This window comes from Hyperolius riggenbachi, chromosome 10, assembly GCF_040937935.1.
Source record: "Hyperolius riggenbachi isolate aHypRig1 chromosome 10, aHypRig1.pri, whole genome shotgun sequence".
Lineage (NCBI taxonomy): Eukaryota > Metazoa > Chordata > Amphibia > Anura > Hyperoliidae > Hyperolius > Hyperolius riggenbachi.
Genome location: NC_090655.1, coordinates 146841804 through 146962136, shown reverse-complemented (window position 1 = coordinate 146962136; position 120333 = coordinate 146841804). Strand labels below are relative to the sequence as shown.

Genomic DNA, 120333 nt, shown 5'->3' with positions numbered 1-120333 from the left:
TCATTGGTCTATGGAACCTCAGTGCTTCTATTACAGTTTAGTAATCATATAAACCTGTTTTAAATATATTTAATTTGTGTAATATATTGTTTGTTAGTGCAAGCTTGTTAGTGCAAACAAGCTTGCACTAACAGCTTGTTAGTGCAAACCAAAATTGGGCGCATGCCATAATGGGTGGCTAATTAGATGTTATTTTTATTTAAACTTAAATTTAAAGCCAGCACCAAGAACAAAGTTTTTGTTTTGGGTGGTGTGGAACTTTCTTAGAACTTCAGAGCCATTGAAAATACAAAACAAATAATGTATTAATAGTTTTGGTTTTGTATGGTTTACAACTTTCTAAGAACTTCAGTGCCATTTAAAATGGACTTGAACTCTTGCACAGGACAGATGGAAAACCTAAAGGAATGCACCCTGTATGCATTTAGAGAGTTTAGCCTGTCTAATGCCCCCTCATCTGTGACTAATCATAACTGTAATTTGATCATTCAGCTGTGTCAGCTGGCTGCCTGTAATAAACAGTGGATGTTATCCCTATGTCTCCTTCCATAAAAGCAGGAAGTAGACACAATGCATATTTATTGCAGGATTTGAATCCTGCAATAAATATGTAACAATTACATGTTTTTCTTTAAAGGTTATTACTATATGTTGCTTATCTTTTAGAGTAGAGAGGAAGTTTTGAGTTTGGGCCTGCTTTAAAATACAAAAGCAATCATATGTTAATAGTAGGCACACACCTTATAAGGGATGCAAGTATACACTCTTCACATTGCTCTTATATTTAGATGGTCCTACATTTAGTAAATATTTTCTCGTGTTGATTAGTGTGACATCAGTGGAAGCATGAACAAATGGCACTGCTTAGAGGTATAGCAATCAATGTCATTACTCAAGGGTGTAACTACAAATCATGCTGTCTATCTTTCCCCTGCTGAACTCTTTATTGGGGGCCCATCTGCCAGAAATCAAATATCAAGTGCAGACACAATAACCCATAATAAGTATGACCATAACAACATCTGCACTGGAGGGGTGAAAGACCTGATACAATGTCAGAAGCTACTGTATATACTTGAATATAAGTATAGAAATTTAGGTCGGATTCACTTCATAAAAGTATAGGGGTCGACTTATACATGAGTCACGGGCAACACTTAGCACACTGAGTTATGTGTGTACTAATAGTGACATTCCCATTTGCAGCAATGTACCCAGTGGTAAGTGATACTTTGAGGAAAGGAAACGCCAAGAAAACCCAGGTCTGAAAGTCCTGGCCACAACAATTAACAAGGAAAGGGGCAGGGGGTGGGGGAGGGGTTCGGGGTCTGGAGAAAGTTTGTGCTGCATCAAAGGGAGTGAATAATTGCAGCACTTGAGGGCCTGGAGGAGTTATTAGCTGCATTAAGGGATGGGGGGGGGGGGGAGTTAATGGCTGCAATACTGTATGCAGTGCAGTCATTCACCCCTCCTGAGCCCCAAGTGCAGCCATTAACTTTGCTGGGTAGATTTATACTTGAGTCAATACATTCCAGAGTTGAATATTGGAGTCGACTAATACACAAGGTTGACTTGTATTTGAGTATATATGGGTATGTTAAAAAGTTGGGGACCCCCTCAGCCCTGGACTTCCCGGTAAGGGCTGCTCTCTCTATTTTTACACCTCTGTCATTATGATTTATTATCATCATTATTATAATTGTTACTGTTGCCAGCAGAAAATATTGCATTTCTCAGCAGCAATAACCATACTCTCCCCCTCCCTATCTATAAGGCATCGCATGCGACTTAGCTAATTTAATCATTAATGTATATATAACTATCCCTGAGCACACAAGAAAAAAGTTGGATTGCATTTTGCATGGCCTAATTATTATGCAACGATTATACCCTTCTTTAAGGTACTATGTAACACGATGGCCATTAATTTTCTATGTCTTTACATTTTAATGAAAGGGGTACTTAAGTGACAAGTTAGTGAAAATGCTTAACCAAAACTACATTCTTAAATGTATACCCTCTAGAGGTAAACATATAGTGATTCACATCATGACTGCTTGTCAGCCTTATAGTGCTGAGATTTGACTTTTTTTATTGTGCTTTTTGTGTTTTTAAGAGTACTTTCACACTTCCTGTGGTCGCACAAATATCCCATTGCAGAAGTAGTGATAGTCCTATCACACTGAACGCGGTGCAGTGAGTCCCATCATGATGACGCACAAGTGTCTGCGTGTTGTGCGTGTTTCACCTGGAAGTGAGGCATACTTTCATTGGAAGGTAGGCAAAGAACTGTTTCTTGTTTTCATCTTTAGTATCAAATAAATTAAAATGACTGATTTTAAGTTATGACTTATACAGTGGGATGCAAAAGTTTGGGCAACCTTGTTAATTGTGATGGTTTTCATGTATAAATCATTGGTTGTTATGATAAAAATTGTCAGTTAAATATATCATATAGGACAGTGTTCCCAAACCCTGTCCTCAAAACCCACCAACAGTGCTTGTTTTGTGAAAATCCACAGAGGTAGTTAATTAGCGCTGCTGAGACACTAATTACCTCACTTGTGGATGTTTCTGGTTTTCTACAAAACATGTACTGTTGGTGGGCCCTGAGGAGTCAGGACCAGGTTGGGAAACTCTGATATAGGAGACACACAAAGTGATATTTGAGAAGGGAAATGAAAGTTATTGAATTTACAGAACGAGTACAATAATTGTTTAAACAAAATTAAGCAGGTGCATAAATTTTGGCACCACAAAAAAGAAATGAAATCAATATTTAGTAGATCCTCCTTTTGCAGAAATGAAAGCCTCTAAATGCTTCCTGTAGGTTCCAATAAGAGTCTGGATTCTGGTTGAAGGTATTTTTGACCACTCCTCTTTACAAAACATCTCTAGTTCATGGAGGTTTGATGGCTTCTGAGCATGGACAGCTCTTTTTAACTCACACCACAGATTTTCAACTATATTCAGGTCTGGGGACTGAGATGGCCATTCCAGAACGTTGTACTTGTTCCTCTGCATGAATGCCTTAGTGTATTTTGAGCAGTGTTTAGGGTCGTTCTCTTGTTAAAAGATCCAGCCTCGGCGCAGCTTTGTCACTGATTCCTGGACATTGGTCTCCAGTATCTGCTGATACTGAGTGGAATCCATGCATCCCTCAACTTTGACAAGATTCCCAGTCCCTGCACTGGCCACACAGCCCAACAGCATGATGGAACCACCACCATATTTTACTGTAGGTAGAAGGTGTTTTTCTTGGAATGTTGTGTTCTTTTTCCTCTATGTATAATACCCCTTGTTATGCCCAAATAACTCAATTTTAGTTTCATAAGTCCACAAAATGAATCTGCCTTGTCCAAATGTAATTTAGCATACCTCAGGTGGCTCTGTTTGTGATGTTGGTGGAGAAAAGGCTTCCTCTGCATCATTCTCACATACAGCATCTCCTTGTGTAAAGTGTGCCGAATGGTTGAACGATGCACAGTGACTCCATCTGCAGCAAGATAATGTTATAGGTCTTTGGTGCTGGTCTGTGGGTTGACTCTGACTGTTCTAACCATTTGTCGCTTCTGTTTATCTGAGATTTTTCTTGGTCTGCTACTTTGAGCCTTGACTTGAACTTAGCCTATGGTCTTCCATTTCCTCAATATGTTCCTAGCTGTGGAAACAGACAGCTGAAATCTTTGAGACAGCTTTCTATATCCTTCTCCTAAACCATGATGGTGAACAATCTTTGTCTTCAGGTCATTTGAGAGTTGTTTTGAGACCCCCATGTTGCTACTCTTCAGGGAAAATTAAAAGAGAAGGGAAACTTACAACTGACCCCCTTAAATAATCTTTCTCATAATTGGATTCACCTGTGTATGTAGGTCAGGGGTCACTGAGCTTACCAAGCCAATTTGAGTTCCAATAATTAGTTCTAAAGGTTTTGGAATCAATAAAATGACAGAAAGTGCCCAAATTTATGCACCTGCCTAATTTCATTTAAACAATTATTGCGAACTTTCTGTAAATCCAATAAACTTAATTTCACTTCTCAAATATCAGTATCTGTGTCTGCGTTATGATATATTTAACTGACATTTTTTTAGAGTAACAACCAACGATTTATACAGAAAAATCATGACGATTAACAAGGTTGCCCAAACTTTTGCACCCCACTGTAACATAGACCACACATTTGCAACTGTTCTTGTTCTATCAAAAAGTTTAATCAATATAAATAACACAGTTATTATTATTATTATTATATGGTATTTGTATAGCACTGACATCTTCTGCAGCGCTGTACGGGGTATGTTGTCTTGTCACTAACTGTCCCTTAGAAGGGTTTACAATGTTATCCCTACCATAGTCATATGTCTATGTACAGTATGTATCATAGTCTAAGGCCAATTTAGGGGGAAGCCAATTAACATATCTGTATATTTTTGTGATGTGGGAGGAAACTCACGCAGACACAGGGAGAACATGTAAACTCAGTACAGATAGTAATAAGGAGAGCAGCTGGCCTATCAGGGACAGTACCTGGATGACGTCCCCCAAAGGGGTGTGGCCAAATGCCCGGCGAGACCAGCCGCTCAGGGCAGCGCTTAGAAATCGGCGCACGCTCGGCTGTGGGAGGTTTTTCTGAAGTGCGGTAAGCCTTATTACCATATGTAATGTATGCATTGCTATATAAATTTGTACTCTTGTCACTATTGGGGAGTATATATCTTGCCTCTGACGAAGCAGGTTGTTACCTGCAATATGGCTGTCAGGCCTACACTCTGTTTATTGTTTGTTGGAGTCACTGGAGATGAAATAAAGGTGATTAGCATTTGAAGGCTTTGGAGTTGGTGCCCAGATTCTTTTTGCTACTCCTTATTACTCATTGATGGTTTATGTCTGGAGGCACAACTACCATACTGGATACCCCCAACGTCTGCCCATCTATCTAGTGCCCACCAATTTCTCTCTTGTTACTGGAATTCTGTGCAGATAGTGCCCTGGCTGGGATTCAAACCAAAGACCCATCGCTGCAAGGCGAGAATGCTAATCACTACACCACCGTGCTGCCCACTACGCCAGTGTGCTGCTGTTTTTGTATATGCTCCATCTTATTGCCTGAGGAAGCAAGTCACTCCCGCAAAAGGCATTGCATTTTACTGTAGTATGTAAATTGTTTTGCTGAAATTGTGCCTGCCCAGAGGATGTAAGTTCACCTCTGCCTCCTAATTTTTAATGTTTTAAATCTTTTTATCCTTCTGGCGCCCCTGTATACATACTACGTCATACATATCCACCCTTGGTGGAGGGGTGTTACCCCTTTTTTCCTTAATCTACAGAGAGCGAATTCTTAGTCCTGAGTGGGGACAGGTCTAATCTCCCTACCTGCCTTTAGAGTGGTTGCCTATGCGGTAACCCTGATTTGTGAGTATACTGCACATACTCTTTCCACACACCACCATTTACCAGTGCATACTGCACTATATTGGGCTCTCAGTGTCCCTCTTTTTGACATCAATGAGATGCCTGCATCACTTCCGGAGTAACACAGCCACTCATTACATCCTATTTCCGTACTTATTGTATGCAATAGAAAATAATGAGTGAGGACATTTTGTGGCCAAATAGTGAAATTACAGCTACAGATAATAGGGAATATATATTTTTTTAAATGTATGTCATGAGGGTATATTATTGTTAAATTATGGGCTTGTGGTTAGTGATGGATATAAAACTGAAAAAATGCACCTTTATTTCCAAATAAAATATTGGCGCCATACATTGAAGTAGGCCGACCAATACGGACCGATATGTGGGGGGGGGGAGGGGCAACGGGGGGCACGGGATGGGGGGGGGACAGCAGACACTCCCTCTGCCAGATTGTGTGACCCCCAGGTGGTGAACTGGCCGCAGCCCGCAGTTCACCTCAGCCTGCGGTAGTTTCTGGCAGGCAGAGCAGGGCTACAGGAAGAGGGCATCCAAAGCCCTGGAGACTATTTGTGTCTCCAGTACAGGGCTTCAGGCGCCATCTTCTCGTAGCCCTGCTCTGTAGTGTCAGCGCGAAAGTTGTGAAGAAGATCGGGAGAGCTGCGTGCCAGGAGCAGAGACTTCTGTAGGTGAGTAAACGCTGCCCACATTACGATTATTTTCATGGTCAAACATTGCCACATTAGGATTATATCCTGGTGAAACATTGCTGCATTACGATTATTTTCTGGTCAAACTTTGTCACATTACAATTATTTTCAGGTGAAGCATTGCCACGTTATGGTTATTTTCGTGGGGGAGGCACCACAGGGTGCGGGGGGAGGGGTTCTCGCCTGAATCTGTAAGAGAATTAATAGAATTGTTTACATGGAGTTCTTGGAGTATCTTGGTTTGATACTGGAGTGATGGAAGTTGTCTTCTGAGTTAAAGTGAAGAAAAATTAATACATCTGCTTTGATCTTACTTGATATATCTAAAATAGAGCACTTAGATGAACTTTAGCAAGGGACTGACACTGTATAGTGTGGAGAAGTGCTCAGTAAGGGCGTACGTACAAAAAGGGCGCCTGGACAAAAAGGGCGCGGGGTGTAAACTCTAAATAATAATTAATCATTAATAGGGTTTATAAATATAGTGTGCTATATTTCGTTTACAAATAATGTTTAACAAAATTATAAATCATTAAATAATGTTTATGAAATCGGAAATTGTGAAAACGTTAATCTTCCCTGTTTCAAAAGTTAAACTTATAATTACGTTTATAAAAAAACCAATAATATATGTTTAATTGTTATAATTGTATATTATTGTGAATAACCGTCATTTATGGTTTGTTGTTATAATAAAATTTGAAAATATTGTTTATAAAGATGATATAAATATAACTACGTTCGTAATAAATGTTGTAATACATTAGTAATTATTACTAAAATTTTACTAAAACTATACCTAAGCCTACTCTTACACAGAACCCTACCTGTACCTATCCCTAACCCCTAGACTCCCCTGTTGGTGCCTAAACCTAAGACTCCCCTGTTGGTGCCTAAACCTAAGACCCCCCTGTTGGTGCCTAAACCTAAGACCCCCCTGTTGGTGCCTAAACCTAAGACCCCCCTGTTGGTGCCTAAACCTAAGACCCCCCTGTTGGTGCCTAAACCTAAGACCCCCCTGTTGGTGCCTAAACCTAAGACCCCCCTGTTGGTGCCTAAACCTAAGACCCCCCTGTTGGTGCCTAAACCTAAGACCCCCCCTGTTGGTGCCTAAGTAACCCTCCCTGTACCTACCCCTAACCCCTAGACCCCCCTCTTGGTGCCTAAACCTAGGACCCCCCTGTTGGTGCCTAAACCTAAGACCCCCCTGTTAATGCCTAAACCTAAAACCCCCCTGTTGGTGCCTAAACCTAAGACCCCCCTGTTGGTGCCTAAACCTAAGACCCCCCTTTATTATGTGGATAATAATGTTTTACTAATTGTGGATTCAAAAAAAATTTTGCAATTTACGTTACGTACTGATCGCTTTATTTTGTGAATAATAATGTTTTACAAACAGTAAGAGATAAAACTTTAAATAATGTTTTAATTATTTAAATAAGATAAATATGTTTATTATTTTCATAAACCTTATTCGGCACGGGTGCATTTTATAAACGTAAATCACCACAAGTTCAGTTATAAATCATTAAACATCGCCGGGCGCCGTTTGTAAACTTTATTTAGCTCCTGGCGCCGTTTATAAACTTTATTTAGCTCCGGCGCCCTTTTTTCCTACTCGGCGCCCATTAAACGCTATTTATTATGGGAGTGAATGGCGGCGCCCTTTTTGTCCACTAGCGGCATGCGCCCTTTTTTCCCAGCTCCCAGTAAGGTGTTACCTAAAACATTTAGTTAGAGGAGATTTTGTCTTTAATGAAAAAAGTTTATTCATGTGCTTTGTTACTGAACTTTTATTCTTACTATTGAATACAAATATTTATCAAAATAACTTGATTGGTGTCCGTAAGAGTTCTTTACACTTCAAGCATCACAGAGGTGTTACACAGCTACTCTTATGTTCTGCCATCCAGGAAGGAGTTGAACCACTGGATAACTAAGCCATCTGTTACCTTTGTAGCCTTTTAAGCAAGATTAAATGGTCAACAATGTCATAAGCCGCTGAGAGGTTGAGCGAAATCAAAATGGAACATTAGCCTCTGTCTCTTTCCATGAGCAGATCCTTGCAGATCTGGGTGAGGGGTGTTTCACAGCTGTGTAGTTTTCTGAAGCCAGATTGAAGAGGGTGAATGATGCTGTTTCTTGAGAGCCTGGTTTCAAGTTGGAGATAGACAGCCTTTTCAAGAACTTTCCCCAGAAAGGTTGGAGACAGGTCTGTAGCTGCTGGGGGCATCTGGGTCTAAGGATGGTTTTTTGAGTAGTGGTCTGATGAATGCTTCTTTTAGACAGACAGAAAACCTATCTTCTTGTAAGGAGTATGAGTGGTGGAGTAGAGAGAGATGATGCCCCAGGGAATGTAGGCTGGTGGCTCATAATAGGGTTCCCCCCTCCCAGCCAGTGCAGTGTAGCATGATCAGACACTGCACCATCACACTCGGACTCCTGTCTTCTGTTACTTCCTGGTCCTGGCCTTCTCAATGCGTGACAGTGGTTAATTTGACAGAAACCTCGCCCTTCTGGATTGGCTGCCGGCCCTGCAATGCATAGGCATCGTGACCTCAAAACCAGTAGTAGTGTACTGAAACCCGGCAGCCAATCCAGGAGAGGGAAGCTGCAATCAAAATAGCCGCTGCTGGGGACATGCATTGAGAAGGCCAGGACCAGAAAGTAGCAGCAGAAGATAGGTATTTTTTCTTAGAAGTTCTTATGCTGTGCTTGATCTTTTATAGTGTAGATGGTGTTTCATGCCACTTTGGATTTGCTCACTTGCGTCATCGCAGATTATAGTGAGTGAAGTAACATTTAAGCTATTCCAACTATATTCCAAAGTAACCCTGGGATGTTTACCAGCTAATATAGGTGAGCTTTGGAGGATCACATGTGAAATCTTAGCTGGGAATGTTTGGGGATTTCTGCCTCAGTAAATCAGGCCCATTGTGTACCTATTGTGCTGTCTTTAGACATAAAATTGTGTCATAAACCACAAACATATGTTTAAATGTAATATTTATTCATTTACACAATGTTAACTGAGGATATCTTTTTCAATATCAGATAAATAAAATCATATTCCACAAATAGGAATCTCTTTCTTTTAAAACAATTTAGAGGCATTGCTCTCTTCATTTCTTCACACATTTGTTTTCCTGCTTCTGTTGACATGGTGGTTCAGGTTGACATTGCACTAAAAGATTACAAAAAAAAATAAAAATTTTTGAATCAACTTCAAAACTGTGTGAAAGATTAAAAGATAGTACTGTGATGAAAGAGAATGAAGCAATACTACATAACCCATACAATCCCACATTAATGGGGTAAGAGAATTCAAGATATATATGTCCAATTTGTCACAAATGTATTGTTTAAAAATCATTAAACACTTTTGTCATATAAAAATGTCTAAGGGCATATTCACACTTGTGTGATTAGCGGGCGATTCCCGTGGATCGGTAAAGCGCTAGTGCTTTGTTATCCTATGGCAGTGTTCTCACTAATCACTGATCTCGGGCGTTTTGCGATTAGCACCAACCGCAAACGCATTACCTGCAGCATTTTCTGGGCGATTCAGCAGCGGTGGCGGTACAGTGCTATATAGCGCTGACTGCAATCGCTCTGAAACCGTGGAAGTGTCCAGTGATTTTTACCGTGCTAGTCGTGGTAAAATCGCTTGCTCAAACCACTAGCGATAAGCGCTAGCGTTTTGCAATTTTAAGTGTTAATGGGCTCTAAAAGTTCATTTTCAATGTAATTTAAAATCTACATAGTATTGTACAAGGATATATAAGTACAATACTGTAGGTAATACATAGTTTCTAAGTAATTGCAATATGAGCATTGGTATCCTTTCCCTAAAAGAGAGGCAGACATCGCTGGATCATAGCCAACTTTTTCACCGCTGAGTGACTTACCATATGTGTGCAATTTGTAAAATGCATTTTAACCAGTAATACATTCCTTGACATGTATTTCTCAGAAGAGATACTGCTACAATTTTGGGATAGTGATCAATAGCAAACAAAAACAAAATAACAGGATCCATCGGCAATTAGGAGACAGGGGCCATGTCAAAAATAAGCTCCAATAGTTAAAAACAAATGTCCATTCATAGTGGTATTGACAAGAGTCAATCATGCTGGGTGTCACCCATCTCCACACCATGCCTGTCGATACCACTACCAGTGGAAATAACAATGTAAATGTGTCATACACCTGCATATAACTGAAAAAAGTGTGATCCATCAGAACTGACATTAAGTTCTGTTGGACTTACTGTATGGTTTCCTCCTATGAACCAAAGACTTATAAGTAATGACATTGTAAGTAATGACATTACATCGGCATCATTACTTGTAGATGTAAGCATATGTCAAAGAACTCTAGAATTAGTATGCTTGTTTTGTTCTTTGTAATGTCTATAATACACAGATATACAGAAATCTAACATACCACACTGAAATTAGATTGCACCAGACACGTGTTTTTTATGTTTACCTTGTGGAGGAGGACATTTTTGTTTAGGGCATGCAGTCTCCTGCTGGCAAGCTAAAAAATAAAAAGTACATATTGTTAGTAAGTTTCCATAGAACCTATACGCATTTTAACACCTAATTTATTGCCTAATTTCATGCAAAATTCCGCAAATACACACAAACAAGCTCAGAAGCAGCTGACAGGTGTCGTGAATTCATTATTGTAAATGCATCTTCAAGGATACAGTTTTGCTGTCTTAAAACATTGCAAGTATATTGCTGACAGTATATCACTCTATAGTCATTATAACCACTCTACAAAGCAATCTCATGGCATGCAAGGTCTCAGCCTTTCTAAGATCTTCCTACTTCTATAGTTAACAGTATCACAGTAAAATATACAGAGTGCTGCTTTTGTTGAGTCCACAGCCTGTTCTTCCTCACCTGTTAATCGGTAAGTGAGAATTGTTGTTTTTCTATTCTCTCTATTACTTTTCAGTGCATGTCAAAAATGAAGTAGAAGTACAGGATCTTCTCAAAAACTTAGCATATTGTGATAAAGTTCATCATTTTCTGTAGTGTACTGATAAACATTAGACTCATATATTTTAGACTCATTACACACAACTGAAGTAGTTCAAGTCTTTTTATTGTTTTAATATTGATGATTTTGGTATACAGCTCATGAAAACCCCAAATTCCTATCTCAAAAAATTAGCAAATTTCATCCGACCAATAAAAGAAAAGTGTTTTTAAAACAAAATAAGTCAACCTTCATATAATAATGTTCAGTCATGCACTCAATACTTGGTCTGAAATCCTTTTGCAGAAATGACTGCTTCAATGCGGCATGGCATGGAGGCAATCAGCTTGTGGCACTGCTCAGGTGTTATGGAGGCCCAGGATGCTTCGATAGCGGCCTTAGGCTCATCCAGAGTGTTGGGTCTTGCGTCTCTCAACTTTCTCTTCACAATATCCCACAGATTCTCTATGGGGTTTAGGTCAGGAGAGTTGGCAGGCCAATTGAGCACAGTAATATCATGGTCAGTAAACCGTTTACCAGTGGTTTAGGCACTGTGAGCAGGTGCCAGGTCGTGCTGAAAAATGAAATCTTCATCTCCATAAAGCTTTTCAGCAGATGGAAGCATGAACCCACTTTTGAACCACAAACAGCGGCAGAGGCGCCTGACCTGGTCTACAGAGAAGCAGCACTGGACTGTTGCTCAGTGGTCCAAAGTACTTTTTTCGGATGAAAGCAACTTTTACATGTCATTCGGAAATCAAGGTGCCAGAGTCTGGAGGAAGACTGGGGAGAGGGAAATGCCAAAATGCCTGAAGTCCAGTGTCAAGTACGATCAGTCAGTGATGGTCTGGGGTGCCATGTCAGCTGCTGGTGTTGGTCCACTGTGTTTTATCAAGGGCAGGGTCAATGCAGCTAGCTATCAGGAGATTTTGGAGCACTTCATGCTTCCATCTGCTGAAAAGCTTTATGAGACAACATAGAAAACTGCACTTACTCAACCACGTAGTGTAACCTGCAAACTGCAAAACAGGAATGACGGCACAACTATGTCACTCATAATATACAAAAATCAAGTGCCATCACTCTACAGTCTTCAATTATAACAAACTTTATTAGTGGAAAAAATTGCACACTTGGGGTACAGACCATAAAACCAATTAAAAACACTGGAGCGCTCCTTGCCTAGACATGCCGCCAACATACTCACACAACACCACCCAGACAGGGGTACCGGTACCAAGACAGGATGTCTACCCTGCAAGGGAAGGGGGGAGCAGAGTAAGAGTGCAGGCTGTCCGGAAAGTGTCAAACTGCTGGCCAGAACACAATCAATATGGCTTCTGAGATATCGGCAAGGGGTTAGTGGGACTCTTCACCCGCATTGCAGGACTCACCACTCTTCATCCCTGTGTCGTCCTCTAAAGGTTGCTGTGCGCACAGTGGAAATCTTCACTTTTCACCGGAACTCAATCCTGTATGGAGAGGTCTCCGGGCACACGTGAATCCAGGGGCAAGCAGTCAAATGCCAAAGATGTAAACCGGCTCAGAGACACTCCGAATAGCTCCAGAACTTTGTGCGGGTGAAGAGTCCCACTAACCCCTTGCCGATATCTCGATATCACTCTTACTCTGCTCCCCCTTCCCTTGCAGGGTAGACATCCTGTCTTGGTACCGGTACCCCTGTCTGGGTGGTGTTGTGTGAGTATGTTGGCGGCATGTGTGGGCACGGAGCGCTCCAGTGTTTTTAATTGGTTTTATGGTCTCTACCCCAAGTGTGCAATTTTTTCCACTAATAAAGTTTGTTATAATTGAAGCCTGTAGAGTGATGGCACTTGATTTTTGTATATTCTGAAAAGCTTTATGGAGATAAAGATTTCATTTTTCAGCACGACCTGGCACCTGCTCACAGTGCCAAAACCACTGGTAAATGGTTTACTGACCATGGTATTACTATGCTCAATTGGCCTGCCAACTCTCCTGACCTGAACCCCATAGAGAATCTGTGGGATATTGTGAAGAGAAGGTTGAGAGACGCAAGACCCAACTCTCTGGATGAGCTTAAAGGGAAGGTTCAAGCAAAATAAAAAAATGAGTTTCACTTACCGGGGGCTTCTACCAGCCCCATGCAGCCATCCTGTGCCCTCGTAGTCACTCACTGCTGCTCCAGGCCCCCGCTGGCAGCTTCCTGACCTCGGAGGTCGGCGGGACGCATTGCGTACATTTTTACGCATTCCCGATAGTGCAGGAACATTAACGCATACATTTTTACGCGTTACTGGTTCAATGCGTAAATTTTTACGCATTGAACCAGCAACGCGTAAAAATGTATGTGTTAATGTTCCTGCACTGGCAGGAATGCGTAAAAATGTACGCAATGCGTCCCGCCGACCTCCGAGGTCGGCAAGCTGCCAGCGGGGGACTGGAGTAACAGTGAGTGACTACGAGGGCACAGGATGGCTGCATGGGGCTGGTAGAAGCCCCCGGTAAGTGAAACTCATTTTTTTTTTTTGCTTGGACATTCCCTTTAAGGCCGCTATCGAAGCATCCTGGGCCTCCAAAACACCTGAGCAGTGCCACAGGCTGATTGCCTCCATGCCAAGCCACATTGAAGCAGCCATTTCTGCAAAAGGATTCCCAACCAAGTATTGACTGTATAACTGAACATAATTATTTGAAGGTTGACTTGTTTTGTTTTAAAAACACTTTTCTTTTATTGGTCGGATGAAATATGCTAATTTTTTGAGATAGGAATTTGGGGGGTTTATGAGCTGTATGCCAAAATCATCAATATTAAAACAATAAAAAGGCTTGAACTACTTCAGTTGTGTATAATTAATCTAAAATATATGAAAGTCTAATGTTTGTCAGTACATTACAGAAAATAATGAACTTTATCACAATATGCTAATTTTTTGAGAAGATCCTGTACATTTCAATGAAATTATTGAAAATGTTCTGCTGTAACACATCCAGAAAACAAGTTCGGCAGATGAGGATATTTACCTTGTGGAGGAGGGCACTGAGGTTTAGGGCAGGCAGGTTCCTTCTGGCAAGCTGAAATAAACAGAATTAGGATATTTGAGTGTAGTAAATTTTACAATGACTATCAAAGTTTCATTATTTCAGAAGTGACAGTGTTGCACTAGCTCTCTTGTATACCATGTGAGTTTAACCACTTTAAAGCAGACCTAAACTTTTGCTCACCAGACAATGAAAACACATAGTTGCTTAGAAGTTCACTCTGTGTGTGTTTTAGGGAGATCATCCTGTCTCATTAGCTGTAATCAACAAGTGTAAATCAGTGGTGTCAGCTGTGCTGTTATGACATGGGTTCTGTGCGAATATGTAAACACTGAAGGTTAACCCTTTCTGTGCTCCCTGGATTGTCCAAAAATTAAACACTCCAGGTTCTTTGTAGGATTTCTATACGTTATTACAAAGACAATTTTTTTCTTTAAAGGTTATTGTGCTCTTGCTTATCTTTTAGAGCAGAGAGGAAGTTTTGAGTTTAGGTCCACTTTAAGTAATGCAGTGCAAAGACATATCTTGTCACTTCACGCTACACAGTTTCTCCACATCATGTTCTCTCCTAACTCATGAGACTCTTTATTTCTTTATATTCTCATTGATATATAAATATGTACTTACGGTCCTGGCATTGGACTGGTGGTGGGCAGGGCTCCGGGCATTTCTTCTGTTGTCCCTTAACTCCAGACATTATTTTGGTGTGTATAGGAATCACTGAAGAAGCAGTAGAATACAGAAAGTTTCTTGTCTGTCTTGTTCTCTAGAGTAGCTAACCCTTTTTATAGTGGAAAGAATAATGCCAGTCGTGAAATTATGTCAGATTCACATAAATTACTCAGAGGCCATAAATGTTGGGAAATATAATATTTGCATGATGACTGGTCTGATTCTCGAAGGAAGGGCAGTATGCCTAATATTCTTTACCAATAATCCTGCAGACTTAAAAATGTAGCTCTTCCTTGTGAGTTATTGTCTCAAAAATGTCACTAAACTAACACAACAATGTACTCTAATATACAGCGCATGCTTATACATAGCATTAATATATTTCACATATTCACACCAGTTTCAATTATGCAATAGATTGGAAATGAGGAAGCTTGTGTTTGTAAAATGTAAAAATAAATATGCTGTAATTGTGATGTAGACCTTTATTTTGTCTAGAAAGCTTGCAAATGCTTGTTGTGGGCAATTTAAAAACACATTTCAAACTCCTTTGCAGATTGATTTTTTTAAGTACAAAAAATGTGAACATGGAATGATAGTATGTGGCTTTATGCCTTTATTTTTTCAAAAGGGAGATTCTGTACAATTATTTATCATAGGACAGAGCATGGCATGGACAGGGCCAGGCTTTCCATTGAGCAAGAAGAAGAGGCAGCCTCAGGGAGCAATACATGCAATTTTAATTTTAATTTTTAGATTCAACATAGTAGTTCAGTATCAATAATTAACACGATCACTAGTTTAAGTGTTGAGTGATACAGTAACCATTGATAGTACCTGGGGAGCATTTAACCACCCATATGTGTATATGTGTGCTGGGAATAAATATAAAGTTTGCCTTATACAGCAAAAAGTCTAGAACGTCCCCTGGGTATAACATACATACATACATACATACATACATACATACATACATACATACATACAATGTACAGAACCTTGGTCTTATGTAAGATTTTAAGAGAACATCTCACCTGCAGAGTCAATGTTATGCTGGGATGCAATTTCCCGTTCAATTGACGGGCTATCGGACAGGAAGTTGTACCGTGTTTGCGTGTCCAAACTGCTCCCGATCAATAAGGGGATCGATTTTCCAATGCTAACTTTGCAAAATCAATCCCTTTCTATATCAGAAATGGATTAGATATGTGAGAAATAATCACCCGATTCCCGTCGACGAGGCGGAAAATTGTTCACAGCATCACAAAGTGAGAAACCAGCAGAGCTGGTGTGGTTCATAACAAGTATATTGATTGTACATCTAGATGCACAGGATCAAAATGCCAGCTACTGAAGTCCAAAAAAAGTTAATGTTCTTACAAAAAAATCTGACTTTAAAATAGTATTTTACTGTGTACATAGCCTGTAGCTTCTTTTCCTTCTTACTCATTGGAGTATAAACCGAGGTACTCATTTTTACCTGAGAAAATGAGAATATTGTTTCACATAAACAAATGGTATATGTAATATATCTTCCTCACTTCTTGCCTCCTTAGTACTTCTTTGTTACTTCCTCCGTTACTGTGGTTATTCCATTATAGTGCTTTATTTAACCTGTTGCCATCATGGTTCCTCATTTATGGCACACCCTCATTACTGAGCCTCTATTTATAATGCTCTTTGTTATGTTGCTATCTACATTACAGTGCTTCTGTTAAGGTGTTACCTACAATACAATGACCCCTTTACAGTGTTTTCCTATTATTATTCTTCATTCATTTATATGGTCTTTGTTGTGGTGCTCCACGCATGATTTGTCGTTTTCCTTCTGTACAACTATGTCCCATTACAGTACCCTTGTGCATTCATTCATAGTGTCTAGGTAAGGATTCTTCCTCACACTTACCTCACAGAGTCCATATATGGAGCATGCAAGATGAATGTATAACTGTCTGTTGTTGCTGAAACTGCTGTGACTTAAAGTGAACCTCCAGACTAAAAATCTACTCAGCAGCACTGAAAAGGCTTGGTGTTTCTTTAACAGTTTCACAGCATCAGAACTTTGTTTTTCTTATCCAAAACTCATTTTTAGCTGCACAGAAGAAAACTGCCCGGGCATTTTTCCCCTGATGCTGTGCAAAGCATGATGGGATTGCTGATATTACTTTTCTCGTTCTGCTCTTTTGGTGCAATTTTGTTTATTTATTTTTTTTATTTGAGTTTGGAAGCATAGCGTGTGCAGCTGGGAAGTGTGATCAGGACACAGGACAGTTGGAACTGTGTCTCCTGCCCCCTGTCACCTCCTTTCAACCAAAAAGATGGCTGCCCCATGAACAAGATGGCTGCCCCCATGAAATCACAAACATTTGCCTGTTCTTTTAAAACCGGATTGGTAAGAGATTATATTACCTATCTATTTTAATTAATATAGCTAATGTAACTTAATGGCAGTATGTTTGTTTAGGCTGACTTAACTGCAATCTGCACTTCCATCTCCATTGCTGTGCCTAGCTTTGGTCGAGGGACTTAACATGAATGCAGCAAAGCTGAACAGCATAGGACAGCATAGAATACAAAAGTGTAGGTAGCATCTGAATGAAGAGGAATCCCTGTGGCTGGAACTGTTGTGAATAGCTGTCTCCATAATGTTTGAATATTCGAACAGAGATGCCAAAATAGAATAAAAACGTCTAAAAACTGTTTAAAAAGGGGGAAGTGGTAGACTTACCCCCCTCAAAGAAGTATAGACAGAAATTCGTTATTTTGTATCAACAAATAACATTTATTGCAGAATTACGGGTACCGTCCCGCTACAGTCATGGAAAAAAATTGGAGGAACGTATTCACATCTGTAGCGTGGCAACGCTACTGATTGAAGTGGGGTCAGGTTATTATTCTCCCCACCAGCGATTACAGTGGTTGCCTGTGTGGTAACCCTTGTTTATGAGTATATCTACGCTTACTCTTAATAACCTACTGTGAATCTTGAAGGTACTACACCATATTGGGCGCTCGGTTTTTCTTTTGTCTTACAAGCTTTCTCCATAAGTTTCCTCTGCAGGTGGGTGATGCAGGACTCTCTTACAGGTTTATGTCACAATAAGTGACTCAACAAGGTAAATATGCCAATTGTTTGCAGTATAACTACTAAAAAAAAACAGAGACCTACAAGGCTGAAATAGTATAATTAGGGATGACCAATGATATGCAAATACTTCTGAGTTTATGCAAATTTATGTAATTTTTAGGCAAATATATTCAGATTGAAAATGGACCAATCAAGTTCCACCCAGGTTTAAATTGACCGGTCCATTTTCAAGTTACATATATTTGCATAAAAAGTTACATAAATTTGCATAAACTTGGAAGTATTTCCATATCATTGATCATCCCTAACTACAATTATTAATCCTTCTGGCCATGCAGTGCAATAGGGTTGTGGGAATAATTAAAACAGCTGGTTAAACAGAAATACAATGTTAAACAGAGGTATTGAAGAGCAATAGCATGTCCATTAACTTTAAAAAGGCCCACAGCTGTCAGCAGTAGGGACGTGGCACTAAAGTCACCACTTATCTTTGCCCCCCACTCTTTTTCCAGAGAGCGTCCTCAACCATTAGAGAATGAGGGTGCTGTTGAGGCACTCCCCTTCCTCAGGCGGTTGCCTGAAAATAGGGTTTATGGTGATATTCACTTCTGACTAAACTATGGACAACTAGCTCCTCGATCTATGTATAAAGCAGGCTGGACCATGCTTGCTTACATGACTGAGAAGAGTTAGATAGGTATAGACTTACTCCGGAATGCTCTTTAAGCAAGCCAACATGATAACAATCAACAGGACAGAAGCCAGGCAACAACCAACACAACAAGAATGCTGCAATCAACAAATATGCATCCATGTGTCAATCAAGAAGGTATGGGTCACAGAAAAGAACCTAAAATCTTCTTGCAAGTAACAGAGAATATAACATGATCAAAACTGTTAAGTGTCTCAGGAGAAACCTATACAAATTAGCCATAGTAGGGGTGCTTATCTGAATGCTTTCATTTTGAAACACCCTAAGCCCTTACTCTTATTAGTGGGCAGTGGGCACCACACTGGGCAAGGGGGTTTGCCTGAAGAGCTCACATCCATAGAAGCAGTAAGGAGGGCATTCTGGAAAAGGAGGAGTATACTTTGTCCTGTCAACCTTTTCGAAGCCACACCCCCACTGAAGAAAGCCATTTTATGAAGGAGACCCTCACTTTTCACACAGCTGAACATATTCAGCTCCATGGAAAGCTTCCTTAGCTATCTATTGTGGCTGAGCAAGTTAGCTCAGTCATCCACAGAGCAGTGCTCAAAGAAGTGGAACAAGCAAAAAAATAGTACAGGAAAAAGGGTGTTGCTATACGCGTCCATTATAAAAGATGCAATTTGCAGCAGAGAAAGGAAATCTATGTAATGCCATAGATTGCATATCAGGAAGCCTTGGCCCTGGTGATTTAAAGTATCCTTCTGTGCCACAAATTGTGTGTGTGTGTGTGTGTGTGTGTGTGTGTGTGTGTGTGTGTGTGTGTGTGTGTGTGTGTGTGTGTGTGTGTGTGTGTGTGTGTGTGTGTGTGTGTGTGTGTGTGTGTGTGTGTGTGTGTGTAGGGGGGGATAGGTTAAGGTTAGGAGGGGGGAATGGTGTTAGGCACCACCATGGGTGTTAAGGGTTAGGCATAGGTCGAGGGAGTTCATAGGGTTATGCATCAACGTTGATAGAGGGAGGGCTTAGCGTTAAGCATCAATAAGAGGGAGGCTTCTGTGTGAGAGTAAGGTTAGGTTAAGAAATAGTAAAATATTGGTAAAGATACCCAATAGTTTACTATTGGAATTAAAGGGACTCCCAGCACCTCTCATGGGCATGCCTTTAAGACAGACGACTTCTAACAAAGTCATGCTGTGACCCCTCTGGAGGAGCCTCTTGCAATGGCCATGCATGTCACTTCTTCTTCCTGCTTCATTCAGTGATGCACTTCTCTAATAGAGAAGACATGGGTGACCCGGAAGTTATAACATAGCCAAGATGGCAGCCCCGATTTTTAAATTGAAATCGAATGAAAACTATTTGGTGTAGAATGGCAATTCAGGCAGCATCAAATGAAAGAGCAGAGCACACGCTACAGAAAGGTATGCATCTTTAAGTACTTTGCAGTACTGGTCGGAGTCTTAAAGGCATGCCCATGAGAGGTGCTCGAAGTCCCTTTAAGTAGCAGAATATCAGCAATTTTGCAGATATTCTACTAGCCACAATCACCTGCATCATTTTTTACAATAGCCTTATTAACATGAATGTGAATGAAGACCTTCATATGCTCCAAAACTGTAACAATTGTGTTGTCTCTTTAAAGGACAACCGAGGTGACATGTGACATGATGAGATAGACATGTGTATGTATAGTGCCAAGCACACAAATAACTAGGCTATGTTCCTTTTTTTTTCTCTGCCTGAAAGAGTTAAACATCAGGTATGCAAGTAACAGTGTCCGAGTCAGGACCATGTTGGACTGGGTCAGACTATAGCATAACCCACACTGATAAGTAATTACGGCCATAAAATATTTTTCTGTCAGTAAATGGCTTCTGAGAGCAGGAAAGAGAAAAAAAGGTCAACAATTCATAGATTTGAGTTCTAGCATACTTCAATGAAGGTGTCAATGAGCAAAGACAATGAAACAGTAAAAATGTAAAAACTAGATTTAGTATAAACTAAAACTGTGGGATGTTTAAAAAAGTCATTTTAGGGAGAAGGAGGATATATACAATTATTTTTCTCATCATTTTATTTTCACCTCGGATGTCCTTTAAGAGAAATGTTAGACTTTTCACTGTCAAACATCTTTGACAGTATGCACATAGCAGGATGAATGGGGACTTAGTGGTTGTATTAATTTTGTCTGTGTAAGATCTGATGAAAAGTTACATTGTTTCACTAAAGAACTTCCATGGATAAGGTTTTCATCAAGGTTAATATTTACATGTTGGATTCCAGCAACAGTGAGTGATGATGATTTCAATTTTCTAGAAATTACTTGTGGCTGAGAACAATCCAAAAGGCACACATTTAAAGTGGTATCCTGGGATTAGATATAAAAAATGATCTGTACAGAGAAAACTCGTCCCACTCTTCTTTAGTTTGTAGGTCTCCCTCAGGGACAACACTGAGATCCACTCATGCATCTTCAAAAATGCCCACAATATCCAACTCTTTAACAGCCACTAGGGAAGGTAAGGAAAGTGGCTTTAATTCACATTGGTAAATAATGAAGAAGAGAATTGGGCACCAATGGGAGTAATCCTGGGGAAATTAGTATCTGATTTTCTCACAAAAACATTTTTTTCTACATCTGGAGACATAATTTACAACAGTTCACGGTCATTCTTGCTACAATGGGGCCCGGGGAAAAATAACTCTGCAGTGGCGCTACACTAGCACACACTACTGCGTGGTTACTCCTGTTTTGTACTTTTGCCTGAGGAGGCAGGCTTGAGACCCGAGGAACGCGTTGCAGTTTGTTTTTGGAGTACTAATTATATTTATTAAATTTATTGTATCATACACAGCGGTTGTGTTATCTGTTGGGGAGACGAGTCCACCCTCGCCACCCACATTTTAATTGGTTTTAATTTGTACTACTATTTTTATCCTGCTGGCGCCTCTGTACTTTTTTCATAAAAATGAAACCATGCTCAGGGCCCAGTTTGGTCTTAATCCAGCTCTAGTCTGTGCTACTAATCCTATACTGCATGCCTGTGGCTACAAAACATTGCATACATTCAGTGAGGTCTGTAATAATAAAACTGATTCATGAATGCAAGGAAACACAAAATGTTGATATTTGTCATAATTTATTAAATCAAATGACAGCAGGCAATGCTTTTTTCCATATCACAGAAATACACACATATATATATATATATATATATATATATATATATATATATATATATATATATATATATATATATATATATATATATATTTTAATTTTTATTTTTCTTTGAATGCTGTTTAAAAAGCCTTAGTGTCTTCATTTCTTCACACATTTGTTCTGCTGCTGCTGACATTGCGGTTGGGGCTCACAATGCACTAAAGGCATAAAAAATAAATTGTTCAAATTATCTAGAAACTTTGAAATACAAACATATATGACGAGCATCTGTTTATAGAATGTCAAAAAGAAAAGTAGGAAAACACATATAGGGATTTAAAGGGATAAATTATAAAAAAACGTAGTAATATTTGAAGTTTTAAACTATAACAATATATATAATACATACCAGCTCCATATCTTTCTTATCATACTTGTTGCACTAGTGGTTCTTGGGCAAAGTGAGTACTGTGCATGCCCCCACTCGTGACCATAAAAATACCATTGTTCAAATGCTGATGTAGTTGTACATAAACATCCAACCTACACTGTGTGGAAGGTTCTTAAAGGGAAGGTTCAGGGAGGGGTTGAAAAAAATAAAAATACATATCCACTTACCTGGGGCTTCCTCCAGCCCGTTGCAGGCAGGAGGTGCCCTCGCCGCCGCTCCGCAGGCTCCCGGTGGTCTCCGGTACCCGACCCGACCTGGCCAGGCCGGCTGCCAGGTCGGGCTCTTCTGCGCTCCAAAGACGGGCTCTTCTGCGTCCCACGCGGGCGCGGTGACGTCATCGGACGTCATCTGGGCTGTACTGCGCAGGCGCAGAACTACTGCGCCTGCGCAGTACAGCCCGGAGGACGTCCGATGATGTCACCGCGCCCCCGTGAGGTGCAGATTGGAGCGCAGAAGAGCCCGACCTGGCAGCCAGGCCTGGCCAGGTTGGGTCGGCCACCGGAGACCACCGGGAGCCTGCGGAGCGGCGGCGAGGGTACCTCCTGCCTGCAACGGGCTGGAGTAAGCCCCAGGTAAGTGGATATGTATTTTTATTTTTTTTTCAACCCCCCCCCCCCTGAACCTTCCCTTTAAGATGCAGGTGATATACTGTAGAGGTGCACAGTCTCTTAAAGGACAACTGAAGTGAGAAGAATATGGAGGCTGCAATATTTATTTCCTTTTAAACATTACCAGTTGCCTGGCAGCCCTGATGATCTATTTGGTTGCAGTAGTGTCTGAAGCAAGCATGTAAATTTGACATACATGTAAAATTTGACAAACATGTCAGAAACACTTGATGTCCTGCATGCTTGTTCAGTGTCTATGGCTAAAATATTATAGATGGAGGCTCAGCAGAATGCCGGGCAACCTGCATTGCCTATAAGGAAATAAATATGGCAGCCTCTATATACCTCTCACTTCAGTTGTCCTTTAAACACTTTAGCATTTAGGACGTAGCTCCTACATGGCCAAATAGAAAAACTACAAAAAAAAATGACTGTGGCCAAATAGTATAAATGAATAGACATTTTTACATTTAAAATTAACTGTTTACCTCCCACACACCCAAAAATACTCAAATAAAATGTTTAATAAAAAAAAAATTACAATAAAAACATAAATAGTTACCTAAGGGTATAAACTTTTTTGATATGCATGTCAAGAAGTTATATTGCTAATATTTTTTAAATGATAAGCTTGCAAATAGTGATAGACACAAAACGGAGAAAATGCACCTTTATTTCCAAATAAAATATTGGCGCCATACATTGTGATAGGGACATCATTTAAATGGTGTAAGAACCTGGACAAATGGACAAATAAAATACATAGGTTTTAATTATGGTAGCATGTATTACTTTAAAGCTATAATGGCTGAAAACTGACACATTATTATTTTACATTCTTTTCTTAATATTGCCGTTAAAATGCATTTAGAATAAAATAGTTCTTAGCAAAATGTACCACCCAAAGAAAGCCTGATTGGTGGCAGAAAAAACAAGATATAGATCAATTCATTGTGATCAGCAGTGATAAAGTTATTGGTGAATGAATGGGAGGTGAAAATTGCTCAAATGCATAAGGTGAAAAAACACTAAAGGCTGAAGTGGTTAAGGCATATTCCTAAATCACATGGACAAGTGCAAAGTTATGCACACTTCTCCGCCCCTGCTGCAGACTATAATGGTGTGCAGTGTGACTCCATTCTATAGTGAGTGAATAGAGCTCTCCATCAGAATACTACTGGACACAGAGACACACTGTCATTGGTGTGACTGAACATCCCATGTTAAGCGAAGAGGAACCCCAGGTAGTCGTGGTGAGGGGGCAGTGTAGAGAGGTACAGATGTATGCATATGCCAAGGGATTCTAGATCTGTTATGCTTGTTTAGTTCTATGTAAAAGTCCAGGGTATGTGTACAAATACAGGTCTACATATTTTAGAGACAACATTCTACATGAAATGAATTAATGTATTTGTTTTCTGTCATTACCATGAGGAGGAGGGCACTTTTGCACTGGTATTTGCTGGCACACTAAACAAAAAGGAAATAATGTCATTATAGTACAGTGAAATTTGTAATATATTTGAGGAAAAAATTCTGTACTGTATATTATGATACATGAGCATGAGTTTATCACATGATATCATGCCCAATATTGGGGTTAAATACTGTATTTCATTTTCTAAAAAAGTATTATGTTTATACCTATAGGTTGTCATCAATGCATATGTGAGTTTTGTGTTTTTCTAAAAACAAGCTAATTTATGTGATTTTAAAGAGACACTGAAGCGGAAAAAAAAATATGATATAGTGAATTGGTTGTGTACTATGAATAATTACTAGAAGATTAGCAGCAAAGAAAATATTCTCATATTTTTATTTTCAGGTATATAGTGTTTTTTCTAACATAGCATCACTCTATAATATGTGCAGATTACACAACACTCAGCATTCAAAGAAATTCAACTTCAAAGAAATTGATGAAGAAGTCACATCAAGCATCCTCCTTCACGTCCGCCTAACTACCTGTGACCTGGATCCTGGCCCAACACAGCTCATGTTGAACTGCCCCGACCTGTTCGTACCGGTATTCCTCAAAATTGTTAACTGTTCCTTACAATCAGGGATATTTCCTGCTTTACTGAAGGAAGCAATCATCAGGCCTCTCCTCAAAAAACCCTCCCTGGACCCAGATGCAATGACCAGCTACAGACCTGTCTCCAACCTCCCCTTTCTGGGCAAGCTAATTGAAAAAGCTGTATACCTCCAGCTAGAAGCCAGAATCCTACAAAATAACAGTTATGACCCATTCCAGTCTGGCTTCAGGAAACACCACAGCACTGAAACTGCCCTCATCCAAATATGCAACTACCTGCTCATGGCAAGAGACAGAGGAGAGTGCTCGATCCTCATACTGCTAGACCTTTCTGCAGCCTTTGACACAGTTGACCATGACATCTTGATAAACAGGCTACAGGAATACTGCGGCATTGATGGCATAGTACTTCAGTGGTTCCAATCCTTCTTGAGTGGCAGAACCCACAAAGTGTCTATGGGGCCCTTCCTGTCCACCCCTGTAACACTTAAGTATGGGGTGCCCCAGGGCTCAATCCTCTCTCCCCTGCTTTTCACGATTTACATGCTACCGTTGGGAAAACTAATCCAAAAACATGGCCTGACATACCACTGCTACGCAGACGACACTCAACTATATCTTTCCTTCAAGCCTGGTGTGACAGACCCAACTCTAACTATAAACGCCTGCTTACGTGAACTACAGCAATGGATGAATGACAACTGGCTGAAACTAAATGCAGACAAAACTGAAGTCCTTCTGATTGGAGGGAAGAGCATGATAACAAAACAACTTAACTTGCAGTCTTCACCACTGGGAATAGGAGGCACGGATCTACGCAGCTCTGATCATGTGCGTAGCCTGGGAGTTCTAATTGATGGGGATTTAAACTTCAGAACTCAAATCTCTGCTGTGGTGAAATCATCCTATTTTCACCTGAAGAACATTGCAAAAATCAAGCACCTCATACCCCCAGAAGATCTGCCAACCTTAGTCCACGCCTTCATCACATCCCGACTGGACTACTGCAATGCTCTCTACACTGGCCTTCCAAAAAAGGTCTTGTACCGCCTACAGCTGATACAGAATACTGCTGCCAGACTGCTAACCAACCAACCCCGTCACTGCCACATAATGCCAGTCCTGCATTCCCTTCACTGGCTACCTATAGAATGGAGGGTCCTATTCAAGATCGGCCTACTGACATTTAAATCCCTGAATAATCTAGGCCCTGGATACTTGAAAGATATGTTACAGCTGCGTAGCAATCCCCGCATTCTCAGATCCACAGGTTCTAATAATCTAGTCATACCCAGAGTCCACTTGGAAACTTTTGGTCCCAGAGCCTTCTGTCATGCTGCCCCTATGTTTTGGAACTCCTTACCTCAACAGATCAGGACAGCCCCATCCCTGGATGTGTTTAAATCCAGACTGAAAACCCACCTGTTCAGTCTGGCATTTGCAGAAATATAACTTTTGTTGTGTGAATACTTCATCCTACTAACTACTGAATCTGAGAGAGCCTAAGCGCTTTGAGTCCTATGGGAGAAAAGCGCTATAGAAATGTTATTGTATTGTATTGTATAGCATTCAAAATGATTCTTTCAGAGCAGTCTGTGAAGTAATGACCTCTCCTCTAGCAGAGGAAAAGAAAACAGTTGAGATAATAAAAGTCAGATAACAGCCCTCTCCACGACTAAGTTTAGTCTGAGAGTTAATGGCTTGTTTGCATAGAGATAACAACTGGAGTTTCTTAACTCTTCCTGTACTGGAAACAATTAGACTGATGTATCTGATCTTAATGTTTTATTTCTTAGCTGTACTACACATACAAATCATAATATCATAATTTTTTTTTCGCTTCAGTGTCTCTTTAAATCTCACTCCAGACACAAAGTGCTCCTTTATTAGCTGAGGTCAGATAAATCACCAATAGCTCATCCATTCTGGAATTATGCCATTTATTGCAGAATTAGCAGGACCAGCACTCTTCAAATCTCAATTGGGAGACTGGGGCCACGTCAAAATTAAGCTCCAATAGTTAAAAACAAATGTCCATTCATAGTGGTATTGACAAGAGTCAATCATGCTGGGTGTCACCCATCTCCACACCATGCCTGTGGATACCACTACCAGTGGAAATAACAATGTAACTGTGTCATAAACCTGCATATAACTGAAACAATGTGTGATCCATCAGAACTATGACATTAAATCCTGTTGGACTTACTGTATGGTTTTCTCCTATAAACCAAAGACTTATAAGTAATGACATTGTAAATAATGACATTACATCGGCATCATTACTTGTAGGTGTTAGCATATGCCGAAGAACACTAGAATTAGTATGCTTGTTTTGTTCTTTGTAACGTCTATAATACACAGATATACACAAAACTAACATGCCACACTGACATTAGATTGCAGCAGACACATTTTTTTTATAGTAGCAGTGGGGTATTGTACCATGTTAGCCATCAGTAAAAGCAAGAAGTTTTAAATCAGGATAATAACAAACAGGATGTAAGACCGACGAAGGCTGCAAGGCTGAAAGATTGCTTATTCTTATTCTTTTTTTGTTAGCCAATAAATGGTATCATCCTGATTTAAAACTTCTTGTTTTTATTTTTATGTTTACCTTGTGGAGGAGGACATTTTTGTTTAGGGCATGCAGGCTCCTGCTGGCAAGCTAAAAAATAAAAAGTACATATTGTTAGTAAATTTCCATCCTAATTTATTGCCTAATTTCATGCAAGATACCGCAAATACACACAGACAAGCAGCTGGCAGGTATCGTGAATTCATTATTGCAAATGTATCTTGAAGGATACAGTTTTGCTGTCTTAGAACATTGCTAGTATATTGCTGACAGTATATCACTCCATCGTCATTTAAAGCTAATGTAACCTGGATTTGTTAAAAAAAAAAAAGTCAGATACTCACCTAAGGAGAGGGAAGGCTCGATCCTAATGAGCCATCCCTCTCCTCTCCCGGTGGCCCTCCGTTCTCGTCCCAAGCTGAGGGGACTTCAGAAGTCTTCGGGAGCCGAGTCCTCCCAAAGAACGCGTCATAGAGGGCGCGCGCATGCGCAGTGTAGAGTGGCCCGTCTTCGGGAGCAGTCGGGCTCCCGAAGCATCTCCAAAGCCTCCCTTCGGCCGGGAGACAGCAGTATTTGACCGAAACGGTCGAATACCGCTACGGGGGAGCCAGGACAGCAGCGGGCACCGGGAGAGGAGAGGGAGTGCTCTATGGGACCCAGAGCCTCCCTCTCCTTAGGTGAGTATCTGACTTTTTTTAAAAAACCCGGTTCCCATTAGCTTTAACCACTCTACAAAGCAATCTCATGGTATGCAAGGTCTCAGCCTTTCTGGGATTTTCCTACTTCTATAGTTAACAGTATCACAGTAAAATGTACAGAGTGCTGCTTTTGTTGAGTCCACAGCCTGTTCTTCGTCACCTGTTAATCAGTGAGAATTGTTATTTTTCTATTCTCTCTATTATTTTTCAGTGCATGTCAAAAATGAAGTAGAAGTACATTTCAATGAAGTTATTGAAAATGTTCTGCTGTAACACATCCAGAAAACAAGTTTGGCAGATGAGGATATTTACCTTGTGGAGGAGGGCACTGAGGTTTAGGGCAGGCAGGTTCCTTCTGGCAAGCTGAAATAAACAGAATTAGGATATTTGAGTGTAGTAGATTTTACAATAACTATAAAAGTTTCATTATTTCAGAAGTGACAGTGTTGCACTAGCTCTCTAGTATACCATGTGAGTTTAACCACTTTAAAGCAGACCTAAACTTTTGCTCACCAGACAATGAAAACACATAGTTGCTTAGAAGTTCACTCTGTGTGTGTTTTAATTAAGCTCAACACACACCATACAATCTTGGTTGTACAGATTTACTATGTAGTATAAGGGCCAAGAGATTGAAAATACCTTGAATGATTTATTGGATAAGCTCTTCTACTACATGAAAGTGGTAAGATTGAACAACCAAGATTGTATGGTGTGTGTTGAGCTTTAGGGAGATTATCCTGTCTCATTAGCTGTAATCAACAAGTGTAAATCAGTGGTGTCAGCTCTGCTGTTATGCCATGGGTTCTGTGCTAATATGTAAACACTGAAGGTTAACCCTTTCTGTGCTCCCAGGAATGTCCAGGAATTAAACACTGCAGGTTTTTTGTAAGATTTCTATATGTTATTACAAAGCCATTTTTTTTCTTTAAAGGTTATTGTGCTCTTGCTTATCTTTTAGAGCAGAGAGGAAGTTTTGAGTTTAGGTCCACTTTAAGTAATGCAGTGCAAAGACATATCTTGTCACTTCCCACTACACAGTTTCTCCACATCATGTTCTCTCCTAACTCATGAGACTCTTTATTTCTTTATATTCTCATTGTAATATAAAAATGTACTTACGGTCCTGGCATTGGACTGGTGGTGGGCAGGGCTCCGGGCATTTCTTCTGTTGTCCCTTAACTCCAGACATTATTTTGGTGTGTATAGGAATCACTGAAGAAGCAGTAGAATACAGAAAGTTTCTTGTCTGTCTTGTTTTCTAGAGTAGCTAACCCTTTTTATAGTGGAAAGAAGAATGCCAGTTGAGAAATGATGTCAGATTTACATCAATTACTCAGAGACCATACATATTGGGAAACATAATATTTGCATGATGACTGGTCTGATTCTCGAAGGAAGGGCAGTATGCCTAATATTCCTTACCAACAATCCTGCAGACTTAAAAATGTAGCTCTTCCTTATGAGTTATTGCCTCAAAAATGTCACTAAACTAACACAACAATGTACTCTAATATACAGCGCATGCTTATAAATAGCATTAATATATTTCACATATTCACACCAGTTTCAATTATGCAATAGATTCGAAATGAGGAAGCTTGTGTTTGTAAAATGTAAAAATAAATATACTGTAATTGTGATGTAGACCTTTATTTTGTCTAGAAAGCTTGCAAATGCTTGTTGTGGGCAATTAAAAAACACATTTCAAACTCCTTTGCAGATTATTTTTTTTTAAGTACAAAAAATGTGAACATGGAATGATATTATGTGGCTTTATGCCTTTATTTTTTCAAAAGGGAGATTCTGTACAATTATTTATCATAGGACAGAGCATGGCATGGACAGGGCCAGGCTTTCCATTGAGCAAGAAGAGGAGGCAGCCTCAGGCAGCAATACATGCTATTTTAATTTAAATTTTTTGTTTCAACATAGTAGTTCAGTATCAATAATTAACACGATCACTAGTTTAAGTGTTGAGTGATACAGTAACCATTGATAGTACCTGGGGAGCATTCAACCACCCATATGTGTATAGGTGTGCTGTGCATAAATGTAAAGTTTGCCTTGAACAGCAAAAAGTCTAGAACGTCCCCTGCGTATAACATGAATACATACATACATACATAGAATGTACAGAACCTTGGTCTTATGTAAGATTTTAAGAAAACATCTCACCTGCAGAGTCAATGTTATGCTGGGATGCAATTTCCTGTTCAATTGACGGGTTATCGGACAGGAAGTTGTACCGTGTTTGCGTGTCCAAACTGCTCCCGATCGATAAAGGGATCGATTTTCCAATGCTACCTTTGCAAAATCAATCCCTTTCTCTGTCAGAAATGGATTGGATATGTGAGAAATAATCACCCGATTCCCATCGACTAGGCGGAAAAGTGTTTACAGCATCACAAAGATTTCTATCAATGTGAGAAACCAGCAGAGCTGGTGTGGTTCATAACAAGTATATTGATTGTAAATCTAGAAGCACAGGATCAAAATGTCAGCTTCTGAAGCCAAAAAAAAGTTAATGTACTTACAAAAAAACCTGACTTTAAAGCGGAATATAACCCTGCATTTCAACTTTGCTCTAAAACATTATTTACAGCATATTATATGCAACCAGCATTATTTTTTACTAGACCAGCATTGAAAGGGTTACACACAGAGCTTTAAAGTTCTGAGGAGAGAACTGCAGATGCATCAGAAGCTTACATAGATACATTTAACTAAACAGAATGTAACAAGTGGTGAATGTTACACACTCTTTGGCTGTCCTCCAGCTCCTGCACAGTCAGAGAGAGTGAGTCATATTCCACAGTTGTTACATTCTGTTTAGTTAAATGTATCTATCTAAGCTTCGGATGCGTCTGCATTTCTCTCCACCGAACTTTAAAGAGAACCTGAGGTGGGATTTACTTATGTTACTGGGGCACAGAGGCTGGTTGTGCACACTAAGACCAGCCACCGTTGCCCCATGGTGTGCCTCGATGTCCCCCCTGCGCGCCGCTATACCCCCCACAGTGCTGGCGACACGCAGCGCGTCGCCAGCACAATGTTTACCTATGCGCTGTCCGTCAGCGCCGCTCCCCCGCCTCCTCTGCATCGGCGCTACCCGCCCGTGTCACTTCCCTCCTATGAGCGGGAGGGAAGGGACATGGGCGGGTAGCGCAGATGCGGAGGATGCGGGGGAGCGGCGCTGACAGACAGCGCTTAGGTAAACATTGTGCTGGCGACATGCTGCGTGTCGCCAGCACTGCGGGGGTATAGCGGCGCGCAGGGGGGACATCGAGGCACACCATGGGGCAACGGAGGCTGGTCTTAGTGTGCACAACGAGCCTCTGTGCCCCAGTAACATAATTAAATCCCACCTCGGGTTCTCTTTAAAACTCTGTGTGTAACACTTCCAATGCTGGTCTAGTAAAAAAAAAAATGCTGGTTGCATATAATATGCTGTAAATAATGTTTTAGAGCAAAGTTGAAATGCAGGGTTATATTCCGCTTTAAAATAGTATTTTACTGTGTACATAGCCTGTGGCTTCTCTTCCTTCTTACTTATTGGAGTATAAACTGAGGTACTTATTTTTACCTGAGAAAATTAGAATATTGTTTCACATAAACAAATGGTATATGTAATATATCTTCCTCACTTCTTGCCTCCTTAGTACTTCTTTGGTACTTCCTCCATTACTGTGGCTATTCCATTATAGAGCTTTCTTTAACCTGTTTTCGCATTATGGTTCCTCATTTATAGGACACCCTCATTACTGAGCCTCTATTTATAATGCTCTTTGTTATGTTGCTATCTACATTACAGTGCTTCTGTTATGGTGTTACCTACAATACAATGACCCCTTTACAGTGTTTTCCTATTATTCTTCATTCATTTATATGGTCTTTGTTGTGGTGCTCCACGCATGATTTGTTGTTTTCCTTCTGTACAACTATGTCCCATTACAGTACCCTTGTGCATTCATTCATAGTGTCTAGTTAAGGATTCTACCTCACACTTACCTCACAGAGTCCATATACGGAGCATGCAAGATAAATGTATAACCAGGGGCGTAACTAAGAGAAATTGTGAGCAGGCCCCCCTCCCCCCGAGGCCTGCTCCTGGCTGTTTTGGGGGGCTGGAGGGGTCGCAGCATGAGGGGAAAGCTATGGCCACACTCGGCGGGGAGGGGGGAAAGTCCCCCCCTCCCTCACCTTGGTCTTTCCCCTCTGTGCTCCCCACCAGCTTCAATAGCTATACAAGTGCAGCTGAGCGGCGGGCAGCGGCAGGCAAACATACCTTCCGTGCGTCCGGACGCTTCTCGCTCTAGTGACTGACGCTATTTCATGTTTTATACAGGAAGTTGCGTCAGTCACTAGAGTGAGAAGTGTCCGTGCTGTAACGCATGGAAGGTATGTTTGCCTGCCGCTGCCCGCCGCTCCGCTGCACTTGTATAGCTATTGAAGCTGGAGGGGAGCACAGAGGGGAAACCTTCTCTCCTCCCCGGCGAGTGTGGCCATAGCTTTCCCCTCATGCTGCGACCCCTCAAGCCCCCCAAATTGGCCATGAGTGGGACCCAGAGAGGGGGGCCCGAGCCCCCCGCGGGCGCATGGGCTGCATCCCCTATTGGTACGCCCATGTGTATAACTGTCTGTTGTTGCTGAAACTGCTGTGATTTAACTGCAATCTGCACTTCCATCTCCATTGCTGTGCTTAGCTTTGGTCGAGGGACTTAGCATGAATGCAGAAAAGCTGAACAGCATAGGACAGCATAGAATACAACAGTGTAGGTAGCATCTGAATGAAGAGGAATCCCATTGGCTGGAACTGTGGTGAATAGCTGTCTCTATATTGTTTGAATATTCGAACAGAGGTGGCAAAATAGAGTAAAAACTTCTAAAAACTGTTTAAAAAGGGGGAAGTGGTGGACTTACCCCCCTCAAAGAAGTAGACAGAAATTCGTTATTTTGTATCAACAATTAACATTTATTAGAAGCTCCACTTTGTAACGTGTTTCGCGGGTACAGTCCCGCTTCATCAAGCAAAAAATTGGAGAAACGTATTCACATCTGTAGCGTGGCCATGCTACAGATTGAAGTGGGGTCAGGTTATGATTCTCCCCACCAGCGATTACAGTGGTTGCCTGTTTGGTAACCCTTCTTTGTGAGTATATCTACACCTACTCTTAATAACCTACTGTGAATCTTGGAGGTACTACACCATATTGGGCACTCGGTTTTTCTTTTGTCTTTCGAGCTCTCCCCATAAGTTTCCTCTGCAGGTGGGTGATGCAGGACTCTCTTACAGGTTTATGTCACAATAAGTGACTCAACAAGGTAAATATGCCAATTGTTTGCAGTATAACTACTAAAAAAAAAAGAAACCTACAAGGCTGAAATAGTATAACAACAGTAAGATAAACACAGCGACTGGCACCACGTTAGCGTGCAAAGCAATTCACTTCTTTCAATCACATATGCAACAATTCCACGGGTGTTGCACACGTTGTAGGGGCCATCGGGGCTGGGTAATAGATGGGAGGTATATTTCCCCGGTATTTGGACTGTGGTCACTTTAAAACCCTGTGTGGTCCTAGGAAGGGAGTCCGGATTTTAGCAGCAAGCAGTTGCTGCTTGGTTTTTTTCTTTTCAGGGCCGGACTCCTGGGATGGGAGGGAAGGAAGGGCGGGCCTTCCCATCCCACCTAGGTACACACCTGGTTGTCAGTGGGGCTGAGTCTCACTAATTATGGTATTGATGAGATGCAAATTTATGCTTAAAGAAAACCTGAACTGAAAATAAAAGTCAAAATAAGCATACACAAGTCATACTTACCTTCCATGTAGTCTACTCCTCAGTGTCTTTCTCCTGTCCCGCGTCCTGTTTGTTCACTGTGATCAAGAGAATTTTCCGTCCTCCATTTTGAAAATGGTCATTACCCATAACAGCTTTCTGGTCAGCACACAGTTAAACTGTAACATCGCCCACTTGAGCCATAGGGAAACCTGGACATTTACCTGGTACATCAGTTTTCCTCTCAGCTATAACTGACAGCAACTGATATTTTACTGACAGCAACTGATATTTTACTGACAGCAAATGATATATTTCAAATCTGACAAAATGTTGTCAGAACTGGAAGGGATTTTTGTCAGAAGAAAATGGTGAGCTTCTGAGAGGAACTGATGGCAAGGTAACGATGTAATGTCCATTTGAAGTTACCTCATGTGTTTATTTGAAATATTTTTACTCAGTACAGGTTCTCTTTAAGAAGCAGCCTCACAAGCAGTGTGAGGAGAGGTGTTGAAGGAGTAGCATGTATGCTATGGAAATCTCCTGACAAGGAATATTGGAGTATTTGATGGAAGCCAAACCATACCCTGCTCTGTTGTTTGTATGGTGTTGGCCTGATGAAAAACTGAACTTTGTTTGAACCTGATGGACTTTATCTTACCAAGCTGAAGTAAGCTGAACTGTTATTTTCCACTTATTACTGCTGAACTGAAGCTGTTTATTTCTACTGCACAATAAACGGACTTTGTTTTATACATCTGTGTACTGCGTGCTGGCTGCGACCCCTCTAAACTTCACAACTGGTGCTCGGATGCGGGCAGCGCAGCACTGCAGGAAAAGAAAAAGTTCCGTTTAAAAAGTGACATTTAAAGGGCCAGTCTCCTTGTATGCATGATGGAGGAAGTGCTGAAACAAATGGCCTTAGCCACTGTGCAGCTACAGCAGAGTATGGTGACTCAGCAGGCGAGTATGGTGACTCAACAGCAAGCCACGGAAGCCCTGCGAGAGGCCTCAGAAGCGCAAGCCAAAATCCTGCTTGAGGCGGTGCAGAAGCTGGCCCAGGGGAGAGAGACAGCAGGAGCTGCCCCTAGCAACCAGGCGATGGTGAGAGCCAGTCACTTTCTGCAGAAACTAACCCCCACAGATGATGTGGAAGCCTTTCTGAAAACGTTCGAAAGGACAGCAGAGCGGGAAGGATGACCGAAAGACAAATGGGCTGGTATCCTTGCACCGTTCCTGACGGGAGAACCCCAGAAGGCCTACTACGATCTCAACGCTGCAGACGCCCTCGACTATGATCGACTACAGGCAGAGATCCTGGCCCGACTAGGTGTAACAACAGCGGTCCGGGCACAGAGGGTGTACAGCTGGCAATACCGGATGGATCATCCAGCCAGATCACAGATGTATGACCTCATCCAATTGGCGACAAAGTGGCTGCAACCAGAGGTACTTACCGGGCCTGAGATGGTGGAGCGATTCGTGCTGGATCGTTTTCTGCGTGCCTTGCCAGTGGGCCTACAGCGCTGGGTCAGTCATGCAGACCCCAAAAAAGCGGAGCAGCTGGTAGAGTTGGTGGAGAGATATAACGTAGTGGAAGATCTACTCTCTCCAAAGGGCCAGGCGGGCCCCAACTTACCCCGTGTTGCAAGGCTCCCGGACTCCGGAAAGGGTGCTTCATGGAACCCCGCAACCAGCATCACCAGACCTAGGGAAGTATTCCCAAAAGCCGCTCAGGGGTTGCCACCTGCCATGGCTACACCTCGGAAGGGAGGGGCGATCCAGTGTTGGAGATGTTCTGCCTGGGGCCATACCAGAGCCCAGTGTCCACTGCAGGAGGAACCCATGCAGTGTGACGTACTACGGAGAGTGTCCTTTTTTGCCCAGGAGGTATGCCTGGCAGAGTGCCAGGAGAGTTTTGTGTGTCCCGTCAGTGTGAACCAGGTACCTGCCAAAGCCTTGCTTACAGTATGGTAACCATGGTGCACGCTGATCTGATTGGAACAATTGACACTGTGCTAAAGCCGCTTAAGGTAGTGTGTATCCATGGAGACACAAAGACTTATCCTGTGGTGCCAGTGTCGATTTCAACGGAATGTGGGACAATTACTCACGGCGTCGGAGTGGTAAGAAACCTAATGTGTCAAGTGATATTGGGTCGAGACTTTCCACTGTTTTGGGTACTGTGGGAGAGTGTAAAAGGGAAGTTATTTAAAGACTCTGATAATAACTTAGCCCCTCCTCCCCCTACCAAAGAACTTGATGCACCGAGTCGGGATACAAATGTTGCAGAAAATGTATTGCAAAATGATCATGTATTATTGCAAAATGATGATGTAATGTTGCAAATTGATGAAAATGGAACTGACCCTCCTTGTCGGGACCCTGAGCAGGTTACTGAGGGGGGGATGATTCCCCATTACAAGTTATGTTGGGCGAGGATGATGAGGAATCTCCCCCCCCCCCATCTATGCTCCCTGACCTGGATGTGTCAAAAGGGTTGTTTATCACTGCGCAGATGCGGGATCCAACGTTATCCCATGCGAGACAGCAGGTATCTGTTGTAAATGGAGTTCCCCAGGAACCTGGGGCAGAGGAGAGATTCCCTCATTTTTCAGTTCATGGGGATGTGTTGTATCGGGTTGCAAAGGTCAGAGAAGAGGTTGTTGAGCAGCTGCTAGTGCCTCAGGAGTTTCGGAGGATGGTACTGACTTGGCTCACAATGAAGTATTGGGAGGTCACCTGGGTGCCGAGAAAACGGAGGCGCGGATAACTGACAGGTTTTACTGGCCTGGGTTAAAGGTCGAAGTAAAGAATTACTGCGCTTCTTGCCCCACCTGTCAGTTAACCGCGCCAGTGTCCCATTTTCGAAGCCCTTTGGTGCCCTTGCCAATAATCGAGGTGCCATTCGAGCGCATTGCCATGGATATAGTGGGGCCACTGGTAAAGTCTGCCAGGGGGCACCAATATATCCTTGTCATCCTCGACTATGCCACTCGCTACCCGGAAGCCTTTCCGTTAAGAAAACCCACGTCCAAAGCTATCGCCCGAGAATTGTTTAATATGTTCACTCGGACGGGTTTTCCTAGGGAAATCCTTACGGATCAAGGAACCCCGTTTATGTCTAAAGTGATGGCTGATGTATGTAAACTGTTCCAGATTAAACAGATGAGAACCTCGGTTTATCACCCTCAGACCGATGGCCTGGTTGAACGGTTTAATAAGACTTTAAAAATGATGTTAAAAAGAGTGGTTCAAAGGGACGGAAAAGATTGGGACTGTTTATTGCCGGCAGTGATGTTTGCTGTTCGGGAGGTACCTCAAGCCTCCACAGGTTTTTCACCATTTGAACTGGTATATGGGCGCAGACCTCGAGGGTTGCTTGACGTGGTCAAAGAAACCTGGGAAAGTGAGTCCAGTCCTCACAAGAGTGTGGTGGAACACGTTTCCCAGCTGCAAGAACGCATTGCCAAGGTGATGCCCCTTGTCAAGGAACACTTACTGGCAGCCCAAGAAGCGCAGAGTCGGGTATACAACCGCTCCGCGAAAATCAGGCAGTTCCAGGTGGGGGATAGAGTGGCAGTATTGATCCCAACCGTGGAGAGTAAATTCTTGGCCAGGTGGCACGGTCCCTTCGAGATCGTTGAAAAAGTGGGGGAAGTAAATTATAAGGTACATCAGCCAGGGAGACGGAAACCCTATCAACTGTATCACGTCAATCTGTTAAAACCCTGGAAAGAGAGAGAGACCGCTCCGGTTAGGGTGGGTGTGAGTGTTGTACCCCAAATAAGCATTGAGGATGTGAAAATAGCCCCCACTCTGTCCAAATCCCAGGTCCAACAAGTAAAAGAGTTTCTTCAGAGAAACAAGGGGATATTTTCGGATTTGCCTGGACTTACGGGTATGGTGGAACACAACATTGTTACTGAGCCCAGGGCTAAAGTGTTTGTCAGGCCCTATCGAATCCCGGAGGCCCGCAGAAAGGCGGTGTCAGAGGAAGTGAAGCGCATGTTAGAATTAGACGTCATTGAAGAGTCGCAGAGTGAATGGTCAAGCCCGATCGTGTTGGTACCCAAGCCAAACGGAACTCTGCGATTCTGTAACGATTTCCGGAAATTAAATGAAATTTCCAAATTTGATGGTTATCCCATGCCCCGTGTGGATGAATTGATAGAAAGGTTAGGCCCAGCCCGCTACATAACCACATTAGACCTGACCAAAGGGTATTGGCAAATACCCTTGGCCAAAGAAGCCAGAGAGAAAACGGCATTTTCCACACCTGAGGGCCATTTTCAGTATAAAAGAATGCCGTTTGGGTTACAGACCGCCCCGGCCACATTTCAGAGAGTCATGGACAGAATGTTGCGTCCACACCAACGATACGCGTCGGTCTACTTAGACGACATCGTAATTTTCAGTTCAGACTGGGAGTCTCACCTTCCCAAGGTTCACGCAGTCCTGGATGCGTTAAGGAAGGGGGGTTTTACAGTGAACCCCGAGAAATGTGCCCTAGGTATGGAGGAAGCAAAGTACTTGGGGTACATTGTCGGAAGGGGGTTGGTAAAACCCCAAATTAACAAAATTGAGGCAATCCAGGACTGGCCCCGCCCCATCAGTAAGAAACAGGTTCGAGCTTTCTTGGGGATAGTGGGCTACTACAGATGGTTCATTCCCAATTTTTCTACCCTCGCAGCTCCCCTAACTGACTTGACCAAGGGCCGGAAGTCAGTGATGATACAGTGGACGGCAGAGACAGAAAAAGCGTTTGTGGAGCTGAAATCGGCATTATGTAGTCACCCTGTCCTGGTAGCCCCCGATTTCACTCAAGAATTCGTAGTACAGACAGATGCCTCAGATGTTGGGTTGGGGGCGGTTCTGTCACAGGTAATTGATAGAGAAGAACATCCCATAGTTTTTCTCAGCCGGAAACTGACGGCCGCTGAGAGAAACTATGCGATAGTGGAGAGGGAATGCTTGGCCATCAAATGGGCCCTAGACTCCCTGCGCTATTATTTATTGGGTAGGAAGTTTAGGTTGATCTCTGACCATGCCCCGCTAGCGTGGATGAAAAGAAACAAAGGAACGAATGCAAGAGTGTCCCGGTGGTTTCTCTCTCTCCAGGAATTCAACTATGTGGTGGAACATAGGCCGGGTAAAGTGCACCAGAACGCTGATGCCCTTTCCCGAGTCCACTGTTTAGTGGGTCTATGTGCCTCCACCGCCTCGGGGTTGAGGCAGAGGGGGGGGATATGTAGGGGCCATCGGGGCTGGGTAATAGATGGGAGGTATATTTCCCCGGTATTTGGACTGTGGTCACTTTAAAACCCTGTGTGGTCCTAGGAAGGGAGTCCGGATTTTAGCAGCAAGCAGTTGCTGCTTGTTTTTTTTCTTTTCAGGGCCGGACTCCTGGGATGGGAGGGAAGGAAGGGCGGGCCTTCCCATCCCACCTAGGTACACACCTGGTTGTCAGTGGGGCTGAGTCTCACTAATTATGGTATTGATGAGATGCAAATTTATGCTTAAGAAGCAGCCTCACAAGCAGTGTGAGGAGAGGTGTTGAAGGAGTAGCATGTATGCTATGGAAATCTCCTGACAAGGAATATTGGAGTATTTGATGGAAGCCAAACCATACCCTGCTCTGTTGTTTGTATGGTGTTGGCCTGATGAAAAACTGAACTTTGTTTGAACCTGATGGACTTTATCTTACCAAGCTGAAGTAAGCTGAACTGTTATTTTCCACTTATTACTGCTGAACTGAAGCTGTTTATTTCTACTGCACAATAAACGGACTTTGTTTTATACATCTGTGTACTGCGTGCTGGCTGCGACCCCTCTAAACTTCACAACGTTCAAAAGTCTGCGTGCTCAGGAAGGATCCAGAAGTAATAGCAACAAGTCCATACACCAAGCAGAGATGTATAAGATCTGGCATTGCATGAATTTGAGTTTAAAAGAGCTGTATTGCTAACGGCTCTCCAAGTTGCTTAAAAGTATTTCACATGCAAAATAAACATGTATGGTGCACATACCAATTGTGGTTAGGTGAGGTTGTGGGGCGAGCCGTAACCACCATCATGTCCCACAACCTCACCTAACCACAACAGGTATGTGCACCATACAAGTTTATTTGCATGCGAAATAACTGTACTTTTAAGCAACTTGGAGAGCTGTTAGCAATAAAGCTCTTTTAAACTCAAATTCATGCAGTGTCAGATCTTATATATCTCTGCTTGGTGTACTGAAATAGTATAATTAGGGATGACCAATGATATGCAAATACTTCTGAGTTTATGCAAATTTATGTAATTTTTATGCAAATATATGCAGCTTGAAAATGGACCAATCAAGTTCCACCAAAGTCTAAATTGATTGGTCCATTTTCAAGTTAGTGGGCAGTGGGCACCACACTGGGCAAGGGGGTTTGCCTGAAGAGCTCACATCCATAGCAGCAGTAAGGAGGGCATTCTGGAAAAGGAGGAGGATACTATGTCCTGTCATCCTTTCGGAGCCCCGCCCCCACTGAAGAAAGCCATTTTATGAAGGAGACCCTCACTTTTCACACAGCTGAACATATTCAGCTCAATGGGAAGCTTCCTTAGCTATCTATGGTGGCTGAGCAAGTTAGCTCAGTCATCCACAGAGCAGTGCTCAAAGAAGCGGAACAAGCCAAAAAGAGTGCAGGAAAAAGGGTGTTGCCATACGAGTCCAATATAAAAGATGCAATTTTCAGCGGAGAAAGGCAATCTATGTAATGGCAAGGTTTGCATATCAGGAAGCCTTGGCCCCGGTGATTTAAAGTATCCTTCTGTGCCACAAATTGTGTGTGTGTGTGTGTGGGGGGGGGGGTGGTGGTGATAGGTTAAGGTTAGGAGGGGGGAATGGTGTTAGGCACCACCTGGGGTGTTAAGGGTTAGGCATAGGTAGGGGCAGGTTAAGAGTTAGGCATTGGTCGAGGGAGTTCATAGGGTTATGCATCAACGTCGATAGAGGGAGGTCTTAGCGTTAAACATCAATAAGAGGGAGGCTTCTGTGTGAGAGAAGGGTTAGGTTAAGAAATAGTAAAATATTGATAAAGATACCCAACAGAGGCGCTTATCGTGACCTTGAGACTGTACTGCGTGCACTCCTATTTGTTATTGCCTGAGGAAACAGGAATATACCTGCGAAACGCGTTGCATGGTTGTCTGGAGTATATAAATAAACCTGTTGTTGTTAAAAAGCTGACAGTATCTTGTCTAATTCAAGGAGGCGAGTCCACCACCTCCTGAGGAATTTTAAACTTTTTAGTACCTTTTATCCTGCTCGTGCCTCTGTTCACTCGTATATTACCAATATCCACCCCTGGTGGAGGGTTCGATTCCCATCTCTTTTTTTCCTGATCTACAGAGAGCGACTTTTAATCCTGAGTGAGGACAGGTCTAATCTCCTCACCTGCCTATACAGTGGTTACCTAGGAGGTAACCCACTTTTGTGAGTATATACACTATATACTTTTCAATTCCAACCTATTGTTTTGCTTACTACACTATATTGGGCTCTCGGTGTCCCCACTTTTGTTTATTCTACTAGCCACAATCACCTGCATCCTTTTTTACAATAGCCTTTTTTACATGAATGTGAATGAAGAACTTTAGCAATTGTGTTGTCTCTTTAAAGGACAACCGAGGTGACGTGACATGATGAGATAGACATGTGTATGTATAGTGCCAAGAACACAAATAACTAGGCTGTATTCCTTTTTTTTCCTCTGCCTGAAAGAGTTAAACATCAGGTATGCAAGTGACAGTTTCTTTTAGAGTCAGGACCGGGTTGGACTGGGTCAGACTAGAGCATAACCCTCACTGATAAGTAATTACAACCATAAAAAACTTTCCTGTCAGTAAACGGCTTCTGAGAGCAGGAAAGAGGAAAAAATTGTCAATAATTCATCGATTTGAGCTCTAGCATACTTCAATGAAGGTGTCAATGAGCAAATACAATGAAACAGTAAAAATGTAAAAACTAGATTAAGTATAAACTAAAACTGTGGGATGTTTTAAAAAGTCATTTTGTGGAGAAGGAGGATAGATACAATTGTTTTTCTCATCATTTTATTTTCACCTTGGATGTCCTTTTAGAGAAATGTTAGACTTTTCACTGTCAAACATCTTTGACAGTATGCACATAGCAGGATGAAGGGGACTCAGTGGTTGTATTGATTTGGTCTGTGTAAGATCTGCTGAAAAGTTACATTGTTTCACTAAATAACTTCCATAGATAAGGTTTTCATCAAGGTTAATATTTACATGTTGTATTCCTGCAATAGAGAGTGATTATGATTTCAATTTTCTAGAAATTACTTTTGGCTGAGAACAATCCAAAAGGCACACATTTAAAGTGGTATCCTGGGCATGGATATAAAAAATGACCTGTACAGAGAAAACGCCACCCCACTCTTCTTTAGTTTGTAGGTCTCCCTTAGGGACAACACTGAGATCCACTCACGCATCTTCAAAAATGCCCACAATATCCAACTCTTTGGTAACAGCCACTAGGGAAGGTAAGGAAAGTGGCTTTAATTCACTATGGTAAATAATGAAGAAGAGAATTGGGCACCAATGGGAGTAATCCTGGGGAAATTAGTATGTGATTTTCTCATGAAAACATTTTTTTTCTACATCTGGAGACATAACTTACAACCAGGGCCGGCCTGTCACTTTTTGCCGCCTGAGGCAAATTTAGCAGAGCTGCAAACGCCGCCGCCGCCCCCCCCCCCCCCCCCCGGTCTGGGGGGGGGGGGGGGCGGCCGCAGAGCCGGAGGGGTAGCGGGCAGGTCGGGGGTATTGGGCCTAGCGGTGGGGAGGGGGGTCGGACCCCCCCCTCCCTCGCCTGGGTCCCCCGATCTGCGCTCCCCTCCAGCCTCTAATTAGTAAGCTGCTGCCAGATCGTAAGAGGCACGGGCGGGGAGGACTCACCTTTTCCGCGTTCCATCGTGCGCTCCATTGACGTCACTTCCTGCATCGCCGTCCACTTACAATACAGTGGGCGGCGATGCAGGAAGTGACGTCAGTGGAGCGCTCGCTGGAACGCGGAAAAGGTGAGTCCTCCCCGCCCGTGCCTCTTACGATCTGGCAGCAGCTTACTAATTACAGGCTGGAGGGGAGCGCAGATCGGGGGACCCAGGCGAGGGAGGGGGGGTCCGACCCCCCCTCCCCACCGCTAGGCCCAATACCCCCGACCTGCCCGCTACCCCTCCGGCTCGGCGGCCGCCCCCCCCCGGGCGGGTGCCGCCCTTTGAAGTTTGCCGCCTGAGGCAAATGTTTCACCCCGCCTCATGAGCGGGCCGGCCCTGCTTACAACAGTTCAGGGACGGTTCTGGCTACAATGGGGCCCGGAGAAAATGTAACTTGGGGGCCCTCCTAGCAATGCCCCCCCCCCCCCCACACACACACACACACACAACCTCCAAGCCAACTCTCAGGACCTATCCCACCACATTCCCAACCACACAAAATCATTAGGTGTCCCTCATATATCCCCAAAAGCATTGTAGGGGACACCATTATTCCTCTCCTCCTTTCCCTTACAAATGTAGAGTGTACACACATTGGGGTCTTACTTAATCCAGGCAGGACACAGGAGGCAGCACCATGCTCTACACTCCAGACTTCTCCCCACTGTGCCTCTCTTCCTCATTCCTTGCAGGCAGGTATGGGTCACCATAGCTGGAGGGGAGAGGGGACACACCTTAGGGGCCCCTACAGGCTCTGGGGCCCTGAGGCAGTTGCCCCCTTTGCTTCTATGGAAGTGCTGGCCCTGCAACAGTAACTATTAGTTATGAAATGAAAGCTATCAGGTTCTCAGCCTTTAGTTTTGTTAACTGTGTGAGTAATTATTTGTGAAATTTATTTAAAGTGTATCTAAACTGACATATTACTTAAAGAGAAAACATGAATGCATAGTGTACTAGTCCTGCTATTAACTTATCTGAGGTCCCTTCCTTTTTTGTTTTTGTTTCCTTTGTACTGCATGGACTACGCAAACAGCAGAGGAATTCAGGCCAGGTTCTCCTCCTGAATGGTAAACATAGGCCAGATCATCTCAGGCTGGCTGGGGAAATACTCCTGATCAGTGGTGCTCAGCAGAGCTCGAATATTGGAGTAGCTCGAATATTCAAGCTCTTTTTCAGCTATTCGAGCTCGGTATTCGAGCTCCGAATAGCTGGAGATATTCGAATGGGCTATTCGAGTGAACTCGAATAGCACATTCACTATTCACGCTATTCGAGCTAACAGCGCTATTCGAGCTCGAATACCGAGCTCGAATAGCGTCATAGCCCAGATTGATGTCCTTAGAGCCAATCAGAGGGCTCCCAGGCCCTCTGACGGCAGCCAATCACTGAGGGGGACCCTGGCCAGCCCCTACCCTATAAATAGCGGCCGCCATGTTCGGTTTTTCCGTCCTTGCCTGACTTTGTACAGAGAGAGATCTGCTCCTTTGTGCTTTGGCTTAGCAAGAGCTTTATTGTGGTCATTTACCTAGCGTTTTTGCTCACATACACCTCCTATATACACCTATATTGTTGTTAGTTAGATAGACATTGTATTTTAGTTAGTAGCTTGTGTGTTACTAGAGAGCCAGCTGCTGCAGGCAAGCTTACACAACTTTAGGCCTCAGGGCCTGCCTGTGTGGGCAGCTCAGCTGTTCTCTCCTGTCCTCTGTTAGTTTATTTCTTCTCATATATACCAGTATTTCTGCTGTCCTTTACTAGTACTACTGAGTGATTGTATTTTGTACTGTAGTTATATAACTATACTAGGACTAACTAGGACACTCACTGTCACTGTTTGTTCATAGCTCCTGCGTGTGACCGTGTGTGTGTGCGTGCACTGTCTGTAGTGTACACACACTCTATTTCCTTCTGATTACTGATTAATTATTGTAATTTCTAGTTGTACTTCCTGACTGTTACTACTTACTTACTGTACTAGGGACACTCACTCAGTCACTGTTCATAGGCTAGCTCCTGCGCGTGTGTGCGCGTGCGTGCACTCACTGTCTGTAGTGTACACACACTCTATTTCCTTGTGATTACTACTGATTATTGTAATTTCTAGTTAGTGTACTAGGGGACACACTCACTGTTCACTGTTCACACTTACTGATTACCGATTATTGTATTTTGTATTTGTACTGTACTAATCAGTTAGCGATCTAATCACTTAGTGATTAGTGTCACCTCACCCACCAACCCACTCCATTAAAGTACCCCACTTTTCACCCGCCCTTTTAAAAAACTTTTGTGTTTACGCCCAAAACATCTAAGATGTCTGGAAGTGGCAGCCAGCGCGGTTTGGGCAAGGGGAAGGGCAGCAAGGGAATCAGGAGGAGAGGGAGCAGCATTGTGGCAAGCCGCGGCCGCGCCACCATGCACAGTTCCGCAGCAGCAGCGTCAGTGGCTAACATTCCTCCTATAGCCACTGGCCGTGGACGCCTTGGGCGCCGCCCAGCAGGAGTATCTGCAACTCACGCTGCAGAGACACAGCAGCAGCAGCGTGTAGCACCTGCTCCGATTTTCCTCCAGTCGGGTCGGAAACGTCCCATTGAGGAAAAGGATGCAGACACTGTGGTGCAACTGATGACGGAGGATGAGCAGCCCGCCATCAGCTCTGCATCCGAGGCCTCCACCCTCACCACCACCACCACCACCACCCCTGTTCGCAGCAGCCGCCCAGCAGGGCCTGGGGAGGAGGCCAGTTCACCGTCACTCGCCGACCTGTCATTCAGCAGTCTTTTGACCCCAGGCATCATGAGTAAATTGTCTGCTGTTGTTGGCGATCTTGAGGAGGAGATGCTGATGGGCACTTTGGGGGATGAGGGATTGGACAGCAAGACTGTGGCGACAGTCAAGCAGCCCATCCATGCATCAGGAGAGGAGTTTGGGGGGTCATCATCCCAGCAGGACATGTTTCAGGAGGGGGAGGATGATGATGACACGGTGACAGACAGAGACTGGGTGCCATCACCTCCAGGGGATGTCGTCCTCAGCAGCTCTGAGGAGGAGGAGGAGGATGCGCTTGTGGGCCTTGCAAGGAGGCGCATCATTGCAAGCATTGGCAGCAGTAGGCAGGTCCCACAGCCTGCTGGTGTCTCAGGCTCAGCAGCAGCAGCAGCAGCATCTGCCAGTACCACCACCAGCCGCACCCAAGCCCCTTCCCCCCCCAACCACCACAGGGAGACAGGCAGCAGCGGTTCCATGCCGTAGGGGGTTGTTTTTGTCACCAATCTGGCGCTTTTTCACCATGCCCACTGTGGACAGCAAGTACGCCACTTGCAACCACTGTCAGCGGAAGTTGAGCAGAGGTGCAGACCCCTTAAAGTTCAGCACCAGCTCGCTCATCAACCACCTTGCTGCGAAACATTTCCACCAGCATGAGGAGTTCCAGAGGCTGAAGGCATCTGGTGCTGGCAGTGGCACCACACCCATCACTGCACAGCCTTCAGCAGCAGCAGCAGCAGCAACAGCAGCCACCCGCCCTCCTGCTCCTCCAGCAGCACCAGCAGGAGTGCGGAAACGCACTGCTCCTCCCCCCTCTGCAACTTCTGCCGCCGACACTGAGGCCTGTTCTGGCAGCCAGTCCTCAGTGGCCTCCTCTGCTGTGTCTGCTGATTCCCGTGCCAGCAAAAGGCCACGCCAGAGCCTTTTGAGTGAGTCCTTCCAGGGGTTGGTTAGGGCTCTGCCTCCCAGCAGCCGTCGCGTGCGGCAGCTGAACGGCTTGCTGGCACGGGCCATGTGCTCCCAACTCCTGCCGTACACGCTCATGCAGGAGGGGAGCGACATGCGTGCGCTGCTTGCTTGTGCAGCCCCAGACTGGCAGCTCCCCAGCAGACACTTCTTTGCCCGCAAGGCCATTCCTGCACTGCACCGCTTTGTGATGGCCAATGTGGAGCGAGGGCTGGAGCACGCGGTTGGTGAAAGGGTCCACGTCACCATGGACTCCTGGAGCAGCCGCTTCGGGACAGGCCGCTACCTGTCCTTCACTGTCCACTGGGTCAGCTTGGTGGAAGGGGGTGAGGATGGGAGAGCAGCAGCGGGCACAGCAGCAGCAGCAACACAGTGGGTGGTGCCACCCCGCAGGGTCAGGGGAACTGCAGCAGGTTCCTCCGATCCTCTGCCATCCTCCGGCACACCTGGCCAAACCCCCCGCCTCAGCAGCAGCGTGAAGGCCCGCCACTGCCAAGCGCTGCTGCACTTGGTCAGCCTTGGGAAGACCAAGCTGACGGCAACCCATGTGTTGGCCAAACTCCAGGAGCAGGAGAGGATTTGGCTGACCCCCAGAGGCCTCAGAGTCGGAGAGGTGGTTGCCGACAATGGGGCTAATCTGGTTGCCGCAATAGACAGGGGAAACCTGACCCACATCCCCTGTCTTGCCCACGTGCTGAACCTGGTGGTGCAGAAGTTCTTGCGCACCTACCAGGGGATGGGCGAACTGCTGGAAACGGCAAGGAACGTTGTGCGTCACTTCCGGCGCTCGGCTGCAGCCTGTGCGAGCGTGGAAGACGTGCAAAAGGAGCTGGAGCTGCCACGCCATCGGCTGATCCTTGACATTCCGACTCGCTGGAACTCCACCCTGGCGATGTTGGAGCGTCTGGTTGAACAGAAGCACGCTGTCAACCAGTACCTTGCCCTGGCCACTGTTTCCGCCGCTCAGAGAAGGGACAAGACCAGCAACATCCCATCCATCGTCCCCGATGATGACTGGAGGCACATGCAGCAGGTGTGCTTAGTGCTGGCTCCCTTTCTGCAGGCCACTAACATGGTGAGCAGGGACCATGCTATGGTCTGCGAGTGGGTGCCCCTGGTTTGTCTGCTGAACAGGGCCCTCGATGCTTTGCTGGAACAGGGAGCGGCAGCCTTGGACCAGCAGGAGCGGCAAGCAGCTGCACAGTCCACCTCTGAGGGGGAGGAGGAGGAGGACTTGGTGGAGGTCCCTGACCTTGCTGCTGATGAGGGGGATCAGCACAGTGCAGCTGAGTTGGTGCGGGGGTGGAGAGAGGATGAGGCTGAGGAGGGAGAGGAGGAGGATGAGGACAGCACTGCCGCCGATGTGCCAGCACACGTGGCCCGCCTCTTCCCAATGGCAGCGCACATGCTGACGTGCCTGCGCAAGGACCCCAGGGTGATCCAGATGAAGCAGAGGGAGAACATCTGGATCAGCATGATGTTGGACCCACGCCTCAAGGGGAAGTTGAGCCAGTTCCTGCCGCCTGCAGGAGGAGACCCAGCGCAACAAATAAGGAGCTTGCAGCAGGCCCTTGTTGAGCGCTTGGAGGAAGCCTTCCCCCAGCCTTCCACCCCCACTGTCCAGCCAGCACAGAGGCAGCAGCAGGTGCCTGCATCCAGCAGCAAGCGCCCCACAGACCTGCTGTCTCTCAGCAACGAGCTCTACAGGACTGTAGAGGCTCCGGCAGCAGTGACTAGAGAGGAGGTGCATGCAGCAGCATCCTCCTCCGGTCACAGCCAGCGCCTGACCCGAATGGTGGCTGACTACATGGGGTCCTACAGCAGGCTTGACAGCGATGCCCCTGTTGATCCCATGGAGTATTGGGTCAAGCACCTGGAGATCTGGAGCGAGCTGGCGCAGTACGCCCTGGAAGTGCTGTCCTGTCCCCCTTCCAGCGTGCTGTCCGAGCGCTGCTTCAGTGCAGCTGGTGGCGTGGTCACCGAGAAACGCTCACGTCTGTCTCACAAGTCTGTGGACAGACTGACGTTTCTCAAGATGAACCAGGCGTGGGTGGAAGGCGAGTTCCTGGCCCCTGTTGTCGGCGAGAGGGGGACATGAACTGAAGAACCATCGTTAATGTGCCTTACCACCCTTTACCACCTCCTGGCTCCTGCTCACTAAGCCAGCCTGGTTCACTTTGACTATTACGTCGCCTGCAGCCACACATTTTACACCTACAGTGGGCTGCTGTGTACTGCCCTTCTGCTGTCTGTCTGTGTTTCCCACTGTCAGGGTACACAGATTTACCTTCTGCTGCCACTCTGCCACCAGCTATTACGTCAAACAATAGCTGCTCACATAATTACTCCTCCATTCCTCCTGCTGCTGCTGCTGTCTGTCTGTGTTTCCCAACGCCAGGGTACACAGATTTACCTTCTGCTGCCACTATGCCACCAGCTATTACGTCAAACAATAGCTATATATCTGTGTAATTTGTTTTACAAACAAAACCAAAAAACCATAAAAAAAAAGGTTTAATTTTTCTGAGGTGCCCGGGTTGAAAACTGTGTTGTCCCAGTTGTGTATTGGACACAATGTGGGCTGCACGACCGCTGTCTGGGACCTCCTGTTGTGTTTATTTACGCCCTGGTATCACCGCTAGGTACCAGGGCTATTATGTCACGCTGCCTGCCTGCTGCCACACTCACAATACTCCTTCATTCCTCCTGCTGCTGCTGCTGTCTGTCTGTGTTTCCCACTGCCAGGGTACACAGAATTACCTTCTGCTGCCACTCTGCCACCAGCTATTACGTCAAACAATAGCTGCTCACATAATTACTCCTCCATTCCTCCTGCTGCTGCTGCTGTCTGTCTGTGTTTCCCAACGCCAGGGTACACAGATTTACCTTCTGCTGCCACTATGCCACCAGCTATTACGTCAAACAATAGCTATATATCTGTGTAATTTGTTTTACAGACAAAACCAAAAAACCATAAAAAAAAAAGTTTAATTTTTCTGAGGTGCCCGGGTTGAAAACGGTGTTGTCCCAGTTGTGTATTGGACACAATGTGGGCTGCACGACCGCTGTCTGGGACCTCCTGTTGTGTTTATTTACGCCCTGGTATCACCGCTAGGTACCAGGGCTATTATGTCACGCTGCCTGCCTGCTGCCACACTCACAATACTCCTCCATTCCTCCTGCTGCTGCTGCTGTCTGTCTGTGTTTCCCACTGCCAGGGTACACAGAATTACCTTCTGCTGCCACTCTGCCACCAGCTATTACGTCAAACAATAGCTGCTCACATAATTACTCCTCCATTCCTCCTGCTGCTGCTGCTGTCTGTCTGTGTTTCCCAACGCCAGGGTACACAGATTTACCTTCTGCTGCCACTATGCCACCAGCTATTACGTCAAACAATAGCTATATATCTGTGTAATTTGTTTTACAAACAAAACCAAAAAACCATAAAAAAAAAGGTTTAATTTTTCTGAGGTGCCCGGGTTGAAAACTGTGTTGTCCCAGTTGTGTATTGGACACAATGTGGGCTGCACGACCGCTGTCTGGGACTTCCTGTTGTGTTTATTTACGCCCTGGTATCACCGCTAGGTACCAGGGCTATTATGTCACGCTGCCTGCCTCATTGACTGCCTGCTGCCACACACTCATCCTCCTCCTCCTGCTGCTGAATTTACCTCCTGCTGTCTGTGTGTTTCCACTGCCAGGGAGCACATACAATGGCGCTTCCAACATGTGTGCGCCACCAGCTATTTGTTACGCTCAAAAATAGCTGCATTTCTTTAAAAAAACAAAAAAATTATATATACTTTTTATTAATACTGTGTGATATTATTTTTAGAGGTGTCCGGGTTGAAAACTGTGTTGTCCCAGTTGTGTATTGGACATGATGTGGGCTTCACGACCGCTGTCTGGAACCTCATGCTGTGTATTTGCGGCCTGGTACCACCGCTAGGTACCACACAGCCTATTATGTCTCGCTGCCTACCTCATTGACTGCCTGCTGCCACACAATCATCCGCCTCCTCCTGCTGCTGCTGCTGCTGAATTTACCTCCTGCTGTCTGTGTGTTTCCACTGCCAGGTAGCACATACAATGGCGCTTCCAACATGTGTGCGCCACCAGCTATTTATTACGCTCAAAAATAGCTGCATTTCTTTAAAAAAAAATATAAAAGAGAAATAAGTGAAGAAGAAGAAGACGATATAGAAAAAGGAGAAGAAGAAGGAGAAGAAGAAGAAGAAGGAGGAGAAGAAGAAGAAGAAGATGAAGAAGATGAAGATGAAGAAGATGAAGAAGAAGAAGATGAAGAAGAAGATGAAGAAGATGAAGAAGAAGAAGATGAAGAAGAAGAAGATGAAGAAGATGTAGAAGAAGAAGATGGTGAAGATGAAGAAGATGAAGAAGATGAAGAAGATGAAGAAGAAGAAGATGAAGAAGAAGAAGATGAAGAAGATGAAGAAGAAGAAGATGAAGAAGAAGATGAAGAAGAAGATGAAGAAGATGAAGAAGAAGAAAAAGAAGAAGAAGATGAAGAAGAAGAAGATGAAGAAGAAGAAGAAGAAGAAGATGAAGAAGATGAAGAAGATGAAGAAGAAGATGATGATGAAGAAGATGAAGAAGATGAAGAAGATGAAGAAGAAGAAGAAGAAGAAGACAATATAGAAGAAGAAGAAGAAGATATAGAAGAAGATATAGAAGAAGAAGATATAGAAGAAGAAGATATAGTAGAAGAAGAAGAAGAAGATATAGAAGATAAAAAAGAAGAAGAAGAAGAAGAAGAAGTATATACAGTACTGAACACAATTCTGGACACAACTTCTCTTTCCACCTTTTTTTTTTTAAAGGAACATCCCCACATAATCACTTGCTGTTGTTACTTGGAAAAAAAAGATGTTTCTTGCATCATTCACCCTCAAAACAAGTGTTGGAAGCTATTTAAAGCCAATTCGAATAGTCAGCTCGAATAATGAGCTCGAATACCGACTCGAATAGTGAGCTCGAAGTCCGAGGTCGAATCGAATAGTAAAAAATATTCGACTCGAATATTCGACTGAATTCGAATAATTTACTATTCGAATTCGACCAAACTCGAATAATAAAAGGGGGTATCCGAGCATCACTACTCCTGATAACAACGACAAGGAAACAGTTGTAAAGCGCTTTTCTCCTGTAGGACCCTAAGCGCCTAAGCTTGTCTCAGATCAGTATATAATGGTGCGTACAGGGAGAAATGTTGTGTGATCATAAATGCCGGACTAAGCAGGTGGCTTTTCTGTTTTGAATTAGATGTGTCCAGGTTTGGAGCTGTCTCGTTTATGTTTGGAAAGGCTTTGGAAAGGGTATGGGCAGAATGAAAGGCATGCATGAAATAGAGGCGCTATAAAAAAGGATACAGCCGAATTCCTTCTTTTACAATAATACGTTCAAAAATATCGATCTACAGATAAACTTTCTTTTAATTTATCACTTTGTTTAAAATTCATTTTTAACGATTGTTATTAATCCAATGACACATAAATGTTTGACCACTTAACGACCGCCTAACGCCGTTAGTCGTTAGTGGTATAGCATGGAAACGGCCGCATGTGCGTGTGTAACTGTATCAGCGGCTGTGAGGAGAAGACAGAAGAGGAGACCGGCGGCGATTGGAACCAGGGAGGGTGGTGAGTTGCGCTAATGCGCTCTGTAGACAGCGCTTCATGTGCAGTCACACTCGGAGGGGGGAGCACGGAGGGCGCCCGGAGGGGAAGGGAGCGAGAGGTCGGGCCTCCCTCCCCGCGGCTCCGGCTCCCCCCTCCATTACTGGGGGCGGGAAGCTACCTATCTAACCACACTGGGGGGCAGCTACCTAATCTAACCTATACTGGGGGGCAGCTACCTATCTAACCTATACTGGGTGGCACCTACCTAATCTAACCTATACTGGGGGCACCTACCTAATCTAACCACACTAGGAGGCACCTACCTAATCTAACCACACTGGGGGGCACATACCTATCTAACCACACTGGGGGGCACCTACCTAATCTAACCTATACTGGGGGGCAGCTACCTATCTAACCTATACTGGGGGCACCTACCTAATGTAACCTATACTGGGGGCACCTACCTAATCTAACCACACTGGGGGGCACCTACCTAATCTAACCACACGGGGGGGGGGGGGTTGCACCTACCTAATCTAACCTATACTGGGGGGCACCTACCTAATCTAGCCACACTGGGTGGGGGATTGCACCTACCTAATCTAACCTATACTGGGGGGCACCTACCTAATCTAACCTATACTGGGGGGCACCTACCTAACCTAACCACACTGGGGGGGGGGGGCACCTACCTAATCTAACCACACTGGGGGGCACCTACCTAATCTAACCTATACTGGGGGGCAGCTATCTATCTAACCTATACTGGGAGGCACCTACCTAATCTAACCTATACTGGGAGGCACTTACCTAATCTAACCACACTGGGGGGCACCTACCTAATCTAACCACACTGGGGGGCACCTACCTAATCTAACCACACTGGGGGGCACCTACCTAATCTAACCTATACTGGTGGGGCACCTACCTATCTAACCTGTATTGGGGGCAACTAATCTGACTCCCTATATTAAAGGCACCCACCTAGCTAACCAGTACTGGGGGCACCTACCTATCTAACCTATACCGGGGGCACCTGCCTATCTAACCTATACTGGGGCAACTATACCGGCTAACTATACTGGAGGCACCTATGCCTGGCTACCTATACTATGCCTGGCTACCTATACTGGGGGGGACCTATAGCTGGCTACCTATACTGAGTGTAACTAGACCTGGCTAACCTATACAGCGGGCATGTATACCTGGCTCCGCGGGGGGGGGGGGGGCGCAATTTTAACACCCTCGCCCTGGGTGCATTTTAGCCTAGAAACTGCCCTGGCTCTGGCCACAGGTCAAGCCTGCGCACCTAGAAGTCCAAGGGTTCATCGCTGCTCACAGTGTCTACATCCACACTTAAGGACAGTTAGTTGGCTACCTGCCGGTCGAGGCGTTGGTGGAGGGTGGATCTGGAAGGGCTAAGGCGAGGCATTGGACTAAAGAATGTCCGCATGTCCGACATCACCATGAGATTGCTAGAGCGTCCTGTCCTTGCCTGCGTGGACATGGGAGAAGGATTACTGGCAGTGGCACCTTTATTCTGTTGTGCTGTGACATCACCCTTAAACGCACTGTAAAGCATAGTTGCCAGCTTGTTCTGCAAGTGCTGCATCCTTTCTGCCTTCTGGAGATTTGGAAACATCTCCACCACTTTGTGCCCATAGCGAGAGTCTAGTAGCATGGCCACCCAGTACAGCTCATTCCCATTGAGTTGTTTTATACGGGGGTCCCTCAACAGGCTGGACAGCATGAAAGGCACCATCTGCACAAATTTGGATGCAGACATACTATCCATCTCCTCTTGCTCTTCCTCAGTAATGTCAGGTAAGTTCTCCTCCTCCCCCCCAGCCACGAAGAACACCACGGGAAAGTTGAGCAGCACAAGACCCCTGCGATGCCTGCTGCAGTTGTTCTTCTGCCTCCTTCCCCCCCCCCCAAAAAAAACACCTTCCTCATCATCTGACTCCTCTTCCCCACACAACTCTTTCTCCTCCTCCTCCTCCCCCCTCCTCTGTGCTGCCGCAGGTGTTAAGGAAACATCTGGTTCTGAGAATTGATCCCACAACTCTTCCTCCTGTTCCTGTAACTGTTTCTGTTAATGCTCCTCCACAGCTTGATCCACCACTCTACGCACGGCACGCCCCAGGAAGAAAGCATATGGGATCAAGTCACTGATGGCGCCTTCACTGCGTTTCACCATGTTTGTCACCTCCTCAAATGGCCGCATGAACCTGCAGCCATTTTGCATGATTGTTTAGTACTTCGGCCATAACATCCCCATCTCCCCAGAGTGTGTCTTTCTACTGTAGTTGAAGAGATACTGGTTGATGGCTTTCTGCTGTTGTAGCAGGCGGTTAAACATAAGGAGGGTTGAATTCCAGTGAGTCGGGCTATCACAAATCAAGCGTTCCACCAGCAAGTTCTTTCTCCACTGAATATCGGCCAAGCGTGCCATGGCAATGTAAGACCGCCTGAAATGCCCACGCAACTTCCTGGAATGCTTCAGGACGTCATGTAAGCCTGGGTACTTACACACAAAGCTCTGAATTATTAGATTCAGCACATGTGCCATGCAGGGTACATGTGTCAACTTTCCCAAATTCAAAGCCGAAATGAGATTGCTGCCGTTGTCACACACCACATTGCCAATCTCCAGCTGGTGCGGTGTCAGCCACTGATCCACCTGTTTGTTAAGAGCAGCCAGGAGAGCTGCTCCAGTGTGACTCTCCGCTTTGAGGCAAGACATGTCTAAGATGGCGTGACACCGTCATACCTGACATGCAGCATAGGCCCTGGGGAGCTGGGGCTGTGTAGCTGGAGAGGAGATCGCAGCACCAGTAGAGTTGAACTGCCACTCAGCCAAGGAGGAGGAGGAGGACGACAGTGAAGAGGATGTAGCAGGAGGAGTAGGAGGAGAAGGAGAGGAGGTGGCAGAAGGCCTGCCTGCAAGCCGTGGAGGTGTCACAACTAGGTCTGCTGCACAGCCACGTACTCGCTACTTGCCAGCAGTCTCCAGTTTGACCCAATGAGCTGTGTAAGTAATGTACCTGCCCTGACCGTGCTTGGCAGACCAGGCATCCGTGGTCAGATGGACCCTTGACCGAACGCTGTGTGCCAGAGATGACCCCACTTGCCTTTTAACTTCACGGTACAGTTTGGGTATCACCTTTTTTGAGAAATAATTGCGGCCTGGTATCTTCCACTGCGGTGTCCCAATGGCCACAAATTTTCGGAAGGCCTCAGAGTCCACCAGCTGGTATGGTAACAGCTGGCGAGCTAACAGTTCCACCAAGCCAGCTGTCAGACGCCGGGCAAGGTGACTGGCAGACATTGCCAGCTTCTTCCGCTCAAAGATTTCCCTCATGGACACCTGAATGCTGCTGTGGGCAGAGGAGCAGGAACCGCTCAAGGTGAGAGGCGGAGTGGAGGAGGTTGGCTGTGATTGTGAAGGTGAAAGGGAGAAAGCGGCTGAAGATGATGCACCTGAATGAGGAAGAGGAGAAGGAGGGTGGCTTTGCTTTTGTGTGCTGCTTTTCCTCAGGTGGTCTTCCCATTGCAGTTTGTGCCTTTTCTCCATGTGTCTTCGTAAGGCAGTTGACCCTACGCAGGTGTTGGCCTTTCCACGGCTCAATTTTTGGTGGCAGAGAGAACAGATGGCATTGCTCTGATCTGAGGCAGACACACACAAAAATTTCCACACCGCTGAGCCCAGGAGTGTGGGCACTATTGTGGCGTCAGCAGCTGACATTGAAGGGCATGTTGGCTGGCTGTCCATAGGTGGCGATACATGGTGCCGGACACTGCCACCAGCTGTTTCTGATGACGAGTTCCCCGTTTCTTTCAGGAACTCGCCTCCTTCTACTCCTCTCTGACTCCCCTCTCTGAACTGTCCCCTTGGTCATCTTGTCTATTAGGATCCCACGTGGCATCCATGGCAGTATCATCATCATCATCATCATCATAATCATCATCCCCAGCTTCGCTTGCATCAGACACCTCCAAAACTGCACCAACAGCAGGTACTTCATCATCTTCCTCCTCACACCTTACGTCCATAATGTCGCCTAACTCAAAAATATGAAGTGGTGTAGCTTTCTTAGCGCCTTCATCTTGTTGTAACAATAATGGCTGTAAATCAGTAAATTCCCCACTAAATAACTCCTGCGAAGTGTCAAATGCAGCGGATGTGGTGCTTGTAGTAGCACTGGTGGCTGCTGAAGATGAAGTGTTCTGTTATATAGTCAACCACGTCCTGACAATCTTGGGAGTTGATGGGACGTGCCTTCTTCTGAGCACTATACTTTGGTCCAGGGCCGCACAAAATCACGTCAGCACGACCTCGAACAGACCTGTCGGGTGGCCTGGCTCTGGGTCTGCCTCTGCCTCTGCCTGTTTTGTCCATATCGGGGGAGATGAAGTGAAAGGTATGCACTGACTAATACAATGTGCAGTCACACAGGTGCAGTGAAAGGTATGCAGTGACTGGTATTACAATACAATTTGCAGCTGTCACCCATGTGCAGTTAACAGGTATGCACAGACTGGTATATTAAACAGCGTGCGGTCACACAGGTACTGTAAACAATTATGCAATGACTAGTATTACAAATGTGCAGCTGTCACACACAGGTATCATGAACAGGTGCAGTGACTGGTATATAATATAACACTGCGTGCGAGCACGTAGGTAGGTGCACTGAACAGGTAGGTATGCAGTGATTGGTGTTACAAATGTGCAGCTGTCACACACACCGGCATTTGACTTTTTTGGCAATTTGAGAAAGGCTGTCCTAGGCCGAAACAGCGGGTTGTCGCTGCCTGTCATCTTTTATGCAATAAAGATTTAAATACAAATCCTTTGTGGGGTGCCGATCCTTCTAGGAACTGCTTTTTTTACCCCTTGTGGTATAAGGGCAAGGATCTGGGCTCATACTTTAATTTTTGAGCCTGGTGGGTGCTCCTGGATGCATGCTTGTATTGGTATTACAGATGTGCAGCTGTCACACACACAGGTACCATGAAGAGGTGCAATAACTGGTATATAATATAACACTGCGTGCGCTCATGTAGGTAGGTGCACTGAACAGGTAGGTATGCAGTGATTGGTTTTACAAATGTGCAGCTGAGCTGTCACACACACAGGTAGTCACTGAATGTGCTGGGCCTGGCAGTGGCACAATAGGAATTACCAAGGAGCCAAGGGCCAGCTACGGCTGACTGACAGGGCTGTATATGCAACACAAGTGTCTGTGGGACACACACAAAAAAAATAGATCACTTGAACAACATTAGTTCTCAAAAGAGCTGTTGAGGGGTGCTTTTTAGCAATAAGTATCAGCAAGGAGCAAGCTAACAAGCCTAACACAAGAGCCTAACTAAGCTTTCCCTATGTCTACAGCAGGTTCTCTCTCTTCTATAATTACTGCAGCCACACGAGTGAGTGAAAAGGCTGACGCTGCCTGCCTTTTATAAGGGAAGGGGGGGGGGGCTCCAGGAGGGAGTGTAGCCTGATTGGCTACCCTGTGTCTGCTGACTGTGATGTAGAGCAGTGTTCCCCAACCCTGTCCTCAAGGCCCACCAACAGTGCATGTTTTGTGGAAATCCACAGATGCAGTTAATCAGCTCTGCTGAGATGCTAATTACCTCACCTGTGCATGTTTGTGGTTTTCTGCAAAACATTTACTGTTGGTGGGCCTTGAGGACAGGGTTGGGGAACTCTGAGTAGAGGGTCAAGGTTGACCCTAATGATGTAATATAGGGGGCGGGTCGAACTCGCATATAGTTCGCGGTTCGCGAACCACTGAAGTTCGCGTGAATTGGTTAGCATGCGCACCGTTAGGGCCATCTCTAACGATAATTAACCATAATTATAAAACTAAAAAAAGGATTCTAAAAAGGATTCTCCATTGTATGGGTAGCCAGTGGAGTGAGAAAAGACGTATTTTATTTATTTCTATTTATGTAAGTATTTATATGGTGACAACATATTATGTAGCGCTGTACAGAGTATATTGTCTTGTCACTAACTGTCCCTCAGAGGGTCTGACAATCTAGTCCCTACCATAATCATATCTCTATGTATGTATTGTGTAGTGCATGTATCATAGTCTAGGGCCAATTTAGGGGGAAGCCAATTAACTTATCTGTATGTTTTGTGTATCTGGGAGGAAACTATAGTGCCAGGAGGAAACCCACGCAGACACAGGGAGAACATACAAAATATATAAATAAAGCAACTAGTGAACATTTCTCATCTGTCTCTGCTTGTCAGCTCAGTAAAGTTTTATTTCCCTTTGGCGACTGGCTGTAACTAATTGTAACAAAAGAGGAATGTAAACAAAAGATAATGTTATCTTCTCTGCTGATATGGATCACAAGCTACACAAAACAAAGTGCTGTGTTTAACTGTTTGAATACTGTTCTTCTACAATTTTTTTTTTGTGATAGTAGTTTTAAGACTGTAAAGAATCTTTTATGCTCGGTACACACGATGCAATTTCCCACCTGATCGACAGGTGATCAGACGGGAAGTTGCATCGTGTGTACATCTCCAAAGCGCTCCTGATCAGTAAAGCGATTGATTTTCCAATTATAAGTGTGCAAAAATGAATTATTTTAACAATCGGTAGCTGATCGGACATGTCGTAAATAATCGCCCAATTTCCGTGTGTCAGGAGGGAAATTGCATCGTGTGTACCCAGCATTAGAGCAAAGAAGAAATTCTCAGTTTCAGACCACTTTAATATTTAAATGTGGAATTCCTGCAATAAACAGTAGTTATGACTCTTTGACCATATCTTGGGGAGGAGAACAATCCAAATGACATGAATTTTAAGTGATATTCAGGGCATGGACCGAGCAGAGATATAACAGGTCTGTCAAGGGGGAAAGGGGAGTTTACTGGAGTCTGTCAAATAGGGAGTATCACAAGGGTCTTTCACGGGGGTACTAACTGCTGTCTGTATCAATGGGGGCTTACTGGGGGTCTCTCACAGGGTATTCTGAATGGGGGTCTATCATGGGGGGGGTCTAACAGGTCTATCACAGAGGGTCTGATACAGAGGCAAGTCACAGAGGGCTCTGACTGCGACCCATCACACGTGGATCTACATTAGGAAGCTATTTCAAAGGAACGATCCACACTGGGTGGGTTTTTCACCATCATGTCTGACATAATGGGATACTGACACTGGGGGGTTTATCCCTATAGAAACCTTTTTACATAAGAGGTATAAAATCTCTTTACATGGTAATGAATCTGTCAATAAGTGGTCTGACAAAGGAGAACTTATCACAAAGTAGTCTGTAATGGAGGAAATCTTCCACTATGGAGTCTGACTTCCACAATGACACACACACGCACACACGCACACACGCACACACGCACACACGCACACACGCACACACACACACACACACACACACACACACGTTCTCACTCACCAATCTCTGCTCTCTTTTCTGCCACACACTTTCTTGACCCCTGTTTCTGTCCTCTACCTCATCCTACCTCCATCTTTTATCTTGTATTTGTTCCCCCTTTCCATCCTGTCCCTCTTTCCTTAGTAATTGGTCCACAAGAGCAAGAAAAATCGGCAAAAGATGAGCTCCTGGCAGGTCGGGAGATATAGGTGCAATCAACAATTGTGCCTCCAGCTTATAGATAAATTGTATGCAATAAAGGAACAGAGAGTTTCTGGGCACCAATTTGCTTCAGTAGTCACCTTTAATCTATACTCCCAACACCTTCAAAGACATACATGCAGTAAAGATCAGCCTAACAGCTGTTTCGCAGGATAACTTCTCTTTCCTTCCTCTCTTTCACCTTCATTCTTGTTTTTTCTATATTCCTTCCTTTTTCGTCATCCCTCCAATGTCACTTCCTGCCAGGTTGAGGGACAAAAATGAAACCATGCTTTTAGGGCCCAGCTTGGCCTTAATCCAGTTCTAGTCTGTGCTGCTAATCCTATAGTGCATGCCTGTGACTACAAAACATTGTATACATTCCGTGAGGTCTGATTCATGAATGCAAGGAAACACAAAATGTTAATATTTGTCAATTTATTAAATCAAATGATAGGCAATGCTTTTTTTCCATATCACAGAAATATATATATCACATATTCATCTTTCTTCTTTGAATGCTGTTTAAAAAGCCTTCTTCATTTCTTCACACATTTGTTCTGCTGCTTCTGACATTGCGGTTGGGGCTCACAATGCACTAAAGGCATAAAAAACATATTGTTCAAATTATCTAGAAACTTTGAAATACAAACATATGAAGAGCATCTGTTTATAAAATGTCAAAAAGAAAAGTAGGAAAACACATATATGGCTTTAAAGGGGTATATTATAAAAAAAAAGTAGTAATATTTGAACTTTTAAACTATAACAATATATATAATACATACCAGCTCCATATCTTTCTTATCATACTTGTAGCACTAGTGGTTCTTGTGCAAAAGCACTAGTGCAAAGTGAGTACTGTGAATGCCCCCACTCGTGACCATAAAAATACCATTGTTCAAATGCTAGTAGTTGTACATAAATAACATCCAACCTACACTGTATGGAAGGTTCTTAAGATGCAGCTGATATACTGTAGAGGTGCACAGTCTCTTTAAGGACAACTGAAGTGAGAAGAATATGGAGGCTTCAATATTTCCTTTAAACATTACCAGTTGCCTGGCAGGCCTGATGATCTATTTAGTTGCAGTAGTGTCTGAATCACACCAGAAGCAAGCATGTCGAATTTGACAAACATGTAAAATTTGACATACATGTAAAATTTGACAAACATGACAGAAACACTTGATGTCCTGCATGCTTGTTCAGTGTCTATGGCTAAAAGTATTAGAGACGGAGGCTCAGCAGAATGTCGGGCAACCTGTATTGCCTGAAAGGAAATAAATATCGCAGCCTCTATATACCTCTTACTTCAGTTGTCCTTTAACCACTTTAGCATTTAGGACGTAGCTCCTACGTCCAAATATACATGCTGGACGTAGGAGCTACGTCCCTGAAAAAACAAAGCCACGGGGGTTCGCAGGGCTGGGGTGCACAGACGCAGTTTCCATTCATTGATCTAAGTCCCATTAAAACAAGAAGAGAAGAAGACGCAATCATTCTGTTACACATACCCTCTTCACTTCCTGTAAGTACGCTTACAGGAAGCCCAAAAAAAAAACATGACTGTAGCCAAATAGTAAAACTACATCTACATACAATTTTTTTTAAATGAATAGACATTTTTTAATTTAAAATTAACTGTTTACCTCACACACACCCAAAAATACTCAAATAAAAGGTTTAAATAAAAAAAAATTACAATAAAAAAACATAAATAGATACCTAAGGGTCTAAACTTTTTGAATATGCATGTCAAGAGGTTATATTGGTAATATTTTTTTAATTATAAGCTTGCTAATAGTGATGGACACAAAATGGAGAAAATGCACCTTTATTTCCAAATAAAATATTGGTGCCATACATTGTGATAGGGACATCATTTAAATGGCGTAAGAACCGGGATAAATGGGCAAATAAAATACATAGGTTTTAATTATGGTAGCCTGTATTATTATTTTCTTAATATTCCCATTAAAATGCATTTAGAATAAAATAGTTCTTAGCAAAATGTACCACCCAAAGAAAGCCTGATTGATGGCGGAAAAAACAAGATATAGATCAATTAATTGTGAATAGTAGTGATAAAGTTATTGGCGAATGAATAGGAGTTTAAAATTGCTTGAATGCATCAGGTGAAAAAACACTAAAGGCTGAAGAGGTTAAGGCATATTCCTAAATCACATGGACAAGTGCAGAGTTATGCACACTTCTCCGCACTGCTGCAGACTATAATGGTGTGCAGTGTGACTCCATTCTATAGTGAGTGAATAGAGCTCTCCATCAGAATACTACTGGACACAGAGACACACTGTCATTGGTGTGACTGAACATCCCATGTTAAGCGAAGAGGAACCCCAGGTAGTTGTGGTGAGGGGGCAGTGTAGAGAGGTACAGATGTATGCATATGCCAAGGGATTCTAGATCTGTTATGCTTGTTGTGTTCTGTCTAAAATATGCAGACTTGTATTTGTACACATACCCTGGACTTTTACAGTCAACATTCTACATGAAATGAATTAATGTGTTTGTTTTCTGTCATTACCTTGAGGAGGAGGGCACTTTTGCACAGGTATTTGCTGGCACACTAAACAAAAAAGAAATAATGTCATTATAGTACAGTAAAATGTGTAATATATTTGAGGAAAAAAAGTTCTGTACTGTATATTATGATACATGAGCATGAGTTTATCACATGATCTAATGCCCAATATTGGGGTTAAATACCTAAACAAAAGTATTTATGTTTATACCTACAGGTTGTCATCAATGCATATGTGAGTTTTGTGTTTTTCTAAAAACAAGCTTATTTATGTGATTTTAATTCCCACTCTAGACACAAAGTGCTCATTTATTAGCTGAGGTCAGATAAATCACCAATAGCTCATCCATTCTGGAATTATGACATTTATTGCAGAATTAAGCAGCACCAGCACTCTTCAAATCTCACTGTTATGCTGCTGAGTTTCCAGATTGCCCTTCCTAAATGATCATTCAGTAAGAATTGTCACTCTTGAATGTCCTCTTCAGTAGGGTAGCTCATAATTGAAATTACAGGTAGCACTTCCTGCCCACACAAGGGTTAACTCACCCATGCCGCCACCTGAGCAGATGCACTCGGGTTCCACAACGTGTTCAATGTTACTCCCATGCTTCCTTGTTGCAGGTTGAAGGAGGAAGCATGGCGAGTGGAGTGCATCGGCTAAGGCGGCATGGGTAAGTTAACCCCCCTCTCCTGTGGCCAAGGAGTGCTACTGGTAATTTCAATGCAACTCTAGCCTTGAGTTTTGTTTCTCTTTTAAGTGCATGCTAAAATGGTTCTCCAGTCTAAGGGTATATGTTGGGAACTGAGCTGTATTTTAGTGAGACATTTCAGTACCAATTCACTAAAGTGATAGCAGCAAAGGGGTAATTACCTTGTGGAGGAGGACACTGGGGCTCAGGAGGGCAGACTGGTTCTTTGGTGCAAACTGGAAAAAAAACCACAATAAGTAAACTCAATCAGTATGCATCAGTAAATGCACGTAATAGAAAATATTACATACATTTAAAAAAAGTATAAAGATAATGATGTGTGTATTTCTGTACAGTTCTGATTCTTAGCTGACTTTTAGCAATGCAAGGGCAACATGGTCACTCCAACAATGGCCTGTTCTGTCATGTTCCTTTTTACATTTGCTGGATTAGCAAAGCTGGCATCTTTTTAAGCTCCAATGTGTTTCTACCTCCTGCACACCATATTAGCTCCTTTTTTCATCAACCAAAAGTGTTTATTGAAGAAAACTTCAACAGTATATGGCATTGCATAGTCAATAAGTGTTTGTAGTTAGAACACCAGCAAGGAGCATCAACAATCAGCATTTACAGTATATAAAATGATACCTACAATTAGTCATCAAAGAAGATGTAGCAATTTGAACTTGAAAGTTATCTAGTCTGTATACCATTAAGATTCTAGTTATTCATGTCTGAGAGTTAGTTATTCATTGGTCCCAGACTTTATTAAACTTGGAAGGGCATTTCCTGTGTGTGTATACAAGCTTCTTGTAGGGAAAACGGCTTTTGACCTTAGTTTTCCAATAATCCAGTGTTGGAGAAACAGGGGATAACCATTGGAAGGTAAAACGTTTCATAGCAGCAAAGAGAGTTTCTATCATAAAGGCCTTATCAAATGTAGGTGGCACATATTCATCAGTAAGATCAAGTAAATATTTAATATCTAAAGTAACTGGAGACCCCATCTTGTAAGGTAAAAAATCTACAACATGCTCTCAAAAATCTGCAATAGGGCCTAGTGCACACCAGAGCGGTTCGGCTGCGTTTTGCGATCCGCTTGCGGCTGCGGATACGCTTGGGTAATGTATTTCAATGGGCTGGTGCACACCAGAGCGGGAGGCGTTTTGCAGAGACGCATATTCCCGGGCTGCTGCAGATTTTGGATTGCGGATGCGTTTCTGCCTCAATGTTAAGTATAGGAAAAACGCAAACCGCTCTGAAAAACGCCTGTTCAGAGCGGTTTTGCCGGCGTTTTTGTTACAGAAGCTGTTCAGTAACAGCTTTACTGTAACAATATATTAAATCTACTACACCAAAACCGCTACACAAAACCGCAAAATGCTAGCTGAAACGCTACAGAAAAAGAAGAAAAAGCGTTTCAAAATCTGCTAGCATTTTGCGGATCTGCTAGCGGTTTTTGGTGTGCACCAGGCCAATGTGCACATTGCCACATGAGATGCAGAAAGGAGGGAATAGGTAAAGAACACCTTGGACTTACATTAGATGCTGTAGGGGAAAAATTAACAACAGGGGATGGAGTGAAGTAGCTTTGATACAAAGTGTACATTTGTGTGAGCCTGTCTCTAGAGCAGGGTGATACATGTTCAAGAGTTAATAAGCACTCATCCCAATCATCCTCATCCAGTTGTACTCCCAGCTTTATCCATTTATCTAAAGAATTCTGTAGGACAGGTGCAGATTGGTGTTCAACAAATAGAGAGTATAAGATTGATGCAGAGGTGAGCCATCGTTTATTGAATCCAGGACAAGGTAAACACCAGTAGTTTGGAGTCTCAAAAGGGAACTGAGCATGCAGTTTGTGTTGCAATTGGTAGTACATGAACTGGTGTACAACTGTTAATGAAAATTGGTTCTGGAGGGTAGCAAATGGAATAAGGCAAGCATTTTGTAGTACCTGACCCAGGTATAGGACTTCCCTATCTGCCCATAGTGTGGTAGTTTCCAATTTTCCAAGCCACGTTTGCTCTTTACACGTAACGTAGATCTCTAAAAGATACTTACTGTCCTGGCATTGCTGTACTGGTGGTGGGCAGGGCTCTGGGCATTTCTTCTGTTGTCAGTTAACTCCAGACATTGTTGGTTTTTGGTGTGTAGAGGGATCGCTGTACAGATGGTAGTATACAGAGTTTCTTGTCTGTGCTTCTTCTCTGGAATTGCAAAGCCCTTTTTATAGAGAAAATCATACCAGTTGAGAAATTATATGGGCCTGTTCATATTGCTTACTCAGAGACCCTGCATGTTGGGAAATATAATATTTACATAATGATGTTCCTCCTTCTAGAAGACAGAGGAACATGCCTAAATTTCTACACTAACACACCTACTTTACTGAACCATTACTTCCTTCTTATTCATTCTTCCTTAATGACTTCTTGTCTCAAGAATCTTACTAAACTGATAGAGCAGTTCACAGTAATACACAGATCATGCTCATAAACGTGCTTAATTAATCACTTCAGCCTACAGTGTTGTTCACCTTATGCATCCGAGCAACTTTCAACTCCCATTCATTCACCAATAACTTTATCACTACTTATCGCAATGAAATTATCTATATCTTGTTTCTTCCGCCACTAATTAGGCTTTCTTTGGGTGGTACATTTTGCTAAGAATTATTTTATTCTAAATCCATTTTAACAGGAAGATTAAGAAAGAAATGGAACAAAAATCATTATTTCTCAGTTTTTGGTCATTATAGTTTGAAATTTATACATGCTACCATAATTAAAACCTATGTATTTTATTTGCCCATCTGTCCCGATTATTACACTGTTTAATTGATGTCCCTATCACAATTTATGGCGCCGATATTTTATTTGGAAATAAAGGTGCATTTTTTCAATTTGCGTCCATCACTTTCCAAGCTTATAATTTAAAACATTATATTAATATACTCTCTTGACAGGCATATACAAAAAGTTCAGACCCTTGGGTAACTATTTATGTTTATGTTTTGTTTTTTATTGTAATTTTTTTAATTTTTTTTTATTAAAAATTTTATTTGGGTAATTTTGGTTGTGGGAGGTAAACAGCTAATTTTAAATGTAACTTAATGTATTTATTTAATAAAAAATGTATGTGGGTGTAGTATTACTATTTGGCCACAAGATTGACACAGTCAAAAAGTCCTGGAAGCGGACGATCTCGCTTCCAGGAAGCATTAGGAGAATGGGTAACTTTTTTTTGTGTGCAGAAAGACCGTGGCCTCTGATAAGAGGGCGTCGGTTTTTCTGCAGGGGACTTAGATCAATGAGTGGGAAATATATTCCCATTCATTGATCTCGGGGCTAACGGCAGTGTTTGCAAACTCTTGCTAATGAGTTTGCTGGTGCCGGAGCAACCGCGCACTGGCAGCAGCACAGCCTATCTGGACGGATATATTTGTCCAGATAGGCTTTAAGTGGTTAATATACAAACCTATACAAAATAGGACATGTTCCTTCAAGTGTCAGCCATCTTGACATTGTATAGTTATTTTCCCCAAAAATGGTGTAAAAGAAGTTACACCCATGATGAAATATAATAAATTATAAAACTGTGGGAAAGAAGGCAACCAGAGATGCATTTTTTTTTCAAACAAATAATGGATGTGTTACACATAAGCATTTACATCCTGGAGAAAGGTGCATGTCAAAAGTAAGATATCAATTTATTGCAACAGGATGATGTGTTTCAGAAAACTCTGTATCCTTTCTTAGGATAATGTGCTTAGAATGTATGTATACAAAACATAGAAAGTGCCACACAATACAAAAAAATGTTTAGTTGGTGTCCAATAAACCTTTTCTTAACCTCCATTCTGAGGTAAGATATCCTGTCATTCTGGGGCACCTCCTCCCACCTCGTATTGTTATCCCACCTATTGGGGATAACCCCTATGACATTATATCCAGCACTCCTTTTGTTTTGTTTTTGTTTTGTTTGGAGTGTGACTCACTAGACCCAGAAGAAGATATATCTCTGTGGTTGATTTTGTTTTTGCCTACCAGCAATAGAATTTGCTGTTCATAATCAGTACTAGTGAACACATTGCAGAATGTAAACCATAAATCAGGGCACCCTATGCATAGTAGTAATCATTCTCTTACCACCATATACGATATAAACACAATGATGGGAGTGTGGCCTGAAAAACGATTAGTGATAATCAAAGTGCAAATAGCCCACCTAATAACATTTTGTGATACTCGAGAGCAACCTGCTCTCAAGTATCACAAAATGTTATTGATTGATAACATCCTCCATAAAGCATAATAACAACGCCCAGTGGCGTAGCTAAGGAGCTGTGGGCCCCGATGCAAGTTTTACAGTGGGGCCCCCAAGCACTCTATACATAACAATTGATACGGCGCACCAAAACCTGCCAATGGCAAATACAGTGTCAGAGGTGCAAGAAGGGGATGGGGAACAGTTTGTTAACCACTTCGCATCCAGACCTTGTTTTCAACTTATTGACCAGAGCAGTTTTGACAGTTTCGCTATGTCCCTATTTAATCAGAAATAACTTGATCCCTACTTATGACACAGAAATGAAATATATATTGTTTTTTTCAAGACAAACTAGGCTTTCATTGTATGCTATTTTTTCCACTCAAACAATTTTGTTTTCTATGAACTTTAATGGGAAAACAAAGAAAAAATAGAAAAAACATGTATTTCTCAGTTTTACCTACTCCAGTTTAAAAATAAAAAGTGGTATTGTGGATGAAAAACACACATTCTGTTTGGCTATTCTTACTGCTTATCACAAAACTTAGATTATGTTCCTGTCTCAATTTATGGTGAAGATATTTGATTCTGAAAGAATGCTACAGAGTGTGTTTTTCACTATGAAATGAGAAAATAAAAGTATTTTTAATAGTTAAAATCAATCTCATTAGCTCAGGAAACTTATATTCCCATTCACCAATTAGTGCTGCATCAGATAGTGCCAGAAATGTGCACAGGAGCAAGCCCAATCCTGCACAGCACTGCTTCAATTCAGGTCAGTAGATTCTACTGACCTGTGGCTTAGATGAAGTCCCAGAGGACGTATATCTACTGACCTGTGGACGAAGTGGTTAATGATTACCACTATTCAAAGTATCTGTAGAAGTGATTATTACCAGTAAGGGACCAATAGAGAGCTAATACTGTAGTTGAGGGAGGGCCCTCCAGGGCCCCTCTGGCCCAAGGGCCCTGATGCGGTCGCAACCTCTGCAACCCCTATTGCTACGCCCCTGACAACGCCCACAGTGCCCCCACCCCCTAAAGGTTAATGAGTGCTCTCTACTCCCTACGGCCATCACTTAAATAACCAAACACACACAACGAATGGGCCCACCAATGTCCAAAGCAGAAATTGGAGGCAAACTGTCCAAAGTTTCCATAGAGTTCCAGTTCCAGAGTACAAACAAGATAATAGTGCTATCTCTAATAACAAGTGCTAGTGCTATCCAGCACAGATATGATCGTGCCTGTCTCTTCCAAACTTGCTGTGGCTATCAAAGTTCCATAGCAGGGAGTAGCAAGATACCGCGCCCAGATCACCAGGACTTACCACCTCCTTCTGTCAGATTGCTGTCCGCTGTGGTGGCTGCAGGCTGCATGAGAAGCTGCCCACCGAAGTTGCTCTGCACCCTCTCCACCATTTACGCTTTTGGCTTAGCCACTTTCACGGGCAGTTGCATCCAGGCAGCACAGCATAGCGTGATGAAAAGCTGTCCAGAGGCAGAGTCTGGGGGGTGAGAAATGCCACTCTCACAAACCAGGGCAGGACACTCCCCCCTGACATATGACCGACTCGGGCTAACATATTACGTACACATCACCTGTACTTCCTCAGAGCCAAAGGTCACCACAGGGATGGCTCCCTTCCATTCCATTACTTCTCCCATTCCTCTCACAGCATGGCAGCATTGAACAAATTGCAGAATGCCTTTAATTCAACATGGCATGACAAATTGCTCCAATGCTACATAAGAACATTAAAAACAATGTCCTATACAGCATACTTGCACATGATGCATGCTATAATTTAAGTAGGCCTCAGTTATTTGGACTGAGTTAGTCAAAAAGGCTTGGGGAGCAGACCTGCCCTTTAAGGGGATTTTCTCTTAGAGAGAAAATCTGCAGTTCTGTCAGCAGAACCAGAACATACCAAGAAGCTGTTCTATTGACAAGGCCACAGGTCTCCCTGACCTGTGCATGTACACCACTAGAACAGTAAACATCAGCCGTATTTACTAAACAACCAAATTCCTTGTAAGTAGGGGGAGAAGCCTCATTGAATATTAATCGAGGAGGTGTGTATTATGACACCACGAGGGGGCTCAGCCAATAGTCGTGGCGAAGATGAGATCACATTTAACTCTTTCCTAGTCGGTATTAATAGCCGGACGAGCTGACAAAGGGGTCTCTCTGATTCCTGCTATGCTTCCTACTTCAATGCTGACTGGGACCTCTAAGTATGTTCATTCCTTTCTGTAATCTGATATGATGTATGCTGTACATAGGTAGTCTAGTGTAACATAGAGTAGATATAAGAAGACCTGACTAACTTCAGCAGGGAGTTAGGCAAGAGCTGGAATGCCAAGAAACATGAGGATCTGCTTTGCTTGCTAGGATATGATGAACTGCCTCTGTATATATGTTTCCTGAATAATCTCCTTAAATATTGAAGAAGTCTGAGGAAAGTCTATCTCCTGCTGGCTGTGTGAGGAGTCGTGTTTGCAAACTCTTGCTAATGAGTTTGCTGGTGCCGGAGCAAAAGGTGATTTATAACAATTGGTGCCGTGAACCCAGCGCTGTCTAGCAGAAAGGGCAGGCAAGGACCGGGCCAGATGTCAGTCTGTTATCTAGTTTTCCAGGACTTCCACAGTAACAAGCGGAGGAGACGCTGAGACGCTCGCTGGAAACTTATCGAGAAGAGATAAGTGGTGCTGCCAGGCTGCGAGGAAGCCGGGCGCACGGAATGACGTTCGAGTAATTACAGTGGCGAAGGTTCGTGGACTGAATAATATAGGTGTGATTGTACACACGCCTAACGCCAAAATCCAGATCGTGGGCTGTCCCGGGCGGCGGCTTGGGTGCAAGTGCCGTAGTGGTGTCGATCTGCTGAACGAAGGAATCAGTAGCCCGAGGGGGTCCAGAACTTCGCGAGCAAAACTTGACCAATGCTGTAACAAACGGTCATTTGGGGGAGAACGTCTCAAGACACTGGCAAGTATAGTGTTTCATTTGTTTAATTCTAATGCAAGTGTTTGGTATTACATGCTAACAGTGTTTTTTCCCAGCTGTGTGTTATCTTTCTGTGTTTTGCTGGTAGCAGCTAGCAGTTAAGGTGTGGACAGCGTATATAGTTTTGTTTTCTCTCTGGGCAGTTCTGGGCTGGGAGGGAGGCCAGCTGTGTTTATTTTTCTCTCATGCTCTGTCAAGCAGATGGTGGATAGTGGGGAGCGGAGTTGGAGGGAGAAATAGAGAAGGAATGTTAGTGTAACAAGAGCCCAGAATAGTGAGGAAGCTGGTTCCAGTTCAGTGCTATTAGTTAGTGCTATGTGATGTTTCTGTAATCTCAGCATGATTCAGTGTCATGGGTTTTATTGTTTTTTCTTGCGGATCGCAGAGCGTAGGTTTAGTGGGAAGGGGGGCCAATACAGGGCATACTCCCACCCCCCTCTCGAGAGATTGGGGGAAGCACGGTTAAGGTTTGTGTCCGCGGATATCTGCTAACAGCTGGAAGATTTGTTCAGTTTTGTCACTCCACATTACAGGCAACGGTTTATGCTATTAGTAAAGTTTGACGTAGATATAGTGACAGCTAGTGTCTCCCTCGTAGGCTATAAAATAGGGGGATGATTTCATTCGGCTTTTTGGAGTTACGGTGTAGTTGTGGAGAATTCCTTCTGTTCAGGATGTTTTTTTTTCCCTCCGTCTACATGTCCAAGATAGGAAACTTCTCAAACTGCTGTGCTATTGGTCTGTTTCTTGTTAGTGTGCGTATGCATTGTATGTTCTAACTGTTTTTTTTCTCCGAATGTGTATAGGATTAAGAGGTTGCTACGGGAGATTGATAGCAGCATCTTGGCTGGCATGCCATGACTCAATATGGCGTCGTAATTCTGAGAAAGCCACTCCCATCTTCATGATGTATCAGGAGGAGAGGGGGCGGGAAGCGCCCACTGATAGGCACGCCCCGATGGCAGGGGGAGGATGTGTTGGGGGGGGATCCCACGTCCCACGTCACAGCTGTGCACAAGGCGCCGTGCACGGAAGCAGCTGGTGGGAGGGGGGTCCAGAGTGGGGACAGGAGAGAGATTCTACTGAGTTTCTCGGCTTCCAGATGATTTCCTCAGAAGAAGTCTGGGCACAGGGAGTGTCCGCATACGTGAGCCAAGCAAGTTGCAGGCTCACGGATAGGAAGTGTTTCCCAGCTAGGAAAACACGTATAAGTCAGATAGTCCCCAGGGAGTGATTTGCAAGTGCAAGTGCTGCGCAGATCAGAGAAGTATCTGTACGGGGTTGCTTATGGGATTATTCCTTTAAGTGAGGCACCTTAAAGTGTGGTGCAGCATGTGTTCCCCATAGAGATAGGGGGACAGTGCATAGTTGGAGAGGGGGAAAGGAAAAGAGAGAAAGAAAGGAGTTGACCAATCCAGGTGTACTCGCTGCGACTGCAGAGTGTTTGTTTCGGGGTTTTTTTGTGTCAGGGACAGGACCAGAGATTGACAAAGATGTCATTGCTGGGCTGTTAGCGTGTTTTTCCTCGCCCACCGATTGGTCAAAAATATATATATTTTTTTCTTTCTCTTCTTTTCTCCAGCTCTGATTCAGTTTAGCACAGAACAGTACTGGAAGCAGTTCAAGGGGCAATTATAGGGATGCAACAATTGCCATTTACAGAGTGACAATGTATCAGTACAGTGTTTGCCATTTGAAAAGATAGAAGACCGAGAGCCCAATATAGTGTAGTACGTATTAGTAGGGGATGGGAAGTAAATGAAAAGTAAGTAATATACTCACAAACCAGGGTTGCCTCTGAAGCAACCACTGTTAAAGGCAGGTGGGGAGAACAAGCCTGTCCCCATTCAGGAGTAAAACGTCGCTCTCTGTGGATAGAGGAAATTGTAGGGTAGATCACCCTTCCACCAAGGGTGGACTTCTAGATGCGTAAAGGTAAACAGAGGCACCGGAAGTATAAAAATAGATAAAAAGTTTAAAATGTTTTGGTTGCGGTGGTGGACCAGCTAACCATAAACAGACAACAAGGCTGTTGATTTTCAAAATATATTTATACACACAATTTATTCAAATGCTCCCAGTAAACAGTCGCAACGCGTTTCACGGGCAAAACCCGCTTCTTCAGGCAATAAGGGACAGGAGCAACAACACAGCGTCAAGTCTGGATGATGCTTGGCACCTCAGCGTCAAGTCTGGATGATGCTTGGCACAGAGGTGCCAAGCATCATCCAGACTTGACGCTGTGTTGTTGCTCCTGTCCCTTATTGCCTGAAGAAGCGGGTTTTGCCCGTGAAACGCGTTGCGACTGTTTACTGGGAGCATTTGAATAAATTGTTTGTATATATATTTTGAAAATCAACAGCCTTGTTGTCTGTTTATGGTTAGCTGGTCCACCACCGCAACCAAAACATTTTAAACTTTTTATCTATTTTTATACTTCCGGTGCCTCTGTTTACCTTTACGCAGTGTTTGCCATTTGACTACCTACCAAGGGGGCATTCAGGGATCTGCATACGGGCATTTGACGCTGGAATGCTTAGCCCTGCACCCTGTGTAGTTTAAGTGCAGAGTGCTCCTTCCTACAGGGAGGCAGCCATTTTTTTTGTTGTCTGGGGCCGGGGTAGTGGCACGGCAAACATTGATCAGAGGGTACAACACACAGAACTTCTAGCAGAGCTGGTATCGCAATGAGGTTCTAGATAAGTAAATGCGAAAATGAGTAAGAGCATTGCAGGCTCACCTGCAAAGCAGCAACAGGTGTAATCTGTGCATGCGACTGCCGCGTATGTACAGATAGGGGGGGGGATGTGGAAGGAGCCTGCAATGAGGTGAGAGCTTCCACCATGCACACAATTTAGCTCAGCTGCTAACTTTTATTGGCCACTGAGCTCCTCCACCCAGTCATGCCATGCTGTTTGTGCCTTTGGTCACCGTGCGGAAGGACAAAGATGATGGGGTGATTGACAATGATATCGTAGAGCTAAGTTATAATGGCTGTGAAGTTCCACCACTCCCCATTGTATGCAAGACATTCAGATAGTCTCCTTCTCTCTATGATAAGTGGGATTCCTTTTGTCTAAGACTATGTTACAGGTAGGAGGCCAGAGTAAAAAGGTGAGTTTTGAGGGCCTTCTTGAAGATGTTGAAGGAGGGGAAACCCCTAATGGGGAGGTAGGAAGTTCCATAGTGATGGAGCAGCTCTTGAGAAGTCCTGGAAGAGTGCATAGGATTGGGTGATGTGGGGGACAGTCAGGTAAATTTCACTGGAGGAGTGGAGTGGGCGGCTCGCTGTATACCTCAGGGTAATATTGGAAATGTAGGTTGGGCAGGTTTTGTGGACAGATTTGTAGGCCAGACACAGTTTCTTGAATCTGATTCTGGACTGGATAGAAAGTCAGTGGAGGGATTCACAGTGGGGAGCCGCTGTGGTGTAGTGATGGGATGAGTGGATAATTCTGGCTGCCGCACTCATGATGGACTGCAGTGGGGCAATTCAGGTCATAGGGAGACCAGACAGAAGGGTGTTGCAATAGTCAAGGCGGGAAATTATGAGGGCATGGATGAGGAGTTTGGTGGTGACAGAGGTCAGGAAAGGGCGGATCAGCAGATGTTACGGAGGTGGAAGTTACAGCACTTTGTGAGCTTTTGGATGTGGGGGCTGAAGGAGAGTGCGGAGACCAGGGTGACACCCAGACAGCAGGCTTGAGAGGTAGGGCAAATGGTAGTGTTGTTAACAGTGACATGCACATCTGGGAAGGTCAGGGATGGCTGGGGTGGGAAGATCAGAAATTCAGTTTTGTCCAGGTTTAGTTTCAGGAACCTAGTGGACATCCAGGAGGAGATGGCTGATAGGCAGGAGGAGACCTCATCCATGGTAGTGGTGGATAGGTCAGAGGTGTGGAGGTAGATCTGGGTGTCATCTGCATACAGATGATAGTTAAAACCCATGGAGGAGATAACCTTGCCAATGGAGGATGTGTATAAGGAGAACAGTAGGGAGCCAAGGACCAAGCCTTGAGGGACTCCTACTGAGAGGTGGTTGGGGGTGGATGAGGACTCATTGAAGGAGGTCATGAACGTGCGGTTGGAGAGGTAGGATGAGAGCCAGGCCAGGCCAAGGTCATGAATGCCCATGGACTGGAGGGACTGGAGGAGTAGGGGATGGACCACTGTGTCAAATGCTGCTGAAAGGTCAAGAAGGAGGAGAATGGAGTAATTGCCTTCAGCTTTAGCTAAGGTGAGATAATTTACCACTTTGGTGAGAGCTGTTTCTGTTGAGTGGGCAGGCCAAAATTCAGATTGCAGAGGGTCTAGCAGGGAGTTGGTATTGAGGTACTAGGTCAGGCGTTTAATAACCAGACTCTCAAGGAGTTTTGAGGCAAAGGGAGGAGGGAGATAGGGCGGTAGTTGGAGGGTATTGAGGGGTCAAGGGAGGGGTTCTTTAGCACGGGTAGTACAGTGTGGCCTGCTTGAAGTCTGAGGGGAAGGTGCCTGTGGATAGGCTGAGGTTAAACAGGACAGTCAGGATTGGGGCCAAATGTGGGGAGTGAGGATGGAGTAAGTCAGATGGGACGGGGTCAAGGGAGGAGGTAGTGGCATGGGAAGTCTGCAGTAGGTGGTTGACTTCCTCAATGGTAGTAGGACTGAAGGAGGTGAAGGGAGGATAAGATGGAGGAGGAGCTAGATGGGAGGGGGTGGGAGGTGAGGACTGAAGGCTGGATATTTCCTGATGAATGGAGATGATTTTGTTGGTGAAGTAGATAGCTAAATCCGTGGCAGAGAGGGAGGAAACGGACGGTGGGTTTAAGCAGGTAGTTGAAAGTGGCAAGCGGGGGTTGGAAGCTTGAGCTCAGATGAGCGTGAAGTATTCCTGCTTTGGATCAGCAAGGGCAGTGTGGAAATGTAGCAGGTTAGCCTTGTACTGTAGGAAATCCTGATTAAGTGGAGTTTTCCTCCATTTCCATTCAGTGGCATGTGTTTCCCTGTGGAGGTTGCGAGTATGGGTGGTGTGCCAGGGCTGGGGGTTAGGGGGGCTGTTACAGCAAAATATTGGGGAGCAGCTTCCTCTAGGGCTGAAGAGAGGGTTTGTTGATACTGAGCTGCAGCAAGCTTAGGAAAGGTTTAAGTGGGGAGAGAGAAGGAGAGGGCATGGAGGGGGTTGGCTAGGACACTAGGGTTGAGCTGACGTAAATCTCGCTGCCATCGACTAGGTGGGTGGGCAGGTGGTTGGGAGATGCCTTCTGTGAGGAGGTTGAAGGTGAGAAGGTGATGATCTGAGGGCGGGAAGGGTGCGATGTCAAGGTCTGTAATGGTGATGGATTTAGTGAGTTTGAGGTCTAGAGTGTGACCTGCAATGTAGGTCGGGTGTTGGGTTAATTGATGGGAATGTTGAAATCCCCAAGGATGATGGTGCAGCAGTTCAGGTTCGACTGGCACACCAATGTCAATATTCCAAGCAATTTTTATTGTATGCACAGCATGACAATTGTTTCAGGGCCACGGAGGGTCCCCTTCATCAGATAAAGTGCAGACAAAAAAACGATATTGCAAGGATGATGGTGAGGAGGTCAGATGAGAGGATGTGTGGGAGCCAGGAGGCAAGGTTGTCGAGAAAGTGAGAAATGGAGCTCGACAGAGTGCCATATAAGTATAAGACCGCAACAATGGCTGGGAGGGGATAGCAGAGGCAGATGGTGTGGGCCTCGAATGATGTAAATTGTAGGGAGGGAATTGGGGTGAGGAAACGGAAGGTGCAGCATGGGGAGAGCAACAGACCCACCCCACCCCCGGTCCTTTTTTCTAGTCTGGGGGTGTGACTGAGGTGAAGCCCCCCTTCCCCCCCCCCCCATAGGAGAGGGAAGCCTCTGCAGCAGAGTCAGAGGGTGTGAGCCATGTATCGGTGAGTGCGAGGATGGTAAGGGTTTTGGACCGCTGTAAGTTTATTGCGGACAGATCTGGCATTCCAGAGACCGCAAGGTAGGGGAAGCTTGTGTTTGTCGATGGGATAGATGGAAATGAGGTTGGGGCGAAGATGGATGTTGAGGCTATTAGTGGACAGAGGGCGGTGAGATGTGTGAAGCAAGTGAGCAGGGGATGCTTGTCTGGCAGCAGGCTGTGGCCTGGGGTTAGGTAAATTCCCTATATGAGGGCCTATTGATATCCTTCTGTCCTCCTGTCTCTTTTCTTTTACCTTCCCATTATCATTATTATCATCAATGTTCAAAGATATGATAGTGTCTCTTTGATAATCATATTTCAAACACTTATATTGGATAATTTGCATTGGATGCTACCTTGTCTGTGCAGAAAAGTCTGACTAAAAAAAAAAAGCTGAAAAGTTAAAAAGTGAATGTTGGGTCTATGGAATGAGTAAACCTGTCAGGAGTCAAAATGGGGCCTACAAGTGAATATAGGAAGTCATCCAGGATTGGTTGATGTTAGCACAAATACAGAAATTCCCTAGTCCTAAGCCACACCCTGACGAATCCATGTGATAGGATGAAACATGTAGGTGGGACAAGCTAAGATGGCACGGCTCGCTGATGCCCCTGAAGATATAGAGGCTGACATATTTATTTCCTTTTAAACAATGCACATTACCTTGCTTTCCTGTTGAGACTCTGCCTCCAATACTTTTAGCCATAGAACCTGAACAAACGTGACAATCAGGTGTTTCTGACTGAAGTCGAATTAGCCTCATGCTTGTTTCAGGTGTTTGATTCACACACTACTGCAGTCAAAGAGATCAGTGAAATGCCAGAGAACTGGTGGTAAAAGAAAATAAATATGGTAGCCTCCCCAATTCAAGTGTACTTTAAAAGACATTTTATTGAAAAGGTTTTAAAATATAATCTGAGAAAACTCAGAGTCTTCGAAACGCCACTGTTCTGTAGCAATGAATATATATATTTTTTTCTAATGCCTATTTTTCAGGTTGCAAGAGATACTGCTTACTATCCTTCTCATGTCTCATATATTTTATATAACCAGGAGCCTCCCCTTCCATTATAACAGACGCTTACAATTTTCACCACCAGGTTTAGTAATGCAATATATCTGGATTAAGGGCCATTGTATTAATTAATTCACAAGCTGGTTAAGCTTTCGTTTTGTGACATACAATAATGGATTATTTTATATGGTGCATATAAAAAGGAAGCGATTTTAAACTTTTATGGAGTTACTTCTTAAGTTAAAAAAGGTGAAAATTTCTAAGCAATAAATGGTAGTGTATCTATATGTTCCTGCTCATGTCAGTAGTCCCTACCATTTAAAGCGGACCCAAACCAAACATTTTTTAATTCAAAATATTTAGTTGCACCACTCTGACACATACAAAGATAAATAAACACTCCTTCAAGCCTATGAGCATTTCAGTGCATGCTTTTACTCTTCTCTTTTCATAACTAGGGTTATACAGGTGGCAGCCATTAGCAATTCCTCCTTTGCCGGACACCAGTTTGCCGGATTCTGTCCCAGCAATATGAAAGGAAGGGAGGAGTTCCTACAATAAATGTAAAATATTTTATATTTGTCATCATGCAACTGAAAAAAGGCTGCTTTTTATTATTATAATTTAGAAAATAGATTTTATTTCTGAAATCTTGTATTTTTAATTTGGGTCCACTTTAAAATGGGTGACCATAGAGTTAAAAAACTACACTACTTAACAGTTTCCTGTCTGTAAAAATGAGTATGTTTTGTTGAATGTTTTTTTTTGTAATACATTTAATATTGTATATTAACTGCTTAGAAAAATACATATTTAATGAATTATTATGACTATGCCATGTCATTTAAAACAAAGTTGCAACATTGTTTTATTTAAAATAGTGAATGGCATTGGCAGGGCATAAATACATCATAAGGATTGAGGCCAATATTTTATAAATCTGAACATTGATGCTCTAAAGTTCACCCCAAACTAAATACCTACTAAATTAAATCTTAGTTTGATAAAGTGAAAACGGTTAAGGAATGCTATTGGTCTGTGTATGGACCAACAGGGAATCTTGGTGGAAATCTCAAGGATACTTTTGCTGGGGTTCCTACCATTGCTGCAGCAGAAAAAAATATAGGGAGTAATGGCAGAAATTATTTTTAAAACTGCTACCAGGGTTTCCCACTGATCATTTGATCTGACAAATAGAAAGCCTTGGCGAGATATTAAAAGATGTTTTACCAGAACTCCTTGTACAGCATTGCAGCAGTAGTCTGTCAGGGTGAAGTGGTGCTGCAGCGGTCCTGGCAGTGTTGGCAGTGCTGGAGTGTGAAGTAGTGGTGTTGGGGTGCTTGACAGAAGTGTGGTCATGCTGCGCAGTGTTGGGTGGGCCCAACAGAGGTGCGGCAGTGATTGAGAGTTTTTAGGATGCCAGGCAGAGGCACAGCAGGGAGCAGTGGACGACTCTCCAAGCAAAATGTAGAAGAAAGTAGTCAAATAGCAGGAAAAAGTTAAAGAATAAAAAAGATACAAATGAAAGTGCTGGACGAAGAAAGAAGTATACAGAAGAACATGACATTACAAGACAAAAGTATACAGAAGTAACTTTAAGGACAGAGATTTAAAAAGAAATTGTTTATTTTTTTTTACTTTAGTCAAGTGTATCTTTCCACTTTTTCTTTTAAATAGTTCAAGGGTCAAAAAAGAACCTCTTTATCTCTATATAACCATATTCCCGAGGAAGAAGGGATGTCTATTCCCCTTTGAAAGACATTGCTTTAGAAGCTAATAAACAAGTAAACCGAACACATGGAGGCTCCATGCATTATTGCACACTAAGGCCCAGTGCACACCAAAACTGCTAGCAGATCCACAAAACACTAGCGGTTTTGGGAGCAGAGAGCCGATATTTGGCCATGTGCACACCGAGCGGATTTTGTATGCCGGCCGCATCAGCCTGTGAAAACGATTGGCTATTGTATTTCAATGTGTGGTGCACACCGGCAGTTTGAGGTTTTTAGCAAACCGCAAACATGCAGCAGGAGGCACGTTTGCGGTTTGCTACAAACCTCAAACCGCCGGTGTGCACTAGCCCATTGAAATACATTTGCCAAGCGGATTTGCAGGTGGATGCGGCCGGCGGATTGCATCCAAATCCGCTCAGTGTGCCCCAGGCCTAACTTGCATTCACTCGCCATAGCTACCCATCCCTAATTACCACTACAATCGCCTGCAGAGGGCAGGCAAGGCTTGCAGCGGGAAACTACTGTCTGCCTGCATGATCCCCTTCAGTGGGGAGAACTCATAGACACAAGACGCAGTGGCGAAGCAATAGGGGGTGCAGAGGTAGCGGACTGCATTGGGGCCCTTGGGCCAGCGGGCCCCGAAGGGCCCTCCCTCAACTACAGTATTAGCTCTCTATTGGTCCTGTGCTCATAATAATCAGTTCTATACATACTTTGAATAGTGGTAATCATTAAACTGCTCCCCATTCTCTTCTTGCACCTCTGACACTGTAGTTGCCATTGGCAGCTTTTGGTGTGCCGTATCAATTGTTATGTATAGAGTGCTTGGGGGGCCCCATTGTAAAACTTGCATCGTGGCCCACAGCTGCTTAGCTACGCCACTGACAACACGCCCCGCCTCTGTCACTGAGCTGCCGCATAGTGCGTGCAGTACCACTTGTGACAATAGAAGCTGAGTTGCGCTGGTAACCTGCCTGGACAGACCACAGTTTGGAGAGGAGGCGAGAGGAGACCTGGATGCCACTAGCCCTGCATAGTGGAACACAAGCCTACAAGCTGGTGCACCCATATGGGACTGCAACACTTTCAGGTGAGATCTTTCTATGGGCGGCCATCCTGCATACACTTCACACACACTGTCACATACACAGTGCACTCTCTCTCTCTTATTTTGTCTCCCTTTCTACCACAGCTGAACTATACAGCTGCATCACTACATCAAGGTACATACCCGATCGCCTCCTCTTAGCCATAGAGGTTCCCTTCTCTACAATATCTCTTCACCGATTTACTTAATAATTCTTATTATTTACTTGCGAGGAAAGGACATCTGGAAGTCCACTTAACATTAAAGAGGGCTCTGAGATTCCAATATAAGCACCCCCCACCCCCACAGGACCTACCTGCAGGTGAGGGGGTAAATACCACTACCTTTTGAACATCTAAGCTCAGATGAGACCTTTGTCCTTGACATGACTAGACTAGACTATTACAACTCTCCGCTCTGCGGCCTCACCTCTAATCGTGAAGCACAGTGAAAAATACACGATTTACACACAAAAAATCGCCAACACAAAATGCTAGCTCTAGCCGCTAGCATTTTGCAATTGTAAGGGTGAACCTTTTGGCCAGACCTTTTGGCCAGGGTTCTTTTCCCTTTTTGTCTCACAATGCTGTGTAATGTGTGTGTGCCACCCCTGTGTAAAAACTTGTAGTTGATTTGTTCACTTTCAGCGGTCATTCACCAATGTCTTGTATAGTTAAATGTTGAATTGTTTATTTTGTATTCTGTTATACCTGTATTCTGTTGTACAGCACCACAGAAGATGCTGGCACTATATAAATCAATAATAATAATAAAACTAATAACTTTAAGAATTGACATAAAGAAGGGTTTCTTTTCTGCCCACCAACAGAGCTCTCTGTTGGTGTGCTGTTATTGTTCCCCTAATGTTTATTTATTTTTTAATAAATATGTATTTATTTTTTACTAAATTGTCCTATTTTTTTTTGTAAAACCCCCTCCCTCCCTCCCCCCCCCTTTACCCCCCACCAGGCAATCAGCGTGATCAGCTGTCATAGGCCTACAGAGGGAACAGCTGTGTCCCACAGCTGTCCCCAGTACAGCGCTGTCTTAGATCGCAGAGCTGTACAGTGTTATTAGATGGCAGTTTCAGCGTCTAACAGTCCTTAGCGCCGATCGCTCCATCATTCAAGCGGTGATGCGCGCGCAATCCCCTGAAATCTTCATTCCCAGCCATTCACGCCAATCAGCGTGGAGTGGTCCTGGGGCTGCCACGCTGCTCATGCTAATCAGTGTGGAGCAGTCATTATGCAGTTAAAGTCCTCCCCCCCGCCCACCCCCCATGTCATGGACCATGGAGACTGGTTTGGTTCATTCAACCAATACTAGACAGCAGGGAGGGGGTAAGGCAGGGGCTTTTCTAGGTTCCTGGGAGATCCGGGGCACCCCTGGGCACCAAGAGGAAACAAAGCCGCTGCTAAAAATGGGCGTGGCCATGCCGTGTAAAGTGGGCGGGGTCATAGGTGGGGCCAAATGTGCATGAACATAGCAGCTGCGTAACTTAAATATATTCAATAGGCAGTTTTCATATATATATAAGCCCCTCACCTGGCTTCTGTCTTGGCTGGTCTGTGCACTGTACTCGGCTGGTGGTTATGCTGTGCTGGCCTGGCTGGTGGTGATGCTGTGCCAGCCTGGCTGACAGTGATGCTGTGCCAGCTTGGCTGGCAGTGATGTTGAGCCGGCCTGGCTTTGCTAGGTGACTTGCTGGGGCTCTGCTGGGCTGGGCAATTTGCTGGGGGCTTTACTGGGCTGGGGGCTTTACCAGGCTTTGCTTGGCTGTATGCTTTGCTGAGCTGGGACCAGGAGGCTCAGCTAGGTTGGGGGTTTGCTTTGCTGAGGGCTCTGCTTTGCTGGGCTGAGGCCCTGGGCCTTTGCTTGGCTGTAGATAGGTAGGTGCCTCCAGTATAGGTTAGATAGGAAGCTTCCCCCAGTATAAATTAGATAGGCAGCTTCCCCCAGTGTAGATTAGATAGGCAGTTTCCCCCAGTGTAGATTAGATAGACAGCGCCCCCCCCCCCCCCCCCCCATGTAGATTAGATAGGCAGCGTCCCCCAGTGTAGATTAGATAGGCAGCATTCCCCAAGTGTAGATTAGATAGGCAGCTTCCCCCAGTGTAGATTAGATAGGCAGCGTCCCTCCGTGTAGATTAGATAGGCAGCGTCCCCCAGTATAGATTAGATAGGTAGCTTCCCCAGTGTAGATTAGATAGGTAGCTTCCCCCAGTGTAGATTAGATAGGCAGCTTCCCCCAGTGTAGATTAGATAGGCAGCTTCCCCCAGTGTAGATTAGATAGGCAGCGTCCCCCTGTGTAGATTAGATAGGCAGCATCCCCCAGTGTAGATTAGATAGGCAGCTTCCCCCAGTGTAGGTTAGATAGGCAGCTTTCCCCAGTATATATTAGATAGGCAGCTTCCCCCAGTATAGATTAGATAGGTAGCCTCCCCCAGTATAAATTAGATAGGCAGCTTCCCCTAGTGTAGATTAGATAGGCAGCTTCCCCCAGTGGAGGTTAGATAGGCAGCTGCCCCCAGTATAGGTTAGGTTGGCAGCTTCCCCCAGTGTAGGTTAGATAGGCAGCTTCCCCCAGTATAGGTTAGATAGGTAGCTTCCCCCAGTATAGGTTAGGTAGGCAGCTTCCCCCAGTATAGATTAGATAGACAGCTTCCCCCAGTATAGATTAGATAGGTAGCTTGACCCAGTATAGATTAGATAGGCAGCTTCCCCCAGTATAGGTTAGGTAGGCAGCTTCCCCCAGTATAGGTTAGGTAGGCAGCTTCCCCCAGTGTAGGTTAGATCGGCAGCTTCCCCCACTATAGGTTAGGTCGGCACTAGGCAGATTCCCCCAGTGTAGGTTAAATTGGCAGCTTCCCCCAGTATAGATTAGATAGGTAGCTTCCCCCAGCTTAGGTTGGATAGGTAGCTTCCCCTAGTGTAGGAGGGGGCACTGGGCAGAGGGGGGGGGGAGCAGGCAGTTAAAAACTCACCTTCCTTCAGATCGACGCAGGCACAGCTTCCATGTGCTTCCCAACTTCCTCCTTCGGCGTCCCTCGCATTGGTAACAGTGCCCCCTGTGATGTCATCACAGGGTGCGCTGTAACCAAGGCGACGGACGCCGGGGGGAGGAAGTCAGAAACATGTGAAAGCTGTGCCTGCATCGATCTGAAGGAAGGTGAGTTTTTAACTACCCGCGCGCCTCCGCCCAGTGCCCCCTCCAGCCACTCAATCGATCTGAGGCCCCATGGCAACAGGTTCCAGGCCGGTGCCCCGGATCAAAGAACCTAGCGACGCCGCTGGGGGAAGGTTTAAAAAAAGCTTAGGGGTGTGACCAGTTATGTTTTTTTTTTGTAAAAAAAAAAATTAAAAATTATGCAAAAGCACTATTTTGACACTAGCTAGGTAAATCAGGTGATCCATTTTTTTATTCATCTGTCTTGATTCTTTACCATGAAACATCACCTCTTCATGACAAAACCCACTAAATGAATCAGGGACAAAGAACTCAGAATGAGAAAAAGTCCTGTCTGAACAAGTTCTTTCTCACACTTTTTTTCACACTGCCATACGAAACAGTTGAATCACGCAATTGAAATCATATGTTTTTAATACTTGCTAGCGCTCATCACTGGTGAGGTTTTAAAATTGTATATGACCCATAGTTTCTGCTCCCTGAATAAACCGAATGGAGAAATATGTTATTTGCATAAAAAGCAACATTAAGTTTGAGTGAGAGAGCCTGAGTTGACATGTGAATACAAAGTTGGCTTCCACATAAATACTGATGTCAGATATTCGGCAGATAAATGTGGGGCAAATTGATGTGTTGATTGAGACAAAAAAGGGAAAATGAGTACCCCTGATGATGTAGTATGTTACAAAGATATTCATAATCAGTAATAGGTCTAAATATTATACTCACAAACATGGGTTATGGATAAGTCAGCCGTTGATAAAGCAGGTGGGAAACTTTGACCTGGCGACTGGCCCCACTGATGTTTAAGTTGCTCTTTGTAGATTGGAAAGGTGAGAAACACAGCTCTACCAAGGGTGGTCAATCGTGACATGGAAAACTTGGACAGAGATGAATAACCAAAAATAAAACTTTTGGTAAAAATATATAAAATGGGAGGTGTAACACGTTTCCCAGGTACAATCCAACTTCATCAGGCAATTAACCCCCCTGGCGTTCTATTAAAATCGCCAGGGAGGCTGCGGGAGGGTTTTTTTAAATTAAAAAAAAAGTATTTCATGCAGCCAACTGAAAGTTGGCTGCATAAAAGCCCACTAGAGGGCGCTCCGGAAGCGTACTTTCGATCGCCTCCGGCAATCGAAAGTAACAAGATAGGCCGCAATGAGCGGCCTATCTTGTTTCGCTTTCCTCGTCGCCATGGCGACGAGCGGAGTGACGTCATGGACGTCAGTCGACGTCCTGACGTCAGAGCCGCCCGATCCAGCCCCTAGCGCCGGCCGGAACTGTTTGTTCCGGCTGCGCTGGGCTCGGGCGGCTGGGGGGACCCTCTTTCGCCGCTGCACGCGGCGGATCGCCGCGGAGCGGCGGCGATCGGGCAGCACACGCGGCTGGCAAAGTGCCGGCTGCGTGTGCTGCTTTTTACAGAATCGAAATCGGCCCAGCAGGGCCTGAGCGGCGACCTCCGGCGGCATACCTCGAGCTCAGCTCGGGATTACCGCCAAGGAGGTTAAAGGAGCAACTAAATTGGGTCTATGGAAAAAAAGGGCCTCTGTAAACACATTACATCGTGGAGTAGTCTGATCTATTTTAATATGTTTTTTATTGGTGCAAAGATTTGTGGTTTTTGTTACATTTTGTCTGATAAAAGCTCTGATTACAAATCTTCATGAAATAAAAGGACATTTCTATGACATGTATACCAGCACTCTAAAAATTCAAAAATAATCATGCTCCTTTTATTGAGCTGACATATCCACAAGAATAGCCGACAATTGTTTCGGGGGCCACGCAGGGTCCCCCTTTCTCAAGGCGTGTGGTTACCGAGAAAGGGGGACCCTGCGTGGCCCCTGAAACAATTGTCGGCTATTCTTGTAGATGTGTCAGCTCAATAAAAGGAGCGTGATTATTTTTGAATTTTTGGAGTGCTGGTATACTTGAACACAGACTTTGCTTAGTGGTTTGCCTATACCGCAATACCAAGCACCCAACTGCAAAAGGCACATGAAGAAAAGGCACAAACTGCAATGGGAAGAGCACCTGAGCAAAAGCAGCACACAAAAGAAAAGCCATCCTCCTTCTACTCTTCCTCCTTCAGGTGCCTCATCTTCAGCCGCTTTCTCCATTGCACCTTCACAGCCACCCTCCTCCACTCCGCCTTTGACCTTGAGCGGTTCCTGCTCCTCTGCCCACAGCAGCCATGTGTCTGTGAAGGAAATCTTTGAGCGGAAGAAGCCAATTTCTGCCAGTCACCCCCTTGCCTGGCATCTGACAGCTGGCTTGGCAGAACTGTAAGCTCGCCAGCTGTTACCATAGCAGCTGGTGGACTCTGAGGCCTTCCGTAAATTTGTGGCCATTGGGACACCGCAGTGGAAGATGCCAAGCCGCAATTATTTCTCTAAAAAGGCGATACCCAAACTGTACCGTGAAGTTAAGAGGCAAGTGGTGCCATCTCTGGCACACAGCGTTGGGTCAAGGGTCCACCTGACCAAGGATGCCTGGTCTGCCAAGCACAGTCAGGGCAGGTACATTACTTACACAGCCCATTGGGTCAACCTGGTGACCGAAGGCAAGCAGGGAGTACGTGGCTGTGCAGCGGACCAACTTGTGACACCTCCACGGCTTGCAGGCAGGCCTCCTGCCACCTCCTCTCCTGCTACATCCTCTTCACTGTCATCCTCCTCCTCCTCCTTGGCTGAGTGGCAGTTCAACTCTACTGGTGCTGCCATCTCCTCTCCAGCTACACAGCCCCAGCTCCCCAGGGCCTATGCTGCATGCCAGGTACGACGGTGTGACGCCATCTTAGACATGTCTTGCCTCAAAGCGGAGAGTCACACTGGAGCAGCTCTCCTGGCTGCTCTTAACAAACAGGTGGATCAGTGGCTGACCCCGCACTAGCTGGAGATCGGCTATATGGTGTGTGACAATGGCAGCAATCTCATTTCCGCGTTGAATTTGGGAAAGTTGACACATGTACCCTGCATGGCACATGTGCTGAATCTAGTCATTCAAAGATTTGTGTCAAAGTACCCAGGCTTAGAGGACGTCCTGAAGCAGGACAGGAAGTTGTGTGGGCATTTCAGGTGATCTTACACGGTCATGGCACACTTTGCCGAGATTCAGCAGAGAAACAAGTTGCCGGTGAGACGCTTCATTTGCGATAGCCCGACTCGCTGGAATTCGAACCTCCTTATGTTCTCTCGCCTGCTAGAACAGGAGAAAGCCGTCACCCAGTACCTCTCCAATTTCAGTAGAAGGACACAATCTGGGGAGATGGGGATGTTCTAGCCCAACAACTGGACACTGATGCGAAATGCATGCAGGCTCATGCGGCCGTTTGAGGAGGTGACCAACCTGGTTAGTCGCAGTGAAGGCACCATCAGCGACTTGATCCCATGATCCTCGATACGCTTACTTCCTGGAGCGTGCCGTGCGTAGAGTGGTGGATCAAGCTGTGGAGGAGTGTGAAGAGGAACAGTTACGGAAGGAAGTGTTGTGGGATCAATTTGCATCAGAACCAGATGTTTCCTCAACACCTGCGGCAGCACAGAGGGGGGAGGAGGAGGAAGAGTCGTGTGGGGAAGAGGAGTCAGACTCGGATGATGAGGAAGGTGTTTCTTTGGAGGTGGAGCAGCAGGTGTCACAGGGGGTGTGTGCTGCTCAACGCTCCCGTGGTATTGTTCATGGCTGGGGGGAGGAGGAGGACTTACCTGACGTCACTGAGGAAGAGCAAGAGGAGATGGATAGTACGTCTGGATCCAACTTTGTGCAGATGGCGTCTTTCATGCTGTCCAGCCTGTTGAGGGACACCCGTATAAAAAAAACTCAAGGGATATAACCTGTACTGGGTGGCCACGCTACAATTGCCTCAGTATAGGCACAAAGTGGCGGACATGTTAACAACTCACCTGAAGGCAGAAAGGATGCAGCACTTGCAGAATGAGCTGGCAACTATTGCTTTACAATGCGTTTAAGGGTGATGTCACAGCACAACGCAATAAAGGTACCACTGCCAGTAATCCTTCTCCCATATCCACGCAAGCAAGGACAGGACGCTCCAGCGATCTAATGATGATGTCGGACATGCAAACATTCTTTAGTCCTTACATGCGGACATTCTTTAGTCCTTACTGCTTCCGGATCCACCCTCCACCAACTCCTGGACCGGCAGGTAGCCGACTACCTGGCCTTAAGTGTGGATGTAGACAGTGTAAGCAGTGATGAACCCTTGACCTACTGGGTGCACATGCTTGACCTGTGGCCAGAGCTGTCCCAATTTGCCATCCAACCTCTGTCTTGTTCTTCCTCAAGTGTCCTCTCAGAAAGGACCTTCAGCACAGCTGGAGGCATTGTCACTGAGAAGAGAAGTCGCCTAAGTCACAAAAGTGTTTAGTACCTGACCTTTATCAAAATGAATGAGGCATGGATCCCGGAGGGCTACCAAGACTAAGTCCGTCCCCACACACAGCATCTCTGCTTGCACGCCGTGTGACTGCCTGCCCCAAGACTAAGTCGCTCTCTACACAGCACCTCTGCCCGCAGGCCGCTTGAATGCCTTCTCCGCCACCACCAATAGGGTCCAGGACTCCAGGTGGATTCCTGAATTTTTAAGGCCGCTGCTAGCAGCAGCCGCTATAATTATTTTTCTGGTGCATGTACATGCCTGCCTAATTTTTCTGGCTGCACTGCAGCTCCAACAACAAAACAAAAGGAATTTACATGTGCCAATTCCCCTTCGTGATCATTACCTTGCCGCGGTGAAGGGGCTTGCGTATCACAATGAAGCAATGACCAACGGATGTATGAGTGTCTCGGGGGGGGGGGTACACCAAAGTCACTGCATATCTTTCACTGCATCTGTGACTGCACTTTGTATTATACTTGGCAGTCAGTGCATACCTTTCACTTGAATGGATGGCAGACTTGCCCTCCATAACAGATTCTCGTTACAGGTAGTGAAGTCGATCAGTGTCATGTACAGCAGGGCCTCGAAAGTCCTCCTGTATTGTTATTTTTGGTCACTACCTCGGGACGTGCATGCCATGCCTGCTGCCTTCCTTGGATGTGTGGTAGCCGTTCCTGCACCTTTGCCCACAGCGTGCCTGCTGCCTTCCTTGGATGGTGGATGGTGGTGGCAGCCGTTTCTTAGGCTCCAACTCCGGATCGGAATCGAACCAGGATTCCACAGCCATTACCCATAGTCACCATGCTACTGAGAAAGTACCATGGTCCATCGAAAGTTTTACACAGTTGAATGAATGGCTGACTTGCCTTCCATAACAGATTCTCATTAAAGGCAAGTTACCATACCAGCTGGTGGACTCTGAGGCCTTCCGTAAATTTGTGGCCATTGGGACACCGCAGTGGAAGATGCCAGGCCGCAATTATTTCTCTAAAAAGACGATACCCAAACTGTACCGTGAAGTTGATAGGCAAGTGGTGTCATCTCTGGCACACAGCAATGGGTCAAAGGTCCATCTGACCACAGATGCCTGGTCTGCAAAGCACGGTCAGGGCAGGTACATTACTTATACAGCAAATGGGTCCTTACTTGGATGTGTGGTGGTGGTAGCCAGTTCTCAGGCTCCCACTCCAGACCAGAATCGAACCCTGATTCCCGGGCCATTACCCGTGGTCACTCACAATGGCAGACTTGCCCTCCATAACAGATTCTCATTGCAGGTACTGAACAGCCAGCATAAAATGTAATTTAAAAAAAATAGATGTAAGCTGTAATGAGTAGCGGAACCGCCGCCAGAACGCACGTGGCGGCGGGTTCCACATAACAAGCGGATACCTCCGCATCCTTGCCGGCGGGCGGAGTAGTGCAAGCGGCGGAGTCCGTGAGCTCGGCGGACTCCGCCTTACAGTTGCTGCCTGGGAGGTCGTCCGCTCCCTTGCCGGCTCAGAGTCTCCGCCTTACGAGGAGACAGGAACTTTATGCCTCTAGAAGGGGAGTCAGCTGACCAGGCCGGTCAGCTGACTTCAGCAGGTCCTTGGATTGGCTGGGGCTCTGGGGCGGCGCTGGGCAGCTCTCTGGCTACATATATGACTTGCTTGTCAGTAGCAAGTTGTCTGCTGCCGTGAATTCTTCTGTGTTATCGCTCAGACCTTAGGCTAGATCCCAGGTGTCGAAAACCAAGGACTTCACACCTCAGATTAGGATTGTATATGATTGTTTACCTGTGTATGACTCTGGCTATCCCTGACTATCCTTTACTCTAATCGTTATTGTACTTCCACCTATCTGATTCAAGTTGCCGACCCTGCCTGTTACCGACTCTGAATCAGCCTCCTGTTTCTGTACTTTGCCAGCCCGTACCGTTATCGACTATTGGCTTGGTTTCTGACTATTCTCTCGTCTCACGTCTCTGTACTGTCGCCGCCTGTACTGTTGCCGAACCTCTGTTTTTCTGACCTTTCTCCCTTCAGTGTAACGTCTCCCACTGTAGGGTTATCTCTGAGGCTTGCCTCTCCGAGACGCTTGCCCTAGCAGACCGTTACTGCTAGAGGCCGAGACTCCTCCTCTGCCCCATTGGAGGATCTCACACACGGGGTTCCCATTCAGAGGTAACCACACCTCTGAGGAATCGCCGTGTGGTGGATATTTCCACTACGTTGTGAATTTATACTGCATTTATTGTTACCACATTATTCGTGTGTCTATTACCCTGTTTTGATCAGCCTGCATTATTAGCAATTCCGCAGATTGCTACATAATCGGGTCTGTCCTTGTATTATTGGTGATTCTGCGGATCCCCAATAATCAAGGTCCTGGGTGTGACACTGATCTTGTCTGATCGTTACAGGCACTACATCAGTAGAGAGCCTTCCGCTGATTTACCATCAGGAAGATACTGATTACTTTGCTCTTATATATTTGCATTAGTGGTGGTACTGCAGATAATCACGTAATCAGATCTCCGTGCTGTAGCCGACAGATTGTCACATAAGCTTTATCAATGGTAGAGAAAGAACCATTGAAAGTTGATAAGGCAGTCAGACATTACCTGATATCACTGAGGAAGAGCAAACTCGCCATGGTGCGCACCAGTCCTGCACGGCTGTCACAACACAAACAGCTGTTTGCGGTGCGTTACACAGTGAGTTTAGTGTCAGTGTGAAGCAGTACTCTAATTACACTCCCTGATTGATGTATACACATGCAAGATGTTTTAAAGCACTTTAGGCCTGCAATTTAGCATTCAATGTGATTTCTGCCTTTAAAACGCTGCTTCGCGTCCAATCCAGATTTTTCCCCGGGACTTTTGGCATTTATCTCACTCCCCCATGCCCCCCTCCAGGTGTTAGACCCCTTGAAACATCTTTTCCATCACTTTTGTGGCCAGCATAAGTGTTTCTAGTTTTCAAAATTCGCCTCCCCATTGAAGTCTATTGTGGTTCGCGACAGTTCGCACGAACCGAACTTTCGCGGAAGTTCGCGAACCGAAAATCGGAGGTTCGGGCCATCTCTAGCCTCAATTGTGTTTCCTAATGCTTCTACTGCACAAAATGACGGTGTGATCTGATGAATGTCGTGCCACAATTGCTTGTAAACTCAATTGCAAATGTATGACGAATGCAGCAGAACTCAGGTTTGTGCTTGGTTAAACTCGTAATGCAAACGCATCACACTTATGGAAATGTTTGTGCCTGATTTCCACTAGTATACTTCCACCTACTGTTTTTTAATCCACAAGCAATAGGAATTGGATTGCAAAATGCTGATAGTGAAAAAAAGCTCGCATTGATCATTATGGTGCTGTTGACAAATGACTCTCGCGCATAGAAAGCACTTCTTTATTTAGTAAAAGTAGCAAAAGCATGCAGAAGAATAGCATTGCTGAAACACAGTAGTTTGTCCATTCATCTAACTGAGGTGTACTGACTCTATGGTGATGGGAAGAGAAGCAATAGTGCAGCACATGATGGAAAGGCTTCCAACAGGTGAGGTAAACATTAGAACTATTGCTTTCATTCAAAGATACAGCATGCCACATCTTTAAAGATGGCCATACACGTATCAATTTTTCCTTTCAATATCCAGTCAATTCGATCACTCTGATCAAATCTGCTAGAAATTGATTCCACAGCCGGCCTGATCAGTTGATCATTCGATTCATTTTTGGCTAAAATCAATCAAATTGGTTGATTGCTCCATATGGAAGATATTGATCAGCAGCGGGTCATTGGCCCATAGCATTTCACTGCATCAAATAGTGCAAAGCTGCAGCTAGATATAGATCTTTTATAGATGTTATGCTGGATTTTATGCTGAGTGTATGTCAGTAGTAGATACCTCTAAGATCAGATATGGTCTGACAGCAGTCTCTCTGATGATTGAATCTGGTGGCCTTCTATAAGTATAAGGATAAGTATATGGTACCTTCAGTGACCTCTTGAAACACCTGTACACATACTGCTAGATTCTTGGCCAAAGCAGCCCTGAACGTCTCAGCTAAGGTCCCTTGTACATGACGATAGCCCAAGGTCATTCCACCATTCATGTCAACTGACAAATCTTGTGACTTTGCATTTACTTGCATTTTTATTGAATTTTTCTAGCATTTATTGCAGCTAGAAGAATGCCATCCCAGATAAAGATACATAACAATCATAATAATAAGGATGTAACACTTGTCAAATCATAAAAAGTCTGCCAAGGTTTTTTGTGAGTATTTGACAGGGATTCCTCTAGATTCCTCTGGGTAAAAAAAAAGGTGCAAGTGACAATTTTAAAATCCACATAAAGGCAAACAACACCGTGAACTCCACTGTGAACATCTGGAATATGGAATTCAGTTCTGGGCACCACATTACAAAAAAGATATTGCCGTTTTAGAGCAGGTGCAGAGACGAGTAACAAAATTGATATGTGGGATGGAAGGTCTTACTTATCAAGAAAGGTTAGATAAACTGGGTTTATTTAGTCTAGAGAAAAGACGCCTTAGAGGGGATCTAATTAACATGTATAAATACATCAGAGGGCAATATAATAGGTTGGCGGATGAGCTTTTTGTCCCTAGGCCTTTTCTAAGTACTAGAGGACATGATCTGCGCATGGAGGAAAAACGTTTTAGCCATTTATTTAGGAAAGGGTTCTTTACAGTAAGAGTGATTAAGATGTGGAATGCATTGCCACAGGAAGTCGTTATGGCAAACTCTATACCTGAATTTAAAGGGGGCTTAGATGCTTTCCTTGCGTTGAAAGACATCCATGGCTACAATTACTAGGTAATGCCTAATGATGTTGATCCAGGGATTTTATCTGATTGCCATCTGGAGTCGGGAAGGAATTTTTCCCTTTAGGGGCTAATTGGACCATGCCTTGTAAGGGTTTTTTCGCCTTCCTCTGGATCAACAGGGATATGTGAGGGAGCAGGCTGGTGTTGTACTTTATACTGGTTGGACTCGATGGACGTATGTCTTTTTTCAACCAAAATAACTATGTAACGTTCTGATTTCACACTTAAACATTTGCTTGGCTACTGTACACTAAGGGCCCGTCTCTACTTGTGCCACACGCGTCAGCAAGACGCGTGGCGGCACTTCCGGGTCTGCGGATATGTAGATGAATCCCATCAGCTGTGCCATGCACGGCTAGCGGCTATGGGATTCGCAGCCTCCCGCACAACTTCAGATGGAAAAGCCGGCGGAATCGATAGCAGAAGCGATTCGGCCAGCGGTGCTATTCATCCCTATGGCAGAGTTTCCCTGAGCGATTTGCCTGCGGGGAAACTCTGCAGATTCTGTGCGGCTTCCGTGCCAGTGGAAACGGGCCCTAAGAAAAGACTTGATGACTGCCGAGATGCCAGTGTGGATTTAGCTTTAGGCAGTAGAGATGGTATTTCCTGTCTAGAGATGTCGCGAACGGTTCGCCTGCGAACGGTTCCAGGCGAACTTTGGGGGTTCGCGTTCACCTGCATCAGGCGAACTTTTGCGGAAGTTCGATTTGCCCCATAATGCTCTATTGAGCAAAACTTTGAGCCTCCATATCACTGTCAGCAGACACATTATTGCCAAACACACTGGTCTCACTGCTGTAAGCCCACCCACCCTGCCCCAAGCAAGGTCCTTATACCATTTGACTCAGTTGTCTGCCTACACTAATTAATTATGGGACAGCTGCTACAGAGATTTTAATTAGCCTTTTGTGGGTCTCCCACCTCCCTCCTCCCACCTCCCTCCTACCGGAGGGAGGAGGGTCTCATCTGCCAGGGAATTATCCTATTTCAAAAACCAGTATACATCATACCATGGCTGGGAATCGAACCCAGATCTCACTGTGTGGTGGGCAAGCACACTAACCACGGTACCACTACAGTAGTAACTGAAGCTGGCCTAAAATGTACCATTTATGCTCAATGCAATAGAAACATTAGGTTGCTTAAAGGGAACCTTAACTGTGAGTGATATGGATGTTTCCGGTAAACAATACCAGTTGCCTGGCAGTCCAGCTGATCTTTGTGACTGCAATAGTGGCTGAATCACACCCTGAAACAAGCATGCAGCTAATCCAGTCTAACTTCAGTCAGAGCACCTGATCTGCATGCTTGTCCAGGGGCTTTGGCTAAAAGTATTAGAGACACAGGATCAGCAGGCGATTCAGGCAACTGGTATTATTTTAAAAGGAAAAATCCATATCCTTCACCGTTTAGGTTCCCTTTAAGGATTTGTAGCATAAAAGCCAACTCACATTGGCTGGGATTTGAACCTGGGTCTCACTGAGTGGTGGGCAAGCACACTAACCACTGTACCACAACAGTAGTAACTGAAGCTGGCCTAAAATTTCGAATCTCAGCTCTGTCTGTTCAGTACGCCAGCACTCTCCCTCCGGTAGGAGGGAGGAGGGAATAGGTAGAAGGGTAGGAGGAGGTAATAGGAAGAAGGGGAGGTGGGAGGAGGGAGGAGACCCACAAGAATCTAATTAAAATCTCCCTAGCAGAGTGTGTAGCAGCTGTCCCATAATTAATTAGTGTAGGCAGACAACTGAGTCAAATGGTATAAGGACCTTGCTTAGAGGAGGGAGGGAGGGAGGGTGGGTCCTCCAGCAGTGATGTGTATTTCACTCAATCAGGTGTGCCTCCAGGTATTAGAGCTCTTGAAACATAGTTTCTACCATTTTTCCAGCTGGTAGAATTTTTTCAAATTTTCAAAGTTCGCCTCCCCATTGAAGTCTATTGCGGTTCGCAAACTTTTTCGTGAACCGAACCTTTCGCGGAGGTTCGCGAACCTAAAATCGGAGGTTCGCAACATCTCTATTCCTGTCATTCCATTCATCAGGGAATGTGAACAAAAATATAGGCACAGGATTTCAATAACAATGATGGGGTTCATACCAATGTTCAAACTCAATGTTCAAACAGTGTTGCATTTGGCAGATGCTGCTTCCTTTGATTTTGGGTGATTTCATGGGGGGTCCATGAAAATTTCTCAAATGAAAAAACAATGCAAAATGGACAAATACAGGGTTTATTCAAACCTATGTATTTTGTGCTGAAGGTACAGGGAATGTGTGAGCGGTGTTTGGGGTTGAATTGAAAAAAAAGATGCTGCATTTTAATGCTTGGATTTGGTCTGTATTCTTGATGTATTGGAAACTTCTTATCACCTTTTGGGATCAAGTTAGATTGCATTATCCAGAAATATTAAATTAAAAACCCCAAAAGAATTTACTTCTTTACATCTTTCACAGGGACTTGGCTTTCAGCTTCATGTAAGATTGTCTTGTTCGAATCTGTGGAAGAAATGAAAAAAAATTAATGTTATGCAATCCATGTGGAACTAATGTAAACAATGCTACAAATAGGTGCACGCTATATGGTCCATAGTAGATCAGGTAAATTATCGATATCTTCCTAATATTGTTTGACTGGTCACCAACCTTTCACCATGAGATATTAAACAAGATCTCAGTAGAAATCTTGTCTAATATCAATTGCCCCGCTGCTATTTATTTAGTACCCAACGAGGCAAGACGGTTTAAAAATGTTGCTTGCATACCACCCCACGGTTTCATCGCAATTGTTTGCCGGCAGCAAATTGTCAGGAACTGTATGCCTGTAGATAAATTATTATTACAAAGTACAGTACTGCAGTTGCATGTCCAAAGCTAGATTAAAACAAATTACTGCAATTTTATGCCTGTGGATGGGTAGTGTAATGGTTAAGGGTTCTTCCTCTGCCATAAGAGACCTGCATTCAAATTTTAGCTCTTCCTATCCAGTGAGAAGGTCTTGGGTAGAGATGAGCGTAATGACCTAATTACGATTTCGCGAAATTTCGCGTAATTAGTGTAATTACGATTATGGCCGTAAGTACATAATCGTAATGAAGAAGGATTTCGTGAAATTTCGCGTAAGCGTAATTTTCGCGTAATTTTCGCATTACAGTCGTATCATGCCGTAATTTCGCATTAAACGCTACCGTAATTTTGCGTTAAACCGTAACGCTCCGTATAATATAAAAAAGCCGCCGACTTTAAGGGTTAATAGCAAAGCCCCCTTAAATGCTAAGAGCCTCAAATTTGGAGAATATATTAAGGAGATCAGGAGGAATAAGAGGAAAATTTTTTTTTTCAAAAAGACCTTATAGTTTTTGAGAAAATCGATGTTAAAGTTTCAAAGGAAAAATGTAAACATTTAAAAACCCGCCGACTTTAACGGTTAATAGCAAAGCCTGCTTAAAGTTTAGGAACACCAAATTCCCAGGGTATATTAAGGGGATCAGTGGGAATAAGAGGAAACATTTTTTTTCAAAAAGACCTTATAGTTTTTGAGAAAATCGATTTTTTAAGTTTCAAGGGCGTAAATGTCTTTTAAATGCGGAAAATGTCAGGTTTTTTTGCACAGGTAACAATAGTGTATTATTTTCATAGATTCCCCCAAGTGGGAAGAGTTTTACTTACTTCGTTCTGAGTGTGGGAAATATAAAAAAAAAACGACGTGGGGTCCCCCCTCCCAGACCTCTTTAACCCCTTGTCCCCCATGCAGGCTGGGATAGCCAGAATGCGGAGCACCGGCCGCGTGGGGCTCCGCACCCTGACTATACCAGCCCGCATGGTCCATGGATTGGGGGGTCTCGGAAGGGGAGGGGCAGCCAAGCTTTCCCCTCCCCCTCCGAGCCCTTGTCCAATCCAAGGACAAGGGGCTCTTCTCCACCTCCGATGGGCGGTGGAGGTGGAGGCCGCGATTTCCTGGGGGGAAGGTTCATGGTGGAATCTGGGAGTCCCCTTTAAAAAGGGGTCCCCCAGATGCCCACCCCCCCTCCCAGGAGAAATGAGTATAGAGGTACTTGTACCCCTTACCCATTTCCTTTAAGAGTTAAAGTAAATAAACACACAGACACTTAGAAAAAGTATTTTAATTGAACAAAAAACATAACCACGAAAAAGTCCTTTAATATTCTTAATTAACCATTAATACTTACCTGTCCCTTTAAATAAATGATCCCTCGCAATATCCTCGGAAATGTTCTATCAGTTACAATGTAACAAAGTTATTACAATGTAACAACTTTGTTACATTGTAACTACGCCGCACCCGACGTCACTCACCGCCGCCGCCGCCGCCGCGTCTGTGCTGCAGGACCCGACAGAGCTCTGAGCTATAGCTCAGAGCTCTCTAAGCATCTTTGTATTTGGGCTCCAAGGAGCCCCATTGGTCCTTAGCAGACCAATGGGGTTCCTTTAAATCAGAAGGAACCCCATTGGTCTGCTAAGGACCAATGGGGCTCCTTGGAGCCCAAATACAAAGATGCTTATGCTCTGTCGGGTCCTGCAGCACAGACGCGGCGGCGGCGGCGGCGGCGGTGAGTGACGTCGGGTGCGGCGTAGTTACAATGTAACAAAGTTGTTACATTGTAATAACTTTGTTACATTGTAACTGATAGAACATTTCCGAGGATATTGCGAGGGATCATTTATTTAAAGGGACAGGTAAGTATTAATGGTTAATTAAGAATATTAAAGGACTTTTTTCGTGGTTATGTTTTTTGTTCAATTAAAATACTTTTTCTAAGTGTCTGTGTGTTTATTTACTTTAACTCTTAAAGGAAATGGGTAAGGGGTACAAGTACCTCTATACTCATTTCTCCTGGGAGGGGGGGTGGGCATCTGGGGGACCCCTTTTTAAAGGGGACTCCCAGATTCCACCATGAACCTCCCCCCCAGGAAATCGCGGCCTCCACCTCCACCGCCCATAGGAGGTGGAGAAGAGCCCCTTGTCCTTGGATTGGACAAGGGCTCGGAGGGGGAGGGGAAAGCTTGGCTGCCCCTCCCCTTCCGAGACCCCCCAATCCATGGACCATGCGGGCTGGTATAGTCAGGGTGCGGAGCCCCATGCGGCCGGTGCTCCGCATTCTGGCTATCCCAGCCTGCATGGGGGACAAGGGGTTAAAGAGGTCTGGGAGGGGGGACCCCACGTCGTTTTTTTTTTATATTTCCCACACTCAGAACGAAGTAAGTAAAACTCTTCCCACTTGGGGGAATCTATGAAAATAATACACTATTGTTACCTGTGCAAAAAAAACTGACATTTTCCGCATTTAAAAGACATTTTCGCCCTTGAAACTTAAAAATCGATTTTCTCAAAAACTATAAGGTCTTTTTGAAAAAAAAAATTTCCTCTTATTCCCACTGATCCCCTTAATATACCCTGGGAATTTGGTGTTCCTAAACTTTAAGCAGGCTTTGCTATTAACCGTTAAAGTCGGCGGGTTTTTAAATGTTTACATTTTTCCTTTGAAACTTTAACATCGATTTTCTCAAAAACTATAAGGTCTTTTTGAAAAAAAAAAATTTCCTCTTATTCCTCCTGATCTCCTTAATATATTCTCCAAATTTGAGGCTCTTAGCATTTAAGGGGGCTTTGCTATTAACCCTTAAAGTCGGCGGCTTTTTTATATTATACGGAGCGTTACGGTTTAACGCGAAATTACGGTAGCGTTTAATGCGAAAATACGGCATGAACGAAATGCGAAATTACGCGTTGAAAATTACGCTTACGGTATTTTCAATTACGATTTTAATGGCAATTACGCTACCGTAATTTCGCGTCGTAATCGCAAATTTCGCATGCGTAATTTTAGTAATGTGAAATTACGAAAATTTCGGCTCAACTCTAGTCTTGGGCAAGCCTTGCAAGTGCTTTGAGTCCAGCTGGAGAAAAGCACTATACAAATATTGGAATTATTATTATTAAAAAGACTGCAATCGTATGCTGTTAGTTTTTAAAAAATGACAGCATTAGTTAACCACTTGTTGCCAGTACTACATTATATTCAATACCTCACTGCCATAAGTTTTGGCAGAGGGACATAAATGTCCACCTGTAGTACCAGATGAGCACAGTGCTCATGCTTGCACACACCTGGGCTCATCACCCCAGGCAACATTTGTGGTACTAACAAGGTACCAGGTACTTCCCTACTCCAGGGGGAGAGGTTCACTGCTGTAAGCAATACTGGTAAATGTCTCTTACCTCTTACATGTCTTCAACTGCAGCTTAACTTCCATGACCTCGCAAAACTTGGACCTAGTGCATGCAATAGAGGAGGTGGGCTGAAGTACAAGCCAGAAGACAGCAGTGATGGCTGCAGGAACAGTAAGAGGTAAGAGATACCTAGCAGCATTGCGTCTTGTTAGGGGGAGTGGAGGGACCACTAGACTACCAGTGAGAACTGAAGAAAGAATGGGATACCACGAGACTAACAGAAAATGCCATAAGGTAGAACAGGTGACCACTAGGCTACCAGGGAAAGCTAATCAGGTGGAGGAGGCCACTAGACTAACAAGGAAAGCTACAGTATGGGGGGTGGAGTTTAGGAGGGACCACTGGATAACCAGAGACTGCAATATTGGTGGAGGCTTGACCACTAGACTACTAGGAAAAGCTATAAGTGGGGAGGGGAGCCACTATACTACTAATGAGAAATGCTAAAAGGGGGGTTGGAAGGACCAGTTGACTACCAGGGACAGCTATAGGGGAGAAAGAGGGACCACTAGACTACAGGTAAGCTGAATGGGGTGATGGGGGACCACCACTACTGCCAGGGAAACTATATAAAGGGGAGAGAGATCACAGCAACTGTTATAAATAAGATGGGGACCTCTAGAACAACAAGACAAACTATAAGGCGTGGAGGAGCTACCAACAGACCACAAATGAAAGCTATAAGTGAAGTTGGAACAACTAGACCATCAAGGAAAATAAAGGGGCATATTACAGGGCTATCATAAGGGGTGCACAGCACAGGGACCACTGCGAGGGACCACAACATAGGGACACTATAGAAGAAGTCTTAAAGGGACTCTGAGCTGTGTCATAAAAAAGAAACTGGACTTACCTGGGGCTACCTCCAGCCCACCGTAGCCCGTGAGGTCCCCGAGATCCTCCTGGCCAACTCCACGGTCCCGCTGGCACCTCCAGTAATACCTCTGTAGACAAATGACTCTCACATCCTGCTGCATACACATGGCGTCATAACGGCGGCCACCGTAAGAGTCATGTGCTAGCACTTTGCAGTCTTTAGAGAACCATGCATGGCAGCCGGCGTGATGACACAAGGGTTATGCAGGAAAGGGTGTGAACACTGGAGGCCCCATCAAAGATTTGCTGGGGGGGGGGCCATGATCTGTAGTTACGCCACTGCCCATAGTATTACATTAGAAAGAGATTTCCAAATCACAAGCACTTTAAAAAAGCGCTGCTAGTGGGTCCAAGGCCTAATATGCATTTTTTATTTTTTTCTGGCAAGCAATAATATAGTGACCTATAATAACTAACATGTCACAACCAAAACAGAAAAAAGGGGGGGGGGGGGCAAAAACTGTGACTTTAAAACTTAAATCTAGTAAACTGGTATACTGTCTGACTAGTACACTATGCCGGGAGAATTTTGTTGTGGTGTGACCCTCCGCTAGTTCTGATTATGCCTAACTGGGCTGACTTGCTTAGGAAGTTACCCCATAGAGACATCATCACTTTATGCTGTCTCTGTGCAGACACTGGTCACCACCTGTCACTTGTATATACACTATATTTACTTACTTATGTGTACTTATGAATTTTACTGCATACGTAATAAAGGATCAAATTCAGGTACCCTCTATGGCTATCCCCTTAGGGCAACATATTTTCATATAAAGAGATCAGAATAGAGTGAGTTATTCTTTTTGAGATTGAATCAAATCAAAATTCACAATTACGATGCAAATTCTTAATGCAAAATTTCCAGAACATGCATAATTAATTTTGAACATAATTGTGATTAAGAGTTTTCCAATTACTTATAATTATTTGAAAATGCTAAATTTGCTTCTTTGGGAACAAGTCAAAATAAGTTAAAAAAAAAAAAAAAAAAAGAAAAGAAAAGAAACCTTGTAGGAGAAAATTGATTTTAAAATTGCTTTTAAAAAATTAAAAGAATTTTTTTTTTTTTTAATTTGGTAAAATGACATTTAGTTGCAGTACACTTTAATATATACTGAGTTCCGAGTTGTGTGTACACTGTGTACAACAGTTTAAGAAAACAGTCAACATGAGGTCCCCACTCCCAAATCTCTTTAACCCCCCTAATCACCCATACAACTGTGGTGATGCTACACTGGGGCCAGCTAGGACTAATCCCTCCTTGGGTATTACTTTGCCCCTTTTGAGGGCCCCAATGCTCAGTAACAGGCTATTTTCAAGCTTTAGTTTGCAGGAATTACATACACAGACAGCATTTATCCCCCTCCTGCCTCCTCTCCCTCCCCTTAGTTCAGCTTGTAAACTGGTATACTGTCTGACTAGTACACTATGCCGGGAGAATTTTGTTGTGGTGTGACCCTCCGCTAGTTCTGATTATGCCTAACTGGGCTGACTTGCTTAGGAAGTTACCCCATAGAGACATCATCACTTTATGCTGTCTCCGTGCAGACACTGGTCACCACCTGTCACTTGTATGTACACTATATTTACTTACTTATGTGTACTTATGAATTTTACTGCATACGTAATAAAGGATCAAATTCAGGTACCCTCTATGGCTATCCCCTTAGGGCAACATATTTTCATATAAAGAGATCAGAATAGAGTGAGTTATTCTTTTTGAGATTGAATCAAATCAAAATTCACAATTACGATGCAAATTCTTAATGCAAAATTTCCAGAACATGCATAATTAATTTTGAACATAATTGTGATTAAGAGTTTTCCAATTACTTATAATTATTTGAAAATGCTAAATTTGCTTCTTTGGGAACAAGTCAAAATAAGTTAAAAAAAAAAAAAAGAAAAGAAAAGAAACCTTGTAGGAGAAAATTGATTTTAAAACTGCTTTTAAAAAATTAAAAGAAAAAAAAAATTTTTTTTTTAATTTGGTAAAATGACATTTTGTTGCAGTACACTTTAATATATACTGAGTTCCGAGTTGTGTGTACACTGTGTTCAACAGTTTAAGAAAACAGTCAACATGAGGTCCCCACTCCCAAATCTCTTTAACCCCCTAATCACCCATACAACTGTGGTGATGCTACACTGGGGCCAGCTAGGACTAATCCCTCCTTGGGTATTACTTTGCCCCTTTTGAGGGCCCCAATGCTCAGTAACAGGCTATTTTCAAGCTTTAGTTTGCAGGAATTACATACACAGACAGCATTTATCCCCCTCCTGCCTCCTCTCCCTCCCCTTAGTTCAGCTTGTAGAGCTGTCAGACACAGGCTGGGATCTAGATTGACTAGTCTGTGACCTGTCCACACAGTAGCAGCAGGCTAGCAAAATTGAACCCTGCCAACTAAGTTTCTCTGTAGTTAACTTTTTTCCCATGATAGCACCATCATTTGGACAATCTGCTCTGCTCAAAAGCCTTTGAATTCTGTTTGTGATTTACAGTGGGTTCCACTTCCATCCAAAAAAGGTTTGAATAGCAATACATATATGTAGTCTAGGCACTGTGTACAGTTATATAAACATATAAAGTTTACACCTGGTACATCGTAGTGGATAGAATAGACTCACGTGTATATCTGCTGTAGCACCCCCATCTTGCTCCTCATGCTGAAGCCAGGGACAGTACACCCCTCAGCTTTGTGCCTCCTCTCCAGCATTTGTCCTTCTCTCCAGTCTTTTGCCCTCACCTTCATGTAACTATGCCTGTGAAATCTCGTACAGATAGGAAGGACTGATGACATCATAAAAAACCTCCTGCAGCCCCCTCTAAATTATCTGTCTCTCCCTGCTGTGCAGCCACCAGCCTCTCTGCCTGGTCCCTGTTTCAGCCTGTCTCTCCCCGCTGTGCAGCCGCTTCAGCCTGTGTTCTTGATCCCTGCTTCAGCCTCTCTGCCTGGTCTTCACCGCTCCTCCACGTCTCTCGTTCCTGAGATGATGCAGGTGTTTACCATGCGTCATCTCGCGAGATTTTGCAAATTGACCCATTTGTGGGCCGGGCTCTATAGGTGGGCTTGCCATTGACGTCAGCAATCCCACAATGCTGTGCGCTCTGGCCAGGTGAAAGAAATTGCCAGGGGCAAAATTGAGACGGGGAGGGGTGCGGCTTATGAATTAATTGATTGATTGCAATAACATGCGGTAAGAATTAGATATTATTTTTTATCACAAATCTATATATTTTACTGAGAGGTTATTTCATGATAAGTTATATTTAAGCTTTTGAGTCTCTTTAACTTTATCACCCGAGTTAGGCAAAAAATATCTAAAGCTGGTCATTCTCATAGACTTTTATCACTTTGATTGAATTTGCCAGTAATCTTTTGGTCAAACATATCTAGTCAAATTACTTTTAATCAATTTTGTCCTTTTTATCAATCAAAAGTCTGATCAGACATGTTGGAAAACCTCTGTGAAATGGGGACAGGACAGGAGTGTGTGTGTGTGTGTGTGGGGGGGGGGGGATGAAAGGGGGGGACCCCATGCTGTCAATTTTCTTAAAAAATGTGTGTACACAACTCGGAACATTGTACAGAATGTATTGAAGTCTACTGCAGCAAAATGTAATTTTTAAAAAAACTTTTCTTAAATTTTTTAGAATGATTTTTTCAAAAACTACAAGTTCTTTTTTGAAAAATTCTTTGGCTTGGCCCCACTATTCTGATTTGCGCACATTTTTTCTTTCTTTTTTTTTTTTTTTTTCAATTTATGCAAAAAAGTATTTACAACCACTACATCCATAATTTGGTGTAGCATGCAAAATTTACAAATGATTACACAAAGCCTATTCAATTAAAAATTATCATGATTGGAAAATATTGTGCGAAAAATGTTCATAAGTAAAAATAGCACATTAAGATAGTCACTACTTGTGATTATGACACTTCAAGTATGAAGGAGCACCATTTGACAATTCAAAACAATTTTATAGGAAAGTCTTTTACTTACATTTATCCACTCCAACATCAAGTTCAGCTTGGTTCTTTGAAGGATCCCCTTGAGAAGGTAGGGAAGGTTGTTTTTGATGAGTATTGAGGAGTTTCTTTTGGTGAGGCATTCCAGTTCCTTTTTGTTGAGGTTTGGATAGTCCTTCTCTGAAATGATCCTCTTGAAAAGAATTAGGAGAAGTAGACTTGAAAGATTCTTCTAGCTTGGACTTAGAAGAGCCATCTTCATTGGACTTGGAAGATTCTTCTTGGAAGGACCTCTCTTGGTGAAACGTTGAAGTCTCCTCTTGGTGGGACTTGGAACTGCTCTCTTGAAAAGACATTGAAAGGTCCTCTTGATGAGTCTTGGAGCTGCTCTCTTGGAGAAGCTGTGCAGATTCAGCTTGCTGAATCTTAGAAAGCTCTTTTACATTAGTTTTTTTTAGTTCCTCAGGTTGAGTTGGAGTTCTTAGTTCCTGCTCTGGAGATCTCAGTCGACCACGGTTTTGAGGTTCATTTTGGTGATACTGTTGAGACACAGCTTTTTCAGGGTCTTGCAGCTGCTTATCATTAAGTTTGCTTATTTCCTCATGGTGTCTGGAAAACCCTTTATGGTTTATGTCTGGCTCTTGTATGCCTCTATGCTTTTCTTCTGACATTTCAGTAGAGACTTTATTACCTGTGATGGATTTTTCCATATTGCTATTAAAAGTTTGTTGACTGTTGAACTTGGCTTCATTCTTATCATTTGAAAATCTTTTCTGATCTGCTGGTTGCTCCTGTTGCGTAATTTTTGGCATAGGTTCTTCAGTAAAGGAAAAATACAGAAAACCAGTCAATGAGGGAGATTAACATTTGGCCTGAGATAAATTTAGACAAATAAATAACATCTAAACTATTAAAAATATGTCTTTGTAAAAACAGAATAAAATGCAGATTTAACAAAAATACAAATAATAAATAAATAGAATTTAAAGCAGTCTTGAAGTGGTTTGTAAAAAATAAAAAAATAAAAATAATAAAAAAAAAGCCTCGTAGTAGTTTTACCCTTTTCAGCCTGAAGGAAGGGGAGGATATAATTCAGGCAGAAGCGATAGCCCCACTCATAGATCATGAAACTTGCTTCCTGTACTAAGCGCTTCTGATCATGTGATCAAACTTATAGGAAAGGGTTTCATCTGCACATTCAGCAGCTAATTTCATGTAAAAGATACAACATTTGAGCGCTGTCATTGCTACATTTATCATTAATATTTTTAGATCTGTGCCTAAAAGTTGGCTTTAAAATAACAACAGATGCTGATAATTATTGTCATCTTTATACGGCATATGAAACAATGCCTGTATTAGCCAAATGGTTTGCAGATACATTAAAACACTAACCTTAAAGGGCTACTACAATTTGATTGTGCATGTTGCAGTAACTCCCAGCTCCAGCTGTAGCCAAATGACTTAACTGAGATAGAATGGGGATGACTTAGAACACTTTTTTTACCAACTGAAATCTAACTGAAGCTTTAACTTATTTCATTCATTTTTGTTGTGTGGTTTCCATTGCAATTTTGTTTTTACTTCCATAATTCTTTAAGAAATTTAGAGGATGTGCCTTTTTTTCTTGCCTCTGAGTCAAGCAATGCAATCACCTTATTATGTCTTCACTGAAAATCTTCTGACAAAAATCTCTAAATGGGTTTAAATGTAATTAGTTGGAGCATAAATACAGGCAGGGCCAAAAGTTTTGAGAATGACAAGGATACTGTTTTTCATAAAGTTCACTGCTTCATTTTTTATGATGGCAATTTGCATATATACTACAGAATTTTATGAAGAGAGTGATCAGATGCTTTGCTATAAAAATGAACTTAGCCTAACCGGTGTGTGTGTGGGGGGGGGGGTATAGGGTTAGGCACTACCATGGTGGTTAGTGAATATAACTAGAAAAATATTGTTAATTTGACCAGTATTCTAATAATGGCTATAACTAGTAGAATATTGGTAATTGTACCGATGTTCTAATAGCGGCTATAATCAGTGTCCTTTTTACCAGGAGCTTTTTTTTTTACATGTAGGCCACCTAGACTACATGGGAAATATATATAAGGGGAGGAGGACCACTAGACCCAAGGGAAAAATATAAATAAGAGGGTGAACCAATAGTCCACCGGGACAAACTATAACAAAAAGAGGAGGCTATTTCTTTAAAAATACCATTTAGCTGCTTATAGCCCTGACTACTTTTATAACCCAACCCCTTGCATATAAAGCACATATTTACACCTTCTTTTAAGGTTTAATAGCCCCCATAACCTTTAGGCATGTTTTTGTTATCATTGCAGTACCGGGAGAAAAAAACAACATCATGAAAAGAAATATTCCTTTGATATAAAATTGAATATCATCTCCATTCATTGTACCAACAACAAACATTTTATAATAAAGGGGATAAATAGCCGAATGTAATTAGGGTTTGTTATCTAAAATAGCATTTCAAAATAATAATGGGTAATATCTGACAATGGCAAACCATGGCTTCTTTTTCTTTTTAAAATGCATAGGAAATACAATAATTCTTGAGGGACAAAAGCACCCAATGGAAGTCTAGTTTCTTCTTAAAAAACAATGTATACTGTATATCACTAAGGTGTTAAGTAGTGATAAAATTAAGTTATTGCTAATTAAATAGGGGCATAGTTCCAATGTCAAAACTGCTCCAGTCCAAAAGGGAAAAACATGTCTAACTGGGAAGTGCTTAAAGGGCATTTGACATGTGACATAAGATAAACATAGGTACATATAGTACTACTCTTACTAAGAAATGATTTGAAGTCCCTTTCTGTTTTCCTGTACAGCAAGGTTTAAAAAACTAGAGATGTTGTCTATGCAAATGAGGCAGAGCAGAAGCTCAAAATTATCCTGAAGGCAAACCATTGTTATTTGGCTGAGGAAACAATGCTGATAACGATTTAGTGCTTAAAAGTTCAAAGGATTGTTACTTCTGTTTATTTTGCAGCTCAACATGACAGATTTAACATCAGACTGCCATGCCTGCTGTTTAAAATTCAGTCCTAAGAATTTAGATCTTAATCTCAAATGTTCTTTTTACCGTACAAATAATTACCTTTTTACCGTACAATTCTTTTTACCGTACAATTAATTATCTTGTACGTTTATTATCACTTCAGGTTTGCTGTAGGCCCCTTTCACACTGGCACGTGGTGTTACCCTGTTTTATGACAGGGTAACGCTACGCCAATGAATGTCTGACATCCAGTGGCGGACATACGGCCGTGCAGGCCGTGCCGCCGCACGAGGGCCCCTGAAGTTCCGTTTTCTTCAGGGGCCCATTAAGTATTTTTTTTTTTTAATTTTTTTTTTATTATTTTATTCCCCGGGGGGCCCCCCGATTCCTATCCTCCCTCCCTCCCTCACCTCGGGGGGCCCCCCTCCCGATATGCGCGGCGGGAGAGTGAGCGAGCGAGCGGCAAATGCAGGAAGTCTTCAGGGCTCTCCAGGCATCCGCTAGAGGCCCAGCCGCTTAGTCTCCAATATGTCTCCAGTTGGAGACATATTGGAGACTCAGCGGCTGGGCCTCTAGCGGATGCGTGGAGAGCCCTGAAGACTTCCTGCATTTGCCGCTCGCTCTCCCGCCGCGCATATCGGGAGGGGGCCCCCCGAGGTAAGGAAGGGAGGGAGGATAGGAGTCGGGCCCCCCACCCGGATAGCTACCCACCCGGCTACCCAGGGGCGTAGCAATAGGGGGTGCAGAGGTAGCGACCGCATCGGGGCCCTTGGACCAGAGGGGCCCCGAAGGGTCCACCCTCTATCACAGTATTAGCTCTCTATTGGTCCTGTGCTGGTAATAAACACTTCTATAGATGCTTTGAATAGTAGTGATCACTAACAAATAGTTCCCAATACCCTTCTTGCAACTCTGACACTGGAGTTGTCCTTGGTAGGTTTTGGTGCGCCATATCAATTGTTATGTATAGAGTGCTTGGGGGGGCCCATGTAAAACTTGCACCGGGGCCCACAGCTCCTTAGCTACGCCACTGCGGCTACCTAACCACCTACCCACCCGGCTACCTACCTACCCACCCACCAGGCTTCCTACCTACCCACCCGACTACCTAACCACCCACCAGGCTTCCTACCTACCTACCCACCCACCCACCAGGCTTCCTACCTAACCACCCACCCAACTACCTAACCACCCACCCGGCTACCTACCCACCCGGCTACCTACCCACCCACCAGGCTTCCTACCTAACCACCCACCCAACTACCTAACCACCCACCCGGCTACCTACCCACCCGGCTACCTACCCACCCAGCTACCTACCTACCTACCCACCCGGCTACCTACCTACCTAACCACCCACCCGGCTACCTACCTAACCACCCACCCGGCTACCTACCTAACCACCCACCCGGCTACCTACCGGGCTAGTTACCAACCCACCCACCAGGCTACCTATTCACCCACCCGGCTACCCACCCACCCACCAGGCTACCTACCTACCTACCCACCCGGCTACCTACCTAACCACCCACCCGGCTACCTACCGGGCTAGTTACCAACCCACCCACCAGGCTACCTACCCACCCACCAGGCTACCTACCTACCCACCCACCCACCAGGCTACCTACCCACCCACCAGGCTTCCTACCTACCCACCCGGCTACCTACCTACCCACCCGGCTACCTACCCACCCACCAGGCTTCCTACCTACCCACCCGGCTACCTACCTAACCACCCACCCGGCTACCTACCTACCCACCCACCCGGCTACCCACCCACCAGGCTTCCTACCTACCTACCCACCCGGCTACCTACCTAACCACCCACCCGGCTACCTACCTAACCACCCACCCGGCTACCTACCGGGCTAGTTACCAACCCACCCACCAGGCTACCTACCTACCCACCCACCAGGCTACCTACCTAACCACCCACCCGGCTACCTACCGGGCTAGTTACCAACCCACCCACCAGGCTACCTACCTACCCACCCACCGGGCTACCTACCTACCTACTGGGCTAGTTACCCACCCACCAGGCTACCTACCCACCCACCCACTCACCCACCCACTAGGCTACCTATCCACCCAACCACCCATGGGAGCTGCGCGCCGGATGGAGGCTGGGACAGGAGGTCTGCTGCTGCAGGTGAGTAAATGTTTTTGTTTTATTTATATTAGCAGGTGTATGTTCTGGGCAGGTCTGCCACATGATTGCATGTATTTTCTGGGCATATCTGCCGACATGATTGCACGTATTTTCTGGGCATATCTGCCGACTTGTTTGCACGTATTTTCTGGGCATATCTGCCGACTTAATTGCATGTATTTTCTGGGCATATCTGCCGACTTGTTTGCACGTATTTTCTGGGCATATCTGCCGACTTGATTGCATGTATATTCTGGGCATATCTGCCGACTTGATTGCACGTATTTTCTGGGCATATCTGCCGACATGATTGCACGTATTTTCTGGGCATATCTGCCGACATGATTGCACGTATTTTCTGGGCATATATGTGTATTTTCTTGAGAAAACCTGCACAATTATGTGAATTTTCTGGGGAAAGGGTCACCAAAACTTGGGCCCACTGTCTTTGCGTTGCACTTTTCAAGGGAACCTGAGGTGAGAATAATATTGAGGCTGACATATTTCTCTCCTTTTAAGCAATACCAGTTGCCTGGCTGCCGTGCTGGTCCTCTGCCTCTTATTCTTTCAACCATAGACCCTGAACAAGCATGCAGCAGGTCAGGGGTTTCTGACAATATTGTCAGAACTGAGAAGATTAGCTGCATGCTTGTTGCTGGTGTAATTCAGTTTATTACTGCAGCCAAATAGATCAGCAGGGCCGCCAGGCAACTAGTATTGTTTAAAAGGAAATAAACCCTCACCCCGGGTTCGCTTTAAGTTACAGTTAGCTCCGCCCTCATCCGGTCATTGCCACGCCCATTTTTTGTCGCGGCGCTACGCGCCGCAGGTTCTATCCACTATTTTTTGCCGGTTGTAGCCACGCCGCAGGTCATAGGGGGCCCACAATTACAATTTTGCACAGGGGCCCACTGCTGGCTGTGTCCGCCACTGCTGACATCAGTCTGAAGATTGTCACGTATAATCACAGCGCCAGAGTTTATGTTGCCATATAGATATTCCAATCCACCTCCAGAGTCCCCACCTATATCCTGGGTATTTCGATATGTGCTCCGTGCAGCCCAGTATAGGGAATAAAAGAAAAAGAGAGGGGTACTCTCAGTGGATAATATTCAGACAAAATTTATTCAGAATGCTGGATAAAATATGTACATAGTCACTCACATAATGAGGGTCCCAAACTAGGACCCTCTCCGGCTAGGTCACTTCCCACCCTTGTGGTACTCAGTAACAAAATGGTAACAATCTCAGCTGCATAGCCCGCTCTTGTCCCGACTAGTTTCGGCCTTTCGGGGGATCGAGCGAAAGGCTGAAACTAGTTGGGACGAGAGCGGGCTATGCAGCTGAGATCGTTACCATTTTGTTGCTGAGTACCACGAGGGTGGGAAGTGACCTAGCCGGAGAGGGTCCTAATTGGTTTGGGACCCTCATTATGTGAGTGACTGTACACATTTTATCCAGCATTCTGAATAGATTTTGTCTGAATATTATCCACTGAGAGTACCCCTCTCTTTTTCTTTTATTCCCTATACTGGGCTGCACGGAGCACATATCGAAATACCCAGGATATAGGAGGGGACTCTGGAGGTGGATTGGAATATCTATATGGCAACATAAACCCTGGCGCTGTGATTATACGTGACATTGCATTTGTGGAGGAAGGAGGGTCCTATCCCTAACACGGCTGCAAAGGTTGTTGACCTAAAAGGAAAGGAAGAGGATCTTTTGTGTCCTTTTGGGGCGCCTCTAATTGCTATTTATCAGACTGAAGATTCCCCGTGTTATTACAAAAACTAAGGTAAAATATTTTGCCTTATAATGTACACTTTAATGTAGATAATGATACGCATATCTCAATAAACATAAAATAAAATTAAAAAAGATTGTAATGTAGCTAAAGTACAGTTTTACCTTCATAATATTAAATAAATATTTATAGTGATGAAAAAAGATAAATCATCAACTAGATGTAGGTATTCTAGTGAATCTTGTTCACTAGTGCAATGCTCCAAAGGTCTCATAGCAAAATAAATCTGAACACAGTTGTCCCTCTAACAATCCAGAGAGAAGGCCTAAAGAAAATTGCCCTCTATGATTCCTCTAGAATAGGAATGTGAAAACACTTCTGCACATAGAATCATGCAATGGGCATATTAGCCTATTGCTCCTATAATAAGAAATCTACTTACGTTCCTTGATATCACCTCCAGTCTGTCCTTTAACAGCTCCAGAGTCAGCCTTTGAGCCTTTAGTGTTTGACATGGCTAATTCTGCAATTAGGACTGGTCCTCACAATTCCTTGTTAGTCTTTTATATACCAGTAGTTTTGCTTCATACACTGCATAATGTAAATAAAGATTCTAATGAATGACAAAAACAAAAAATTATTCATCATCCATCAGAGGCTTACATTAACAGAACAGTGTTTATGAAACCAAGAATGCTATTATTCTCTTTTAATATATCCCAGTAAAGTCCAGACAAGGGTTTTAATGTGTCAACAAGAGAGGCCCATGGGAAATACTCATTCTTTGATGTCATCAATAAGATGCATATTAAATAATGAAGCAACTGTTTATAGTAGTAGACTTACTTAAGCTGACAGACCAAATGTGGTGGTTTAACCAGTGGTTCCTTAAAATTATTTCAATTAAATGTATGGATGAAAGAAGACAGTTTTCGTTTGATAGTAATGCTGTTAAATAAATAATCATAAATTGATGTATATAGAACAATATATAACTACTGGTATAACATAGCAGTACAAAATAATTTTAGATTTAATTAGATTAAAGGGAACCTTAACCGTGGATAAAACATTTTTTTTTACTTACCTGGGGCTTTCCAAAGCCTCCTGAAGCTGTCCTGTGCCCACGCAGCTCCTCCAGTGTCCTCCGTCCCCCGCCGCGGCTTAGTTTCGTTTTCAGCCGACTGCCAGTCGTCCTCCTGCAACGTGTCCTATTCTTCCACATTCCCTGACGTAAAGCACCATAAAGCGTGTCCATGGAACGCATTCCTCGCCGTAAAGCACGTCCGAATGACACGCTTTACGACACTTTATGTCGGGGAATGCGGAAGAATAGGACGCGTTGCAGGAGGACGACTGGCAGTCGGCTGAAAACGAAACTAAGCCGCGGCGGGGGACCGGAGGACACTGGAGGAGCTGCGTGGGCACAGGACGGCTGCAGGAGGCTTGGGAAAGCCCCAGGTAAGTGAAACTTTTTTTTTTTTATCCACGGTTAAGGTTCCCTTTAAACTTAGATTTAGGCTGTATTCACAGTGGGACGTTGCGGTTTAATGCAACGTTAAAGTCGCAACGTGACTGTGTTAAGAGGTAACGCACTGCAAGCAGTGAGTTACAACAACGCAACATTTTTTAACGTGACTTTAACGTTGCACTGTGAACAGCCCATAGGCTTAGCATTGCAGTGCAGTAAGCTGTGTTATAAGACTTTATAACGTGTGACCATAACGTCCCACTGTGAATGTGACCTTAGACTAAATTATTATTATTTAGTATTTATACAGTATAGCGCCAACAACGTCTGGAGTGCTGTACAGAGTATATTGTCTTGCCACTTAACTGCCACTCAGGGCTCACAATCTAATCCCTACCATATCTATCTATGTTTGTATGGTAGTCTAGAGCCAATTTGAAGGGAAACCAATTAAGTTATCTGTATGTTTTTGGGATGTGGGAGGAAATTGGAGTGCCCAGAGGAAGCCCACACAGACACAGGGAGAACATACATACTCCGTGCGGATAGTGCCCTGGCTGTATTTAAACCAGGGACTCAGTGCTGCAAGGCAAGAGCGCTAATCACTACGCCACCTTGCTATAAATGTAAGCCTTATTTTCACATAATGGTGTGTAAACCACATAAGATTCATCTAGGTCAAAACATGTTTTTTTACATAAGGGACTGATGTCTTTTATACACTTCTCCTCAAAAGAGATGGTCCGAACGGGTTGCATGCGAATGCACGAACCATTAGCACTTTCGACCCGCCCCCTATACTACATCATTGGGCTAAACTTTGACACTCTACATCACGGTCAGCAGACACATGGCAGCCAATTAGGCTGCACTCCCTCCTGGAGTCCCCCCCCCCCCCTTAAAAAAGGCAGCAGCGTCTGCCAGTTTCTCACTCTGCCTGCTGCTGTTATTAGCGAGAGAAGGGAGAGAGTTTGCTGCAGAGATGGGGAAAGCTTAGTTAGGCTCTTGTTAGCTTGCTCCTTGCTGATATTTGTTGCTGAAAAGCACCACCAAAACAGCTCTTTAGAGAGCTAATGTTCCTGTGATGTGGTTTTTTTTTGTGTGGCCCACTGACACTGCATATACAGCCCTGTCTATCAGAGCTGGCCCTTGCTAATTGCTATTCTGTGCCAGGTCCAGCACATTCAGCACACCTTTTCAGTGCACCTGTGTAAATGAAAATTGTATCATACCACCAGCAGTCACAGCATACCTTTAGGCCTCGTTTCCATCTATGCGCTTCTGTCCGCTTCTGTCCGCTTTTCAGCAACATGTATCAATCTGTAACATTGATGTGCTGAAAAAAAGCGGATAGAAGCGGACAGATGGAAACAAGGCCTTACACTGCACCTGTGTGACTGCACATTGTATTATACTAGCAGTCAGTGCATACCTTTCACTGCACCTGTGTGACTACACATTGTATCATACCACCAGCAGTCACTGAATACCTTTTCAGTGCACCTGTGTGACTGCACATTATATCATACCACCACCAGTCACTGCATACCTTTTCAGTGCACCTGTGTGACTGCACATTGTTTCATGCCACCAGCAGTCACTGCATACCTTTTCAGTGCACCTGTGTGACCTTGTATCATACCACCAGCAGTCACTGCATACCTTTTCAGTGCACCTGTGTCACAATGGGCTTGATTCACAAAAGGTTGCTAACTTAGTTAGCATGCCTAAAAGCCCCTTAGCAGGCCTAAAGACCTTTAGGACGCGTAAAGTACACCTAAAGCTTTTATTGATCGCACGCAAAGTTTAGCGGTGTGCGAAATGTCGCACCGGGTACAATGAAACAGCCTCACCTGGTGCGCCTAAGACCCCGCACCGGACGCACCCATTGTGATGTTTTAGGCACACCCGGTGCAACGTTTTCATCGCAACCCGGTGCAATAAAAGCTTTAGGCGTGCTGACTCCTTAGCACCCTAGTTAGCACGCCCAAAGCTTTTAGGCGTGCTAACTGAGTTAGCACCCTTTTTTGATTCGAGTCCATTGTATCATACCACCAGCAGTCACTGTATACCTTTTCAGTGCACCTGTGTGACTGCACATTGTATTATAGTAGCAGTCAGTGCATACCTTTCGGTATACCTGTGTGCCTGCACATTGTATTATACCAGCAGTCAGTGCATACCTTTCACTGCACCTGTGTGACTGCAGTACTGCACATTGTATTATATACCAGCAGTCAGTGCATACCTTTCACTGCATCTGTGTGACTGCACATTGTATTATACCAGCAGTCACTCCATACCTTTCACTGCACCTGTGTGACTGCACATTGTATTATACCAGCAGTCAGTGCATACCTTTCACTGTACCTGTGTGACTGCACATTGTATTATTATACCAGTCAGTGCATTCCTTTCACTGCACCTGTGTGACTACACATTGTATTATACCAGTCAGTGCATACCTTTCACTTGAATGCATGGCAGACTTGCCCTCCATAACAGATTCTTGTTATAGGATTTCAAGTGTATTTGTCTCATCATTATACAGCAGTCAGTGCATACCTTTCACTCCCAAGATTGTCAGGATGTAGTTGACTATTTAACACAGAACACCTCATCTTCCTCAGCTTCCGCACGGAACCGTGACATATCTTCCTCCTCCTGCTCTGATTCTGGCACCTCACTTAACTCTCAGCTGGCAGCTACCCCTGCTACTACTAGCAACACATCCGCTCCATTTGAGAGTTCACAGGAGTTATTTGGCGGGGAATTAACTGATTCACAGCCATTATTATTACAAGATGACGACGCTAAGCATGTTACACCACCACCTCATATGTCTGAGTTAGGCGTCAGTATGGACGTAAGGTGTGAGGATGATGAAGTACCTGTTGTTAGTGCAGTTTTGGAGGTGTCTGATACAAGCGAAGCTGTGGAGGATGATTATGATGATGATGATGATGATACTGCCATGGATGTCACGTGGGTTCCCAATCATCCCAATAGACAAGATGAACATGAGGACAGTTCAGAGGGGGAGTCAGAGAGGAGTAGGAGGAGACGAGTTGCCAGAAGAAGCAGGGGGAGCTCGTCATCAAACAGCTTGTGGCAGGGGTCGGATATCCGATTTCAAAATTTTCCAATCCGAATCGGATATCCGACCCTAGTATCCGGGATATTCTGGCAAATTCAGATATCTGGATAGAAAAAACGGAAGTGGCCTTTAAATTGCTTCAAAAACATTTTTTTTAGAGTATATGAGGCATGTAGCATCATTATTTTGTAAAGGGGAACACTAACTGATGATGTGGGGACTTAAAATCCCCCCCCCCCCCCCCCCAAAAATGGCTGTCAATTAACATTAGGGCTAGGTTTCAGACAGCGATCGTGCAGCCCACATTGTGTTAAATATAGGTGGTATCAGTGGCCTGTGGCACCCTGGCCTGGCGGTGGGAGCTGCACAGGCAGCAGGAGCAGGGCAATGCAGCAGGTGTAACGTGTGCCAGTAGCATGCCGGATTTGTCACGTGGCACTTGCCATGTGTCACGTGGCACTTGCCATGTGTCATTTGCCATGTGTCATGTTCATTGACAGCCATTTTTTTTTTTGGGGGGGGGGGGAATTTTAAGTCCCCACATCATCAGTTAGTGTTCCCCTTTACAAAATAATGATGTTACATGCCTCATATACCCTAAAAAACGTTTTTAAAGCAATTTAAAGGCCACTTCCGGTTTTCCTATCCGGATCTCCGAATTTGCCCATATATCCCGGATACTAGGGTCGGATATCCGATTCAAATTGGAAAATTTTGAAATCAGATATCCGACCCGGATCAGATATCTGGGCATTCCTGCTGGCCGAAGTACTGGACACTTATGCGTAATGCCTGCAGGCTCATGCGTCCATTTGAGGAGGTGACAAACCTGATGAGTTGCAGTGAAGGAGCCATCAGCGATTTGATCCCATATGCTTTGTTCCTGGAGCGTGCCGTGCGTAGAGTGGTGGATCAAGCTGTAGAGAAGTGTGAACAGAAAAAGGAGGAAGATTTGTTGAAAACATCACCTGCGGCATCATCATCACCTGCGACATCACAGAGGAGGGGGAAGGAGAAGGAGGAGTCATCTGGGGAAGAGGAGTCAGAGGAGGAAGGTGGCTTTGAGGAGGAGGCGGAAGAACAACCGCAGAAGCCGTCACAGGGGGCTTGTGTTTACCTTCCCCGTGGTATTGTTCGTGGCTGGGGAGAGGAGGAGAACTTACCTGACATCACAGAGGAAGAGCAAGAGGAGATGGCTAGTAGGTCGGCATCCGACTTTGTGCAGATAAGGGCTTTCATGCTGTCCAGCCTGTTGAAGGACCCCGTATAAAAAAAACTCAAGGGGAATGACCTGTACTGGGTGGCAACGCTACTAGACCCTCGGTATAAGCACAAAGTGGCGGAGATGTTACCAAATTACCAGAAGGCAGAAAGGATGCAGCACTTGCACAACAAGCTGGCAACTATGCTTTACAGTGCATTTAAGGGTGATGTCACAGCACAATGGATTAAAGTTGCCACTGCCAGTAATCTTCCTCCTCCACCCATGTCCACGCAGTTAAGGACAGGATGCTCTAGCGATCTCATGGTGATGTCAGACATGCAGACATTCTTTAGTCCAACGCCTCACCTTAGCCCTTCCGGATCTACCCTCCACCAACGCCTCGACCGGCAGGTATATCTGTGTGGGTCTAGGGTCGTCCCTTCACAAGGAGGGGGTTGTCCTTGCTATGCGCCCTCGCTCTGCATGGCTGATAGTAAGGTTATCTGTTTTATTGTCAATCACAAGAAAATGTATGCGTGCTCTACGCCAAGCTTAACCCTTTCAAGTCTAGCTGTGCAAATCTGGCTAAAATGGCTTATCATGAGACATGCTCATGCAGAAATGCATCTGCTTTCGCATGCCAAACTTTGCAGGGTCAAAAACCAATACCGCGAAGCGGTTGCCCTGCGGGAATTAGTTCATGCTATACAGCACTATCCAGGAGCGCCTCGGGGAGGCTTCCCATTGCCCCCATACAACCGGGGGGCGCTGTGGGGCCCCAGGCTCTCTCACTGCCTAGGGACCACAGCAACACCCCGGAGGTGGAGGCTGGGTAGCGCAGACAACCCCCCCAAGCGTGGCCGGCGCCGGGGGGGGCCATCCGCACCCATCTCCCAAAAATTTAAAAACGGGCACTTACCTGAACGTCCATTGCGTTCTGCTGCTGCGCATCGACTCGGGGCACTGCATGGGAAAGGAGTGACGCATGGGTCACCCCGAGCTGTGGGGCTCAGGGCTGGCTCACACACATCACTCCAGAAGGGGGGGGAGGACAGGCACAGACAGCCCACTTATAGAGCAAGCCATCCACCACCTGCCTCCAAAGGACAGAATGCAAATATGCTCAATCACAAGAAAATGTATGCGTGCTCTACGCCAAGCTTAACCCTTTCAAGTCTAGCTGTGCAAATCTGGCTAAAATGGCTTATCATGAGACATGCTCATGCAGAAATGCATCTGCTTTCGCATGCCAAACTTTGCAGGGTCAAAAACCAATACCGCGAAGCGGTTGCCCTGCGGGAATTAGTTCATGCTATACAGCACTATCCAGGAGCGCCTCGGGGAGGCTTCCCATTGCCCCCATACAACCGGGGGGCGCTGTGGGGCCCCAGGCTCTCTCACTGCCTAGGGACCACAACAACACCCCGGAGGTGGAGGCTGGGTAGCGCAGACAACCCCCCCAAGCGTGGCCGGCGCCGGGGGGGGCCATCCGCACCCATCTCCCAAAAATTTAAAAACGGGCACTTACCTGAACGTCCATTGCGTTCTGCTGCTGCGCATCGACTCGGGGCACTGCATGGGAAAGGAGTGACGCATGGGTCACCCCGAGCTGTGGGGCTCAGGGCTGGCTCACACACATCACTCCAGAAGGGGGGGGAGGACAGGCACAGACAGCCCACTTATAGAGCAAGCCATCCACCACCTGCCTCCAAAGGACAGAATGCAAATATGCTCAATCACAAGAAAATGTATGCGTGCTCTACGCCAAGCTTAACCCTTTCAAGTCTAGCTGTGCAAATCTGGCTAAAATGGCTTATCATGAGACATGCTCATGCAGAAATGCATCTGCTTTCGCATGCCAAACTTTGCAGGGTCAAAAACCAATACCGCGAAGCGGTTGCCCTGCGGGAATTAGTTCATGCTATACAGCACTATCCAGGAGCGCCTCGGGGAGGCTTCCCATTGCCCCCATACAACCGGGGGGCGCTGTGGGGCCCCAGGCTCTCTCACTGCCTAGGGACCACAGCAACACCCCGGAGGTGGAGGCTGGGTAGCGCAGACAACCCCCCCAAGCGTGGCCGGCGCCGGGGGGGGCCATCCGCACCCATCTCCCAAAAATTTAAAAACGGGCACTTACCTGAACGTCCATTGCGTTCTGCTGCTGCGCATCGACTCGGGGCACTGCATGGGAAAGGAGTGACGCATGGGTCACCCCGAGCTGTGGGGCTCAGGGCTGGCTCACACACATCACTCCAGAAGGGGGGGGAGGACAGGCACAGACAGCCCACTTATAGAGCAAGCCATCCACCACCTGCCTCCAAAGGACAGAATGCAAATATGCTCAATCACAAGAAAATGTATGCGTGCTCTACGCCAAGCTTAACCCTTTCAAGTCTAGCTGTGCAAATCTGGCTAAAATGGCTTATCATGAGACATGCTCATGCAGAAATGCATCTGCTTTCGCATGCCAAACTTTGCAGGGTCAAAAACCAATACCGCGAAGCGGTTGCCCTGCGGGAATTAGTTCATGCTATACAGCACTATCCAGGAGCGCCTCGGGGAGGCTTCCCATTGCCCCCGGCCACGCTTGGGGGGGTCGTCTGCGCTACCCAGCCTCCACCTCCGGGGTGTTGCTGTGGTCCCTAGGCAGTGAGAGAGCCTGGGGCCCCACAGCCCCCCCGGTTGTATGGGGGCAATGGGAAGCCTCCCCGAGGCGCTCCTGGATAGTGCTGTATAGCATGAACTAATTCCCGCAGGGCAACCGCTTCGCGGTATTGGTTTTTGACCCTGCAAAGTTTGGCATGCGAAAGCAGATGCATTTCTGCATGAGCATGTCTCATGATAAGCCATTTTAGCCAGATTTGCACAGCTAGACTTGAAAGGGTTAAGCTTGGCGTAGAGCACGCATACATTTTCTTGTAATTGAGCATATTTGCATTCTGTCCTTTGGAGGCAGGTGGTGGATGGCTTGCTCTATAAGTGGGCTGTCTGTGCCTGTCCTCCCCCCCCTTCTGGAGTGATGTGTGTGAGCCAGCCCTGAGCCCCACAGCTCGGGGTGACCCATGCGTCACTCCTTTCCCATGCAGTGCCCCGAGTCGATGCGCAGCAGCAGAACGCAATGGACGTTCAGGTAAGTGCCTGTTTTTAAATTTTTGGGAGATGGGTGCGGATGGCCCCCCCCGGCGCCGGCCACGCTTGGGGGGGTCGTCTGCGCTACCCAGCCTCCACCTCCGGGGTGTTGCTGTGGTCCCTAGGCAGTGAGAGAGCCTGGGGCCCCACAGCCCCCCCGGTTGTATGGGGGCAATGGGAAGCCTCCCCGAGGCGCTCCTGGATAGTGCTGTATAGCATGAACTAATTCCCGCAGGGCAACCGCTTCGCGGTATTGGTTTTTGACCCTGCAAAGTTTGGCATGCGAAAGCAGATGCATTTCTGCATGAGCATGTCTCATGATAAGCCATTTTAGCCAGATTTGCACAGCTAGACTTGAAAGGGTTAAGCTTGGCGTAGAGCACGCATACATTTTCTTGTAATTGAGCATATTTGCATTCTGTCCTTTGGAGGCAGGTGGTGGATGGCTTGCTCTATAAGTGGGCTGTCTGTGCCTGTCCTCCCCCCCCTTCTGGAGTGATGTGTGTGAGCCAGCCCTGAGCCCCACAGCTCGGGGTGACCCATGCGTCACTCCTTTCCCATGCAGTGCCCCGAGTCGATGCGCAGCAGCAGAACGCAATGGACGTTCAGGTAAGTGCCTGTTTTTAAATTTTTGGGAGATGGGTGCGGATGGCCCCCCCCGGCGCCGGCCACGCTTGGGGGGGTCGTCTGCGCTACCCAGCCTCCACCTCCGGGGTGTTGCTGTGGTCCCTAGGCAGTGAGAGAGCCTGGGGCCCCACAGCCCCCCCGGTTGTATGGGGGCAATGGGAAGCCTCCCCGAGGCGCTCCTGGATAGTGCTGTATAGCATGAACTAA

The 120333-nt window shown here is 44.6% G+C and overlaps 2 protein-coding genes across 4 annotated transcripts; both read right to left on the bottom strand.

Annotated features, from left to right (window-relative positions):
• Positions 1 to 9152: 9152 nt before the first annotated feature.
• On the bottom strand, positions 9153 to 14900 carry LOC137535754 (small proline-rich protein 2D-like). Its single transcript, XM_068257632.1, has 4 exons — positions 14769 to 14900; positions 14124 to 14174; positions 10620 to 10670; positions 9153 to 9312 (listed from the first exon to the last, which is right to left on the bottom strand). Exons 1-4 carry the CDS (start codon positions 14836 to 14838, stop codon positions 9251 to 9253), a joined length of 234 nt encoding a protein of 77 aa, XP_068113733.1. The 5' UTR covers positions 14839 to 14900; the 3' UTR covers positions 9153 to 9250.
• Positions 14901 to 21836: 6936 nt separating this feature from the next.
• Positions 21837 to 111189, bottom strand: LOC137535718 (uncharacterized). 3 transcript variants are annotated; one of them, XM_068257591.1, is made up of 7 exons: positions 111041 to 111189; positions 103706 to 104488; positions 95015 to 95067; positions 65158 to 65319; positions 63276 to 63329; positions 62405 to 62446; positions 21837 to 21931 (listed from the first exon to the last, which is right to left on the bottom strand). In XM_068257591.1, exons 1-7 carry the CDS (start codon positions 111111 to 111113, stop codon positions 21881 to 21883), a joined length of 1218 nt encoding a protein of 405 aa, XP_068113692.1. In that variant the 5' UTR covers positions 111114 to 111189; the 3' UTR covers positions 21837 to 21880. The 3 variants fall into 3 exon arrangements, 2 of the variants coding, with proteins under 2 accessions (XP_068113692.1, XP_068113691.1); XM_068257590.1 differs by lacking the exon at positions 21837 to 21931 and adding an exon at positions 60295 to 60454; XR_011024459.1 differs by lacking the exons at positions 21837 to 21931; positions 62405 to 62446 and having other exon boundaries at positions 65158 to 65303; positions 111041 to 111183.
• Positions 111190 to 120333: the final 9144 nt, after the last annotated feature.

What these genes read in the sequence shown, in the direction of transcription:
- LOC137535754 (XM_068257632.1), bottom strand. Translation starts at nt 14,838, where the DNA reads ATGTCTGGAGTTAAGGGACAACAGAAGAAATGCCCGGAGCCCTGCCCA. An exon ending in ACCAGTCCAATGCCAGGACC is followed by an intron (nt 14,175 to 14,768) that starts GTAAGTACATAT and finishes TGTTTATTTCAG; the next exon opens with CTTGCCAGAAGGAACCTGCC. An exon ending in TCAGTGCCCTCCTCCACAAG is followed by an intron (nt 10,671 to 14,123) that starts GTAAATATCCTC and finishes TTTATTTTTTAG; the next exon opens with CTTGCCAGCAGGAGACTGCA.
- LOC137535718 (XM_068257591.1), bottom strand. Translation starts at nt 111,113, where the DNA reads ATGTCAAACACTAAAGGCTCAAAGGCTGACTCTGGAGCTGTTAAAGGA. An exon ending in TGATGTTGGAGTGGATAAAT is followed by an intron (nt 95,068 to 103,705) that starts GTAAGTAAAAGA and finishes TTTCTTCCACAG; the next exon opens with ATTCGAACAAGACAATCTTA. An exon ending in AGTACAGCAATGCCAGGACA is followed by an intron (nt 63,330 to 65,157) that starts GTAAGTATCTTT and finishes TTTTTTTTCCAG; the next exon opens with TTTGCACCAAAGAACCAGTC.